At 41.9% G+C, this 144179-nt stretch overlaps 5 protein-coding genes and 1 long non-coding RNA gene across 11 annotated transcripts; 4 read left to right on the top strand and 2 right to left on the bottom strand.

Moving 5' to 3' along the window:
• The first annotated feature begins 13258 nt into the window (after nucleotides 1-13258).
• On the top strand, nucleotides 13259-40831 carry LOC116374608 (uncharacterized). The gene is made up of 7 exons (XM_031828117.1): nucleotides 13259-13760; nucleotides 19314-19444; nucleotides 19636-19824; nucleotides 24567-24731; nucleotides 30102-30213; nucleotides 32015-32142; nucleotides 39508-40831. The coding sequence occupies exons 1-7, from the start codon at nucleotides 13469-13471 to the stop codon at nucleotides 40459-40461; spliced, it is 1971 nt and encodes a 656-aa protein (XP_031683977.1). The 5' UTR covers nucleotides 13259-13468; the 3' UTR covers nucleotides 40462-40831.
• A 10160-nt stretch (nucleotides 40832-50991) lies between these two features.
• LOC116374619 (zinc finger protein 8-like) lies at nucleotides 50992-53738 on the top strand. The gene is made up of 3 exons (XM_031828205.1): nucleotides 50992-51503; nucleotides 51898-52028; nucleotides 52223-53738. Exons 1-3 carry the CDS (start codon nucleotides 51221-51223, stop codon nucleotides 53315-53317), a joined length of 1509 nt encoding a protein of 502 aa, XP_031684065.1. The 5' UTR covers nucleotides 50992-51220; the 3' UTR covers nucleotides 53318-53738.
• A 6753-nt stretch (nucleotides 53739-60491) lies between these two features.
• On the bottom strand, nucleotides 60492-67758 carry LOC109894042 (zinc finger and BTB domain-containing protein 18-like). Its single transcript, XM_020487258.2, has 3 exons — nucleotides 66887-67758; nucleotides 62775-62905; nucleotides 60492-62568 (listed from the first exon to the last, which is right to left on the bottom strand). Exons 1-3 carry the CDS (start codon nucleotides 67143-67145, stop codon nucleotides 61456-61458), a joined length of 1503 nt encoding a protein of 500 aa, XP_020342847.2. The 5' UTR covers nucleotides 67146-67758; the 3' UTR covers nucleotides 60492-61455.
• A 6065-nt stretch (nucleotides 67759-73823) lies between these two features.
• On the top strand, nucleotides 73824-120915 carry LOC109894049 (zinc finger protein 768-like). 6 transcript variants are annotated; one of them, XM_031828151.1, is made up of 7 exons: nucleotides 107319-107779; nucleotides 108847-108849; nucleotides 109321-109451; nucleotides 113101-113277; nucleotides 117744-117855; nucleotides 118078-118199; nucleotides 119653-120915. In XM_031828151.1, exons 1-7 carry the CDS (start codon nucleotides 107518-107520, stop codon nucleotides 120682-120684), a joined length of 1839 nt encoding a protein of 612 aa, XP_031684011.1. In that variant the 5' UTR covers nucleotides 107319-107517; the 3' UTR covers nucleotides 120685-120915. The 6 variants fall into 6 exon arrangements, with proteins under 6 accessions (XP_031684016.1, XP_031684013.1, XP_031684015.1 ...); XM_031828156.1 differs by lacking the exons at nucleotides 107319-107779; nucleotides 108847-108849; nucleotides 109321-109451; ... (2 more) ...; nucleotides 118078-118199; nucleotides 119653-120915 and adding exons at nucleotides 73824-74116; nucleotides 77100-77230; nucleotides 77432-77617; ... (1 more) ...; nucleotides 104388-104499; nucleotides 104724-106088; XM_031828153.1 differs by lacking the exons at nucleotides 107319-107779; nucleotides 108847-108849; nucleotides 109321-109451; ... (2 more) ...; nucleotides 118078-118199; nucleotides 119653-120915 and adding exons at nucleotides 84802-85315; nucleotides 85865-85986; nucleotides 87489-87656; ... (1 more) ...; nucleotides 104388-104499; nucleotides 104724-106088.
• On the bottom strand, nucleotides 74335-85355 carry LOC109894052 (uncharacterized). The gene is made up of 3 exons (XR_002255836.2): nucleotides 84953-85355; nucleotides 76753-76959; nucleotides 74335-75664 (listed from the first exon to the last, which is right to left on the bottom strand). It is a non-coding gene; the product is annotated as an uncharacterized LOC109894052 (long non-coding RNA).
• A 10944-nt stretch (nucleotides 120916-131859) lies between the features above and the next one.
• Nucleotides 131860-143261, top strand: LOC109894749 (zinc finger protein 624-like). Its single transcript, XM_031828175.1, has 6 exons — nucleotides 131860-132333; nucleotides 132735-132862; nucleotides 134577-134741; nucleotides 139437-139583; nucleotides 139713-139824; nucleotides 141268-143261. The coding sequence occupies exons 1-6, from the start codon at nucleotides 132075-132077 to the stop codon at nucleotides 142230-142232; spliced, it is 1776 nt and encodes a 591-aa protein (XP_031684035.1). The 5' UTR covers nucleotides 131860-132074; the 3' UTR covers nucleotides 142233-143261.
• The last annotated feature ends 918 nt before the right edge of the window (nucleotides 143262-144179 follow it).

Raw genomic sequence — 144179 nt, 5'->3', positions numbered from 1 at the left:
GAGGTGATGACGGCGGGTGAATGGCACGACGGGTCTCAGGATCTTGTCACGGCATCTCTCCTCGTGTTTATCCTCGTTTGTCCTCGTGTTTGCAGTAAACATAAAATGTCCTCTCTGAACGACTCGTTTTGAGGGAAGCGAACACAAACACATAATTGTCACTTACATCAGTGTTTTCGTCAAACTAAAACACGGCACCATGGAAATGTCAGTAATCAGTTGCTTACCGATGTCTTCTATGTTATGGTCGAGTCTGAGAGTTGCAGTCCCTTAATTTGCTTTAAAATAGCTTCCTTGTTTGTGAAATCAGCATAAAATATTTTGGGTGAGGCCAAAAAAACATTGTCAAATAATCTCTGCGTCTGTGAAGACCTTCTTTCTCGCGAGTATCCAAGCAATCTCATATGTTGCCTCTGTCGTTTTCTCTGCAACAGTGCTAGACCTGTTCATCATTTGTTGCTGTCCTTTGAGTTGCGCTATTTTGTTGTTTGAGGTTGCTTTGTGGTGGATATGTTTTGTCAAAGTGGGCATGGTGTGACTGGAAATGTCACTCTAAATTTCTTGTTTAAAACAATTGACTGCCTTTGGTAAAAGAATACAAGGTGAGCTAGTTCCATCATGCAGTACAGAAAAAGAGTTGTCTGTCCATTTCTCTTTGAACTGTCTGTGTTCTTGAATCGACCGTATCATTATCTTAGACCCTGGAGCCACGTTAGCTAGCTGCATTTCCCCGCCGCCATCTTCCCAATTTTTTTTTCTGGTTCTCCAGTGGTTGTTCGTTCATAGCTGTCACATTGTTCTCCAGCTCTTCCCCCTAATTTTCATTGTCAATAGATTTACATTTCTTTTTTACAATAAATCGATCCATGTCAACCAGAATGCAAAATCAGCGAGTAGCAAAGTAATGTTTTGGTCGCTGTAGCTGAGCAATTGCGTTCTATTTGGCAAACGTTCTATTTCGGCCTTTCTTTTCAACAGCTGAGCTGTAGTGCCATCTCTCTCCCGTCCAGGGAACAATAGATATATTCAATGAAGTGATTCAGGCCTGCATTAAAGACATTGAATTGAAATTGTATCATTGTTATGTATTATGAATGGAAAATCACCACAAGCTGCAAATTAAGGGCTTGCTGGCCAAATGCGGCCTGCAGGCTGCGCAATGAGGACCACTGGCCTACACTATATGGAGGAGGTCAGAGACCTGGCATTGTGGTGCCAGACAACAACTTCTCCCTCAACGTGAGCAAAACAAAGGAGCTGTTCATGGACTTCAGAAAAAGGAGAGCCAAGCACACCCCCATTCGTATTGACAGGGCTGTAGTGGAGAAGGTCGAAATCTTGAAGTTACTTGGTGTCCACATCACTAAGGACCTTTCAGGGTCCAAACTAGGGTTGCACATTTTGGGGAATATTCAGAGGTGGAAACGTTTAATGGGAATATATGGGAATTAACAGAAATTTATGCAAATTTATATAAATACCATTTGAATGTAGATGTTTTCTGCATTGGATATACACTACCGCTCAAATGTTTGGGGTCACTTAGAAATGTCCTTGTTTTTTTGCAGTTCCTATGGCTTGCACTAGGATGTCAAGTCTTTATACAAGGTTTTAGGCTCGTTTCTTTTTAATTAAGAAGTATTTGTAGTCTTTCCAAGGTGAGCGCCAGGGCAAAAGTAGTATTTTTGCGCGCTTGAACGTGGGCACGCTCTTCGTTCTTTTCCTTTCCTATTGAACATAGTAATCTCTGTCTGAAATATTATCGTTTATTTACATATTAGACAACCTGAAGATTAATAAAAAACATTGTTTGACTCGTTTGGACGAACTTTGCTGGTAACTTTTTGGAATCCTTTTGTATGCATGTTGAAGGAGTTGATTATTGAATTCAATGGCGCCAACTAAACAGCGTTTTTGGGATATAAAGAAGGACTTTATCGACCAAAATAACCATTCATTGTATAGCTGCGACCCTTTGGATTTCAAACAGAGGAAGATCTTCAAAAGTAAGTGATTTATTTTATTTCTATTTGTTATTTTGTGACACCTGTGCTGGTTTGGAAAATATGCTAATGTTAGGCGCTGTCCTCAGACAATCGAATGCTATGCTTTCACCATAAAGCCTTTTTGAAATCTGACAACGCAGTTCGATTACCAAGATTCTAAGCTTTTGAAACATGTAAGACAATTGTATTTTCATGAATGTTTAATATTACGATTTTTTTTATTTTGAATTTGGCGCTCTGCAATTTCACCGGATGTTGTCGATTTTGATCCCGTAATCGGGATCCGTGCGTGAGTATCCGGAGTATTAGCATTTGTGGGTTCGATTACTGGCTCAAAATGGGCAGAAACAAATAACCTTCTTCTGGAACTCGTCTTGTTCTGAGAAATAAAGGCTATTCCATGCGAGAAATTGCCAAGAAACTAAAGATCTCGTACAACGCTGTGTACTACTCCCTTCACAGAACAGCGCAAACGGGCTCTAACCAGAATAGAAAGGAGTGGGAGGCCCCGGTGCACAACTGAGCAAGAAGACAAGTACATTAGAGTGTCTAATTTGACAAACAGACGCCTCACAAGTCCTCAACTGGCAGCTTTATTAAATAGTACCCACAAAACATCAGTCTCAACGTCAACAGTGAAGAGGCGGCTTCGGGATGCTGGCCTTCTAGGCAGAGTTGCAAAGAAAAAGCTATATCTCAGACTGGCCAATAAAAAGAAAAAATTAAGATGGGCAAAAGAACTGACATTGGACAGAGGAACTCTGCCTAGAAGGCCACCATCCCAGATAGAAAAAAAATTGAACTTTAATTAAATGAGTTGACTCTTCACATGGGATGATTTCACTGAACAACAAAAGAAAGGGAATATTGAATGATCCCCAATGTACCATCGTATTGACCCAAAAATATTTTCAACATACATCTGTAAAATGATAGTCAAGAAACTAAAGCTTTGGTTATCTTCCTCTCAGGCTTCCATGTCTTCTCCCTGGACCTCCTCAATGTCCACCTCTTGAACTTCAGACTCTGAGGCTTCATCTTCACTGTCACTTTCCAACCTTGCTGAGGATGGCTCGTTGTCAGGCTCAAAAAGCCTCAAATTTGCCCACATGGCCACCAATTTTTCAACCCTTGTATTGGTCAGCCTGTTGTATGCTTTGGTGTGTGTGTTCCCAAACAAGGACCAGTTGCGCTCTGAGGCGGCTGCTGTTGGGATTTGGAGGATGATGGAGGCAACAGGGAAAAGAGCCTCAGATCCACAGAGTCCCTTCCACCAGGTGGCTGATGAGATATGTTGTCACAACTGCCATATTGCATCTCAATCCCAAAGCCCTTGCTTGGAAGTGTACTTCGCCAGACTGCCAAGAACCTTCTCCTCATCCAAGCTAAGGTGGTGAGACACGGTAGTGATGACGCCATAGGCCTTGTTCATCTCTGCACCAGACAGGATGTTCTTGCCAGCATACTTGGGGTCCAACATGTACTCTGCGGTGTGTATGGGCTTCAGGCAGAAGTCTTCACGCTTTTTGATGTATTTCAGAACTGCAGTTTCCTCTGCTTGGAGCAACAGGGAATTGGGCAGGGCAATACGGATTTCTTCTCTTACATCTGCAAGCAGTGTCTGAACATCAGACAGGATAGCATTGTCTCCCTCAATCCGTGTAATGCCTACTGCTATAGGTTTCAGGAGCCTCAGGCTGCTTACCAGTCTCTCCCAAAATACATCATCCAGGAGGATCCTCTTGTTGGGGCTGTCCATATCGGCAGACTCCTCCCCCTCCAGGAGACTGTCAAACATGATGACCACACCACCCCAACGGATGTTGCTGGGCAGCTTCAATCTGTTGCTCTTATTCTTCTCACTTTGCTTGGTGAGGTAGATTGCTGCTATAACTTGATAACCCTTCACCTACCTAACCATCTCTTTGGCTCTCGTGTAGAGTGTATCCATTGTTTTCAGTGCCATGATGTCCTTGAGGAGCAGATTCAATGCATGAGCAGCACAGCCAATGGGTGTGATGTGAGGGTAGGACTCCTCCACTTTCGACAAGCAGCCTTCATGTTCTCAGCATTGTCTGTCACCAGTATAAATACCTTCTGTAGTCCAAGGTCATTGATGACTGCCTTCAGCTCATCTGTAATGTAGAGACCAGTGTGTGTTGTCCCTTGTGTCTGTGCTCTTATTGAATATTGGTTGAGGGGTGGAGATGATGTAGTTAATTATTCCTTGCCTACGAACATTCGACCACCCATCAGAGATGATTCCAATACAGTCAGCCTTCTCTATGATTTGCTTGACCTTCACTTGAATTCTGTTGAACTCTGCATCCAGCAAATTAGTAGATCAAATATGTCTGGTTGGAGGGGTGTATGCTGGACAAAGAACATTCTGAAAAAACTTCCAATACACATTGCCTGTGAGCATCAGAGGTCAACCAGTTGCATACACAGCTCGAGCAAGATAGTCATCAGCATTTCTCTGACTATGTTCCTCCATTGAATCCAAAAGAACTTCTGATTCCAGGAGACCCATGAGCTGTTGCTATCGATAAAGTGTCTGATTCATAATTTTCTCCGAGAATAGAAGTAGAGGGACTTTTGTCCGAGGTTGCTTGTGAGCGCTGAGGGAACTTTATGCACTTGGCTAGATGATTCTGCATCTTTGTTGCATTCTTCACATATGATTTGGCACAGTATTTGCAAATGTACACATCTTCTACATTAGCTGCAATGAAATGTCTCCACACACCAGATAGTGCCCATGGATTTTCCTGTAAAGATTTGAAGAAAAAAAACAAAGAAATAGTTAAGCAGTTAGATTAAACAACTCCATTGTAAGATAAATGTTTTAAAATGAAACATGTATGGACACAGGTGAATTAACAGTCCTCAGTTAGCAGGCTCAAGCAAGCTAAAACCCACATGGTAGCAAAAACTAACTAGCAGAAATTGTTAAGTTAGAAATGATTTAAACACACTTTTCTGTAGTCTACTAGTTAACAAAATAAGGACTATATGCATATAGTCCTAATGTATGTCCTATAAAATATATTCACCCCACCCAGTATTGTAATCAAAAAACTTACCAGAAAGCATATAGTCCTTGGCTCAGACAGTGTAGTAGTGTGGGCTCAATAGCATCTCATTAGTGTACAAGATCTTGAGAATCAACTGTACATGTGATGGAAGAATGCACTGTGCATGCAGAGGGTTGCAATTCCATTGAATTGGGGATAGTTTAACCAAAATATGCCACAATACCTAGAATTTCCTTATGTGTATCCCACAAAAATGTTTTCACTGTTTTAAGCTAACTTTTTTGATTAATTTAAGCAAAATTCCCCAAATTCCAGCTCTTAACTTCCCATTGAAAATGTCAGAAATTGTCCGGAAAGTTTCTGACCCTTTGCAACCCTAGTCCAAACACGCCAACACAGTCGTGAGGAAGGCACCACAATGCCTATTCCGCCTCAGCAGACTGAAAAGATTTTTCATGGGTCCTCAGATCCTTCAAATGTTCTCTGCACCAGAGAGAGCATCCTGACTGGTTGCATCACCGCTTGGTATGGCAACTGCTCGGCATCTGACTGCAATGCTCTACAGAAGGTAGTGCGTACAGCCCAGTACATCACTGGCGCCGAGCTCCCTGCCATCCAGGACCTCTATACCAGGGGGTGTCAGAGAAAGGCCACCCAAGTTATAGACTGTTCTCTCTGCTACCGCACGACAAGCGATACAGGAGAGCCAAGTCTAGGAAAAATTATCCTTAACGGCTTCTACCCCCCAGCCATAAGACTGCTGAACAGTTAATCAAATGGCTACACAGACTATTTGCTTTGACCCCCTTGTTTTACTCGTATCTATTCTTATTTTTTTGCACTGACTTGTTCAAGTGTATGTCTGTGTAATCTGTATCACCTCTCTTCCAGGAGGAGGAGGGTCCTGAGGTGCTTCTGGTGAAGGAAGAGAGGTGTGAGGAGGGTCTGGGGAACCTTGAGGGGACCATGGTCATGGAGGACAACAAGACTACACCTCCTCCTGAACCCACAGAGGAACCAGCTGAGCAGCACAGGACCACATACAGTCTCGCTGAGGTGAGCCCACTCTAATCTACTGTTTGAATGGTACTAGGTCAGTGTCTCAGAGTAGGAGTGTTGATCAGTTTTGCCTTGTAGATCATAACTAATAAGATTATATGGACAGATCCTTTATTTAACTAGGCAAGTCAGTTAAGAACAAATTCTTATTTACAATGACGGCCTACCCCGGCCAACCCCTCCCCTAAACTGGACGACCCTGTGCGCCGCCCTCCCGATCACGGTCGGTTGTGATACAGCCCGTGATCGAACCAGGGTCTGTAGTGGCGCCTCTAGCACTGCCAAGCAGTGCCTTAGACTGCTGCGCCACCCTATATTGGTACTCCTACTATGAGGCACTTTCTGGATACCGGCCCTTGTCTTGACATGCCTTTGAAAGATCCAATTCCAACCCAAACGGTGTCAACTAAACCCAACCTTACCTCTTGCAGTCAGTAGACATGGAGGATAGGAAGCCTGATCTGCTGCTAGTCAGAGGAGACTATAGAAGACGGACCAGAGAGCATTGATCTGCTAAGTGAACTAAAGATGGGGGAACAAGGTAGGGGCAACATACACTATATATACACAAAAGTATGGACACACCTTCAAATTAGTGGATTTGGCTATTTCAACCATACCCATTGCCGACTGGTGTATAAAATCGAGCACACAGGCATGCAATCTCCATATACAAACATTGGCAGTAGAATGGCCTTATTGAAGAGCTCAGTGACTTTCAAAGTGGCAGAGTCATAGGATGCCACCTTTCCAACAAGTCAATTCGTATGTCCTCGGTTGCCACACTCAGTAACAAGTTCCAAACTGCCTTTGGAAGCAACGTCAGCACAATAACTGTTCGTCGGGAGCTTCATGAAATGGGTTTCCTTTTCCGAGAAGCCGCACACAAGCCTAAAATCACCATGCGCAATGCCAAGCGTCGGCTGGAGTGGTGTAAAGCATGCCGACAATGGAGCAGTGGAAACACATTCTCTGGAGTAATAAATCATGCTTCACCATCTGGCAGTTCGACGGACGAAGCTAGGTTTGGAGGATGCCAGGAGAATGCGACCTGCCCCAATGCATAGTGCCAACTGTAAAGTTTGGTGGAGGAGGAATAATGGTCTGAGGCGGTTTTTCATGGTTCGGGCTAGGCCTATTAGTTCCAGAGAAGGGAAATCTTAACCCTACAGCATACAATGACATTCTAAACATGTCTGTGTTTCCAACGTTGTGACAACAGTTTGGGGAACGTCCTTTCCTGTTTCAGCATGACAATGCCCCCGCGCACAAAGCAAGGTCCATACAGAAATGGTTTGTAGAAGAACTTGGTGTAGAAGAACTTGACTGGCCTGCACAGAGCCCTGACCTCAACCCCATCAAACATCTTTGGGATGAATTGGAACGCCGACTGCAAGCAAGGCCTAAGCGCCCAACATTGGTGCCCGGCCTCACTAATGCTCTTGTGGCTGAATGAAAACAAGTCCCTGCAGCAATGTTCCAACATTTAGTGGAAAGCATTCCCAGAAGAATAGAGGCTGTTATAGCAGCAAAATGGGGGGGACCAACTCCATATTAATGCCCACGATTTTGGAATGAGTTGTTCGACGAGCAGGTGTCCACATATTTTTGGTCATGTAGTGTACATACATATACAGAACTTAGATATACTTCAATGGGAATTGTTGGGGATGAATCAGAATTAGTTAGGGTTGGCAGTTTGCAGTTATCCCTTCTCAGCTAGGGCTCAGTTACTTGGGCCCCAGAGAGGGGAGAGATCAGGCTTGTCTTCATATGTGAACGTATCTTTTAAACCATGTGAAGGGATGATTGAGGGGGAACCAATTATCTCTTGGCTCCACAATGTCTGTGTGCTAGTCACTCCCTCCTTTTCCCATTTGGGGGAAGAGTATGGCAGTGTCTGGAACCATTGTATCTCCCCTCTGATGTTGCCCTTCTCTTGACCTAGTATAAGAACTAGAGGCTCACTCTCCTCCATGAGCTTGTCCAGGAGGGAGTGTATTTGAGATGGGAGTATCTAAAATTGACAAGTGATATATGCCATTGGATGAGGTAATGTTTTGGTACTATGTTGTACCAAGAACTAGATTAGAACCTCGTTTAGGAGACCAAACTGAACGATAATTTATAGCTAATGCTGTCTGGCTATGGGATACTCCTCTCTCAAGTAAAAGTCTTTCTTTGTGAACAGTTCCTATTTTCTGTGGTTTGTCATGTCGACTAGGGGGTGGATCTTTGCTATAAAAGATCTCAGTTGCCATTATGTTGAACACTCCCAACTTTTCATTAGAGATGCTGAAATGTTGAAAGTCAAATGCTAAATGCAAATAGTGATGCTCCATCCTGCTCCTACAGGTGTGATCCATATGGTCAAGTGCTGCAGAGCACGGACTTGAACCTGATCAAACATCTCTGGAGAGACCTGAAAATAGATGTACAGCAACGCTCCCCATCCAACATGACAGCGCTTGAGAGGTTCTGCAGAGAGGAATGGGAGAAACTCCCCAAATACAGGTGTGCCAAGCTTGTAGCGTCATCCCCAAGAAGACTCGAGGCTGTAATCACTGCCAAAGGTGCTTTAACAAAGTATTGAGTAAATGGTCTGAATACTTATGTAAATGTGATATAAATTAGCAAAAATGTCTAAAAACCTGTTTTTGTTTTGTCATTATGGGGTATTGTGTGTATATTTAATCAATTTTAGAATAAGGCTGTAATGTAACAAAATATGGAAAATGTCAAGGAGTCTGAATACTTTCTGAATGCACTGTACACACAAAACGTAGGTCACGTGGGGAAGAGGTGCTGAGGAGTGATTTCCATCTGGCCACTACCATAAAGGCCTGATTGGTGGATGTCAATACATACACCCAAAAAGTAGGTCACATGGGGAGAGGTGTTGTGCTGTGAGGTGTTGCTTTGTTTAAAAAAAAAACAGGTTTGTTGTTCACTGGCACTATATGAGATGGAAGCGAGTTCCATGCAATCATGGCTCTGTACAATACTGTGCTTTTCCTTGAATATGTTCTGAACCTGGGGACTGTGAAAAGACCCCTGATGGAATGTCTGGTGGGGTAAGTGTGTGTGTCAGTGCTGTGTGTAAGTTGACTATGCAAGCAATTAGGAATTTCCAACACATTCATGTTTTTTATTTTAAAAAACAAAAAGCAATGCAGTCAGTCTTTCCTCAACTCTTAGACAATAGAGACTGGCTTGCATATGATAGATATTAGCCCTCTGATTACAAAGAGCAAAACATGCTGCTCTGTTCTGGGCCAGCTGCAGCTTAACTAGGTCCTTCTTTGCAGCACTTGACCACATGACTGGACAATAATCAAGAGGTAATAATCTAGAGCCTGCAGGACTTACTTTGTGTAGTGTGGTGTCAAATAGCAAAGCCTATCTATCCTGGACAGACCTCTCTCATTTTTACAACCATTATGCTGGTGTTTTATGAGGAAATGATAGTGCCTTAATTGATGTCGTGAAGCTGTGTGTAATCTAATGTTGAACCTTTTCCAAAGTATTCTAAAATGTATTTTATCAAAGTGAGGGTACCAGATTTACAGAAAAGGTAAAGTGTTACCATAGTGAGAAAAGTTATTCTAATTGTCACATGCATCTTTTGTACTGTACTTCACCTTATGCGAGTATGACCATTTTGTTGAGGTTAAATACAAAATTGACTGTGTTGAATGACATGGTTATTTTTGTATCATTGCAGGGACTGAGTTAGGAATGGGTACTGTTATTCAAATATCCATGGACATTAGTATTTAATTACTTGGGAGAGTATTCATTTGAGAGAAACATATATATATATATAGGCCTATCTGAACAACAAAGGCTTTTGTTTCGAATTAAATACAATTATCTATGTGACATTTCTACATAGCCTACAAGGATAGACCATTACATTCAAGATGTTAATACAATTTTATTACAGTTATGAGTGTGCCCCATAAAAAAGAGGCACCGGTAACCTACACACATTTCACAGGTGTAGCTTTTTCTTATTGTCGTCAATCAACGCGGCGCTACATTGAGGCTCCATGTGTAGCAAGTGAAGTGGGAGATGTCTAATAAACGCAAAAGGCAATTGAGGAATTTACTTGTCTAAATGAGAAGGAGTAGGCTACATGGGGTGGCCAGTCCTCTTCTGGCTGTGCCGGGTGGAGATTATAATAGAACATGGCCAAGATGTTCAAATGTTCATAAATGACCAGCATGGTCGTATAATAATAAGGCAGAACAGTTGAAACTGGAGCAGCAGCACGGTCAGATGGACTGGGGACAGCAAGGAGTCATCATGTCAGGTAGTCCTGGGGCATGGTCCTAGGGCTCAGGTCCTCCGAGAGAGAGAAAAAAAGAGAGAATTAGAGAGAGCATATGTGGGGTGGCCAGTCCTCTTCTGGCTGTGCCGGGTGGAGATTATAACAGAACATGGCCAAGATGTTCAAATGTTCATAAATGATCAGCATGTTCGACTAATAAGAAGGCAGAACAGTTGAAACTGGAGCAGCAGCACGGCCAGGTGGACTGGGGACAGCAAGGAGTCATCATGTCAGGTAATCCTGGGGCATGGTCCTAGGGCTCAGGTCCTCCGAGAGAGAGAAAGAAAGAGAGAAGGAGAGAATTAGAGAACGCACACTTAGATTCACACAGGACACCGAATAGGACAGGAGAAGTACTCCAGATATAACAAACTGACCCTAGCCCCCCGACACATAAACTACTGCAGCATAAATACTGGAGGCTGAGACAGGAGGGGTCAGGAGACACTGTGGACCCATCCGAGGACACCCCCGGACAGGGCCAAACAGGAAGGATATAACCCCACACACTTTGCCAAAGCACAGCCCCCACACTACTAGAGGGATATCTTCAACCACCAACTTACCATCCTGAGACAGGGCCGAGTATAGCCCACAAAGATCTCCGCCATGGCACAACCCAAGGGGGGGCGCCAACCCAGACAGGATGACCACATCAGTGAATCAACCCACTCAGGTGACGCACCCCTTCCAGGGACGGCATGAGAGAGCCCCAGTAAGCCAGTGACTCAGCCCCTGTAATAGGGTTAGAGGCAGAGAATCCCAGTGGAAAGAGGGGAACCGGCCAGGCAGAGACAGCAAGGGCGGTTCGTTGCTCCAGAGCCTTTCCGTTCACCTTCCCACTCCTGGGCCAGACTACACTCAATCATATGACCCACTGAAGAGATGAGTCTTCAGTAAAGACTTAAAGGTTGAGACCGAGTTTGCGTCTCTGACATGGGTAGGCAGACCGTTCCATAAAAATGGAGCACTATAGGAGAAAGCCCTGCCTCGAGCTGTTTGCTTAGAAATTCTAGGGACAATTAGGAGGCCTGCGTCTTGTGACCGTAGCGTACGTGTAGGTATGTACGGCAGGACCAAATCAGAGAGATAGGTAGGAGCAAGCCCATGTAATGCTTTGTAGGTTAGCAGTAAAACCTTGAAATCAGCCCTTGCTTTGACAGGAAGCCAGTGTAGTGAGGCTAGCACTGGAGTAATATGATCAAATTTTTGGGTTCTAGTCAGGATTCTAGCAGCCGTATTTAGCACCAACTGAAGTTTATTTAGTGCTTTATCCGGGTAGCCGGAAAGTAGAGCATTGCAGTAGTCTAACCTTGAAGTGACAAAAGCATGGATTAATTTTTCTGCATCATTTTTGGACAGAAAGTTTCTGATTTTTGCAATGTTACGTAGATGGAAAAAAGCTGTCCTCGAAATGGTCTTGATATGTTCTTCAAAAGAGAGATCAGGATCCAGAGTAATGCCGAGGTCCTTCACAATTTTATTTGAGACGACTGTACAACCATTAAGATTAATTGTCAGATTCAACAGAAGATCTCTTTGTTTCTTGGGACCTAGAACAAGCATCTCTGTTTTGTCCGAGTTTAAAAGTAGTTTGACTGTACAGATATCATTTGTATAGTTAAATCATTTCAAATTCAACAAGTGCTCAGCATATGTGGGAACTCCTTGGAAACGCATTCCAGGTGAAGCTGGTTAAGAGAATGCCAAGTGTGCAAAGCTGTCATCAAGGCAAAGGGTGGCTACTTTGAAGAATCTCAAATAAAATATATATTTTATTTGTTTAACATTTTTTTGGTTACTACATTATTCCATCTCTGTTATTTCAGTTTTGAAGTCTTCACTATTATTGTAGAAAAGAAAAGAAAAAATAATGAGTAGGTGTGTCCAAACTTGACTGGTACTGTACTTGTGTAAATACCTGTTTTTAGAGAGACAGTAAATCTTGGCTAAAACAAGGACAGTTTAATATTTATCTTACAGGCTCTGGTTTTGTCGCACCTGGACTACTGTTCAGCCGTGTGGTCAGGTGTCACAAAGAGGGACTTAGGAAAAATGCAATAGGCTCAGAATAGGGCCGCACGGCTGGCAATTGGATGTACACAGAGAGCAAACAATAACATGCACGTCAATCTTTCCTGGCTCAAGGTGGAGGAGAGATTGACTTCATCACTACTTGTATTTCTGAGAGGTATTGACATGTTGAATGTACTGAGCTGTCTGTTAAAACGACAAGCACACAGCTCAGACACCCATGCATACACCACAAGATAAGCCACCAGAGGTCTCTTCACAGTCCCCAAGTCCAGAACAGACTATGGGAGGCGCACAGTACTATATAGAGCCATGATTACATGGAACTCTATTCCACATCAGGTAACTGATGCAAGCAGTATAATCTTTTTTTTAACACCTTATGCAACAGTGGGAACTCAGAAGCAACACAAACATAGGCACAGACATATGCATACACACACACACAGTGTGGGCCTGAGGGCACACACTTAGTGCGTTGTGAAATCTGTTATGAATGTATTGTAATGTTTTTTAAATTGTATAATTGACCTAAATTTGCCGGACCCCAGTGAGAGTAGCTGCTGCCAATGGGGATCCGTAATAAATTCAAATACTGAGGTGATGTAAATGGAATTAAGTCAGTATTTTCTACTCTATTCTTTCTAAACAAGTCTGCTCTCAGCTTGAAAGATAACGATCATCGGAGATTTGATGTAATAAGCAGTACCGTATTTAAAATAGAGCGCATACTTTTTCCATTTAACCACACCCTTTGGGCTATGACGCGAACCAATAAGATAATTTCTCTTCAGTGTAAACGGAAGTGACCAGTGCCTAAGAACAGTTTCCACGTTAGCGTTTTTATTATTGTTATTTAGACATTTATTATTACCCTGGAACTCAAAATATGTCTCATTTAACTGCTCAGCATCATATTCTCACTCCAGGTAGTGTTTAATTCGCGTTGGAGACAGAATTTAGTTGATATATGTTATCTGTTTAACGTTTGCTAACAATGGCTAACTGTAACAGTAACGTTATGGTTTTTCACACTCAAATAGCCTCCATCATGGAGGTGTTAGCGAATTCAGCCGTGGCAGACATATGTAAACTCGTAGACGACGACTATGCAGTGTTTCGTTTGGAAATAACTCAAAGCCAGAAAGAAAACAGGGGATTGCGGAGGAAACTACAGCAACTGGAACTGAAGGTGGCACGGGAGCGCGCAGAGAGGACAACGCGAGAGCGCGTTCTCGCCAGTCCGAATAGTGTCAAGGTCCTCGACAGATACAGAGGAATGACAAGAGGTACATTTAGCAGATGGCCAAGGCTGCGGAACCTGTCGCCCTGTTACAATATGCGCATGTGTTGAGATGTGTTACCCAGATATGGGTCTTGGTCAGTTTTTGGTTAGTAGTATGCAATTTTTATTTTACCAGGACGGTAATTTAAGAGCAAATTATTTTTGCACTAAGACACAATATAAAATTCCAACCAGATTCTTGATTTACTGTTTTTCCTATTGTCAAACACAATTAAAAGAATGTGATGCATGGAACATAATAAATAAATAGTATATCAATAAGTAAGGAGTAGTATTACCTTACATCCAAGACCGATTACCGAACTGGCAACTGCCCTGGGCGCCCCCAATCCCCCCCATTTTTTTTTTAAAGATTGATGGCCTGTCATGACAAATACTGTCACTTACCAAAATGTGTCCATCTCTGCGCCACAATAGGATTCAATTAGTTGTTAGCGTCCGTTGCTGTATCAATGGTGTGATTAACTAATGCGTCCAATTTTGGAGATCATTACAGCCAAAACCGGTATGTAAACAAAGCTGATTTCCCGTGACAATTATGCTGCTAAAACTAGTTTCTACGATTCAAAATAGCAACAACAACAAAAAACGTGGAAACTGCACATTAACTTAGCTTTCAGATCACCAAGTGAGCGCCTATGCAGCTAGTGTCAATTCATTCATGTGCAATTCAGTTCATACACTGGCTCATCTGGCTGGCATGTTTTTATTTTGAGCTTCCCTCGTCTTGTCTTGTATTAAAAGTATGCTTTCATTAGTCATATTATTATTGTTATTCTTTTCCTGTCTCCCTTCCTCCACCACATGTCATAGCTCAGTACTACAGTAGTGCACTTGTGGTTGAATATAATACAGGACATAACAAACAGCTGAATAATGTTGAACTCACAAATACCAAAAAGGGATTTACAACAATGAATGAACCTAATTGATTAATTAAATGAACAACTTGTGAAAACCAACCTGTCAGTAATTAAGATTGAAAAATGTAAAAGGTTTCTATTTTTGTGGACCAGATGTGTCGTGAACTTCTTTATTTGATCTAATAGACCCACGTGGCAGTTATAGACTGAAATATATGGGTATAGGCTAACATCGAAACATAAACAATAAAACACCATTTAGTTGAGAAAACAAAGGTATGAATGAGAAGTAAAGTACATCATATGAGAAGAGGGAGATCCTCAGAGTTTGCAGAAATAGAGTATGGGTGATTTTTTGTTGTTGCTCTCTCTCTATTCTGGCATGTGGGATAGAAAGGAGGTGGGTGCTATGGGTGGTTCTGCCCGTCACTTACCCTCGACAGGCAGCCAGTGACCAAAGGGGGACTTGAAGAAGGAGATTGCAAAATCCAGAAACACAGCTGCTCTCTTCACTCTTTATTGAGTTTGCAGTGGTAGTGTATGTAGCGCATCTGTGTATCTCACTGTGCCCAGGATGAAATGGCAAGCACAAGTTCTTTGCAGATTAGATTAACCAACATGACAATAACAGTAGCTGTAGATAATGTAATGAAAAGTGGGATCTTGGAGGGTGGTTCCCACTACTGCGTGTGGTCACGTCATATCACTGAGTCTGCGTTCGCAAGTATATGCATTATGTACATAAACACATGCATTCACTCACTCATTTATCCGGAGATGACTGCATTACTCTTGATGTTGCATGTTACAAAATGTAACCTGGACTTAAATTGAATCAACATAAGAGCATGAGTAAATGTGTAGAAAAAAGAGGGAAGGGAAGCGCTGCTGGGATACTGTAGTATATAGATATGGAAACAAACAGGCAGTCTTGTTTTACTTCTCTTAAAAGCTCAATACTTTTTGAGAAGTAGCCATTATTTACTATTTTACATCTGGGGTTGCTGTACATAACTTTAACCCATTGTATAAGAGATTCACCGAAATAAAGTAATCCAGGCATTTATATATAAATTCTAGTCGTGCTTTATCAAACGCCTTTTCAAAATTTGCTATGAAGACCAGGCCTGATATCTTTGATGTTTCATAATGTTCAATTGTTTCAAGTAATTGTCGTATATTATCTCCAATATATCGTCCATGTAAAAAAAACATGTCTGATCAGGATGAACAATATCTGGTAAAATATTTTTTATTCTATGTGCAATGCATTTCGGCAGGATTTTCATGTAAGAGGCCTCCGGTTTTTTAAATGGACTGGATCTTTATACTTATCACCTGGGTCCTGTTTTAGTAGTAATAAAATCAGACCTTGTTGAGTACCTGAAAGTCTACACTTTTTATAGGATGAATTAAAACACGCTAATAATGGATCTTTGAGTACATCAAAAAGGTCTGATGTACCTCTACTTGTATACCATCAAGCCCTGGTGTTTTTCCAGATTGAAAATATTTAATTTCCTTAAACAGTTCCTCCTTTGTACATTGGCCTTTACACAGGTCTTTCTGTAAATGTGTTCATTTTACATTATTATTAGGAAAGAAATCCTTATAGTTAACATCATTCAGTGGAAATGGAGGAGACTGAAAATAAAACATATGTTTCAAATATTTTGCTTCCTCTTTCAAAATATCATTTGGTGAATCATGGATGACTCCATCATTTGTAATGAGTTTCTGTAAATTCTTTTTTGTAGCATTTCTATGTTGAAGATTCAAGAAAACGTTTGTGCATTTTTCACAATTTTCCATCCAATTCACTTTATTTTTTATAATACATTACTCTTGATTGTTCTTGAATAAGTACCTCCAATTCTTTTTGTTTTTCCTCTAACCTATTTTGTACCTCTATAATACAGTTTCCATTACCATCTACCTGCGCTGTTATTTCCACTATTTCCTTATTATTCTAATCTCTTTTGAGCTAAACTGCTTTTGATTTGTATTGTATTGAATGGCCTCCAAAGGTACATTTAAAAGTGACCCATACAATAAGGGGATCTTCTGTTGTGCAGAAAAAAAGTCAATTATGAATTATTTTCTCGTAGTTAATTAAGAATAAATTGTCTTCCAATAGGCTTTGATTACATTTCCAATATCCCCGTCCACGTGGAAATTCTGTAAGAGTTATATGGAGGCCAATTAGATGGTGGTTCGATCGCATTCTGTCTCCTTTTAATACTTTTTAAAACTTTTGATGCCAGGATGAATGAGATCAGGAAATAATCCAGACGGCTAGCTTGATTAAACCTCCTCTGTGTATATCTCACAAGGTCAGGGTTTTTCATCCTCCATATATCCACTAGTTCTAATTTAGCCATGATATTTGTGATCTCATTAAGTGCTTGAGGGTGATAGTTTGTAGTGCGATTTCCTTTACATTGACGTACTTAAAACCGTATTATAATCTCCCACCATAATAATAGATTCATTCGTAGTTTGTGAGCTCAATAGATTATTATATATATTTTCGATGAACTGTGGATCACCATTATTTGGCCCATATACATTAATTAGCCATATCTGTTTTTGGTCCAGTAGCATATTTAAAATAATCCATCTTCCCCGAGGATCTGTTTGCCCAGTGTGAACAATCGGATTACATTTTTTATTAATTAGTATAATCACCCCTTTTGCGTTTCTTTGCCCATGACGAAAATATTTCTCCCTCCCAGTCTCATCTATATTTGTAGTGAGTTTCCTGTAAACAATATATATTATATTCTTTCTCTTTTAGACAGGTAGAAATGTATCTTCTTTTTTTATGATCTGCTCAGCCATTGCAATTGTAATTGGCTATACTTGTTTGTAAACATACCATTCAAAAGCACCAGGTTGATTAAGTGTCCATATAGCTGTACCATAATATTTGCACTGTTAAGCATACTGTAGCTGCAACTTTGTAAACCTCCAATTGTCCTCATATTTCACCCACTAAAACCTCCCCCATATCTAGGCCCAAGACCATCAGACCATCTCCCTGACTTAGGATGCACCTTTGCATCCTAAGGCAAATCCTTGGCCACCAATTGGCGTAGGCCAGAGGGAAATATGGGCAGTCCCATGAAAACAATTCAGTACTGCCACCCTTCACTAACACATTCAAAGCACCGTAGGTCTATTGCATATCTATGAGGGTGCTTTTTAAGAGAACTAACCAAATAATATGGAAAGCCATAAAAAAAATATAAATAACAATAATAGATCATATTAATAGAAATATTAACAGTGCAATAGTATACATTTATGCACATATTTAGAAAGTCCTAGCAACGCTATAAGCATGTCAGCCCCACCTGCTCAGATTTTAGGATCCAATTGTTTGATATACAGTATCAGTCAAAAGTTTTGACACTACTCATTCCAGGGTTTTTCTTTATTTTTGGCTATTTTCTACATTGTAGAATAATAGTGAAGACATCAAAACTATGAAATAACACATATGGAATCATGTAGTATCGAAAAAAGTGTTAAACAAATCCAAATATATTTTAGATTCTTCAAAGTAGCCACCCTTTGCCTTGATGACAGCTCTGCACACTCTTGGCATTCTCTCAACCAGCTTCACCTGAAATGCTTTTCCAACATTCTTGAAGGAATTCCCACATATTCTGAGCACTTGTTGGTTGCTTTTCCTTCACTCTGCGGTCCAACTCATCCCAAACCATCTCAATTGGGTAGAAGTCGGGTGATTGTGGAAGCCAGGTCAATCTGATGCAGCACTCCATCACTCTCCTTCTTGGTCAAATAGCCCTTACACAGCCTGGAGGTGTGTTGGGTCATTGTCCTGTTGAAAAACAAATGATAATCCCACTAAGCGCAGACCAGATGGGATGGCGTATCGCTGCAGAATGCTATGGTAGCCATGCTGGTTAAGTGGTGGATTTGGTGTTGAAATTAGCAGAAAACAACCCCATACCTACTGTAAAATATGGTGTTGGATCTTTGATGTTATGGGGCTATTTTGCTTCCACTGGTCCTGGTCCTTAGTCCAAAACCCTGTTGCCTCTGCCAGGAGGCTGAAACTTGGTGGCAAGTGGATCATCCAGCACTCATCAAAATCCACAAATAAATGGTTAGTTGACCACAAAATAAAAAATTTGCAATGACCATCTCAGTCTCTGGATTTGAAACACATTGAAAACCTGTGGTTTGAATTGAAGTTGGCAGTCCATAAGCGCAGACAAAGGATATCAAGGATCTGGAAGGATTCTGTATGTAGGAATGGTGTAAGATTCCTCCCAATGTGTTCTCCAACTCAAGCATTTTAGAAAAAGAATCGGTGCCATTAAGGTATTGAAAGTACTTCAAAATGGGTGTAAAACAAAATATTGTTCTCTGAGCAATTGTATTAGTATAATATAATATAATTTCCCCAATTTTTTTTGCATACAATGTTGCTCAGTATTTGAATGATTTATTTTGCTCATCTTTATCAAGGGTGTCAATAATTTCAGAGCCCACTGTAGGTGCCCCAGATCCCCAGATGTGGTTGTCCAGCCCTGATAACATTGTTGCCAATTGTAGACGGTGTCAATAGTGTACAATATATCATTGAGCATTGACAGTGGTACTTAACTTAAGCACCCTCTTTCCCCCAATCACTCTCTTAGGTGAAGGACATCTCACTGGAGGCCACAGGAGCTTTGTGAAGCCAGCTGGACAAAATACATGGAGAGATGACCAACCAATCACTGTTGATGAGGAGACTGGAACCTCAACCCAGCATGTTATTGTGATAGAGGTTAGTGTCATAGTGTAACGTAAACAAATTACAGTACATTAAATGTGGTCTGTTTATTTCAGAAAGGCTCCCCTCAGCTATTTACTTGCTTCCATGTACATCCTTATTTATCTGCCTTAGGGGAGCTTGTGAGACTTTGTTATCCAATTCATCTCATGTACCGATAATAACCTCCTCTCGTCTTGTGTCAGTCTACAGATGCAGAGACTGCAGGTCCTGGAGGATCGTCTCTGGTCAAGGAGAAGAGGATTGAAGGAGAGGAGGACCCACGACACAGCAGAGACATCCAGACTGGAGCAGCGGCTGGAGTGGCGCCCCCTGTAGCCACGGAGGACATCGCCACAGCGCCGCAGCCCAGGACCCAACGCTGCATCACGGAGGTCAGTGGAACGCCGAACGCCGTCCTCAAGTCAGAGACAGACACAAAGACTTTAACTGTAACACGCAGGCTCTTACACACAGGATCTGACCACAGATCAGCCCCAGAGAGACTAGAGCTGGAGTATCTGCGCTGTCCTCCTGCTTCCAGCTCAGAGTATTTACTTTACGGTAACCCGAGCCCTAGGATGGTTCATTCCCATCGGGACTCGGGTGACGTGTTAGATACTGGCAATGATCCGTTTTGTTCTTACGCTACAGAGATGGACCCTGGCAACATGCCCTTGGGTTTAGAGACACAGACTGATCTGTCTAGAGGGGACTGGAAACGGTATAGTAGTAGTGTATACTCTGAAGGGTTCCTAGATAAGAAAGGGGAGGGTCTGGTCATAGATGAGGTGACTGTGAAAGTGGAGGACGACACTCCTCTGACATGGAATATAGACGAGACTCACTTAGGAGAAGGACACTCACAGGGCAGAGATTTCTTAGTTTACATGGACAGTTTAGAGAAAAATGTAAATGTCGCCACCCAGTCCCATTTACACAGGCTCAGGGATCGGGAACCATTGTCCACGTCGATGGAGCCTTCCAATTCACACAGCCGTGTCCTTTTCAATCAGTTATTGAACTCAAAGGACCAAAGGGCCAAGGCTCGAGGAGGGGGAGCAACATCAGGTGATAGTAAAGAAAAATGGTTCCTCTGCATGTTCTGTAACAAAGGCTTCAGCAGCTCCCAGAAGGTGGAGATCCACCAGAGGGTCCACACAGGAGAGAAATCCTTCAGCTGTACCCAGTGTCACATGCATTTCGCCCATGCTAGCAGCCTAAAGAGGCACCAAAGGGTCCATACAGGGGTGAAACCATTCAGCTGTACTCAGTGTCACATGCGTTTCGCCCAGACTGGTGACCTGAAGAGGCACCAGAGGGTCCACACAGGAGAGAAGCCCTACAGCTGCCCCCAGTGTGAGAAGAGATTCTCCCACCAGCACCATCTGAAGATGCACCTGAAGGTCCACACGGGAGAGAGGCCATTGAGAGAGTAACTAACTAAGGATACACCAGCAGAAAAAACACTCCACTATAACATAGAAAGTAACCATTCCACTCGATAGCTTCTGACTTTTACATCAAACCCTGCATTAGACAACGATACATTTTCAATGTTGTCAACAGAAAGATCTACAGATGCATTTTGAATAACAAGAGTAACAGATTTCAGTGTAGAATTTTTCTGGGTAGAAATTGCACCAGACATTGTGATATATAAAGGCATATATGAGCCTAAAAAGTCTGTTACATATTGTGTTTGTACTGTGTAGGCCAGGGATTCTCAACTGGGGGGGTCGCACAAATATCTAGTAGTAAAGCGAATCCTGAAGAGAGTACCGAACCACTGCTTCCTACACAGGGAGGCATTGGCAGCGAAGGATATGGTGTCTGAGCTCCACGCCACTCTCCAGGATGTGATCAAGTGTGTCAACAATATCAAAAATAAAAGGTGTTTCCAGTCCTTCTGCAGGGATATGGGGAGCAAGCACCAGCAGGTGCTTTATCATGCAGAGGTCCGCTGGCTTCCAGTGGTAAAGTGTTGGGTCGCTTTTATGAGCTTCGAGCTGAGATTGCTGTGTCTCTTTAGGAAAACAAGTAATCTCTGCACAAACATTTCGATTGGAAGGAATGGCTCACACAGTTTGCCTACCTGGCAGATAGTTTTGATCATCTGAATTCGCTCAAATTGTCAATGCAAGGGAGGGGGCACAATTGATTTGAACAGAGGGACAAAGTGGATGCCTTCAATATGAAGCTTACCGTTTGGTCAAATCATGTTTCTAACAGGAGTATTGACATGTTTCCCAATGCTGATTTAGAGATTCAGAATCTGATCAACAAAGCGCTCGGCGACACACTGAAAAAAAACGTTAAACAGCATCTTGTCAAGCTGCCGGGAAAGTTTTGCGACTACTTCCCGGAGGAGAATAAGAGACAAGACAACAAACTGAATACAAATAAAAATAAATATTAAAAAAAACATTTAACCTTTATTTTTAACTAGGCAAGTCAGTTAAGAACAAATTCTTATTTACAATGATGGCCTACCCTGGCCAAACCAGGATGACGCTGGGCCAATTGTGCACCGCCCTATGGGACTCCCAATCACAGCCTGGACAGCCAGCATGACCTCCGAGTTGCCCTGTCAACCATTACCCCAAACTTCAATAAACTTATCAAACTGAAGAAACACCCCCAGCTTTCCCACTGATACGCCACACACCCGCACACACACACAATAAATAAACAGGTTAATGAGTTATTGTTCACTAGGGTAATTATTATTGTTAATTAATTCTGACATTCATATTACATGTTATTGAACTGGTAAAAAAAGTATACCTTTAATTAGAGGTCGACCTATTATGATTTTTCAACGCCGATACCGATTATTGGAGGACCAAAAAAGCCGATGCCGATTTTTTAAATTTTATTTGTAATAATGACAGCTACAACAATACTGAATTAACACTTATTTTAACTTAATATAATACATCAATAAAATCAATTTAGCCTCAAGTAAATAATGAAACATGTTCAATTTGGTTTAAATAATGGAAAAACAAAGTGTTGGAGAAGAAAGTAAAAGTGCAATATGTGCTATGTAAGAAAGCTAACATTTCAGTTCCTTGCTCAGAACATGAGAACATATGAAAGCTGGTGGTTCCTTTCAACATGAGTCTTCAATATTCCCAGGTAAGAAGTTTTAGGTTGTAGTTAATATAGGAATTATAGGACTATTTCCCTCTATACCATTTGTATTTCATTAACCTTTGACTATTGGATGTTCTTATATGCACTTTAGTATTGCCAGTGTAACAGTATAGCTTCCGTCCCTCTCCTCACTCCTTCCTGGGCTCGAACCAGCAACACAACGACAACAGCCACCATCGAAGCACCGTTACCCATGCAGAGCAAGGGGAACAACTACTAGAAGGCTCAGAGCAAGTGACGTTTGAAATGCTATTAGCGCGCGCTAACTAGCTAGCCATTTCACTTCGGTTACACCAGCCTCATCTCGGGAGTTGATAGGCTTGAAGTCATAAACAGCGCAATGCTTGACGCACAACGAAGAGCTGCTGGCAAAAGGCACGAAAGTGCTGATTGAATGAATGTTTACTTGCCTGCTTCTGCCTACCACCGCTCAGTCAGATACTTGTATTGCTTGTATGCTCAGTCAGATTATATGCAACGCAGGACACGCTAGATAATATCTAGTAATATCATCAACCACGTGTAGTTAACTAGTGATTTTGATTGATTGTTTTTTTATAAGATAAGTTTAATGCTAGCTAGCAACTTACCTTGGCTTACTGCATTCGCGTACAGGCAGTCTCCTTGTGGAGTGCAATGAGAGAGAGGCAGGTCGTTATTGCGTTGGACTAGTTAACTGTAAGGTTGCAAGATTGAATCCCCCGAGCTGACAAGGGGAAAATCTGTCGTTCTGCCCCTGAACAAGGCAGTTAACCCACCGTTCCTAGGCCGTCATTGAAAATAAGAATGTGTTCTTAACTGACTTGCCTAGTTAAATAAAGGTATAAAAAAAAAATCTGCGCCCAAAAATACAGATTTCAGATTGTTATGAAAACTTGAAATCGGCCCTAATTAATCGACCATTACGATGAATCGGTCGACCTCTACCTTTCATCAAACTTTAAGGTTGTGAAACTATTCACATGGTAATTGATGATTAAGAATTCCTAATGATTGCTGTTTTTTCTATTTTAAAAACCGGCATGTGTTGCTGTTCATTAACATTATTGGACTGGTGTTAATGTCATGTTCTGAGTCGGATAATGTATTACACCCCACTCCTGAACTGGTCTCCTAATTAAAATGGCTTATTCTCTTGAATTTACAATAAATGTTTTCTCAGTTAATATGGCTGTCTAATTACTTTCTTTAATACCACAATAGTAGCCTGTTGAGACAGTCTATTTTGCAAGTGAAGCCAGCCCAAGAAAGCAAGTGGCAATACAACATTACAGAATGTAATCATCAACAGTCCATAATATTGGGTTGCGACTCAATTGTCATTGTAAAATTTTGGTCCCCAGGTAAAACCAGTTGAGAACCACTGGTGTAGGCTATAATGAAATAGGCATTTGTGAACATCATACTTTCATTCCACTACAGAATTTTTTCTCTAGAGACACTTTTAATGAGAAAATGTATGCAGTTTATCAAGTTTATTTAGATTTTTTGTTGAGACCTGTATGTGTGGTTATCATATGGTGTATTTAAAACTTGTTCACTTTTAATAAACACAAAATGTGACTTTTCATTTTAAGACTTATATTGTCACTCTCTTTAATATACCTCACATCTGATCTCACCCTATTCTGCATATACCCAGCAGCGCTTTATAACCAATATACACTTAACTATAAATAAATATACCCCCACACTAACAAACACCTACTGTACACAAAATATTTGTTAACAAAAGTAGTGCACTGGGCCTTTAATAGTTCTGTATTAGTGGAAGGATTTTATATTTGTCCAGGACCCCCACCCCCCTTTGGTGAAAACAATTGCAGCACCCTCCCCCAGGTTTTACTGATGATGACTTTTGTACGTATTTTTACCCACAACATCATATTTATGTCCACCATAATGGGTTTAACAACAATTCAGTAATCCTGTAACTACAGTGTAGGACTCAATAATCTGTATCATCTGTCTCTTCCAGGAGGAGGAGGCTCCAAAGGTGCTGCTGGTCAAGGAGGAGGGGTATGAGGAGGGTCTGGGGAACTCTGAGGGGAACATGGTCATGGAGGATAACCAGACTTCACCTCCTCTTGAACCCACAGAGGAACTAGCTGAGCAGCACAGGACCGCACACAATTTTACTGAGGTGAGCCCACTGAACTACTGTCTGAATGGTATTATGGGGGTGCCACAGGGTTCAATTCTCGGGCTGACTCTTTTCTCTGTATATATAAATTATGTCTCTCTTACTGCTGGTGATTCTCTGATCCACCTCTACGCAGACGACACCATTGTGTATACTTCTGCCCCTTCTTTGGACACTGTGTTAACAAACCTCCAGACGAGCTTCAATGCCATACAACATTCCTTCCGTGGCCTCCAACTGCTCTTAAATGGTAGTAAAATTAAATTCATACTCTTCAACCGATTGCTGCCCTCACCCGCCCGCCTGACTAGTATCACTACTCTGGACGGTACTGACGTAGAATATGTGGACAACTACAAATACCTAGGTGCCTGGTTAGACTGTAAACTCTCCTTCCAGACTCACATTAAGCATCTCCAATCCAAAATTATTTCTAGAATCGGCTTCCTATTTCGCAACAAAGCCTCCTTCACTCATGCTGCTAAACATACCCTTGTAAAACGGACTATCCTACCGATCCTTGACTTCGGCGATGTCATTTGCAAAATAGTCTCCAACACTCTACTCAGCAAATTGGATGTAGTCTATCACAGTGCCATCTGTTTTGTCACCAAAGCCCCATATACTACCCACCACTGCGACCTGTGTGCTCTCGTTGGCTGGGCCTCGCTTAATATTCGTCGCCAAACCCACTGGCTCCAGGTCATCTATAAGTCTTTGCTAGGTAAAGCCCCGCCTTATCTCAGCTCAATGGTCACCATAGCAATACCCATCCGTAGCACACGCTCCAGCAGGTATATTTCACTGGTCATCCCCAAAGCCAATTCCTCCTTTGGCCGCCTTTCCTTCCACTTCTCTGCTGCCAATGACTGGAACGAATGGCAAAAATCACTGAAGCTGGAGACTTATTTCTCCCTCACTAACTTTAAGCATCAGCTGTCAGAGCAGCTTACCGATCACTGCACCTGTACACAGCCCATCTGTAAATAGCCCACCCAACTACCTCATTCCCCAAATTGTTATTTATTTTTGCTATTTTTGCACCCCAGTATCTCTACTTGCACATCATCATCTGCACATCTATCACTCCAGTGTTATTGCTAAATTGTAATTATTTTGCCACTATGGCCTATTTATTGCCTTACCTCCATAATCTTACTACATTTGCACACACTATAAACATTTTTCTATTAGTTTTTTTTCTATTGTGTTATTGACTGTACTTTTGTTTATTCCATGTGTAACTCTGTGTTGTTGTTTTTGTTGCACTGCTTTGCTTTATCTTGACCAGGTCTCAGTTGTAAATGAGAACTTGTTCTCAACTAAATAAAAGTGAAATAAAAATGTAAAAATTAGGTCAGGTCCCATACCAAAAAGCCTCTCAGATTAGGAGTGTTGATCTAGGATCAGTTTTGCCTTTTAGATCATAATGAATAAGATTATATGGAAAGATCCTAGATCATTACTCCTATTCTGAGGCTCTTTGTGGATCTGAGCCCAGGTCTTGATTGATTTAGTCAAAAAGGGCGACTGCACTTCCTGATTTGGCCTTGTTTTTCATCAATGCGCAATGCTAGCGGCCATGACTGAAGGCAACAAGAGTGGTTTTTAGTGAGTGTAGGGTTAGATGGTATGGTATTTATTGATTTATATATTATATAAACAGCCCTTTTTCAGGACCCTGTCTTTCAAAGATCAATCGTAAAAATCCAAATAACTTCACAGATCTTCATTGTAAAGGGTTTAAACACTGTTTCCCATGCTTGTTCAATGAACCATAAACAATTAATGAACATGCACCTGTGGAGTGGTCGTTAAGACACTAACAGCTTACAGACGGTAGGCAATTAAGGTAACAGTTATGAAAACTTAGGACACTAAAGATGCCTTTCTACTGACTCTGAAAAACACCAAAAGAAAGATGCCCAAGGTCCCTGCTCATCTGCGTGAACGTGCCTTAGACATGCTGCAAGGAGGCATGAGGACTGCAGATGTGGCCAGGGCAATAGATTGCAATGTCCGTACTGTGAGACGCCTAAGACAGCGCAACAGGGAGACAGGATGGACAGCTGATCGTCTTCGCAGTGGCAGACCACGTGTAACAAAACCTGCACAGGATCGGTACATCTGAAAATCACACCTGCGGGACAGGTACAGGATGGCAACAACAACTGCACCAAGTTACACCAGGAACGCACAATCCCTCCATCATTGCTCAGACTGTCCGCAATAGGCTGAGAGAGGCTAGACTGAGGGCTTGTAGGCCTGTTGTAAGCCAGGTCCTCACCAGACATCACCGGCAACAACGTTGTCTATGGGCACAATCCCACCGTTGCTGGACCAGACAGGACTGGCAAAAAGTGCTCTTCACTGACGAGTCGCGTTTTTCTCTCACCAGGGGTGATGGTCGGATTGGCATTTATCGTCAAAGGAATGAGCGTTACACCGAGGCCTGTACTCTGGAGTGGAATCGATTTGGAGGTGGAGGGTGGCCACTGCCTCAGCCTTCTGTAACAGCTCCTATTTTTTAAATATTTTTTTTATTTGACCTTTATTTGACTAGGCAAGTCAGTTAAGAACAAATTCTTATTTTCAATGACGGCCTAGGAACAGTGGGTTAACTGCCTGGGGGGGCTGGAGATCCTGGGTTCAAGTCCAGGCTCTATTGGGAGACCCATGGGGCGGCACACAATTGGGCCAGCGTCGTCTGGGTTAGGGGAGGTTTTTGGCCAACAGGGATGTCCTTGTCCCATCGCGCACTAGCGACTCTTGTGGAGGGCCGGGCGCAGTGCATGCTGACACAGTCGCCAGGTGTACGGTGTTTCCTCCTACACATTGGTGTGGCTGTCTTCCGGGTTAAGTGGGCATTGTGTCAAGAAGCAGTGCGGCTTGGTTGGATTGTGTTTTGGAGGATGTACGGCTCTTGACCTTCGCCTCTCCCGTGTAGACTGTAAATACCAATTGGATACCATGAAATTGGGGGTAAAAAAAAATAATATATATTTATATAATAAAAAAATGGCTCTAACTTCATTTGAAAATATCTACAAAAAAAATTACATTTCAAAAGATTAGATCAATTTACCACAAAATAATTTTGTTGAAATATCTCCAAAAGTTGTTCAGCAGGAACATTTGAAAGCCAGGGAAAATGTTGGGAAAATAATTTGGTGATATCTTGCGGTCTTTATGTGAATTACAAGGGGGTGGTCAGTTACCCCCAACTACATTTTATTGTATTTTTTAAAGAGCATCTTATGAACTGCACACACACCAAGAACCCTGTTGTTTTGACAAGTGGCAATAAATCACTGATATCAATTGGGGGGGAAATCAGGTTGTACACACTGTTGAAACTAACACAGCTAAAACAAACACTGGAGATATTTGTTAGATCCAGTGGTGACCCATCATTCAGGGCAGGTGGGGCTCTGTTTTGAGCCTCACATTTTTAGGAAATAATTTGGTCTATTTTCCCCTCTTAATTTCGCCTACTGTTCTGACTTGGTGCGGCACATGTAGCCTATAACTTGTTTTAGAGAAATGTAATCATCGAAAATTGTAAGAGCTTTCATTGTCTGCTTATATGCCCCATTTATTTATCCTACAGTTCTGACTTGGTGTACACAGAGAATACTGTAAGAAAGGCCCATGTTCTGAATTCTGTCGCTGTACATTTCAAAAGTGCTGAACAAATAGTTATATTGACTGCGTCCGTCCTAGCTCACTCGCTCATTAATGTCTTAATTGAAATTACGGAACGCCTTTTATCTGCTCGTCCCCTTATGCCATAGTTTGTACATCTCAATTGTCAGTAGAAACCACATTTGTTTAAGCAAGTCAGCCAAATCAGCTATGCCCCACCAAGATTTAAGATTTAATTTTCCATTTAAGATTTAATGGAAACTGTGTTTTTTTAAATAAATTATTGCTAAATAATTTTGAAGGTACGTGGGGGCATGTGATGTCAACATGTAGGCCTTACTATGAAGCACCACTCCACATTTAATTCTAAATGCCTACTGCCGGCTAAATCTATTTTTCAACTATAAAAATAATGTTTCTTTGCAGGATCTTTGTCCTGACTTTCAAGAATTGCTGAATTGCTTTTCTGGTCGGCTGAATGCAATTTTAACCGTCCAATTATTTGCAATGCAAGTTTCACCATGGCACTTACTGCAGCGATACTTTGCCAAATGATAATTATTAGAATATGGCAAATATGAGTAAATTCTTGCATTCTATTCATGCTGGCTTTCGTGAGCTACCTGAGACATGAAAGAGATAGGTGGGAGGGAATACAGGCTATCGCCAATTTATTAATGCACAATTTGCCTAAATGGGCAATGGAAACACTTCACCCACTACATTTATTGTCAACACTATTTAATTTTATAGGTATGACGTCATTTACTTCCATCCGTTTTAATTGACACAATGGAAACGCACCCTAGCAGGCAACTGTCGCATCTATTTTCAATGTACACTTTCTAAATGTCAACAAAATATCACAGGACAAGTTAATGGAAAGAAACATTGCTAGGTTGGCTGCTAGTTAAGTGATAATTTGACTGTCTAATCCATGTTAGATACCTACGGTATCATTCCCCTTTTATCTTTGGTATCATAGCCAGCCTGGCTCGCTAGCATTATCAAATCATTTTGTATAACCAAAAGTAGCTACTACCTCGTACCAGTTATCTACATAGCTAATTATTCACCAACACCAGTGGTTTGATGGTTGACATGCAGCAGATTTGACCGTGTCGGATGTAATCCATTCCTGGCCATATTGTTGAAATGCATTGGAAGTTTGCATCATCTTTATGAAAGGCCATTTTCACTCCTATTTGCCGTGCTTTGGACCCATATGTAGATTTGACAACAAATGTCCACATGGTAGCTGGAGCACAGCTGGGGGGCGTGTTGTCTCTGGGCATCATTGGCAAAAGTGGGCAAGTAAGTAATCCAAACCAACCCTCCAGTAAGTCGTGACGAACTCACTAACAAAACTCAATTTTGGACGATACTGACTTTATGACCAAAATTATCATATTTACACTTTGTAGTCAATTTTGACACTAGAATGACTGTCATATCGATGCCACATAGGCCTTTTAAAAACAGAGAAGTTAGTTCTAAGCTAAGGGGTTGACCTTCAAGTGTGGGACCATGCCTTTTAAATGATCAAACCATTAAAGAGTGTCAAGTAATCAAATCAACTAAGATGTTTGCATATTATCAAATCAATTAATATCTTTGTATAGTACTCATTGAAATCCCTCATTGCTCAATCAGAAGATGCTCCATAGCAGGGTGCTCATATCAGATGTATTGATCCAACATCCTCTCACTCTGTATCTCTTACAGTCAGTAGACATGGAGGATGGGAAGACTGATCTGCTGCTAGTCAAAGAGGAGACAATAGAAGACGGACCAGAGAGCATTGACCTGCTGAGTGGACTAAAGATGGGGGAGCAAGGTAAGGTTGACATACAGTGCATTCAGAAAGTACTCAGACTCCTTCACGTTTTCCACATTTTGTTACGTTACAGCCTTATATTAAAATTGATTTTTTTTAAATCATCAATCAATACACAATACCCCATAATGACAAAGCAAAAACACATTTAGACATTTTTGCAAATGTATAAAAAATAATAAAATAGCTCACATTTATGTAAGTATTCAGACCCTTTACTCTGTACTTTGTTGAAGCACCTTTGGCAGCGATTACAGTCTTCTTGGGTATGACACTAAAAGCTTGGCACACCTGTATTTGGGTAGTTTCTTCCGTTCTTCTCTGCAGATCCTCTCAAGCTCTTCCAGGTTGGATGGGGAGCCTCACTGCACAGCTATTTTCAGGTCTCTCTAGAGACGTTAGATTGGGTTCAAGTCCGGGCTCTGGCTGGGCCATTCAAGGACATTCAGAGACTTTTCCCGAAGCCACTCTTGCTTTGTCTTAGCTGTGTGCTTAGGGTCGATGTCCTGTTTGAAGGTAAACCTTCGCCCAAGTCTGAGGTCCTGGGCGCTCTGGAGCAGGTTTTCATCAAGGATCTCTGTACTTTTCTCCGTTCATTTTTCCCTCGATCCTGACTAGTCTCCCAGTCCATGCCACTGAAAAACATCCCACAGCATGATGCTGCCACCATGCTTCACCGTAGGGATGGTATTAGCCAGGTGATGAGCGGTGCCTAGTTTCCTTCAGACGTGACACTTGCATTCAGGCCAAATCGTTCAATCTTGGTTTCATCAAACCAGAGAATCTTGTTTCTCATGGTTAGAGTCCTTTAGGTGCCTTTTGGCAAACTGCAAACGGGCTGTCATGTGCCTTTTACTGAGGAATGGCTTCCGTCTGGCCACTCTACCATAAAGGCCTGATTGGAGGAGTGCTGCAGAGATGGTTGTCCTTCTGGAAGATTCTCCCATCTCCACAGAGGAACTCTAGAGCTCTGTCAGAGTAACCATCGGGTTCTTGGTCACCTCCCTGACCAAGGCCCTTCTTCCCCGATTGCTCAGTTTGACCAGGTGGCCAGCTCTAGGAAGAGTCTTGGTGGTTCCAAACTTTTTCCATTTAAGAATGATGGAGGCCACTGTGTCCTTGAAGACCTTCAATTCTGCAGACATTTTTTTGTACCCTTCTCCAGATCTGTGCCTCGACACAATCCTGTCTCGGAGCTCTATGGACAATTCCTTCGACCTTTTGGCTTGGTTTTTGCTCTGACATGCACTGTCAACTGTGGGACCTTATATAGACAGGTGTGTGCCTTTCCAAATCATGTTCAATCAACTGAATTTACCACAGGTGGACTCCAATCAAGTTGTAGAAACATCTCAGGATGATCAATGGGAACAGGATGCACCTGAGCTCAATTTCAAGTCTCATAGCAAAGGGTCTGAATACTTAAAAAAAAAAAAAATTAATACATTTGCAAGAATTTATAAAAAACTGTTTTTGCTTTGTCATTATGGGGTATTGTATGTAGATTGATGAGGGAACATTTTTATTTAATATATTTTAGAATACGGCTGTAACGTAACAAAATGTGGGAAAAGTGAAGGGGTCTGAATACTTTCCAAATGCACTGTACATTTAGCCTACATACAGTAATAGATCTTCAATGGGAATAGTGATACACCTGGCTTTTATTTTTTCTTAATTTATCAAATGAAATCAATACAACTTATCTTTACATTCAAAAACACACATTATAATGTATGATTTAAAAAATCTTCATATGTAGAGATGTTAGTAAAGTCTATTTTGTAACCTCTTCCTGCAGGTAGTTGGCTGGAGGCTAACAGAGAAGACTGGGCAGCCATCTTGGATTCCCAGAATCAGGCCGGTGCAGCCAGGGACCCGGGGGACAACATCACAGAGCAGGCCAGGACCAGAGGCAACATAGTGGAGGTCAGTGGATGGGACAGCATCCTCAACTCTGAGCTGGGGAACAACACTGTTAACCAGAAACAGACAGTCAAACACAAAACAACATCCAATCTTAGTTAGGGGTGGGCATTTGTCTGGCTCGGAGGGGGAGAGAGAGAAAGTAGCCAAACCTGACTCGCTCTGGTTAGACAAACTTGTTGCTGCCATAGGTTATCTATCATACTATCTGGTAGTGCCAATCTTGACTCCATCAAATTGTTTGTAAAAAACTAGCTAAATACAGCAGTCAGCTAAGTAGCAAGGCCAATTAAAGCTATTTTGCTATGCTCCTCGTACAACTCTAGTCATATGAAACAGCCTACCTGTTGGATGATCAGTGTAGCCTACTTCTCATTTAGCCAACGTAATTCTGTAATTTTTCTTACATTTTGCATCGATTAAACATCTCCCTCTCAATGTAGCGCCACTTTGGTTGATTACAATAGCAACAAGCTACACCTGTGAAACGTGTGTAGGCTACCGGTGCGTCTTTTTTATGGGGCGCACTTATAAAAAATATATAATAATGTATATAATGGTCTATCCTTGTAGGCTATGTAGAAACGTCACAAAGATAATTGTATTTCATTTTCATTGTTAAAATATACGTTTAAAAAAATTCTCTCAGAAATGAATACTTTCCCATGTAATCGAATATTAATGTCTGTTGATATTGAAATATTCTAATAACGTGCCCATCCCTAATATTAGTCTTCATGGCAAACAGACTGGCTGAGACCTGGGCGAGGCGTAGATTTGGTCTGAGGGGACAGGAAGGTGTCTGTATGTGGCTAGAGAGAATGGACACAGACTCCGTCCTAGTTGTGATTCAGAGAGACTGATCGCGCCTCAGGTTAACCCCCTAACACAGTGGTATTCAAAGTTGGGGTCACAACTGAAGTGGGGTTGCCAATATTAGTTTTTTAATTCATTTTCTGTATTTGTTTTTTGAAAAAATGAACAGTACAGTTTATTGTATGGGACAATATATACACATTTTTGAGAAAGGTAATTAGAAAAATACAATTTTAATGAGTAAATGTGTTTTTAATTTGAATTTTGATAAGATATGAAAATGTAATGATTTTGACATTATTTGTTGATGTAAAAATATACCGATTTTAAGGTTGTGTCATTATATTTGGGGTGGGGTCACAAGTAATGATTGCGAAAAAGAAATCCTTCAGCCTGCCGTCTATAAGATGTATCAACTGGAATATGGACCCTGCGATAACACCGACACTCCCTGGCCTTCATCCTCCTCACACTCTCCTTATGTTAAACCAGACCTCAGACAATGCCCGTTTCTCAACACTAAACGGCTACACAAGCTCATTGACAAATGACAGGAGAAACTGAATCAGTAAAGGGGGAGGCATAAAAAAGAAGCGCTTCCCGTGTTCGTTCTGTGAGAAAGATTTCAGTTTCCCCAAACAGTTGGAGACCCATCCGAGGATGCACACGGAAGACAAATGATTCTGCTGCCATCTGTTTCTGGACAGTTTCTCTGACTCGTCCAACCTGAAGATGCACTAGCGGGTTGTTAGTGGAATTTTAAATTCCTGTATGTTTTGTAGCCAAAACCAAATTCGCACTCTTTCTATTTCATTAATGATTTGTAAGTTCATTAATTATGCATGAAGTAGATCGAGACCAGTCTTAAAAGCCAGGTAACAGCGTTTAATTCAAGAGAGTACTCCCACATACACATATTTCCACAGGTTATAAACTGAAAATGACGTCAGCGTTTTCTAAACGTTCACCAGTAGAGGCCTTCTAGCTCTCGAGCCTTCGCTCTACGCCTGAAGTCAAGGTCAGTCAGTATAAATCAGCATTCTAGACAGTCTGGAGATAGGCCGTTCCTGCCACCTGGAGATTGTACAAATGAATGAACTAAGGAACAGACCTTCATTGTTACTAAACTCCTGACTACATTATATACAATTGGGAATGGGAGCAAGAGAGAAAATTCATATGTACAGTACATTATAGCATTTGGACTAGTCAGTTCTGATTGGAATGTATACATAATTAGTCATTTCAACCATAATTTCCTCTAACACGGGTCCACATGGGAGAAATCTTACAGCTGCCCCCAGTGTGAGAAGAGGTTCTCGTGAGAAGAGGTTCTCCCACCAGCACCAACTGAAGATGCACCTGAAGGTCCACACGGGAGAGAGGCCGTTCTCCTGTATGCACTGCGGGAAGAGGTTCTCAGAGAGGAGTTACCTCGGGATACACCAACATAAAATGCACACGGCCCATGTATAGAGTATAGTGACATGTAATGTAGTACTAGTTAGTTAGTAGTTCATTCTGTTGGTTTTGGATATAGAGCCCCACAGTGGAGTTGTCATAATACCCATAGAACCTCGTGGTCAAATAGGAAAATGGTTTCAATCAATTCCACCATTCATTTTTCCCATAGGGGAGTTTAAAAACACTTACGATAAGGTCTGTATTTCGTGTAGCCTTACTCTGGCGTGACATTTTGATAACCATGTATCATGACTTGCCCTGTTGGCTGAGGATCATAGAGCCAGATCTCCCCCTCTCCCACACCAGTTTTATGACCGGTCGTAAATACTGTGTAGAAACTCTGCCATTGGGTTTGGCAGGATTGAGGGGAAAGAAACCTCTTTGTTACACAGAGATTTCTCCCGCCAAAACGGTGACATCAAAAGGTTGAATAATGAAACAATATTTCTATAATCCAAAACTGTTGGAATGGTCTGTGGGTACTTAAAGAACAATCTTGTCGAATTCATTACTAATTGGTGATGTAACTAAGGACAGTAGAACACAATTTGTGAGAAAATGTAATGTGATGTTCTCCTTCTAAATGAGAGAATTGTTTTTCATATGAAGTCTTAACCAAGTCAGTGGCCACGCCCAGGTGAGCACAGACATTACAACAAAAAGAGGGAATGCCCCCTTTTCCCCAAGTGCTTAAATAGGACTCGTGACAAAATGTACATTAGTCAAGAAAACAGGGACGGGGGTCCCCACGTTGAAATGGCTACCACTCTATAGACCAGTTATGTGCAGTTCCAGCCTAATACGTTACAAATGGTTAAGAAATCTACAAAACTAAAGACTACACATTCACAGTCTGCAGCTGTATATGTAAAATAGTCTAAGAAACTTGACCGAAGACGAGAGGAGAACATTTCCCTATCGAACGACCATTGGTACGTCTGACGTAACCATTATAACAGACACTTCAAGAACAAAGCGAACAAGCTACGACTACAAAGGACATGGTGACCTCTGGTGGACAATCAGAGACTTACACAACCAGAGACTTGGTCGACTGACTCTCCAGAAAATGGACCGGCGATTTCAACAGGGAGACAACAAAGCCATACAATCGTAAATATGTATATTGCAATTATTTTCCAATCAATCAATCAAATGTATTTATAAAGCCCTTTTTACATCAGCCAATGTCGCAAAGTGCTATACAGAAACCCAGCCTAAAACTCCAAACAGCAAGCAATGCAGATGTAGAAGCACGGTGGCTAGAAAAAACTCCAGAGAAAGGCAGGAACCTAGAGAAGAACAATGATCTGAGGGGTGGCCAGTCCTCTTCTGGCTGTGCCGGGTGGAGATTATAACAGTACATGCCCAAGATGTTAAAACGTTCATAGATGACCAGCAGGGTCAAATAATAATAATCACAGTGGTTGTAGAGGGTGCAACAGGTCAGCACCTCAGGAGTAGAGTTAGAGTTAGTTCGGAGTTAGAGACAGCAGGTGCGGTAGAGAGAGAGTCGAAAACAGCAGGTCTGGGACAAGGTAGCACGTCCGGTGAACAGGTCAGGGTTCCATGGCCGCAGGCAGAACAGTTGAAACTGGAGCAGCAGCAGGTGGAATGGGGACAGCAAGGAGTCATCAGTCCAGGTAGTCCTGAGGCATGGTTCTAGGGCTTAGGTCCTCCGAGAGAAGAGAGAGAGAAAGAGAGAGAGTTAGAGGGAGCATTCTTAAATTCACACAGGACACCGAATAAGACAGGTGTCCTCCAGATATAACAGACTGATCCTAGCCCCCCGACACATAAACTACTGCAGCATAAATACTGGAGGCTGAGACAGGAAGGGTCGGGAGACACTGTGGCCCCGTCCGACGACACCCCCGGACAGGGCCAAACAGGCAGGATATAACCCCACACTACTAGAGGTATATCTTCAAACCACCAACTTACTACCCTGAGATAAGGCTGAGTATAACCCACGAAGACCTCCCCCACGGCACAAACCCGAGGGGGGCACCAAACCTGGACAGGAAGATAACGTCAGTGACTCAACCCACTGAAGTGACGCACCTCTCCTAGGGACTGTATGGAAGAGCACCAGTAAACCAGTGACTCAGGCCCTGTAATAGGGTTAGAGGCAGAAAATCCCAGTGGAAAGAGGGGAACCGGCCAGGCAGAGACAGCAAGGGTGGTTCGTCGCTCTAGTGCCTTTCCATTCACCTTCACACCCCTGGGCCAGACTACACTCAATCATAGGACCCACTGAAGAGATGAGTCTTCAATAAAGACGTAAAGGTTGAGACGGAATCTGCGTCTCTCACATGGATAGGCAGACCATTCCATAAAAATGAAGCTCTATAAGAGAAAGCCCTGCCTCCAGCTGTTTGCTTAGAAATTCTAGGGACAATAAGGAGGCCTGCATCTTGTGAGCATAGCGTACGTGTAGGTATGTTCGGCAGGACCAAATCGGAAAGATAGGTAGGAGCAAGCCCATGTAATGCTTTGTAGGTTAGCAGTAAAACCTTGAAATCCGCCAACAGGAAGCCAGTGTAGAGAGGCTAGCACTGGAGTAATATGATCAAATTTTTTGGTTCTAGTCAAGATTCTAGCAGCTGTGTTTAGCACTAACTGAGGTTTATGTTGTGCTTTATCCGGGTAGACGGAAAATAGAGCATTGCAGTAGTCTAACCTAGAAGTGACAAAAACATGGATACATTTATCTGCAACATTTTTGGACAGAAAGTTTCTGATTTTTGCAATGTTACATAGATGGAGAAAAAAAACTGTCTTTAAACAGTCTTGATATGTTCGTCAAAAGAGAGATCAGGGTCCAGAGTAACACCGAGGTCCTTCACAGTTTTATTTGAGACAACTGTACAACCATCAAGGTTAATTGTCAGATCCAACAGAAGATCTCTTTGTTTCTTGGGACCTAGAACTAGCATCTCAGTTTTGTCCGAGTTTAAAAGTAAAAAATGTGCCGCCATCCACTTCCTTATGTATTAAACACAGGCTTCCAGGGTGGGCAATTTTGGGCCTTCACCATGTTTCATTGAAATGTACAGCTGTGTATCGTCCGCATAGCAGTGAAAGTTAACAGTATGTTTCCGAATGACATCACCAAGAGGTAAAATATATAAGGAAAACAATAGTGGTCCTAATATGTAACCTTGAGGAGCACTGAAATTTACAGTTGATTTGTCAGAGGACAAACCATCCACAGAGACCAACTGATATCTTTCCAACAGATAAGCTTTAAACCCAGCCAGAACTTGGTCTGACGCCATTAAAAGGTAATTTACCACAGTCTCAGTGCTATGATGGGTCTAAAACCAGACATTTTGTATACATTGTTTATCTTCAGGAAGGCAGTGAGTTGCTGTGCCGCAGCTTTTTTTTTAAAATTTATTTATTGAGAGGAATGGAAGATTCGATATAGGCCGATTTATTAAAAAAAATATTTTCTGGGTCAAGGTTTTGCTTTTTGAAGAGAGGCTTTATTACTGCCACTTTTAGTGAGTTTGGTTCACATTCGGTGGATAGGGAGGCGTTTATTATGTTCAACATAGGAGGGCAAGGCACAGGAAGCAGCTCTTTCAGTAGTTTAGTTGGAATAGAGTCAGTGGCCTTTCATCTGCAAAGTATTAGCATTTCCATGAGCATAGTTATCAGCTGTACGTACGATAGTGAAGTCCTTTGTCTTTTCTCCTGCTCTTTCTTACATGCCCCTCCCTTTTCACTAATGTACTTGTCCTCTTGTTCAGTTGTGCACCGGGGCCTCCCACTCTTTCTATTCTGGTTAGAGCCCGTTTGTGCTGTTCTGTGAAGGGACTAGTACACAGCGTTGTACGAGATCTTAAGTTTCTTGGCAATTTATCGCATGGAATAACCTTCATTTCTCAGAACAAGAATAGACTGAAGAGTTTCAGAAGAAAGTTCTTTGTTTCTGGCAATTTTGAGCCTGTAATCAAACCCACAAATGCTGATGCTCCAGATACTCAACTAGCCTAAAGTAGGCCAGTTTTATTGCTTCTTTAATCAGGACAACAGTTTTCAGTTGTGCTAACATAATTGAAAAAGTGTTTTCTAATGATCAATTAGCCTTTTAAAATGATAAACTTATGTAGATATTCCATAAAAAATCTGCCGTTTCCAGCTACAATAGTCATTAACAACATTAACAATGTCTACACTATAATTTCTGATCAATTTGATTTATTTTAATGGACAAAAATGTAGCTTTTCTTTCAAAAACAAGGACAAGTGACCCCAAACTTTTGAACGGTAGTGTATATCTTTAAGAGTTCATTCGGAAAACGGTAACTCGTTAAATAAACTTTTTCCGTGGTGCCCCATGATAGCTTGTGAGTTAATTGTTACAGGATTAATTTAATCATCATAATAATTAAACATAGTTAATCGATTTGATAAAACAATCGTCATAACATTAATGACACATGTAAATATTTGTATGTAGTAGAGAACTGGACGAGGTGAACTGAGGAAACCTTGGTGTGGTGTGATGGTGTCTGTAAAATTGCTTTACTGATGAAAAGTGACAACCTTTGATGCTGGTGTTTTATAATGAGGAAATGATAGTAACTTAATGTTTACTTGACAAAGTAGTCAAGCTGTGTGTAATGTAATGTTCAACCTTTTCCAAAGTATTCTAAAATTCATTTTATCAAAGCGAGGGTATCAGATTTACAGAAGATATAGTGTTACCATAGTTGGAAGTTATTCTGCCTGACACACGTATCGTTTTGTGCAATAAAAGTACTGTTCTTCACGTTATGTGAATGTATGACCATTTTGTTGAAATGAAATACATTTACTCTGTACTGACTTTGTATCATTGCAAGGGCTGAATTTCCCTTATCCCAGTCGAACCAAAACATACTTCATTCTTGAATCAACACATTTGGATTTAAAAAAATAATAAACACCAATGGCTCCAGATTGTTAGGTACATGAATCACAGTGTTAGAGATGGGCTTGACTGTGGTTAACATTTTATAATGTAATGTTTTGTGTGTACAGCAAAGAGTTTCTTATATAAACCTTTATTCTCTTCTGTACAATTTGTGTTTACAGTCTGCAGTCCACGAGGACCTGCTGATATCCGGTGTTGCTGGCGGGAGAGACTGGACCTCTGAGGCGGTCGGTCACAAAACTTGGCTCCGGATCAGGACCCTGGATCAGGAGCCGTCACTTTTCCATTCCGAGTCAGAAACAGAACCGAACAATGAGGGACAGAGACTCCACCACAACCACCACACAGAACACAACCAGTGGACAGGTGGACTAAACAACCTCAGTCCTGGTGGTCATCAGATAGACAGAGGCTCCAGTCATGGATCCAGTCTGCAGCCCAGACCCTTCTCTTCACAGTCTCAGTGCAGGGATGAAGCAGGGCCTGGAGCTGATAGAGACAGAGATAGACCCTCCTGTTCCTATGATACAAACACCACAGTATCCATGATGAACAGAGCAGGTCACCCTGGGCTTCAGCCTTCACAGAGATTGGTGGGAGACCCCCCCCGTGAGAGTCTAACAGGAGGTCTGTCTTCTCCTTCAGGATCTTGTCTAATGCCTGGCGAATGGGTTCACAGAGGGCCTGGACCTGGGTCTAGCCTTCCTCAATTACCTCATGGTTACCCCACCAATACAGACAGGGTCAGGATGGGCATCCATCACAAGAGGTACCTAGCCTATAACACAGCACACAACAACAACGCCCAAACAACAATGGCTAGAGGTCAAGGAGGGAGCTTAAAGACTAACCACCTGAGGGTGGTGGCTCCTGCTTCTGCCTCGTCTGGTGTCATTGGGTCACATCGTGGGAGGCCATGTATTAGGACGGACGCCGACAAGCCATACGCCTGCCCCACATGTGGGAAGCGCTTCGCTAGGGCAGACTATTTGAGGGAGCACCAGGCCGTTCACACCAAGGACAAGCCCTTCAAGTGCAAACTATGTTACAAGAGCTTCTCCTTCCTGACTAACCTTATCAGACATAGGAGTGTCCACAACCGGGAGAAATTGTAGCAGTGTGGCCCGAGATGTACACGGGATATCCGGGAACAATTCTTAAGTTGACATATAGTTGTGAAGTGTTTTGGGGTAAGAGGCTAATTAACCGCATACCCTTCATTAACCCTTTGTTAACTTGTCATTTGAAACAGGCTTGTAAATACCTGTTTTTAGAGAGACAGTGAACCTGGGCTAGAACAAAGACAGTTTAATATTTACCTTACTGAGGTGATATAGATGGAATAAAGTCATTCTAATATTTTCTACTGTATTCTTGCTGTATTCACACTGTTCTTTCTAAACACGTCTGCCCTCCACATGATAGATACTGACTTTGGGAGATTTGATGTGTAATGTAATAAACAGTACCATAATTCAAAGAGCAGCATGCATACCTTTTTCATTTAAGCTCACCCGTTCAGCTATGATGCCAACCAATAAGATAAGGTCTCTATTGTAGAACAATTTCCACGTTTGTGTTTATTGTTGTTATTTAGACATTAAAGTCCTGGAACTCAAAATATGCCAAATTTAACTGCACACCATCACATACTTACTGCAGTAGTCTTTAATTTGCATTGGAGACAGGACTTGGTTGATAGATGTTATCTGGATAACCCTAGCTAGCTGCTAATTTTAGCTAATGTGGCTATCTGTATGGTTTTTCACACTCAAATAGCCTCCATCATGGAGGTGCTAGCGAATGCAGCCGTGGCAGACATCTTTAAACTCGTAGACGACGACTATGCAGTGTTTCGTTTGGAAATAACTCAAAGCCAGAAAGAAAACAGGGCATTGTGAAGGAATCTACAGCTACTGGAAACTAAAAATGGCACGGGATCGAGCAGAGAGGACAACGTGAGAGCGTAGTGTTTAAGATCCTCAACAGATACAGAGGCATGTCAAGAGGTACAAATAGCAGAAGGCAGAGGCTGCGTGGCCTGTCGCCTTGCATATATAGCTCAGTGCCTGTTGCCCTGTTCATCTTTGCTCGTGTTCAGATTCGTTATCGAGAATTGGGTCGTGGTCAGTTTTTGGATAGTATGCAATAATTCCCCTGATTACTTAGCTAGCACAAAGGCATAATATCATATTCTGCCCAGATGCTTGATTAATGCACTTCTTATTATTTAGTCAATAAAAACAATGTGATGTGTGGAACATAATACATTGATCAATAAATAGTATAGAAGTTATGAGAAATGTTACCTTACATCCTTGCCAATTCTAGACAGCATCAATGGTATGGAATAGCTGTTGACACAATAGTATACCGTTGAGCATTGACAGTAGCTAAACTAACCACCTCTTTTCCTTTTATCACTTTCTCAGGTGAAGGAGATCTCACTGGAGGCCACAGGAGCTTTGTGAAGCCAGTGCGACACAATCACTGTTAATCACTGTTGTCAAGCTGGAGAGGTCAAGGACCCGACTCAGCATCACGGAGGTCAGTGGAACGCTGAGCGCCGTCCTCAAGTCAGAGACAGACACTGAGACTTTAACAGGGCTGGGGCGACTGAGCTGTCCTCCTTTCCCCATTTTAAAGTATTTACTTTATGGTAACCTGAGCCCGAGGACTGTCCTGTCCAATCGGGTCACAGGTGATGCGTTACAGAGTGGCAATGATCAGGTCCTGTTCATACGCTAGAGAGATGATACCTGGTGACGGGCCTGTGGGATTAGATACACAGACTAATCCAATGAGATACCGTAGTAGTGTACGGTATAAAAAAAGTATATATATTTATTTATTTATTTTATTTATTTTACCTTTATTTAACCAGGTAGGCAAGTTGAGAACAAGTTCTCATTTACAATTGCGACCTGGCCAAGATAAAGCAAAGCAGTTCGACAGATACAGCGACAGAGTTACACATGGAGTAAAACAAACATACAGTCAATAATACAGTATAAACAAGTCTATATACAATGTGAGCAAATGAGGTGAGAAGGGAGGTAAAGGCAAAAAAGGCCATGGTGGCAAAGTAAATACAATATAGCAAGTAAAACACTGGAATGGTAGTTTTGCAATGGAAGAATGTGCAAAGTAGAAATAAAAATAATGGGGTGCAAAGGAGCAAAATAAATAAATAAATTCAAATTAAATACAGTTGGGAAAGAGGTAGTTGTTTGGGCTAAATTATCGGTGGGCTATGTACAGGTGCAGTAATCTGTGAGCTGCTCTGACAGTTGGTGCTTAAAGCTAGTGAGGGAGAAGTGTTTCCAGTTTCAGAGATTTTTGTAGTTCGTTCCAGTCATTGGCAGCAGAGAACTGGAAGGAGAGGCGGCCAAAGAAAGAATTGGTTTTGGGGGTGACTAGAGAGATATACCTGCTGGAGCGTGTGCTACAGGTGGGAGATGCTATGGTGACCAGCGAGCTGAGATAAGGGGGGACTTTACCTAGCAGGGTCTTGTAGATGACATGGAGCCAGTGGGTTTGGCGACGAGTATGAAGCGAGGGCCAGCCAACGAGAGCGTACAGGTCGCAATGGTGGGTAGTATATGGGGCTTTGCTGATAAAACGGATTGCACTGTGATAGACTGCATCCAATTTGTTGAGTAGGGTATTGGAGGCTATTTTGTAAATGACATCGCCGAAGTCGAGGATTGGTAGGATGGTCAGTTTTACAAGGGTATGTTTGGCAGCATGAGTGAAGGATGCTTTGTTGCGAAATAGGAAGCCAATTCTAGATTTAACTTTGGATTGGAGATGTTTGATATGGGTCTGGAAGGAGAGTTTACAGTCTAACCAGACACCTAAGTATTTGTAGTTGTCCACGTATTCTAAGTCAGAGCCGTCCACCAGAGTAGTGATGTTGGATAGGCAGGTAGGTGCAGGTAGCGATCGGTTGAAGAGCATGCATTTAGTTTTACTATTGGAGGCCACGGAAGGAGAGTTGTATGGCATTGAAGCTTGCCTGGAAGGTTGTTAACACAGTGTCCAAAGAAGGGCCGGAAGTATACAGAATGGTGTCGTCTGCGTAGAGGTGGATCAGGGACTCACCAGCAGCAAGAGCGACCTCATTGATGTATACAGAGAAGAGAGTCGGTCCAAGAATTGAACCCTGTGGCACCCCCATAGAGACTGCCAGAGGTCCGAACAGCAGACCCTCCAATTTGACACACTGAACTCTATCAGAGAAGTAGTTGGTGAACCAGGCGAAGCAATCATTTGAGAAACCAAGGCTGTCGAGTCTGCCGATGAGGATGTGGTGATTGACAGAGTCGAAAGCCTTGGCCAGATCAATGAATACGGCTGCACAGTAATGTTTCTTATCGATGGCGGTTAAGATATCGTTTAGGACCTTGAGCGTGGCTGAGGTGCACCCATGACCAGCTCTGAAACCAGATTGCATAGCAGAGAAGGTATGGCGAGATTCGAAATGGTCGGTAATCTGTTTGTTGACTTGGCTTTCGAAGACCTTAGAAAGGCACGGTAGGATAGATATAGGTCTGTAGCAGTTTGGGTCAAGAGTGTCCCCCCCTTTGAAGAGGGGGATGACCGCAGCTGCTTTCCAATCTTTGGGAATCTCAGACGACACGAAAGAGAGGTTGAACAGGCTAGTAATAGGGGTGGCAACAATTTCGGCAGATAATTTTAGAAAGAAAGGGTCCAGATTGTCTAGCCCGGCTGATTTGTAGGGGTCCAGATTTTGCAGCTCTTTCAGAACATCAGCTGAATGGATTTGGGAGAAGGAGAAATGGGGAAGGCTTGGGCGAGTTGCTGTTGGGGGTGCAGTGCTGTTGTCCGGGGTAGGAGTAGCCAGGTGGAAAGCATGAAAAATGCTTATTGAAATTCTCAATTATGGTGGATTTATCAGTGGTGACAGTGTTTCCTATCTTCAGTGCAGTTGGGAGGAGGTGTTCTTATTCTCCATGGACTTTACAGTGTCCCAGAACTTTTTTGAGTTAGTGTTGCAGGAAGCAAATTTCTGCTTGAAAAAGCTAGCCTTGGCTTTTCTAACTGCCTGTGTATAATGGTTTCTAGCTTCCCTGAACAGCTGCATATCACGGGGGCTGTTCGATGCTAATGCAGAACGCCATAGGATGTTTTTGTGTTGGTTAAGGGCAGTCAGGTCTGGGGAGAACCAAGGGCTATATCTGTTCCTGGTTCTAAATTTCTTGAATGGGGCATGTTTATTTAAGATGGTTAGGAAGGCATTTAAAAAAAATATCCACGCATCCTCTACTGACGGGATGAGATCAATATCCTTCCAGGATACCCCGGCCAGGTCGATTAGAAAGGCCTGCTCGCAGAAGTGTTTCAGGGAGCGTTTTACAGTGATGAGTGGAGGTCGTTTGACCGCTGACCCATTACGGATGCAGGCAATGAGGCAGTGATCGCTGAGATCTTGGTTGAAGACAGCAGAGGTGTATTTAGAGGGGAAGTTGGTTAGGATGATATCTATGAGGGTGCCCGTGTTTAAGGCTTTGGGGAGGTACCTGGTAGGTTCATTGATAATTTGTGTGAGATTGAGGGCATCAAGTTTAGATTGTAGGATGGCTGGGGTGTTAAGCATGTTCCAGTTTAGGTCGCCTAGCAGCACGAACTCTGAAGATAGATGGGGGGCAATCAGTTCACATATGATGTCCAGAGCACAGCTGGGGGCAGAGGGTGGTCTATAGCAGGCGGCAACGGTGAGAGACTTGTTTTTAGAGAGGTGGATTTTTTAAAGTAGAAGTTCAAATTGTTTGGGTACAGACCTGGATAGTAGGACAGAACTCTGCAGGCTATCTTTGCAGTAGATTATATATATATATGTGTATATATATATATATATATATCACCTTTATTTAACCAGGTAGGCCAGTTGAGAACAAGTCCTCATTTACAACTGCAACCTGGCCAAGATAAAGCAAAGCATTGTGACAAAAACAACACAGAATTACACATAAACAAACGTACAGTCAATAGAAAAGAAAAATTGAAAAATCTATGTACAGTGTGTGCAAATGTAGAAGAGTAGGGAGGTAAGGCAATAAATAAGCCACAGAGGTGAAATAATTACAATTTAGCATTAATACTAGAGTGATAGATGTGCAGATGATGTATACTCTGGTATTCTCTGAAGGGCGCCTAGAGAAGAAAGGGGATGCCCTTTTTGTGTGTCTATTCTTGTCTTTGAGGCTGCATAGCTGGCTACCTACTATCTTGAAACTCACTGACAACTTTTTTCACTTACTTTACCAGCCTGTTATGGTTTGTGACCCTGTGTTACCCAGCACAGTGAGGGGCAAGAAGCAGGAGTGGACTGGGTCAGGCAGGAGTGGTTCTGAGCCAGGAGGCTAGTTGGCAGCAAGAAAGAAAGAAAGAAGAACATGAAGATACATCCAATGATATGTATCTTGTATGGTACAGTGGGACATACTTAAGAGGACTTCAGTTTGTGCTTAACAATCCAATCTAATGTTATTTTGTGCATATCCCCACAATATGTGATAAGGTTTACAGAAAAAAAGTATATTGTTTTTGTTTTAAAGTAAGGTGATCTCTTTATGTCATAATTACTTTAAGACTAACTATCCTTGTTAGCTCATTGAATAGCATCTGAACCTATGTTGAAGTGTATTTAATTTACTGCCAATCTGGATATGCCTTGTTTGACACTCTTTCTGCATATGAATGAGGGAGTTTGATTAAGATGAACCAGCGTGCACCAGTACATGGTTCATGATTTGAATGGGCGAAAGCGGTGCGAGACGAAAGCCCTGCTCAAATAAAACCGTAATCTGTGCCACCAGGTCATATTGCCAACAAGGCAGCATGGTGCATTGTTCAGGAACATACAACATACATTTTCCATAAAGAAATACTTTTCTGACTGGTTTAAGGCAGATAAAGTAAGTATGCGTTTCGAACACTTTGCATGTGTTGTAATCATTATTCCACGTGCTTAGCATACGTCACTTTGTTTTGAGATGAGTTCGCCATGTCACCCTGTTCACGCCCAGGAGGCAGCCAGGTTTCACAACGAATGCAATCACTTTTCACCTGGTAAATCTCCGCCTTCCTGGGTACCTGTGCCAGCTTAATCAAATGCCCTCATTGGGACTTAAAATCGGATCCTGGGGTCCGGCAAAATTAAGGCAATTATACAATCATTACAGAATTCACAACACACTAAGTGTGTGCCCTCAGGCCCATACTCCACTACCACATATCTACAATGCAAAATCCATGTGTATGTGTGTGTATAGTGGTTATGTTATCATGTGTGTGTGTGTATGCATGCGTCTGTGCCTATGTTTGTTTTACTTCAGTCCCCGCTATTCCATAAGGTGTATTTTTACCTGCTTTTTAAATCTGATTCTACCGCTTGCATCAGTTACCTGATGTGGAATAGAGTTCCTTGTAGTGATGGCTCTATGTAGAACTGTGCGCCTCCCATAGTCTGTTCTGGACATGGGGATTGTGAAGAGACCTCTGGTGGCATGTCTTGTGGGGTATGCATGGGTGTCTGAGCTGTGTGCGAGTATTTTAAACAGACAGCTCGGTCCCTTCAGCTTGTCAACACCTCTTACAAAAACAAGTAATGAGGAAGTCAATCTCTCTTCCTCTTTGAGCCAGGAGAGATTGACATGCATGTCATTAATGTTAGCTCTCCGTGTACTTTTAAGGGCCAGCCGTGCTGCCCTGTTTTGAGCCAACTGCAATTTTCCCAAGTCCCTCTTTGTGGCACCTGACCACACGACTGAACAGTAGTCCAGGTGCGACAAAACCAGGACCTGCAGGACCTGCCTTGTAGATAGTGTTGTTAAGAAGGCAGAGCTGTGTGTTATTATGGAAAGACTTCTCCCCATCTTAGCTACTGTTGTATCAATATGTTTTGACCATGACAGTTTACAATCCAGGGTAACTCCAAGCAGTTTAGTCACCACAACTTGCTCAATGTCCACATTATTCATTACGAGATGTAGTTGAGGTTTAGGGTTTAGTGAATGATTTGTCCCAAATACAACACTTTTAGTTTTGGAAATATTTAGGACTAACTTATTCCTTGCCACCCATTCCGAAACTAACTGCAGCTCTTTGTTAAGTGTTGCAGTCATTTCAGTCGCTGTAGTAGTTGACGTGTATAGTGTTGAGTCATCCGCATACATAGACACACTAACCTTACTCAAAGCCAGTGGCATGACGTTAGTAAAGATAAAGTTTAGATGGGCCATATAACTTTTTTTCTCTCCAGAAAATCTGCAATCCAAATTAACCTATCCCAGCCACCATCTTTTTTTGGGGAAGCCCAATTGATTCTGAATTCAGGCATTTCAAATATATTGTTATGCTCAGACTTCATTGATGTAAGGACTAAGGCAGGGGTGTCAAACTCAATTCCTGGAGGGGCGAGTGTCGGTTTATTAGCATCCTTCACTCATGCTGCCAAACATACTCTTGTAAAACTGACCATCCTACCAATCCTCGACTTTGGCGATGTCATAGACAAAAATAGCCTCCAATACCCTACTCAACAAATTGGATGCAGTCTATCACAGTGCCATCCGTTTTGTCACCAAAGCCCCATATACTACCCACCATTGCGACCTGTACGCTCTCGTTGGCTGGCCCTCGCTTCATACTCATCGCCAAACCCACTGGCTCCATGTCATCTACAAGACCCTGCTAGGTAAAGTCCCCCCTTATCTCAGCTCACTGGTCACCATAGTATCACCCACCTGTAGCACGCGCTCCAGCAGGTATATCTCTCTGGTCACCCCCAAAACCAATTCTTTCTTTGGCCGCCTCTCCTTCCAGTTCTCTGCTGCCAATGACTGGAACGAACTACAAAAATCTCTGAAACTGGAAACACTTATCTCCCTCACTATCTTTAAGCACCAGCTGTCAGAGCAGCTCACAGATTACTGGACCTGTACATAGCCCACCTATAATTTAGCCTAAACAACTACCTCTTTCCCTACTGTATTTATTTAGCTCCTTTGCACCCCATTATTTTTAGTTCTACTTCTCACATTCTTCCACTGCAAATCTATCATTCCAGTGTTTTACTTGCTATATTGTATTTACTTTGCCACCATGGCCTTTTTTTGCCTTTACCTCCCTTATCTCACCTCATTTGCTCACATCGTATATAGACTTGTTTCTACTGTATTATTGACTGTATGTTTGTTTTACTCCATGTGTAACTCTGTGTCGTTGTGTACGTGTCGAACTGCTTTGCTTTATCTTGGCCAGGTCCCAATTCTAAATGAGAACTTGTTCTCAACTTGCCTACCTGGTTAAATAAAGGTGAAATAATAAATAAATAAAATTAGTTTGGAACGCTCACCTGGTTTTTTAGGTCTTAATTGAACATACATTCAAAGGTAATAACCCAGTAGACATGCAGCTCTCCTGGAATTGAGTTTGACACTCCTGGACAAAGGTGTTGGACTGACTGCCCCAAGGAGTCCCAGCCTGGCTACCCATCAAATTCTCTTTTGTAGGATATTATGCAGTTATACTGTAGATAGAATTATGGTAGACTGATGATATGCAAACATTATAAAGTACCAGTAGGGTGGATTTCACCAGAATGTCATCTTGGGGGAACATCACATCAAGGACAAAGAACACCTTATCCAGGTTTGCCAGCCTGGGGTGAGCACCACCCAAGATGGCTCTAGGTCTGGTGTGTCCTATCCATGACCTATGAATGCAGACACAGAGAATGTGGCTGCAGAGCATAAATACAGTCATTGCAGGCACCTTCCTGATGCCAATTAGTAATTGTATGAAAATAGATACTTGATAAGAATAGGCTATCCAATATCATAACTTAGGCTACGTTTTATTACATAATATGACTTTTTTAGGGAAGAAGGTGAGAGACAAATATAAAACTACTTTCTTTGTTTCTTTGTTCTCTGGCATGGTCTGCCAGCAGTTTGCCACCTGGATCTTGACTGGGGATTTTGCCTCCCTCTCCCTTGTCACTGCCTTGGGTGTGGGCAAGGCACTGCATTTTCTGAGGTGGAAGAGACCGGTAGTTGACACCTGAGGTGGTTGATCTCTTCTTCCAATGGGCTAGTCTCCAATTGGCATTGATAGATAGTTTGTCCAATGTGCAGACTTTTTAAAGGGGCAATCAGCAGATCCTACATACATTTTTTTGACTTATAAATTAATTATATGTATCCACTGATTCTTGAATAATATAAATTATAAATGCCTCATGAGCTTAGTTCAATTGTCACACCCCATCAGAACCCAAAATACAAGCTTGTTTAACGCCAATGTTTGTAAACAAAGAAAATATCACCTCATAACATGGTTAAAACTGTGGATGGTCGGTCCTTGCATCCATAGCTCTGTCTATGAATTTGAGTGTTTACATTTCTCCAGGCCCATCTCTCAGCTTTTCACTGTACCAGGGAAACCGCATTGTTATTGTTTCTACTGCTGATTGCCATATCTTAGAATGATGGAAACATACATTTGAAAGTGGCATTAATATAATAACTTCAATCATTTTAAATGCATGCCATGCTAGACATTACAATAATTCAGAGTTTGCATTTACCACAAGGTCAATTATCTATTACCTTACAAGTGTACAGACATCTTGTAATTTTGTTGACATTCTAGAAGGGATCAGATGAACAGATAATAGCCAGATAGATACATTATAGTAACCAGTGGTGTAAAGTACTTAAGTAAAAATACTTTAATTTAAAGTACTACTAAAGTCGTTTTTACTCCATACATTTTCCCTGACACCCAAAAGTACTAGTTACATGGTGAATGCTTAGCAGGATAGCAAAATTGTCGCGCATATCAAGAGAACACGTGGTCATCCCTACTGCCTCTGATCTGGCAGACTCACTAAATACAAATGCATCATTTGTAAATTATGTCTAAGTGTTGGAGTGTACCCCTGGCTATTCGTAAAATGTAAAAACAAGAAAATGGTGCAGTCTGCTTTGCTGAATATAAGGAATTTGAAATTATTTATACTTTCACTTTTTATAGTTAAGTATATTTAGAACCATATAGTTTTAGACTTATACTCAAGTAATATTTTACTGGGTGACTTTTACTTGATTAAGGTATCTATACTTTTACTCAAGTATGACAATTGGATACTTTTTCCCACCACTGATCGTAATTAGCTAACGTTACCATACTGAGTAACGTTGTCTTCATTTTCTTCCAGCGGTAGTCTGTCAAACTCGCCAGCTTTTTATTGATTCCATGAAGTGCAACGCAGCATACCAACTTCAATGATGCTACTTTAGCTCTACTTTCTGTAGCTGAAAATAAGCAATTCTACTCGTAACCATATCTAATTCGTTAGCTAGCTTGCTTAGTTCACATATAGCGTGGCATTTAGCTTGTTATCTGTCAGTCAATCGTAATAGCTGGATGGACACGGGAATGCGAAAAGCATTCTCCTCGAAAGCGGCGGTGAAAGGGATCCTGAGAGCCCATTGGCTATCGAATGGCCAATGTCGTGAGGCGTTGGTCTTAAATATTTCGGTTCACTACCGTAATTAAAAGAACAGCGCGCATTACCTTTCATTTAACACCCTTTGAGCTATGACGCCAACCAATAAGATCCCTTTCTCTTCAGTGTAACCGGAAGTGAACAGCGACAAAGTACAATTTACACGTTAGCATTTTTATTTGTTATTTGGACGTTTATTAACACACTGGAACTCAAAATATGACTAATTAGCTGCAGAAGCACATACATACACCCTATAGTATTTAATTCGCAGGGATTGGTTGATAAATGTTATATAGTTAACGCCAGTTAGCTAGCTGTGAACATTAGCCAACATGGCTAACTGTGTGGTTTTTCACACTCAAATAGCCTCCATCATGGAGGTGCTAGCGAATGCAGCCGTGGCAGATATCTGTAAACTCGTAGACGACGACTATGCAGTGTTTCGTTTGGAAATGACTCGAAGCCAGAAAGAAAACAGGGCATTGCGGAGGAAACTACACCTATTGGAACCAAAGGTTGCACGGGAGCGCGCAGATAGAACAACGCGAGAGCGCGTCCTCGCCAGTCGTCCCAGTAGTGTCAAGATCCTCGACCGAAACAGAGGAATGGCAAGAGGTACATTTTTCAGAACGAAGAGCAGGGCCTGTCGCTTTTTCCACACTGTGATTGTAGATGTCTTAACCACATATGGTTAACCAGAATTGGGTCTTGGTCAGTTTGTTGGCTAGTATGCAATAATCGCTTGGCTATTTTGCACAAAGACAAAATATAATGTTCTAACCAGATCATTTATTTTGGGAATTTCCTATTATTTACTTATTGAAAACAATATACTGCATGGAACATAGTGAATCAATCTATAAATTGTATATCAAGAAGTTATGCAAAGTGTTACCTTACATCCTTGTCATTTCTAGACAGTGTCAAAACGGTCAATAGTGTACATTATAGTGTTGATCATTGACAGTGGCTAACCTAACCATCTCTTTTCCCCCAATCACTCTCTCAGGTGAAGGACATCTCACTGGAGGCTACAGGAGCTTTGTGAAGCAAGCGGGACACAAAACATGTAGAGATGACCAACCAATCACTGTTGACGAGGGGAGAGGAACCTCAACCCAGAACGTTATTGTGATAGAAGTTAGTGTAATAGTATTACATAAAAATTACAGTACATCAAATGTGGCCAGTTTATTTCAGAAAGGCTCCCCTCGGCTATTCACTTGCTTACATGTACATCCTCATTTATCTGCCATAGGGGAGCTTGTGAGACTTCCCTATGACATTATTATCTAATCCTACTCATGTACCGGTAATAACCTCCTCCTTGTCAGCCTGCAGATGCAGAGGCTGCAGGTCCTGGGGTCAAGCTGGAGAGGTCTGAAGGAGACGAGGACCCACGACACAGCAGAAACATCCAGACTGGAGCGGCTGGAGTGCCTCCTGTAGCCACAGAGGATCCCTCCACCACCCTAGTGCCGCCCAGGATCCGACGCAGCATCACAGAGGACAGTGGAACGCAGGACACCAGCCTCAAGTCAGAGACAGACACTTTAACTGTAACACAAAGGATTTTACACACCAGATCTGACCCACAGATACTGGGGCTGGGGGGACTGGGCTGTCGTTCTTCTCCCAGCTCAGAGTATTTACTTTACGGTAACCCGAGGACGGTTCTGTCCCATCAGGACTCAGGTAACTCATTACAGACTGGCAATGATCCATCTTGTTCTTACACTGCCGAGACAGGGATGATACCTGGTGACATGTCTGTGGGCTTAGATACACAGACTAATCCAATGAGAGGAGACTGGAACCGGTACAGTAGTAGTGTATATTCTACAGAGTGCCTAGATGAGAAAGGGGATGGTCTGGCCTTAGATGATGTGACTGTGAAAGTGGAGGGCGACGCTCCTCTGACATGGAATGAAGTCGAGACTCATTTAGGAGAAGGACACTCGCAGGGCAACAGCAGAGACTTCTTAGACTACAGGGAAAACTTAGAGACAAATCTAAATGTCACGACCAATTCCTCTTTACACTCAGTGTCCATGTCGATGGCACCTTCCGATTCACAAGGCCTATTCGATCAGGTATTGAACTCAAACGACCAAAGATCCAAGGCTCGGGGAGGGGGAGCAAAAACAGGCGGTAAAGAGAAGCGGTTCCTCTGCATGTTCTGTAACAAAGGCTTCAGCTGCCCTCAGAAGGTGGAGATCCACCAGAGGGTACACACAGGGGAAAAACCCTACAGCTGTACCCAGTGTCACATGCGGTTTGCCCATGCTGGCAACCTAAAGAGGCACCAGAGGGTCCACACAGGGGAGAAACCCTACAGCTGCCAACAGTGTGAGAAGCGGTTCTCCCACCAGCACCATCTGAAGATGCACCTGAAGGTCCACACGGGAGAGAGGCCATTCAGAGAGTAACTACCTGAGGATACAGCAGCAGAAAAAACATTCCACTCTATAACATAGAAAGTAACCATTCCACTTGATAGCTTCTGACTTTGACATCAAATCCTGCATTAAAGACAAAGATTAATGTTGTCAACAGAAAAGATCCACAGATGCATTTGGAATAATTAGAATTAGGCAACAGATTTCAGTGCTAAATTTTACTGGGAAGAATATTGCATCCAGACATAATGATATATAATGCATATATACCGTAAGCCTAATGAATCTGTTACATATTGTATTTGTACTGTGTAGGTTATATGATGTTCACAAATTCCTATTTCATTACATCCATTCAATACTTTATATTAATGCAGTTTATCAAGTTCATGCAGATGTATGTGTGGTTTAAAACGTGTATGTTTAATAAATAAACATTTTGTTCTCCTTATTTGAGACTCCCTTTAATATACATCACATCTGATCTCACCCTATTCTACATACACACAACAGAGCTTTATAACCAATATACACTTACTAAATATACCCACACTAACTAAATATACCCACACTAACAAACACCTACTGTACACGTCAAAATAGTTTAGTCAGGTTTGTCTGATGACTTTTGACTTATCATAGCTGACTCATATTTATCCACAACATCATGTGTCCACCATGATGGGTTTAACAACAATGAAGTCATTCTGTAACTACAGTATACGACTCAGATGTGGTGGGCATGGGTAAACACTCCATGTTGAAAGTGTGTTTATTATCTGTGTGTACGTACTTGAGGGAGTGTACGTCAGTGTAATCTGTATCACCTCTCTCTTCCAGGAATAGGAGGTGCTGCTGATAAAGGAGTAGGGGTGTGAGGAGGGTCTGGGGGACCATGGTCATGGAGGTCAACCAGACTTCACGTACTCCTGAACCCACAGAAGAACCAGCTGAGCAGCATAGGACCACAAAATATCACTGAGGTGAGCCCAATGTTAACTATTGTCTGCATGTTACACTATATATACAAAAGTACGTCGACACCCCTTCGGCTATATCAGCCACACCCGTTGCTGACAGGTGTATAAAATCGAGCACACAGCCATGCAATCTCCATAGAGAAACATTGGCAGTAGAATGGCCTTACTGAAGAGCTCAATGACTTTTAACGTGGCACAGTTCTCCAACAAGCTCTCCAACAAGTCAGTTCGAAAATTGTCTGCCCTGCTAGAGCTGCCCTGGTCAACTGTAAGTGCTGTTATTGTTAAGTGGAAACGTCTAGGAGCAACAACTGCTCAGCCGCTAAGTGGTAGGCCCCACAAACTCACAGAACGGGACTGTCAATTGCTGAAGCGAATAACGCATAAAAATTGTTTGTCCTCGGTTGCAACACTCACTACCGAGTAACAAACTGCCTCTGGCAGCACAAGAACTGTTCGTCAGGAGCTCGATGAAATGGGTTTCTGTGGCCAAGCAGCCACACTCAAGCTTATGATCACCATGCGCTATGCCAAGCGTCAGCTGGAGTGGTGTAATTTTCGAAGCCATTGGACTCTGGAGCAGTGGAAACGCGTTCTCTGGAGTGATGAATCACACTTCTCCATCTGGCAGTCCGACGGACAAATCTGGGTTTGGTGGATGCCAAGAGAACATTACCTGCCCAATGCATAATGCCAACTGTAAAGTTTGGTGGAGAAGGAATAATGGTCTGGTGCCGTTTTTCATGGTTCGGGCTAGGCCCCTTAGTTCCAGTGAAGGGAAATATTAACGCCACAGCATACAATTACATTCTAGATGATTCTGTACATCCAACTTTGTGGCAACAGTTTAGGGAAGGCCCTTTCCTGTTTCAGCATGACAATGCTCCTGTGCACAAAGCGAGGTCCATACAGAAATGGTTTGTTGAGTTCGGTGTGGAAGAACATGACTGGCCTGCACAGAGCCCTGACCTTAACCCTATTGAACACCTTTGGGATCAATTGGAATGCCGACTGCGAGCCAGGCCTAATCGTCCAACATCAGTCAAAATGTTATTTGTCACATACACACGTTTAGCAGATGTTATTGTGGGTGTAGCGAAATGCTTCCATTCAGTCATGCTCTTGTGACTGAATGGACGCAAGTTGTTATTTCAGCAAACTCCGTATTAATGCCCATGATTTTGGAAAGAGATGTTCAACAACCATGTAGTGGTCATGTAGTGTATTAGGTAAGGGCCCATATCCACAAAGCATCTCAGAGTAGGAGTGATGATCTATGATCAGTTTAGCCTTTTAGATCATAATGAATAATTCTATGATGGGGGCCTGATCCTCTCGATGAGCACTTCTACTCTGAGACTCTTTGTGGCTACAGGCCCAGGTTTTGATAAACGTTGTCTTAAAGATGCACTATGCAGAAACCGCTTCACCATTTCCTGGTAGCTAAAATTCTATAAGTTTGCTTAATTAGAGTTTGCGACTAAACAAGCAAATATTCGACTTAATATTAACACCATTTGAAATGTAGATTTTGATAGACCAATGTATCAGCTATTACACCATGTAACGGTTTGTTGAATTTGTTGAAATTAGGACAGGGATTGAGGTGTTTTACTCTGAGCCAAAACTAACTGGAAAATGCTCAAGTTATCCTTTGAAACGTTTAACTCCAATCAAGAGCCAACCCGCAACTTTCAATAAAAAAACACACTTGCAAATTAAACATCTAATCAATCCGATTTAATCAAAGAGCACTTGAACAAGAGTTAGAAAAGTTTAAGATAAGGTGAAGTAGTTGATGTTGTTTGGCAGCGTGGGATTGGTGCCAACAGCAAAGCAACTTCCCTTAATGTATCCTGGAGAGAAATAGAGAGAGCACGTGACATTCAAATTCTGTGAAAGGGACACAGTCTAACAAATAGGTAGCAAGTCAATAGCCTGATGTGGCCACCAATCCAGAGGCAAACTATGGATGAAGTTCATGATGATCTGCTGAGATGCCATACTGTGCCCTTCTCCTGCAGGCACATTCTGAATCCACACACCGCCCATACAAACAAAGTATTAGCATTGACTGTAGTTTAACTGGATATTGTTGTATTGAATGTGTAAGCAATAGCTATGCAAAGTGCCAGATATGTAACGATTTACAGTAACTTCAGTTCATTATTCCTCAGCCAATAAGCACCAGCATTAGTCAGCCAGAAGATCTAACTAAGTTAGCTACAGAATGTAATGGAGAAATGCCACCTTTCTGCATCAAGTACCTCTGACTGGGCAGCTTCATTTAAGCAGGTTGAGGGACTAACTTACTTCCACTAGCTACTTCTAGCTAACATGACTATAGCCAGACGTTAGCCAGCTTACTAGCTTGCAAGCATTAACATTAGCTAACTAGCCACCTAGTGCAAGCCAATTTCAGTTGTTGATTTCGTTCTATTGGCATGCTAATTTCATGGTAAATTCAGCATCTTAGCTAACATTACTATTTTTAACTTCCTGTTACACAAAGGTCTAATCCTTTCTGTGTGCTGCCGACAGTGCAGATCAACCCAGACTGTAAACAAACCCCACATGCACTCTGAATAACTAACGTGTACTTCTGGGTATGAATGAAATAGAAAATGGGATACATTTTGTTTTCTGTTACTCGACGCACAATTTTGAAACCATAAACGAGAAATTAGTTTATATTCCATTTTCGTTCTTAAAATGATGAAACCAAACACAATAAATGAGCCATTTCCCCACAAAGCTGTCATCAAGGCAAAGGGTGGCCACTATGAAGAATCTCAAATATAAAATGTATTTTGATTTGTTTAACAACTTTTTTGGTTATTACATTATTCCATGTGTTATTTCATCGTTTTGATGTCTTCACTGTTATTATACAATGTAGAAAATAGTAAAAAATAAAGAAAACCCTGGAATGAGTAGGTGTGTCCAAACTTTTGACTGGTGCCAGTTTCATCAGAATAACCCAGGTAAACTTGTGTTGTGAGCTCTGTTGAGAGACAGTTAAGAGGGACGTGACTTAAGCATGTTTTGGTTGTTGTTGCATTGGCCATGCTGCTGTTCCAGTTTCAACTGACCTGAGCCCTAGGACCATGCCCCAGGACTACCTGACATGATGACTCCTTGCTGTCCCCAGTCTACCTGGCCGTGCTGCTGCTCCAGTTTCAACTTCCACCTGACTGTGCTGCTGCTCTAGTTTCAACTGTTCTGCCTTATTATTATTCGACCATGCTGGTCATTTATGAACATTGAACATCTTGACCATGTTCTGTTATAATCTCCACCCGGCACAGCCAGAAGAGGACTGGCCACCCCACATAGCCTGGTTCCTCTCTAGGTTTCTTCCTAGGTATTGGCCTTTCTAGGGAGTTTTTCCTAGCCACCGTGCTTCTCCACCTGCATTGCTTGCTGTTTGGGGTTTTAGGCTGGGTTTCTGTACAGCACTTTGAGATATCAGCTGATGTACGAAGGGCTATATAAATAAATTTGATTTGATTTGATTTGATATACACAGTGACGCACAGTGACGTACACCAACTTTGAGTGTGTGACTTGTGTGGCTGAGTAAGTGAGTGGCAATGTTTGCTTCAGCCATGGGAGATTTTTGTCGCCATGGTGCCGTAATAGCAGCCAGAGGTTGATCCCTTATGTACAATTGTTTTATATTTATAATCATAAGTTGTTGTGGTTTTTTTGTAATGGAATTGTTTCAATTGACTTCCTGTTTTCTTTTTATTCATATTTTTTTAAAATCATAATCTGATCATTTTGATTATTCAAATCAGTTAGTTGGCTTGAGGGGAAAAGAGGAGAAAGGACTGCGTTGGCTAGTAGAAGTGGCAACTGAAGTGTGATAAACTATTCTGACCTTTGTGGCTGCTCTTGAGTAGCATCACCCAAGTGTACACACCGGTTGCGTCTAACTGTATGCTTTCAGGCAGAAGTCTATTAATTTCATTGGGAGGCAATCCGCACTGCTGCAACTCAATTCAATTTAAATGCCAATACAAGGGCTTTATTGGCATGGGAAACATATGTTAACATTGCCAAAGAAAGTGAAGTAGATAATAAACAAAAGTGAAATAAACAATACAAATTAACAGTAAACATTATTCACAGAGGTTCCAAAAGACATGTCAAATGTCATATTATGTACATACAGTGTTGTAATGATATGAAAATAGTACAAAAGGGAAAATAGTAAACCACCGAAGAAGTTGCTAATGTGTGATTCTTTTTGATGTGATGCGCCTCGTGGATTGTGAAGACTATGTAAAATGTACAGTACAATAATAACATGAGTGAGCGAGGCATTATGCCTCATTCACAAGCACCCCATTACCTTGCGTTGGATGTCATTCACAGAATCGCAACGTTCCCCTGCAAGTGAAGGCTCCGTTTGAATTTTTCAAAACTGTGCAATCTTCTTTCGTCTGGCCAGAATATGGGGTTTTCGAAGATGGGTTTATGGGATAGCTAGCAAATTGTAAACATTTACCCATTCCTATAAGTGAGTACTATTTTAGTAGTATATATATATTTGTTTTAAATATGCGTTGGCTGTTAAGCCAATCATACTTTGACTGTTGCCTCCCGTCTTTGCTGTGATAATTATTAGGGTTGAAGGTCACTAGATACAATAAAGAATAGCTTCTAGCTAGCTAGCTAAGTAGCTTGACTTGCTGGAAAGTTATAGAAACAAGTTTTGGAAAAAGTAAGTAACCAAAACATGTTTTATTATAAACTGAAACAATGATTCTCCTGTCCTGAATGAAATTGTCATATTTTGCAACTTCACAAAATAAATGCGATCTCTGACGAGAATGATGGCCCGGGGTAGGCCATCATTGTAAATAAGAATTTGTTCTTAACTGACTTTTTTTTTGTTAAATATTGGTTAAATGAAAAAAAAGCAACTCTAGTGTAGATTTAAGTTTTAAGTTATTGCACAGCTGAAAAGTAAATTAATCTCCCAGTGTCTGGTGGGGAGTAGACTGAACCAGGTTTTCCTCTACGATTTTACCTGTGCTTAGCTCTATTCTGTTTCTTTTTATATGCTGAAAAATTCCCCCAGTCCTTAACGATTATAAGCAAACCCATAACATGATGCAGCCACCACTATGCTTGAAAATATGGAGAGTGATGTTTTCTATTGGATTTGCCCCAAACATAACACTTTGTATTCAGGACAAAAAGTGAATTGCTTTGCCACCACTTTTGCAGTATTACTGTAGTGCCTTATTCTGTACAGGATTCCTCCTTTTCACTTGGTCAATTAGGTAAGTATTGTGGAGTAACTGCAATGTTGTTGACCATGCTTAGTTTGCTCCTATCACAGGCATTACACTCTGTAACTGGTTTAAAGTCACCATTGGCCTCATGGTGAAATCCCTGAGCAGTTTCCTTCCACTCCGGCAACTGAGTTAGGAAGGATGCCTGTATCTTTGTAGTGACTGAGTGTATTGATGCACCATCCAAAGTGTAATTATATAATAACTTCACCATTTTGAAAGGGATATTCAATGTCTGCTTTTTTCATTTAATCTACCAATAGGTGGCCTTTGTGATGAATTGGAAAATTTCTCTGGTCTTTGTTGTCGAATCTGTGTTTGAAACGCACTGCTCAACTGAGGGACCTTGTGGGACCTGTGTGGGGTACAGAGTTGAGGTAGTCATGCAAAAAAATCATGATAAACACAATTATTGCACACAGTGAGTCCATGCAACTTATTATGTGAGGTGTTAAGCAAATTTGTACTCCTGAACTGTTACTTGCGATAACAAAGGGGTTGAATACTTACTGATTCAAGATATTTCAGCTTTTCTTTTTAAAATTAATTTGTAAAAACATAATTCCACTGTAGATCAGTGACAAAAAAAATAAATCTGAACCTTTTTCAAATTTGTGCAAGTACGGCCCCAGAGTGTTTACCCATCCCCACTACATTTGAGTCTTATACTGTAGTTACAGAATGACTTAATCATTGTTAAACCCATCATGGTGGACATAAATATAATGTTGTGGGTAAAAATAAGTCAGCTACGATAAGTTAAAAGTCAGACAAACATGACTAAACTATTTTGACGTGTTACAGTAAGTATTTGTTAGTGTGTGGGTATATTTAGCAAGTGTATATTGTGGTTATAAAGTTCTGTTTATGCAGAATAGGGTGAAATCAGATGTGATGTATACTAAAGAGTCTCAATGATCGCCTTAGAAAAATATCATTTTATGTTCATTAAACATAAGTGTTAAATACACCATATGAAAACCACATATACACATCTCAACAAACAATCTGCATGAACTTGATAAATTGTATTCATTAAAAGTGTCTTGGGAAAGCAGTTCAAGGGATGTAATGTAATAGGCATATGTGAACATCATTTAGCCTACACAGTACACATACAATAAGTAGACTTTTTAGGCTTATGTTCTTTATACACTGAGTGTACAAAACATTAAGAACACCTGCTCATTCCATGACAAAGTGACCAAGTGAAAGCTATGTCTTATTGATGTTAAATCCACTTCAATCAGTGTATATGAAGGGGAGGAGACAGGTTAAAGAAGGATTTCTAAGCCTGGGGACAATTGAGAAATGGATTGTGTATGTGTGCCATTCAGAGGGTGAATGGGAAAGACAAAATATGTAAGTGCCATTGAAGGAGGTATGGTAGTAGGTGCCAGGCGCACTGGTTTGTGTCAAGAACTGCAACGCTGCTGCGTTTTTCACGCTCAACAGTTATCCGTGTGTGTATCAATTATGGTCCACCACCTAAAGGACATACAGCCAACTTGATAACTGTCGGAAGCATTAGAGTCAGCATGGGCCAGCATCCCTGTGGAACACTTTCGAGTCCATGTCCGACTAATTGAGGTTGTTTTGAGGGCAAAAGGGGGGGTGCAACTCGATATTAGCAATGTGTTCTTGATGTTTTGTACACTCAGTGTATATCACACAATGTCTGGATACAATATTCTTCCCAGGAATATTCAACAATGAAATCTTTTACTCTCGTTATTCAAAATGCATCTGTGGATCTTTTCTGCTCACAACAATGAAAATGAATCTTTGTCTTTAATGCAGGGTTTGATCTAAACGTAATAAGCTATGGAAGTGGAATAGTTTTTCTGCTAGGGTATCCTGAGGTACCTCCTCTCTGAGAACCTCAGGCAAACAGCCTTTCTCCCATGTGGACCTTCAGGTGCCTCTTCAGGCTGCCAGCCTGGGTGAAGCGCATGTGACACTGGGTACAGCTGTAGGGTTTCTCCCCTGTGTGGACCCTCTGGTGCCTCTTCAGGCTGCCAGCCTCAGCAAAGCGCATATCACATTGGGTACAGCTGAAGGGTTTCACACCTGTGTGGACCCTCTGGTGGATCTCCACCTTCTGGAGGCAGCTGAAGCCTTTGTTACAGAACATGCAGAGGAACCGTTTCTCTTTACTACTGCCTGATGTTGCTCCCCTTCCGTGAGCCTGGGCTGTAGCCCTGTTGTTTGAGTTCAATACCTGATCGAAAAGGATGCCGTGTGAATCGGAAGGCCCCTTCGACGTGGACACTGGGGCACAATCACTGAGCGTGTGTAAAGGGGAGATGCTCGAGACATTTGGATTTGTCTCTAAGCTTTCCCTGTAATCTAAGAAATCTCTGCCTTGTGAGTGTCCTTCTCCTAAGGTAGTCTCATCTGCATTCCATGTAAGAGGAGCGTCGCCCTCCACTTTCACTTCATCTACCGCTATAACCTCTCCTTTCTTATCTAGGCACCCTTCAGAGTATACACTACTACTGTATCGGTTCCAGTCCCCTCTAGAAAGATCAGTCTGTCTCTCTAAACCCAAGGATATGTTGCCTGGGTCCATCTCTGTCGTGTAAAAACAAGACAGATCATCACTGCCAGTGTCTAACGCATCACCATCAGTATTTCCACAGGAATTAACAGTCTTCTGGCTGTGGTGAAATACTGGTAAGTACTCTGAGCCAGGAGCAGGAGGACAGTCCAGTGGCCCCATCCCCAGTCTCTCTGGATCTGATCTGTGGTCAGATCCTGTTTGTAAAAGCCTTTGTGCTACAGTTATGGTCTCAGTGTCTGTCTCGGACTTGAGGACAGCGGCCGGCGTTCCATTGACTGCCGTGATGCTGCGTCGGGTTCTGGGCGGCGTGGTGGTGGGGTCCTCTGTGGCTACAGGGAGCACACCAGTCTGGATGTCTCTGCTTTGCCCTGGGTCCTCTCCCTCAGACCTCTCCAGCTTGACCCCAGGCCCTGCAGCCTCTGCATCTACAGACTGACACAAGAAGAGGAGGTTATTACCGGTACATGATTTGTAAAGGATAACAATGTCGTAGTGAAGTCTCACAAGCTCCCCTATGGCAGATAAATAAGGATGTACATGTAAGGAAGTGAATAGCTGAGGGGAGCCTTTCTGAAATAAACTGCCCACATTTGATATGCTGTTCAAAGTAACATTTTATATGCAACAATTACACTAACCTCGATCACAATAACGTGCTGGGTTGAGGTTCCACTACCCTCATCAACAGTGATTGGTTGGTCATCTCTCCATGTATTGCGTCCTGCTGGCTTCATAAAGCTCCTGTGGCCTCCAGTTTGATGTCCTTCACCTGACAGTGTGATTGGGGGAAAAGAGGTGGTTAGGTTAGCTACTGTCAATGCTCAACAGTATATTGTACACTATTGACTAGGGATGCACGATATATTGGTGAACGTCAACCGGTATTAGCTAAAAATGCGAACATCGGTATTATCCCGATGTCTAGTTTAACGGCGATGTTAAAAGCCGATGTCAAAGCTACCGTGCATACCAATATAACGTAGGTACATGACATAATGACACCACGTTGAGCAGTCATTTGAAAGAGTAATAAAATTTCAGTGAGACAACTCAAAGGCGAAATCCATTAAAGCCAAGATAATGGAATTCATTGCCCTTGACAATCAACCATTCCCTGTCGTGGGCGATGTTGGCTTTCGCCGACTGGTCGAGCACCGGAACACACTACCAAGTACTCTATTTTTCAGATGTTACCGGAGTTACACAGTAATAGTGTCACTGCTATTAGCTTCATAACATGCATACTGTGTAAAGCTGTTTGGGTATTTGCGTGTCAAAAAAGAAAGTAGCACTGTCAAAGCTGTACAAAAAAAAGTCTGCAAACAAGAAAACAACGACCACGAATGATGTGTTTACAATACCGCGTTGGTAATAAAGCATAATTTGTTCGACCGCAACTTCTGGGTTAGCTAGCTGTAGCTTTGTGCTAATACAACTACCCTGAAAACAATGACCAGAAGAAACTGCAGTCATTTTCATTATTCTTAGCAATGATTTAGGAATCCTTGTGAGTAAGTATTAGCTAGGTTGCCACTTGTTGTTCACCTATTGAAATTGAACTTCAGTTTATGAAAATAAATAGCTAGCCAGCTACTTAACCCTGTTACCCAAAGCTAACGTTATAAGCAGCCAGCTAGCTTCATCTGGCAAGTGATGCTCAACCCGGACCGGGTTATGTGTTGTGAAGCTAGCCACAATAAGAATTAAACACAATAGTGAAATTTGCGGTTTGCCTTAAAAAATAAAAGTATGTAATTGACAGTGATGCAAATTAATACAAACAGTAGAATTATGCCATACTTTTATTTTGAAGGATAACCGCAAAGTCCACTATTGTGGCTAATCCTTATTGTGGCTAGCTTCACCTAGATGGGTCCGACCACCATTAATCAAATAAGAACTGTCTTATAAATTAGGGTTATTTTAGATGATGACACCTAGCTATATAAACTCAGCAAAAAAGAAACGTCCCCTTTTCAGGATGTCTTTCAAAGATAATTTGTAAAAATCTAAATAACTTCACAGATCTTCATTGTAAAGGGTTTAAACACTGTTTCCCATGCTTGTTCAATGAACCATAAATAATTAATGAACATGCACCTGTGGAACGGTCATTAAGACACTAACAGCTTACAGAGGGTACGCAATTAAGGTCACAGTTATGAAAACGTAGGACACTAAAGAGGCCTTTCTACTGACTCTGAAAAACACCAAAAGAAAGATGCCCAGGGTCCCTGTTCATCTGCATGAACGTGCCTTAGGCATGCTGCAAGGAGGCATGAGGACTGCAAATGTGGCCAGGGCAATACATTGCAATGTCCGTACTCTGAGACGCCTAAGACAGCGCTACAGGGAGAAAGGACGGACAGCTGATTGTCCTCGCAGTGGCAGGCCACGTGTAACAACACCAGTACAGGATCAGTACATCCGAACATCACACCTGCAGGACAGGTACAGGATGGCAACAACAACTGCCTGAGTTACACCAGGAACGCACAATCTCTACATCAGTGCTCAGACTGTCCGCAATAGGCTGAGAGAGGCTGGACTGAGGGCTTGTAGGCCTGTTGTAAGCCAGATCCTCACCAGACATCACCGGCAACAATGTCGCCTATGTAGACAAACCCAGCGTCGCTGGACCAAACAGGACTGGCAAAAAGTACTCTTCACAGATGAGTCGCGGTTTTGTCTCACCAGAGGTGATGGTCGGATTCGTGTTTATCGTCAAAGGAATGAGCATTACACCTATGCCTGTTGTACACTGGAGCGGGATCGATTTGGAGGTGGAGGGTCCATCATGGTCTGGGGCAGTGTCACAGCATCATTGGACTGAGCTTGTTGTCATTGCAGGCAATCTCAACGCTGTGCATTACAGTGAAGACATCCTCCTCCCTCATGTGGTACCCTTCCTGCAGGCTCATCATGACATGACCCTCCAGCATGACAATGCCACCAGCCATACTGCTCGTTCTATGCGTGATTTCCTGCAAGACAGGAATGTCAGTGTTTTGCCATGGCCATCGAAGAGCCCGGATCTCAATCCCATTGAGCATGTCTCAGACCTGTTGGATCGGAGGGTGAGGGCTTGGGCCATTCCCCCAAGAAATGTCCGGGAACTTTCAGGTGCCTTGGTGGAAGAGTGGGGTAACATCTCACAGCAAGAACTGGGAAATGTGCTGCAGTCCATGAGGAGATGCTCTGCAGTACTTAATGCAGCTGTTGGCCACACCAGATACTGACTGTTACTTTTTATTTTGTTCCCTTTGTTCAGGGACACATTATTCCATTTCTGTTAGTCACATGTCTGTGGAACTTGTTCAGTTTATGTCTCAGTTGTTGAATCTTGTTATGTTCATACAAATATTTACACATGTTAAGTTTGCTGGAAATAAACGCAGTTGACAGTGAGGACGTTTCTTTTTTTGCTGAGTTTAGTTAGCTAGCTAACTATAGCTACTGAAACAGATTGTCATTTTGCTATGTTTGAGCTTGCTAGCTTGTTTATTAATGACCAGCACTGTAGGTGTGTTAGACAACTTTACCAGCATCATAGCATACGTATCGATGAATCGTTGTGACATATGAAATACAAGTGATAGTGTAATAACTACGTAAAAAACGACTGAACATGTTAAATGTGACGTGCAGTCATATTCAGGTCCTGATTGGTCAAATAGTGTTATTTGAAATATCTTTTTTGACTCGCAAAGACCCAAACGGCGTTCCATAGAAATCCTGGTTGAGAATAAAACGACTCAACAAATGAACAACGAAACAGCACAGCAAATAAGTGAAATAAATAGGTTTTGATTATGTTTTACTAGTAATGGGGACATACATAAATGTCAACAAAATAACATTTGAACAGTGTGGTGTGTGTGTAACCTTGATTTAACTAGGCAAGTCAGTTAAGAACAAATTGTTATTTACAATGACGGCCCGGACGACGCTGGGCAAATTGTGCGCCGCCCTATGGGACTCCCAACCACGGCAGGATGTGATATAGCCTGGATTCGAACCAGGGACTGTTGTTACGCCTCTTGCAATGAGATGAAGTATCTTAGACCGCTGTGTCCGTGTGTGTAACTGTTTACCTGTATTAGAATGCTTAAAAGGATGCAAATATTTTAAATATCGGGTTATCTGCATTTATTTTTTTTGTCAAGGAAAATATCATATCTGTATCAGCCAAAAATGTCATATCGGTCATTACTACTATTGACACTGGTCATATCCAAATACCAATACTAGCATACTACATACTTAAATTGTATACTTATTTTGGCGATTTATCTAGTTCAATTCACTCCTCTTTTCTGACTCGAGTGTTTGACAACAGCTGATAATCAGAAAAATTGTTGCGTTGTACCAATATAAACGAATGGCGGGAGTCAATCGCACATTAGATGACGCATTCGGAGTACTCTCTTTTTTTGCATACTATGTAGTACAAAAATATAGGTATACGGAAAGTGTCTAGAATTGGCAGGGATGTAAGATAACACGCATACCTCCTTGATATACTCATTAGAGATTGATTATGTCCCATGCATTATTTTGTTTTCGATGAGTAAATAAATGTACATGCAATAAATAAATAATCTGATTAGATCTGGCTAATTAATCATGGGAATTATTGCAACTTTACAAAAACTGAACAAGACCGAATGCTGGTTAATAACGCCTCTAAGGTCACACATGCGCAGAGAGAAACCGGGCGACAGGCCCTGCAGCCTCCTGCAAAACGTACCTCTTGCCATTCCTCTGTGTCTGTCGAGGATCTTGACACTACTGGGACGACTGGCGAGGACGCGCTCCCGTGCCACCTTCAGTTCCAGTAGCTGTAGTTTCCTCCGCAATGCCCTGTTTTCCTTCTGGCTTTGAGTTATTTCCAAACGAAACACTGCATAGTCGTCGTCTACAAGTTTACAGATATCTGCCACGGCTGCATTCGCTAGCACCTCCATGATGGAGGCTATTTGAGTGTGAAAAATCATACAGGTCGCCATTGTTAGCTAACATTAGCATCTAGATAACGTTACCTAGACAACGTAGATCAACCAAGTCCTGTCTCCAACGTGAATTAAAGACTACCCGAGGTAAAGGTGTGATGCTGTACAGTTAAATTAATCATATTTTGAGTTCCAGAGTGTTAATAAACGTCTAAATAACAACAAAAATGGTAACGTGGAAATTATTCTTGGTCACCGCTCACTTCCGTTTACGCACAGAAGATAAATTATTTGGCGGATCGCAACCGTGAGGTGCATACAACGCCACCTACTGTACTGGAGTGTGGGGCCATTCACGGCCTCCCCTTAGACAAGGTTTAACGGCGGTTGGCATTCAATATGTTGTGTTACTGAAACCTACTAGACTGGAGTACAACTCCATTATACTTTGCTTTAAATTGTTTTTACAAATACCCTACCAACTAACACTAAAATCACAAATTAAAAAATAAACACCACCCTACTCCACTTAAATCTAATTAGTCCTACCTCATGCCAACAATCTGAAAGGATGGAACATCACCACTCAACACACCCAAAAACTCTTCTGATGTCAAGTCTCGCACACCCAAATACCTCTCTGCAGCTGCAACGATCCCTGCTGTACGATAACCATTGCTAAAAAATCCAATCTTACTGAAACATATCCCTTATTGGCCTACCCCTCTGTACTGGTACAGATCTACTACTCACGCCACTCCTCTCAGGATCTCTCCCCTTTGACCTACCTTCCTCTATTTTCTTCACTGCCTCAGCATATGACAACTTCTGCACTACTCTAACCCTGGAAACCTCAACCTGAGTCTCTCGCATGGGACATTTCTGATCTCCAGCCCCATGGGCAACCCTACAATTAACACATACCACTACTTTCCCCAATGCTACACATTCCTTTGTCACATGCCCTTCAGCACACTTCTCACACCTAGGAACCTCCCTCCTACACATTGCTGCCACATGCCCATAAGCTTGACACACATAACAACGTAATGTATTTGGCACAAAAGCTCATACAGGATAACTTATATATCCTAAAATCAAGACTCAACTTCAAACACACAATGACTCTTTGTTTCCGCACTCTCACCACCCTGTCTGCGTCGCTTCACCACACCTACCACCTCAGATACTTCACCCTCATTCTCTTCATCTCACTCTCATTACACTTTCTTCCATTCTTCTTTAACAAACCATCTCCCTTTTTTCCGCCATTATTAACCGACTCAAGCTCACCATCTTCCTTCCTCTCTCAGACCTCCTCTGCCTCTCTTTTTCCCCTCCATTCCTCCTCCATATTGCAAGTAAATGTCTCCTTGTGATAATACTGTACTGCTCCTGACATACATCTTGTTCTAGCTTTCTAAAGGGACGTCATAAAACCAGCTGTTACAATCTCTGTACAATCAGCGCTCAACAGTGCATCCCACTTATAAAGCAGCTGCTTCGTCTTGATGTTAATCTTCATCAAAATCTACCGAAACACTTTTCAATTTCAAACAAGTGCTCTCTTCCAACCACCATCCCCATCTCTGCAAAAGCTCTCCCCAAAATGTTACATCCGTTGGTCACGGCCTCCGCTATTCATGTATTCCTCTTATCTAGCTCCGTGTTTCCAACTACTGTTTTGGAGTGCGAGTTCATTACATATCGTTGAAAAATTGCCATACTAATCCAACACCCATTAAAAAAATTCATCACCATTCCACTAGCTACTTGACCCCCATCTGATCCTACACCAGGCTGGGAGGATGGGACACTATTCAATTCAATGGGCTTTATTGGCATGGGAAACATGTTTACATTGCCAAAGCAAGTGAAATGGATAAACAAAAGTGAAATAAACAATAAAAAGTGAACAGTAAATGTTACAATAACACAAGTTCCAAAAGAATAAAGACATTTCAAATGTCATATGTCTATATACAGTGTTGTAACGATGTTTAACTAGTTACAATAAAAAAGGGAAAATAAACTAATCTGGGTTGTATTTACAATGATGTTTGTTTTTCACTGGTTGCCCTTTTCTTTTGGCAACAGGTCACAAATATTGTTGCTGTGATTGCACACTGGTATGTCACCCAATAGATATGGGAGTTTCTAAAAATTTGATTTGGTTTTCAAATTCTTTGTGGGTCTGTGTAATCTGAGGGAAATATGTGTCTCTAATATGGTCATACATTTGGCAGAAGGTTAGGAAATGCAACTTAGTTTTCACCTCATTTTGTAGGCAGTGTGCACATAGCCTGTCTTCTCCTGAGAGCCAGGTCTGCCTATGGCGACCTCTCAATAGCAAAGCTATACTCACTGAGTCTGTACATAGTCAAAGCTTTCCTTATTTTTGGGTCAGTACAGCGGTCAGATATTCTGCCAATGTGTTCTCTCTGTTTCGTGCCAAATAGCATTCTAGTTTGCTCTGTTTTTTTTGTTAATTCTTTCCCATGTGTCAAGTAATTATCTTTTTCTTGTCTCATGATTTGGTTGGGTATAATTGTGTTGCTGTCCTGGGGCTCTGTGGGGTCTGTTTGTGAACAGAGCCCCAGGACCAGCTTGGTTTGGGGACTCTTCTCCAGGTTCATCTCTCTGTAGGTGATGACTTTGTTATGGAAGATTTGGGAATCACTTCCTTTTAAGTGGTTGTAGAAATTAACAGTTATTTTCTTGATTTTGATCATTAGCGGGTATCGGCCTAATTCTGCTCTGCATGCATTATTTGGTGTTTTACATTGTATGCAGAGGATATTTTTTCAGAATTCTGCATGCAGAGTCTCAATTTGGTGTTTGTCCCATTTCGTGAATTATTGGTTGGTGAGCGGAAACCAGACCTCACAACCATAAAGGCCAATGGGTTCGATAACTGATTCAAGTATTTGAATGGCCGCTTCATTAAATAGTTCCCTGCAAAACACCAGTCTCAACTTCAACAGTGAAGAGGTGACCCCGGGATGCTGGCCTTCTAGGCAGAGTTCCCTGTCCAGTGTCTGTGTTATTTTGCCCATCTTAATCTTTTTTTTATTGGCCAGTTTGAGATAGGGCTTTTTCTTTGTAACTCTGCCTAGAAGGCCAGCATCCCGGAGCCTCTTCACTGTTGACGTTGAGACTGGCATTCTGTGGGTACTATGTAATGAAGCTGCCAGTTGAGGACTTGTGAGGCATCTGTTTCTCAAACTAGACACTCTAATGTACTTGTCCTCTTGCTCAGTTGTGCACCGGGGCCTCCCACTCTTTCTATTCTGGTTAGGGCCAGTTTGCACTGTTCTGTGCAGGGAGCAGTACACAGCGTTGTACGAGATCTTCAGTTTCTTGGCAATTTCTCGCATGGAATAGCCTTCATTTTTCAGAACTAAAATAGACTGACGAGTTTCAGAAGAAAGATCTTTGTTTCTGGCCATTTTGAGCCTGTAATCAAACCCACAAATGCAGATGCTCCAGATAGTAAACTAGTCTAAAGAAGGCCAGTTTTATTGCTTCTTTAATCAGCAAAATAGTTTTCAGCTGTGCTACCATAATTGCAAAAGGGTTTTCTAATGATCAATTAGCCTTTTAAAATAATCAACTTGGATTAGCTAACACAGCGTGCTATTGGAACACAGGAGTGATGGTTGCTGATAAGGGCCTCTGTATGCCTATGTAGATATTCCATTAACAATCTGCCGTTTCCAGCTACAATAGTATTTTATAACATTATCAATGTCTACACTGTATTTCTGATCAATTTGGATTTATTTTAATGGACAAAAATTGCTTTTCTTTCAAAAACAAGGACATTTCTAAGTGACCCCACACTTTGAACAGTAGTGTATGTTTCTATATACATCACCACCTAATGTACTGGAGTACGGGACCTACATATAGGTAGGTTGTTGTTGTTGGCCAATCATAAGTAATCAAAGCTGCAATAGGCTACAGTCATAGAGCCTCTGTCTGGCAAAAGTTAAAATATCTAAATCAATGGAAGATGGAATTAAAATGATGGAATTAAACGTTAAAGAAGAAGGATAGGCTACAACGACCAAGAGCCAACAGGTAGGTTGCTTCTTAATATTCTGAATTGAGTTATTTGTAATTGTAGGATGAGAAAGCACGCACTGGAGCCTCAATTAGCCTAGCTAGCTAGCTTAACTAGCTTCTCCCAGTTTGATGCAGTCAAGACAGGTATTACGTAATCATATTTGATGATAAATAACCTAGCTATAATGCCACGTTCAAAACAACTAGGAACTTGGAAATCAGAGACTTCCGACTTCAGTGTGTTCAAGACAACTGGGAACTCTGAAAGAAAACTATCTCCGACTGGGAAAAATAGTTTTCGAACTCGGGCCTCTTTCAATAGCTCCAACTTTCTGACCTGAAGATCACTGACGTCATGACTTGACCACGTATTTTTCAGAGTTCTCAGTTGTCCTGAACGCACCTTTAGCGCAAGTCGGCTTGGTTGCCATCTCTCCATCCCTGCTCCCAATGTCACTTGCCCACAGTAATTTCCCCTCTCGAGCGGCACCTCTCTCTCCCTTCTCGCACGCTTTATCAGTCGGTTAATAAAGTAGCATAAAAATAAATACATATCGGCTGCTTCCCTCACTCAGATTGGACCGGGTCAGGATCCGAGCAGTTCCGAATGGGGTTAGTTGTCCTTGGGTCAGTTTGGAACGGGTTTTAAAACATGTATTATTAAAAAAAATGAATGTATAAATATGGATCCAGGTGGGAAAGCCCCAGGTCCATTTTGGGACGGGTCCAACACAAGTGTTCCCTACCAAGTGTTCCCTCCCTACCAGACTGGGCACACATTGGATGAATCAACGTAATTTCAATGGAATTACGTTGAACCGACATCTGTGCCCAGTGGGATGCTACTATATTATCTTAAAGAGCGACTGCCTTTAAAAAGCAACGGATCCCTTTGAAAAACGGCCTATGTGGCATCTATATTAATCAGAAACAGTTATTCTAGTGTCAAAATTGACTACAAAGTGTAAATATGATAATTTTGGTGACAAAGTCAGTCTTGACTAAAACGGAGTTTGGAACATCCATTTGTCACAAGGGGTGAACTGACCTACAGCTCCGACTTTGTTTACATACTACAACACTTGCGCTTTTTTTAACTTGTGAAATACTGCACCAAACACTTTAGTGAGACGTAAAATTGCGCAACCAAAAACGTCCAAAAATATTACAGATTTATTGAGTTATCTTCGATTATTTTGGGAGATTTTGAGGAAGTGAAATCGGCTTCGTTGTCTACAGTGTCTCATGGGGGACAAACGTTAAGAAAATGCGGAATCGGTCAATAAACACATTTCTAAGACTGAAATCAAATTTTTCTAATGAGCAGCAGAAAAACACTTGCCAATCGGCGTTTTGAGTCGCTTTTAAACTAAACATGGATGTATAATAAAATAAAGTACAAACCTCACTGCTCCCATCCACTCACCCAAAATACCACCCAATCCCCATCCAACCTCTATGACCCTATACATTTTTTTTCAATATTCCTTTCTATGTCAGAAATTCACTAAATAATACATGTTCAACCGTTTCCTCTACCATTCACACATTCCAGTACCATGTTCTCCTATCAATTTCAAAGAAGAATTCAAGCCTGTATGCCCTAATCTCATCCTACACAACATAACTTCCTCCCTTCTGTTCCCATTACATTATACTATATCCTGTACAGAAGAAGCAGGGGTAGCATTGCTTTGCTTATACCATGCTTGCTTTTCTTCACTTTGAGTTGCTCTGCCTTGCATGCAACCTCAATGACGCCCCATTTACTTTGTGATTTATTTCATTACGGCGTACGTCATCTTCATGGAGTCTTGCACTGCTACTGGACGGACCTGTGTAGTGTTAGTTACTAAAGATGGAGAAGAGCCTGCCTCTCGTCAGTGATCGCATTTATTTTGGGAGATTGTAAATGTCACATTTTGTTTCAGGTGATAATAAAACATTTTTTGTTTAGTTATTTTTCCTCAACTTCTTAGGGCTCTCAAATCCTGACGGCCAGCCTTAACTATTCATGTAAAGCTTGGTAATGCGAGACACGCTGTAAGAGCTTTCATCTCCAAACCACTGCAATGTAAGAATTGTCATGGATTTGGCCAAGTTTCAAGTGTGTACAGACGAACAGAGTATACCGAAGAACGTTGTGTACAAGGATGACGTTGATGCAATTGTGGTGGCAGGATGCACATTAAATTGTGTGATCGCCAATATACCATAGAAGACGATACAGTAAACCTAGGCTATAATAAGGACCGTTTAATATTTAACTTACTGAGGTGATGTAGATTATAAAGTCGTTCTATACATACCTACTCTATTCTTGCTAACACACTGTTCTTAATAAATAAATATGCTCTCAGCTTGAAAAATACTAATCATAATACTGATGTGTAATGTAATAAACAGTACCGTAATTCAAAGAACAGCGCGCAATCCTTTTCATTTAACCACACCCTTTGAGCAATGACGCCAACCAAAAATAATTTATCTTCAGTGCGTAACCGGAAGTGAACGTTGACCAAGAACAATTTACACGTTAGCATTGTTGTTATTTAGACGTTTATTAACACATTGGAACTCAAAATATGACTCATTTAACGGCACAACATCACATACTTCAGGTAGTCTTTAATTCACGTTAGAGATAGGACTTGGTTGATAGACGTTATCTAAGTAACGTTAGCTAACAATGGTTTTTCACACTCAAATAGCCTCCATCATGGAGGTTCTAGCGAATGCAGCTGTGGCAGAGATCTGTAAAGTCGTAGACGACGACTATGCAGTGTTTCGTTTGGAAATAACTCAAAACCAGAAAGAAAACAGGACATTGCGGAGGAAACTACAGCTATTGGAACTGAAGGTGGTACGGGAGCGCGCAGAGAGGACAATTAGAGAGCGCGTCCGCGCCAGTCGTCCCAGTAGTGTCAAGAACCTCGACCAATACAGAGGAATGGCAAGAGGTACATTTTGCAGAAGGCCGAGACTGTGGGGTCAGTCGGCCAGTTTCCCCTCTGTGCATGTGTTCAGATGTGTTACCTAGAATTGGGTCTTGGTCAGTTTTTGGATAGTATGCAATACAGGGCCGGTCGTAGATTTTTGGTGGCCCTAAACAAACAAAACAAGTTTTAGAATGAGGGTTTGTTACACATTTTGCCATTACTTGTGCCATGTTAATATCAGTGTTTAATTTGAGCTGAATCCTGCACGAGCAGGATCTGGCACCTTGCTGTTTTGGACTGTTTCGTGTCGGAACCTATTTGGTTGGATCTGGTGCCTCGTGGCCTAAAAAAATATTTCGACTTTTTGCAATGTAAAAATGTTGAATAAAAGCGATCAAAGTTCATACAAGTAGCCTCTTTGTTGATTCTCCTGTCCACCCCACCACACACACACAAACAAACAAACATACTGTGAAAAAGTAGATTTTCAGCCCGGGCCTGATATTCTAAGTATGTATTCAGGTTAGGCCGGCCCAGGTTTATGGTTTGCGCAACAATGTAACCTATGTTTGAGACCAATGTGTGACAAGCGTGCCTGTATCTCTCTCAGAACTAGAATGTGATTAACTTTCTATGATCTCTCTGCCTCTTCTTCTAGACATGAGTCTGCAACTCTTATCTCTCCAGAGTTGCGCCTCTTTATTTCCTTGTAGAAGCATAGTCACGCGAAGGTTTCTGGAGGAGCTGTAGCACCCCTGATATATTGAAATACATTTTCCAAAGTTACTGCTGTCTGTTCAGAAAAAAAAATAGCTTACTACACATGTAGTCAGAGGACCAATTGCCTCTTTTAAATAATAGCTGTGGAGTGTAGCCTAATAACAAGGCGGGAACGCACGGCAAATCTGTCAGTGAACAAACAGCATGCAGACAAAACAGGCCTTTAGCAATATTTCAAATACAATCACGGGAAAACACAGGTTGTAAAGCAAATAGCTCCTGCTGAACTGAACATAGAATGATCTGTATGCTGTAGGCTACCAACATTTTTGATCAACTTTCAAATATTGTTTTACAAAGTAAAACGAGAGAGAAAGGCTTTTGGCACGATTGCATCGGCCATCACCAGCGAGTGAGCTGCGCATCATTGGACAAATCAGTTTAACTGGAAAGCATTTTAGGACTAATTTCCTCATATTGTAGCCAACAATATGCGGCTCCACACACCTAGGCTATTGATGGATTCAAGATATGGTCGTTTTTATTGATTTCAGATTCTCAGTTAGTCCGTATCAAAGTAGCCTGTCATTTAAGATAATTTGTGCGGTATTAAAACATATTCTGCCAAAGTCTCCAGTCATGTAAAATGATGTAGAATTGCCTGAAATCCGTTTTTATAAAAGGCCACTTTTCTGACAGTTTGTGCAGAAATTCTTCGGTTGCTGGTCTCAGTCCGGGTGGCTGGTCTCAGACAATCTCACAGGTTTAGAAGACTGATGTGGAGATCCTGGGCTGGCGTGGTTACGCATGGTCTGTGGTTGTGAGGCCGGTTAGACGTGGATGGATTATCTTGACAAAGGAGAAATACTCATTAACAGGGATGTAAACAAATGTGTCCACAATTTGAGAGAAGCTTTTTGTGTGTATGGAACATTTCTGTTATGTTTTTTACTTCAGCTCATGAAACATGGGACCAACACTTTTCATGTTGCGTTTTATATTTTTTGTTCAGTGTAGATAGTCAGTCGGGTGGCTAGCTGCCGACAGAGACTGCTATTTCAGTAACGTTGAGGGGCTCTGTCTAGTGGTTAGAGCATTGGACTAGTAACCGGAAGGTTGCAAGTTCAAAACCCCGAGCTGACGAGGTACAAATCTGTCGTTCTGCCCCAGAACAGGCAGTTAACCCACTGTTCCTAGGCCGTCATTGAAAATAAGAATTTGTTCTTAACTGACTTGCCTAGTTAAATAAAGGTAAAATAAAAATTACTGGATGAAGCTAAAGTTAAATGGAGCCTACTTTAGGCTACAAAGTTCTCATAACTTTACTTTACAGAGAGTAGGCTACTGAGACATAGTGATGTGGCGAGGCTGAGGCAGGTTTCGATGCATGCAGAGGAGCTCTGACGAAGGCCAAGAGACCCATAAGCAGTGTGCAGGTTTCTTACTCTTAAAAAAAATATTTTCTAAAACAATGTTGGAGGCAGCTTATGGTAGAGAAATTACCATTTAATTCTCTAACAGCTCTGTCTCATCGTGCTCTAGCAACTCTTTGTGGCGGGCCGGGCGCCTGCAAGCTAACTTTGGTCGTCAGTTGGACGGTGTTTCCTCCGACAGATTGGTGAAGGCATTGTGTCAAGGAGCAGTGCGGCTTGGCAGGGTCGTGTTTAGGAGGACGCATTTTTCAAGCCGCCTCCAACATCGTTTTAGAGAAATCTCAGCCTGCCAAACCCTCCCCTAACCCGGATGATGCTGTGACACAGCCTTGGATCGAACCCGACGCTGTAGGGGCGCGTCAGCACTGTGATGCAGTGCCTTAAACCACTACACCACTCGGGAGGCCTTATTTTTAACTTATCTAATTGTTACCATGCACCTGCAACAAGATAGCTCTGATGTGCAACTGTATTTTTGAATGTTGAAAGTAAAACACAAGTCACCTCCTTCTCCCGCCCCCACATCTGGACCCTTCTGGGAGGGAGAGGAGCCCACAGATGCACCTTAGGAGGATGAGGAGATGATGACTGGTAGGTTGATGGAGTGGCAACCCCTGCAGCGTCTCATCCATCACCGCATACCACTTCCAGAATGCGGCTATGGCCTCCCTCTCCCTTGGTGCGGAGTCCGGTGGGGGCAGCTTTCAACTCCTTAAAAATATGGAAAAGGATAGCTTTCAGGATCAAAGTAGGGATATTCGAACATGGCCAGTGTCAATAGTGTACAATATAGCGTTGAGCATTTACAGTACCTAACTTTAACCACCTCTTTTCCCCCCAATCACTCTCAGGTGAAGGTCATCTCACTGGAGGCCACATGAGCTTTGTGAAGCCAGCGGGACACAATACATGGAGAGATGACCAACCAATCACTGTTGATGAGGGAAGTGGATCTTCAACCCAGCATGTTATTGTGATAGAGGTTAGTGGCATAATGTAACATAAAAATGCACAGTACATCAATTGTGGCCCGTTTATTTCAGAAATGCTTCCCTCAACTATTAATTTGATTACATGTACATCCTTATTTATCTGCCATAGGGGAGCTTGTGAAACTTCCCAATGACATTGTTATCCAATGCTACTCTTGAATCGGTAATAACCTCCTCTCTTCATGTGTCAGTCTGCAGAGGCTTCTGGTTCTGGAGGATCATCTCTGGTCAAACAGGACAGGACTGAAGGAGACGACCCACGGCACAGCAGAGATATGAAGCTGGAGACTGGAGCAGCGGCTGGCGTGGCGCCCCTTGTAGCCACGGAGGACCTCGCCACCATGCCCCATCCAAGGACCCGACGCAGCATCACGGAGGTCAATGGAACGCTGGACGCTGTCCTCAAGTCAGAGACAGACACCAAGACTTTAACTGTAACACACAGGCTCTTACACACTAGATCTGACCCAGAGAGACTGGGGCTGAGGCGACTGAGCTGTCCTCTTGCTCCCGGCTCAGAGTATTTACTTTACGGTAACCCGAGCCCAAGGACGGTTCATTCCCATCGGGACTCAGGTTACGCGTTAGAGACGGGAAATGATCCGTCTTGTTCCTACACAACAGAGATGGACCCTGACATGCCTTTGGATTTAGAAACACAGATTGATCAGTCTAGAGGGGACTGGAATCGGTACAGTAGTAGTGTATACTCTGAAGGGTGCCTAGATAAGAAAGGGGAGGTTATAGTGGTAGATGAGGTGAAAGTGGAGGGCGACGCTCCTCTGACATGGAATGTAGACGATACTCACTTAGGGGAAGGACACTCACAGGGCAGAGATTTGTTCGATTACAGGGAAAGCTTAGAGACAAATCCAAGCATCGAGACCCACTCCCCTTTACATGCGCTCAGGGATCGTGACCCAGTGTCCAAGTCGATGGACCATTCCGATTCACACATTCTTTTTGATCAGGTTTTGAACTCAAATGACCAAGGGGCCAAGGTTTTGGGAGGTGAAGCAAGCAGTAGTAAAGAGAAGCGGTTCCTCTGCATGTTCTGTAACAAAGGCTTCAGCTGCCTCCAGAAGGTGGAGATCCACCAGAGGGTCCACACAGGGGTGAAACCCTTCAGCTGTACCCAGTGTCACATGCGTTTCACCGAGGCTGGTAAACTGAAGAGGCACCAGAGGGTCCACACAGGGGAGAAACCCTTCAGCTGTACCCAGTGTCAGATGCGCTTCGCCCAGGCTGGGCACCTGAAGAGGCACCAGAGGGTCCACACAGGGGAGAAACCCTACAGCTGCCCCCAGTGTCACATGCGCTTCGCCCAGGCTAGCAACCTGAAGATGCACCTGAAGGTCCACACGGGAGAACGGCCGTTTGCCTGTACACACTGCGGGAAGAAGTTCTCAGAGAGGAGCTACCTCAGGATACACCAGCAGAAAAACCATTCCACTCTGTAACATAGAAAGTAACCATTCCACTTGAACGCTTCTGACGTGTAGATCAAATGCTGCATTAAAGTCAAAGATGAATTTTCAATGTTGTCAGCAGAAAATATCCGCAGATGCATTTGGAATAACGAGTAATACAGAGGGGTTGGGTTAAATGCGGAAGACATTTCAGTTGAAGGCATTCAGTTTTATAACTGACTAGGTATTCCCTTTCCATAATAGATTTCAGTGTTGAATATTCCTGGGTTGAATAATGCATCCAGGCATTTTGTGATCTACAAGCCTTAAAAGTCTGTTGTATATTGTGTTTGTACTGTGTAAGCAATGTGTTTATAAATGCCTATTTCATTACTTCCAACTACTTAATGAGAAAATGAATGCAGTTTTATCAAGTTCATACAGATTTTTTGTTAACACTTAAATACACGTAACCATATACAGTTTGAAAATGGCAGAGTTGGGCACTAATAAGCAAACATTGGAACGTGGTAGCTGTATAACACTGAATGGGTAAGCGCTGTATGGGTTTTGACTGAGGGAAATGCAGTAAATTAAGATGACTCTATGTTTATGATCACTATGTTTGATGTACAGTTACAAGATGTCATGTCGTCATACCCTGGCTTCTTCTGAACAGACTGAGCCTATGTTTGTTTATTGTGAAGAAAACTCACAGCTGAACATGCACCTGAATGCACTCATGACTCCCTTCGATACGCACCAAAATTACGATCCGTTTCTCTGAATTACCTTGTGAAAGCCTAACATTGTAAGATCGTATTTTATAACTTAGCTAATCATGTTTGCAATAGAACAAGCTTTCAGATTATGCCCACTTTACCCAGATTGCGATTTATAATGGACTGTTTTTGGATTGCGTAAACAACAGTAATTTGGTGGCGGGGATGCAGGGTTGTGTTCTGAACAGAACAACTACACATGTGTTTGCTTCCTCAACGGCACAGCTATTTTCTACATTGTAGAATAATAGTGAAGATGTCAAAACTATGAAATAACACATATGGAATCATGTAGTAACCAAAAAAGTGTTAAAGTTTCTTCAAAGTAGCCAGCCTTTGCCTTGATGACAGCTTTGCAATCGTTTTTTCACCTTAAGTAACCTATCTTATGTTACCATACCAACATAACATATCATACTAATTTGAGTGACCTTGATTTACTTTAACTCTGTTATGTCTGGTCTATGAGGCCAGTCTGGAGATTGACAACCATGTTTGTAAGCTTTGAAATGGTATCAAACTATTTTATAATTTCTTGAAAAAAAGTTATGAAAATTGTAATTTTCTTAATCTTTAATGTCAATTATCTAAAATGCATATAAACCATTTTTTAAAAATTATATTCACATTTGCTGCTTGGACTCTTTTACATCATCAGTGTGGTGTTTTGTCCACCATCGGTTGAATATAGGGTGAGTGTCATGTCAATCATATAAATAAAAGATAGATGTGGTAGTTGCTGCAGCAGAGAAATATTGAGGTGAGAGATTTTAGTGCAGAACATCTGCAGGGAGTTTTGAGAGAACGGGCCAAAGTAGTGGGAGTCAATATATATAAAAAATATTAAAATAAATAAAAAGAGTTAACAGGGTGGATCTTTGGGGATAGTGTATAGGTGCAGGGTTAGATCATGGTGTAATATTCCCTTTTTTTGTGACCAAATGTGAAAACTGCACTCCGTTCTGTGAAAAACAGCAATACGCAACACAGCATCTAGGCTGCCAGAAATTCACAAAGAAGAAGAATAAACAGAAAAGACAGTACACTATTTACCAAAGATTATGGATATACTGACAAGATACATGTCTCTCTGCCCTAACAACGGGAGTAGTTGTTCACAAAGCGGCACTGCAGGCTGTCTAGCTCCCGCCTATACTTTCTTTGAATTGGTGGATACATCTTATTATTGTAATTAGGGATGCACGATATTTTGGTAAGCATATCGGAACCGGCCTCTATTAGCTAAAAATGCCAACATCGTCATTGGCCCGATGTCTAGTTTAAAGCCGATGTGCAAAACCAATGTCAAAACTGACGTGCATACTTATATAACGTAGGTAGATTATGTAAAATGACATTACACGCGCAACACAGCATTCCTAACCTAGCCCACAATGTCTGCAGTGTGGATCGAGCAGTCAACAAGATGAGCAGTCATTTGAAAGAGTAAGAACATTTCAGCGAGACAACTCAAAGGTGAAATCTAATAACGCCAAGATAATGGAATTCCTTGCCCTTGACAATCAACCGTTCTCTGTCGTGGATGATGTTGACTTTCGCAGACTGGTCGAGCACCGGGACACACCACCAAGTACTCTATTTTTCAGATGTTGCCCTAGCGGAGTAACACAGTATCGTTGAAACTCACCTCCATGAGCTACTTGCACTGCTATTAGCTTCACGACTGACATTTGGACCAGCGATGTCAGCCGCATTATGAGTCTAACAGCACAGAGGAAAGCCGTATTGCATGCTCAAGAATGTGCTGGTTCTCATACTGCTACTGCCATTTCAATGGCATTTGAGAACATGTTTGAAACTTGGAAACATGAACACTCTGAGCTCCATTCGAACAACTGACTCGAGAAATAAGCTCAACTGCATCTGCAGCAGGCGTGATACCCTGTCATGGCATTGAAACACCTGCTCAACAAAAATGCCAACATAGATCGTCGGGTTAACCTGGATAGGTACTCTACTAGAGGCTGTGAACAAGAGATTCGGTGGCATTCTCTCTGAGCCTCTACTGTGTCACCACCATGCTCGATGCTAGGTACAAGGATCGCTACTTTGATGCAGACAAGAAACAGGGTTTACGTGAAATGTTAGACACAGCTGGATAAGATAGAAACAGACACAGTGACAGTGCGCGCCGAGGAAGAGAGGCCACGGACAGACAAAGCTGAAACAGCTTGACGTGTATGATGAAATCCTGGTTGAGACAAAACAAATGAACAATGAAACAGCACAGCAAGTAAGTGAAAGAAATAGGTTTTGATTATGTTTTACTGGTAATGGGGACACATGTAAATGCCAACAAAATAACTATTTGGTCAGTGTGTGTGTTTCAACTGTTTAAGAGTACTAGAATGCATAAAAGGCAGCTAAAATGTTTATCAGTTATCGGTATCATTTTTTTGGAGCAAGGAAAATATTGGATATCGGTATCGGCCAAAAATGTCATAACTGCATCCTTAATTGTAATCTTTAAAAAAAATATTAAATTAGCATTGCATTCAATGGAGAGAGATGCTATGCTACTAGCCTCATTCCATGAATATGCATAGCCATCTCGGGACAACTCTAATATAGACGTATACTATGATTCGGTGAGTGAGTTTATAAGGAAGTGTATAGGAGATGTTGTACCCACTGTGACTATTAAAATATACCCTAACCAGAAACTGGATAGATGGCAGCATTCGCACGAAGCTGAAAGAGAGTACCACCGCATTTAACCAGGACAAGGCAACTGGGAATATGGCAGAAAATAAACAGAGTAGTCATAGCCTCCGCAAAGGAAATCAAACAAGAAAAATGTCAGTATAGAGACAAAGTAGTGTCAATTCAACGGCTCAAACACGAGATGTATGTGTCTACAGATTTATTTAACCTTTATTTACCTAGGCAAGTCAGTTAAGAACAAATTCTTATTTACAATGACGGCCTAGGAACAGTGGGTTAAGTGCCTTGTTCAGGGGCAGAACGACAGATTCTTACCTTGTCAGCTCAGGGATTCGATCTAGCAACCTTTAGGTAACTGGCCCAAAACTTTAACCACTAGGTTACCTGCTGCCCCAATCACAGACTACAAAAGGAAAACCAGCCACGTCTTGCTTCCAGACAAACTTAACACCTTCTTTGCCCACTTTGAGGATAACACAGTGCCACCGACGTGACCTGCTACCAAGGACTGTGAGCTCTCCTTCTCCGTGGCCGACGTGAGTAAGACATTTAAACGTGTTAACCCTCGCAAGGCTGCCGGCCCAGACGGCATCCCTAGCTGCGTCCTCAGAGCACCAACTGGCTGGTGTGTTTACTGACATGTGTTTACCGACATTTTCATTCTCTCCCTATCCCTGTCTGCTGTCCCCACATGCTTAAAGATGGCCACCATTGCTCCTGTACCCAAGAATGCAAAGGTAACTGAACTAAATGACTATCGCCCCATAGCACTCACTTCTGTCATCATGAAGTGCTTTGAGAGACTAGTCAAGGATTATATCACCTCTACCTTACCTGACACCCGGGGTCTCAACCCCGCCCTGTGCAATTGGGTCCTGGACTTCCTGACAGGCCGCCCAAAGGTGGTGAAGATAGGAAAAAATATCTCCACTTTGCTGATCCTCAACACTGGGGCCCCACAAGGGTGCGTGCTCAGCCCCCTCCTGTACTCCCTGTTCACCCATGACTGCGTGGTCATGCACGCCTCCAACTCAATCATCAAGTTTGCAGATGACACAACAGTAGTAGGCTTGATTACCAACAACGACGAGAGTCTACAGGGAGGAGGTGAGGGCTCTTGGAATGTGGTGTCAAGAAAACAACCTCTCACTTAACGTCAAGATAACAAAGGAGATGATCGTGGACTTCAGGAAACAGCAGAGGAAGCACCCCCCTATCCACATTGACGGGACAGTAGTGGAGAAGGTGGAAAGTTCCTCTGCGTACATATCACTGACAAACTGAAATGGTCCACCCACACAGACAGTGTGGCGAAGAAGGTGCAACACCGCCTCTTCAACCTCAGGAGGCTGAAGAAATTTGGCTTGTCACCTAAAACCCTCACAATATTTTACAGATGCACAATTGAGAGCATCCTGTCTGGCTGTATCACTGCCTGGTACAGCAACTGCACCGCCCACAACCGCAGGGCTCTCCAGAGGGTGGGGGGGGGTCTGCACAACGCATCACCGGGGCAAACTACCTGCCCTCCAAGACACCTACAGCACCCGATGTCACAGGAAGGCCAAAAAGATCAAGGATAACAACCACCCAAGCCACTGCCTGTTCACCCCACTAACATTCAGAAGACGAGGTCAGTAAAGGTGCATCAAAGCTGAGACCAAGAGACTGAAAAACAGCTTCTATCTCAAGACCATCAGACTGTTAAACAGCCATCACTAACACAGAGAGGCTGCTGGATACATAAGACTTGAAATCATTGGCCACTTTAATAAATGGAACACTAGTCACTTTAATAATACATTGTAATAATATGTACATATCGTGTATTACTCATCTCATATGTATATACTGTATTCTATCTATTCCCATGCCGCTCTGACATTGCTCATCCATATATTTATAAACTGGACAGTTTTATCTCCATCTCTTCATGGACACTCTTACAGACAGTTGTGGCTGCTTTGTGTGATGTATCGTTGTCTCTACCTTCTTGCCCTTTGTGCTGTTGTCTGTGGCCAATAATGTTTGTACCATGTTGTTGTCATGTTGTGTTGCTGCCTTGCTATGTTGTTGTCTTAGGTCTCTCTTTATGTAGTGTTGTCTCTTTTGTCATGTGTGTTTTGTCCTATTTGCATTTTATAATAAGCATGTTATCCCAGCCCCGTCCCCGCATGAGGCTTTTTGGTAGGCCGTCATTGTAAATAAGAATTTGTTCTTAACTGTCTTACCTAGTTAAATAAATGTTACATTTAAACATAAAAAATCCTTTCCTTTACTTAGATTTGTGTGTATTAGGTATTTGTTGTGGAATTGTTAGATATTACTTGTTAGACATTGCTGCACTGTCGGAACTAGAAGCACAAGCATTTAGCTACACTCACAATAACATCTGCTAACCATGTGTATGTGACCAATACAATTTGATTTGATATAAAGTGGTTTTTCTCCGAATTGCCGGGACGTCACGTGTCCTACTTATATCAGTACATTCGTAACAACTTAAGCATTACTAAACTTATATTCGATCAAATAAACCCACATAGTCATAACATTTTTTGTTGACCAAATTCGACTCTCATTGACCATATCTAACCACTCCTTGCTTGATTGGCGAAACAACGAAAAAACGCCACCTGCTGGAAGGAGACAGACTTTCTGCCGAGTTGGGCCTGTCTCTTCCTCTATGGTATTAGAAACTGTGAAACTGAAGAAAACGGAAGTGAAGTGACGAAGAACAATTTCCACATTAGCGTTTTTATTGTCATTTAGACGTTTATGAACACCCTGGAACTCAAAATATGACTCATTTAACGGCACAGCATCATATACTTACCAAAGGTAGTGTTTAATTCGCATTGCAGACAGGATTTGTTTGATAGATTGTATCTAGGTAACGCTAGCTAGCTGCTAACAATGGCTAACTGTATGGCTTTTCACTCTCAAATAGCCTCCATTATGGAGGTTCTAGCGAATACAGCCGTGGCAGACATATGTAAACTCGTAGACGACGACTATGCAGTGTTTCGTTTGGAAATAACTCAAAGCCAGAAAGAAAACAGGACATTGCGGAGGAAATTACAGCTATTGGAACAGAAGGTGACACGGGAGCGCGCAGAGAGGACAATGCGAGAGCGCGTCCTCGCCAGTCGGCCCATTAGTGTCAAGATCGTCGACCGATACAGAGGAATGCCCAGAGGTACATTTTGCACAAGACCGTGGCTGTCGCCCCGTTCCCGTCTGCGCATGTGTTCAGATGTATTACCCAGAATTTAGTCTTTGTCAGTTTTTGGATAGTATGCAATACTTCCCCTGATTACTTACTTAGCTGTCTTGCACAAAGACACAATATTTCCCGGGAAGGCCGAGGCTGCGCAGTTTGTCGCCGTTCATGTATAGCTTTGTGCCTGTCTTGCAAGTGTTTTTTACATGTGTTACCCAGAATTGGGTGATGGTCCGTTTTTGAATAGTATGCAATAATTCCTATGATTACTTATCTAGTGCAAAGACACTATCATATTCATACCAGATTCTTGATTTACTGCATTTCCTATGATTTACTCAATGAAAACAATATGATGATTATGTTTCATGCAATCAACCTATAAATAGTATATCAATAAGTTATGAGGTGTTACCTTATATCCTTGCCAATTCTAGACATTGTCAATAGTGTACAATATACCATTGAGCATTGACAGTAGCTAATCAAACCACCTTTTTTCCCCCCAATTAATCGACGGTGAAGGACATCTCACTGGAGGCCACAGGAGCTTTGTGAAGCCAACAGGACACAATACATGGAGAGATGACCAACCAATCACTGTTGAGGGGAGTGAAACCTCAACCCAGCATGTTATCGTGATAGAGGTTTGTGTAATAGTATTACGTACAGTACAGGGTAGCCTAGTGGTTAGAGCGTTGGACTAGTAACTGGAAGGTTGCAAGTTCAAACCCCCGAGCTGACAAGATACAAATCTGTTGTTTTGCCCCTGAACAGGCAGTTAACCCACTGTTCCTAGGCCGTCATTGAAAATAAGAATTTGTTCTTAACTGACTTGCCTAGTTAAATAAAGGTCAAATTAAATTAAAACATCAAATGTGGCAGGTTTATTTCAGAAAGGCTCCCATCAAACTATTTACTTTACATGTACAGTACCAGTCGTAAGTTGGGACACACCTACTCATTCAAGGGTTTTTCTTTATTTTTACTATTTTATACATTGTAGAATAATAGTGAAGACATCAAACTATAAAATAACACATATGGAATCGTGTAGTAACCAAAAAAGTGTTAAACAAATCAAAATATATTTTATATTTGAGGTTCTTCAAAGTAGCCAACCTTTGCCTTGATGACAGCTTTGCACAAGCTTGGCATTCTCTCAACCAGCTTCAGCTGGAATGCTTTTCCAACCGTTTTGAAGGAGTTCCCACATATGCTGAACACTTGTTGGATGCTTTTCCTTTACTCTGCTAAGGTTACAAGGTACAAAATCTGTCGTTCAGCCCCTGAACAAGGCAGTTAACCCACTGTTCCTAGGCTGTCATTGAAAATAAGAATTTGTTCTTAACTGACATGCCTAGTTAAATAAAGGAAAAATACAAATTCACGCAGTCTCCTCTGAACAGTTGATGTGAAGCATTTATTTGGGCTGCAATTTCTGAAGCTGGTAACTAATGAACTTATCCACTGTCTTCCTATTCTGTGTCGGTCCTCATGAAAGCCAATTTCACCATAGCGCTGGATGGTTTTTGCAACTGCACTTGAAGAAACTTTAAAAGCTCTTGAAATGTTCCGTATTGACTGACCATCATGTCTTAAAGTAATGATGGACTGTCGTTTCTCTTTGCTTATTTGAGCTGTTCTTGCCATAATATGGACTTGGTCTTCTACCAAAAGGTCTATCTTCTGTATACCCCCTACCTTGTCACAACACAACTGATTGGCTCAAACGCATTAAGGAAAGAAATTCCACAAATTAACTTTTAACAAGGCACACATGTTAATTGAAATGTATTCTAGGTGACTACCTCATGAAGCTGGTTGAGAGAATGCCAAGCTTGTGCAAAGCTGTCATCAAGGCTACTTTGAAGACTCTCAAATATAAAATATATTTTAATTTAACACCTTTTGGTTACTACATGATTCCATATGTGTTATTTCATAGGTTTGGTGTCTTCACTATTATTCTACAATGTATAAAATAGTAAAAATAAAGAAAAACCCTTGAATGAGTAGGTGTGTCCAAACTTTTGACTGGTACTGTACATCCTTATTTATCTGCAATAGGGGAGCTTGTGCGACTTCCCTACGACATTGTTATCCAATTCCACGCATGTACCAGTAACCTCCACTCTTTTTGTGTCAGTCTGCAGATACAGAGGTTTCAGGTCCTGGGGTCAAGCAGGAGAGAACTGAAAGGGAGGACACAAGACACAGAAGAGACATCCAGACTGGATTGACTGGAGCGCCCCCTGTATCCAGGGAGGACCCCGCCGCCTCGCCTCAGCCCAGGACACGACACAGCATCACGGAGGTCAGTGGAACGCCGAACAACGTCCTCAAGTCAGAGACAGACACCAAGACTTTAACTGTAACACACAGGCTCTTACCCACAGAATCTGACCACAGATCAGACTCCGAGACGCTGGGGCCACTGGGCTGTCCTCCTGCTTCCAGCTCAGAGTACTTACCGGTATTTCACCAGAGCCAGAGAACGGTTCATTCCTGTGGAGATGGTGACGCGTTAGACACTAGTGTTGATGACCTGTCTTGTTCTTACGCTACAGAGATGGACCCTGGCAACATATCCTTGAGTTTAGAGACACAGACTCATCTGTTTAGAGGGGACTGTAACCAGTACATTAGTAGTGTATACTCTGAAGGGTGCCTAGATAAGAAACGGGAGGTTGTAGTGGTAGACGAGGTGAAAGTGGAGGGCGACGCTCCTCCCACATGGAATGCAGATAGTCACCTAGGAGACGGACACTCACAGGGCAGAGATTTCTTAGATTACAGAGAAAGCTTAGACACAAATATAAATGTTGTCACCCACTCCCCTTTACACGCATTCAGGGATCGTGACCCAGTGTCCACGTCGATGGCACCTTCCGATTCACACGGCTGCGTCGTTTTCGATCAGGTGTTGAACTCAAATGACCAAAGGGCCATGGTTCGTGGAGGGGGAGCAATATCAGGCAATAGTAAAGAGAAACGGTTCCTCTGCATGTTCTGTAACAAAGGCTTCCGATGCCCCCAGAAGGTGGCGATCCACCAGAGGGTCCACACAGGGGAGAAACCCTTCAGCTGTACCCAGTGTCATATGTGCTTTTCCCAGGCTTGTCACCTGAAGAGGCACCAGAGGGTCCACACAGGGGAGAAACCCTACAGCTGCCCCCATTGTGAGAAGAGGTTCTCCCGCCAGGACCAGCTGAAGATGCACCTGAAGGTCCACACTGGAGAGAGGCCATTTGCCTGTACGCACTGCAAGAAAAGGTTCTCAGAGAAGAGCAACCTCAGCATACACCAGCAGAAACACCATTCCACTATGTAACATAGAAAATAACCATTCCACTCTATAGCATCTGGCGTTTAGATCAAACCCAGCATTAAAAACATAGATTAATTTTCAGTGTTATCAGCAGAAAAGATCCACAGATGCATTTAGAATAATGATAGAAACAGATTTCAGTGTTGAATATTTGTGGGTAGAATATTGCATCCAGATATTGTGTGATATATATAAGCCTAAAAATATGTGCTTGAGGTGTTCCGGAAGACTTTTCGGAAATCTCTGTAGGAGATTAAAAAGTGGCCTAGTTTGTGCCAGTTCTTGTGGAGTAGTGGTGGACCTGAGTATTAAATGTGAATAGTGATTGAAAAGAAACAGGGAGTACATTTTTTTTTTTTGTTGAAAAGAAACGGGGAGTCATTTTTAATTTTTTATTGAAATGCATACAGATTTTAAGTTGGTTGATGTCATGAATATTAAGAACTTGAAAGCAATGGAAAAGTGGAGAGGAACTGGCACGACTGTCTGAAATGAGTTGCAGGCATCACAAAACGTTTTCGGAGACTTAATATGTTAAGGTTACTTTTGTAAGTATTGGCCTAGACCAGGGCTATTCAACTCTTACCCTACGAGGTCCACAGCCTGCTGATTTTCTGTTCTACCTGATAATTAATTGCACCCACCTGTTGTTCCAGGTCTAAATCTGTCCGTGAGTAGAGGGGAACAATGGAGAAAGAAATACAGCACAACTGGCTCCAGAGTTGAGTTTGAGGGGCCTAGACTATATTGCAATTTAAGGATGCATTAAGGTGTATTACAGATTTAATATTATTTTACTTGAGATGAGGTGTTGAATTCGTCTGATGACACCAATATCTCTCGCAATTTTATTGCAGACAAATTAAGTGGGATTTGCCCAGTTAATTTTTTCGTCAATGAAAACACCTAGGAATTTATTAGTTTTAACACTGGGTAGTAAAGGAAATGTATACTTTTTTTATTCAACTGTTGGACCGAGGACAGACACTGGTTACAATATGCCATTTGATTATATTCCTGCATGGTCAATCCGACATCTGCATTGGCCGTGTAGCATTTACGGTGATACGGCCTCTGCAGAAGTCAGGAAATTCATAATTTTTGTGCTTCGTGGAGCAGAGCTGTTATGAAGGAACTTGTCAAGGAAGTGAGTTTGTGTTTATACAGGACCTTCCGCCGCCCACCTACCGTCAGCCAATCATGTCAATGCGGAGATATACGGAGCCCTCTGCATTGTTACAAAATTTGGGAGACGCAAGGCGATGTGGTACAGAGCTCAATTTGGCCTCTGCATGCTTCCGTAGGCGCCGCAATTGCTTCACACCTTCCATACGGAGCCTCCGACCACATTTTCAGATCGAGCATAAATAGGCTTTTAGCCTATCCATTGTTACATTATGAAAGGTGTGAAAACAGATAATAGGCTGTATTTTGTGTCCCTGGCTGAGTTGATGAGCTGATTTGGGCAATCAGTTGATTGACATGTAGAACCTACTGTAGAACGATACATTTTCCTCCAGTGTGGATGCTCGCCTACGTTTTATAGTTAGGCTGTGTATAATTTGTCAATTTAGTTATTGTCTTTGGTGTGGATTGAAAGTGTGTATTGTGTGGACTTAATAGTTCATTTTGTAAAGCTGTCAAGATGTTTGAGCCTATCCCAATATGATTTTGATGAGCTGAGACATTTTTCTCTGGATAGTCAATTATCAGACTATTTGTTTTACTTCTTGAAAACATTGAAATAAATGCAATTCACTTGTGGGCCTAATGTAGGCTCAGGCTTGCCACTAGATCACCACGCCCTGGGCGAGAACTCATGAGGCTCGGAGACAAAGCACGCTGCTTAGACCTCTGCGCTACTGCAGGTCACAATGCTGTAGCAAGCCGTAAGAATGCTATGAATACCAGTGGCGGTCAATGTCGTTTAAGATGAGGGAGGTCAATTATATTTTTTTACGAGCATGGCCTTATTTCTATTACAGCATATTGGATGACAGTCATTCATATTCCATTCACCCAACTGTCAACCATTTCCAACACATTTTTTCCTTTTACAAGCAGGCATGTGAAGAAAATCTATTTGCATATTTACCAAAGGGCCACAGGGGACTGGTAATTCCCCCTTTGGACACGACTCACATCGTGATTCATGCGTCCAAAAAAAACCCACTGCCTTTTCCCTTGATGACTCCATCTTAACTTAATTAAAAATAGACTAGAGACAGATGTCCCTCATTCAGGGGCAGCACACTCTCTCTCTCCTTCTCGTGTTCTGAATCACACACAGGACTGTTGATGATAAATTATAAAACTTCCTCTTAATTATTATTGTTTCCATAGTACATTTAAATGTCACCCAATGTCTCCAGTCTTTCTAGTGAGGGTGATCAGGCTTCACCAGAAAGTCAGGTCATTCAACCCCATTAAGTGAGTGTTTGTTTCCCCTGTACCTCAGACATTATTTAAAGATAAAGATATTTCAAACATTCTGTGTACCAGGTTTAGTTTTTCAGTACATTTCATATCAAGATAATTTAAGTGTGCAACCAGAACTCTGAAAAGTTTAACTTCCAAAATGTTTATTTGTGTACCCTTTAAGTTGCATAATTTCTAACCTGTGAAAAACCACTAAAACAAAAATAAAAAAGACCCCACACAATAAATCAGAGTACAAACCACTAACAAATATTCATTAACAAGTGGGTTGTGTGGGTGCTGGCTTGTGTGTGGTAAAACTTGTAGGGTAAAAACAAACAAAATGGCCAGGCCTTAGCTCGCAGTCAAGCTGAATAGGCCTCTTCTAAAGTTAAAAATCCCAGAGCCTGTCTCTTGTAACCATTGTCATTTTGACCTGTTGCGTTGACATACAGTTCTGTACAAACTGTCCCTGGGACATAAAATAGTCAAAATAAGGAACCTGTTGTTTAACAAATCTACTAGAACCTTCAAAAAGTTGGTGCTGGCTTATCAGCTCAATATTCGTGACAAAAACATTTACTTGGATCTACTTCCATTCTGGACACAGTTCCACGTAATGGAAACAGGCTGTTTTAAATGATATTACCTTCTTGCTACCCAAACTATAGAATAATAATTGGAAATTGTCATAAACGTGTCATTTCAATTATTCCCAGATTTTCCCACTGTGTCCCTTACAGACAGGTTTTTTTTCAGTGAGTACTGGCGGCTAGCTGTTCCACAGGAAGCTTATCTCTAACCCAAACACTAGATATCGGCCTCCCTCTGTTCATAATGTGACCTTGTATTGAAACATTTACTTCTTCAAATTACTAAGATATTGCATTAGTGCTATCTGAAAGCCACTTACCATTCACTTTGTTCCTTCACACTTATTAAATGTCTATTTAAAGATTCATATGTAATGCTTTGGCGGGATCAATATGTATTAACTGGGCTGGCACTGTCTCATGCTCTGTCCATATTAAACTATTTGGGCTAGGGGGCAGCATTTTCAGGTTTAGATGAAAAGCGTGCCCAGAGTAAACTGCCTACTACAGTCCCAGTTGCTAATATATGCACATTATTAGTAGATTTTGATAGAAAACACTCTGAAGTTTCTAAAATTGTTTGAATGATGTGAGTATAACAGAACTCATATGAAAGGCAAAAACCTGAGAAAAATCCAACCAGGAAGTGGGAAATCTGAGGTTTGTAGTTTTTCAACTCTTGGCCTATCGAATATACAGTGTCTATGGGGTCATTTTGCACTTCATAAGGCTTCCACTAGATGTCAACAGTCTTTAGAACCTTGTTTGAGGCTTCTACTGTGAAAGAGCGGGGAATGAGAGGTGATTGAGCCAGGTGTCTGGCAGAGTGCCATGGGCTCGTGATTCGCGTTCATGTGAGAGTTCCATTGCTTTTCTACAGAAAAAGGAATTTTCCGGTTGGAACATTATTGAAGATTTGTGTTAAAAACATCCTAAAAATTGATTTTATACTTCGTTTGACATGTTTCCACAAACTGTAATATGACTTTTCGTCTGAACTTTTGCCTGGACCTGCCCGCATGTCGTGAGTTTAGATTGTGTACTGAACGCGCGAACCAAAAGGAGTTCTTTGAACATAAATTATGGACTTTATGGAACAAATCAAACATTTATTGTGGAACTGGGATTCCTGGGAGTGCATTCTGATGAAGATCATCAAAGGTAAGTGAATATTTATAATGCTATTTCTGACTTCTGTTGACTCCAACATGGCGGATATCTTTTGGGTTTTGTTGGTCTCTGATCGCCGTGCTCAGATTATTGCATGGTTTGCTTTTTCCGTAATTTTTTTTGTAATCTGACACAGCGGTTGCATTAAAGAGAAGTACACTGCTCAAAAAAATAAAGGGAACACTAAAATAACACATCCTAGATCTGAATGAATGAAATATTATTAAATACTTTTTTCTTTACATAGTTGAATGTGCTGACAACAAAATCACACAAAAATTATCAATGGAAATCAAATTTATCAACCCATGGAGGTCGGGCCCTCATACCACCCTCATGGAGTCTGTTTCTGACCGTTTGAGCAGACACATACACATTTTTGGCCTGCTGGAGGTCATTTGCAGGGCTCTGGCAGTGCTCCTCCTTGCACAAAGGCGGAGGTAGCGGTCCTGCTGCTGGGTTGTTGCCCTCCTACGGCCTCCTCCACATCTCCTGATGTACTGGCCTGTCTCCTGATAGCGCCTCCATGCTCTGGACACTACGCTGACAGACACAGCAAACCTTCTTGCCACAGCTCGCATTGATGTGCCATCCTGGATGAGCTGCACTACCTGAGCCACTTGTGTGGGTTGTAGACTCCGTCTCATGCTACCACTAGAGTGAAAGCCCCGCCAGAATTCAAAAGTGACCAAAACATCAGCCAGGTAGCATAGGAACTGAGAAGTGGTCTGTGGTCACCACCTGCAGAACCACTCCTTTATTGGGGGTGTCTTGCTAATTGCCTATAATTTCCACCTGTTGTCTATTCCATTTGCACAACAGCATGTGAAATTTATTGTCAATCAGTGTTGCTTCCTAAGTGGACAGTTTGATTTCACAGAAGTGTGATTGACTTGGAGTTACATTGTGTTGTTTAAGTGTTCCCTTTATTTTTTTGAGCAGTGTATATCTTGAGCACTTGTATCTTTTATCAATGTTTATTATGAGTATTTCTGTAAATTATCCATTGTTACATTATGAAAGGTGTGAAAACAGATAATAGGCTGTATTTTGTGTCCCTGGCTGAGTTGATGAGCTGATTTGGGCAATCAGTTGATTGACATGTAGAACCTACTGTAGAACGATACATTTTCCTCCAGTGTGGATGCTCGCCTACGTTTTATAGTTAGGCTGTGTATAATTTGTCAATTTAGTTATTGTCTTTGGTGTGGATTGAAAGTGTGTATTGTGTGGACTTAATAGTTCATTTTGTAAAGCTGTCAAGATGTTTGAGCCTATCCCAATATGATTTTGATGAGCTGAGACATTTTTCTCTGGATAGTCAATTATCAGACTATTTGTTTTACTTCTTGAAAACATTGAAATAAATGCAATTCACTTGTGGGCCTAATGTAGGCTCAGGCTTGCCACTAGATCACCACGCCCTGGGCGAGAACTCATGAGGCTCGGAGACAAAGCACGCTGCTTAGACCTCTGCGCTACTGCAGGTCACAATGCTGTAGCAAGCCGTAAGAATGCTATGAATACCAGTGGCGGTCAATGTCGTTTAAGATGAGGGAGGTCAATTATATTTTTTTACGAGCATGGCCTTATTTCTATTACAGCATATTGGATGACAGTCATTCATATTCCATTCACCCAACTGTCAACCATTTCCAACACATTTTTTCCTTTTACAAGCAGGCATGTGAAGAAAATCTATTTGCATATTTACCAAAGGGCCACAGGGGACTGGTAATTCCCCCTTTGGACACGACTCACATCGTGATTCATGCGTCCAAAAAAAACCCACTGCCTTTTCCCTTGATGACTCCATCTTAACTTAATTAAAAATAGACTAGAGACAGATGTCCCTCATTCAGGGGCAGCACACTCTCTCTCTCCTTCTCGTGTTCTGAATCACACACAGGACTGTTGATGATAAATTATAAAACTTCCTCTTAATTATTATTGTTTCCATAGTACATTTAAATGTCACCCAATGTCTCCAGTCTTTCTAGTGAGGGTGATCAGGCTTCACCAGAAAGTCAGGTCATTCAACCCCATTAAGTGAGTGTTTGTTTCCCCTGTACCTCAGACATTATTTAAAGATAAAGATATTTCAAACATTCTGTGTACCAGGTTTAGTTTTTCAGTACATTTCATATCAAGATAATTTAAGTGTGCAACCAGAACTCTGAAAAGTTTAACTTCCAAAATGTTTATTTGTGTACCCTTTAAGTTGCATAATTTCTAACCTGTGAAAAACCACTAAAACAAAAATAAAAAAGACCCCACACAATAAATCAGAGTACAAACCACTAACAAATATTCATTAACAAGTGGGTTGTGTGGGTGCTGGCTTGTGTGTGGTAAAACTTGTAGGGTAAAAACAAACAAAATGGCCAGGCCTTAGCTCGCAGTCAAGCTGAATAGGCCTCTTCTAAAGTTAAAAATCCCAGAGCCTGTCTCTTGTAACCATTGTCATTTTGACCTGTTGCGTTGACATACAGTTCTGTACAAACTGTCCCTGGGACATAAAATAGTCAAAATAAGGAACCTGTTGTTTAACAAATCTACTAGAACCTTCAAAAAGTTGGTGCTGGCTTATCAGCTCAATATTCGTGACAAAAACATTTACTTGGATCTACTTCCATTCTGGACACAGTTCCACGTAATGGAAACAGGCTGTTTTAAATGATATTACCTTCTTGCTACCCAAACTATAGAATAATAATTGGAAATTGTCATAAACGTGTCATTTCAATTATTCCCAGATTTTCCCACTGTGTCCCTTACAGACAGGTTTTTTTTCAGTGAGTACTGGCGGCTAGCTGTTCCACAGGAAGCTTATCTCTAACCCAAACACTAGATATCGGCCTCCCTCTGTTCATAATGTGACCTTGTATTGAAACATTTACTTCTTCAAATTACTAAGATATTGCATTAGTGCTATCTGAAAGCCACTTACCATTCACTTTGTTCCTTCACACTTATTAAATGTCTATTTAAAGATTCATATGTAATGCTTTGGCGGGATCAATATGTATTAACTGGGCTGGCACTGTCTCATGCTCTGTCCATATTAAACTATTTGGGCTAGGGGGCAGCATTTTCAGGTTTAGATGAAAAGCGTGCCCAGAGTAAACTGCCTACTACAGTCCCAGTTGCTAATATATGCACATTATTAGTAGATTTTGATAGAAAACACTCTGAAGTTTCTAAAATTGTTTGAATGATGTGAGTATAACAGAACTCATATGAAAGGCAAAAACCTGAGAAAAATCCAACCAGGAAGTGGGAAATCTGAGGTTTGTAGTTTTTCAACTCTTGGCCTATCGAATATACAGTGTCTATGGGGTCATTTTGCACTTCATAAGGCTTCCACTAGATGTCAACAGTCTTTAGAACCTTGTTTGAGGCTTCTACTGTGAAAGAGCGGGGAATGAGAGGTGATTGAGCCAGGTGTCTGGCAGAGTGCCATGGGCTCGTGATTCGCGTTCATGTGAGAGTTCCATTGCTTTTCTACAGAAAAAGGAATTTTCCGGTTGGAACATTATTGAAGATTTGTGTTAAAAACATCCTAAAAATTGATTTTATACTTCGTTTGACATGTTTCCACAAACTGTAATATGACTTTTCGTCTGAACTTTTGCCTGGACCTGCCCGCATGTCGTGAGTTTAGATTGTGTACTGAACGCGCGAACCAAAAGGAGTTCTTTGAACATAAATTATGGACTTTATGGAACAAATCAAACATTTATTGTGGAACTGGGATTCCTGGGAGTGCATTCTGATGAAGATCATCAAAGGTAAGTGAATATTTATAATGCTATTTCTGACTTCTGTTGACTCCAACATGGCGGATATCTTTTGGGTTTTGTTGGTCTCTGATCGCCGTGCTCAGATTATTGCATGGTTTGCTTTTTCCGTAATTTTTTTTGTAATCTGACACAGCGGTTGCATTAAAGAGAAGTACACTGCTCAAAAAAATAAAGGGAACACTAAAATAACACATCCTAGATCTGAATGAATGAAATATTAAATACTTTTTTCTTTACATAGTTGAATGTGCTGACAACAAAATCACACAAAAATTATCAATGGAAATCAAATTTATCAACCCATGGAGGTCGGGCCCTCATACCACCCTCATGGAGTCTGTTTCTGACCGTTTGAGCAGACACATACACATTTTTGGCCTGCTGGAGGTCATTTGCAGGGCTCTGGCAGTGCTCCTCCTTGCACAAAGGCGGAGGTAGCGGTCCTGCTGCTGGGTTGTTGCCCTCCTACGGCCTCCTCCACATCTCCTGATGTACTGGCCTGTCTCCTGATAGCGCCTCCATGCTCTGGACACTACGCTGACAGACACAGCAAACCTTCTTGCCACAGCTCGCATTGATGTGCCATCCTGGATGAGCTGCACTACCTGAGCCACTTGTGTGGGTTGTAGACTCCGTCTCATGCTACCACTAGAGTGAAAGCCCCGCCAGAATTCAAAAGTGACCAAAACATCAGCCAGGTAGCATAGGAACTGAGAAGTGGTCTGTGGTCACCACCTGCAGAACCACTCCTTTATTGGGGGTGTCTTGCTAATTGCCTATAATTTCCACCTGTTGTCTATTCCATTTGCACAACAGCATGTGAAATTTATTGTCAATCAGTGTTGCTTCCTAAGTGGACAGTTTGATTTCACAGAAGTGTGATTGACTTGGAGTTACATTGTGTTGTTTAAGTGTTCCCTTTATTTTTTTGAGCAGTGTATATCTTGAGCACTTGTATCTTTTATCAATGTTTATTATGAGTATTTCTGTAAATTGATGTGGCTCTGTGCAAATTCACGGGATGTTTTGGAGGCAAAGCCAAATGTAAACTGAGGTTTTTGGATATAAATATGAACTTGATCGAACAAAACATACATGTATTGTGTAACATGTTGTCCCGGGAGTGTCATCTGATGAAGAATATCAAAGGTTAGTGATTCATTTTCTCTATTTCTGTTTTTTGTGACTCCTCTCTTTGGTTGGAAAATCGCTGTATGCTTGCTGACCTAATATAATGATATGGTATGCTTTCACCGAAAAGCTTTTTTAAAATCGGACACTGCGGTTGGATTAACGAGAATTGTATCTTTAAAATGGTGTCTAATTCTTGTATGATTGAGAAATTTGAATTATGAGATTTCTGTTGATTGAATTTGGCGCCCTGCAATTGCATTGGCTGTTGGCGAAGTGGAACCCCGTTCCTAGACAGGTTAAGTCTTTACCTAGCATGTTCTGTATTCATCTACTCAACCGTTTAACACCATTGGCTCTATTTAACAGGGCATGGGGTTTATTTCAAAATGTATTACCAGGGTGGAAGAAAACTCTTTATATTTTTATTGGTTAGGGGTAAGTCAAATCCCGTACAATGCTTTAACCTTATCTTTCTCAAATGATCCATAAAGAGACCACTGAACATTTCTCAGAATACGTCTATGTGTGGGTGTGCAAGTTGTATATTTTTTTCTTTCTATTGTTACTTCGTCAGATCTCTGGTAACCCATTATACATTTGTGTTACATCACAAATTCCTCCTCTACACCAGTGTTCTATTCATACAAGGGTTTACATATTCCCTCTAATGTTCTATTTAAAAGCATATTCGGGAATAATACTCTATCTCCATACAGAACCCCTATATAAAGTTGTAAATCTTTAGTTTTTCATGTCCACACCACAGCAGCCCGAGAGGTATGCATATCTTTCATATCGAGGAAATCAGTGTCCGGGGGCTGTTACCCTCTCAAATATTTCATTGGCATCTCCTGTCAGTGTTCACTAACTGTAGATCGATGGGCAGTGGTGGACCGAACCCCTAGATAACGTTATAGATCTGAAAATTCAGCTCACACAAAACTGGTTGGGGTATTCATTATTGTCCTTATATAACTATACTTAGGTATTCACATTCACAACACGTGCATCTTCATCGATTATAAATTCCTACAATAAGACCTTGTGCTATTATCAGTGGTTCTCAGACCACTTAGACTTTTCTATTGTTACATCAATGGTTCTCTTGCCACTACTTCCTATACACTTGTAGTCCCAGACTACGATGGGCGGTGGTGGATGGAAGCCCTAGAACAACTAACACAGATCTGGAAAACTCGGCTCACATTCACTCAAGTCACAATGGAGCTAGTCCCCAGACTCAGTACGTTATAGCTACATTTCAATCTCTTATTATCCAAATTTCAATCCATTTATTATCCACATTTCAATCAGCTTAAAGTCATATTTTACAATCACACAACTTTCACATCCACATTCACTTAGTACTAGTCCCAAACACACTTAAAATCTCCATTATTACCCCATGTGCATCTTCAATGATTCTCTTGTCGTTACTTCCTATGCACCATATTTATCCTATATACAGTGCCTTCGGAAAGTATTCAAACCCCTTGACTTTTTCCACATTGTTAGGTTACAGCCTTATTCTAAAATGGATTAAATAGGTTTTTCCCACATCAAGCTACACACAATACCCCAGAATGACAAAGCAAAAACAGGTTTTTAGAAATGTTTGCTAATTTATAAAAAAAATACTAAACTGAAATATAACATTTACATAACTATTCAGACCCTTGTCCCAAAGCCACTCCTGCATTGTATTGGCTTTGTGCGTAGGGTCGTTGTCCTGTTGGAAGGTTAACCTTTGCCACAGTCGGAGATCCTGAGCGCTCTGGAGCAGGGTTTCGATCTCTCTGTACTGCTCTGGTCATCTTTGCCTTGATCCTGGCTAGGGTGGCACATTTTGGGGAATATTCAGAGGTGGAAACATTCCTGTTGGGAATTAACGGAAATATATGCAAATTTACATGAACACCATTTAAGTGTAGCTGTTTTTTTGCATTGGATATATTTACCATATCATATGGAGACAAACATAATCCTTTTACCTTATGATAAGTAGACATAATTGCAAATTTATTAAATCTTTCCAATAAAAACAATTTAGTTACGAATTGAACTTTAAGTGAGTTGACTCTTCACATGGGATGATTTCACAGAACAACAAAAGAAAGGGACTATTGAATGATCCCCAATGATCCATCGAATCTCCCAAAAACTTTTAACATACATCTGTAAAATGATAGTCTAGAAACTAAAGCTTTGGTTGTCTTCCTCTCAGGCTTTCATGTCTTCTGCCTAAACCTCCTCAATGTCCACCTCCTGAACTTCAGACTCTGAGGCCTCATCTTCACTGTCACTTTCCAACCTTGTTGAGGATGGCTCGTTGTCAGGCTCAAAAAGTCTCAAATTTGCCCGGATGGCCACCAATTTTTCAATTGGTCAGCCTGTTATGTGCTTTGGTGTGTGTGTTCCCAAACAAGGACCAGTTGCGCTCTGAGGCGGCTGATGTTGGTGGGATATGGAGGATGATGGAGGCAACAGGGAAAAGAGCCTCAGATCCACAGAGTCCCTTCCACCAGGTGGCTGACTACCGTTCAAAAGTTTGGGTTTACCTAGAAATGTCCTTGTTTTTGAAAGAAAAATTGTCCGTTGAAATAACATCAAATTGATCAGAAATATAGTGTAGACATTGTTAATGTTGTAAATTACTATTGTAGCTGGAAATATCTACAGCAGCCATCACTCCTGTGTTCCAATGGCACGTTGTGTTAGCCAATCCAAGTTTATCATTTTAAAAAGCGAATTGATCATTAGAAAACCCTTTAGCATGTTAGCACAGCTGAAAACTGTTGTTCTGATTTAAAGAAGCAATAAAACTGGCCTTCTTTAGACTAGTTGATTATCTGGAGCATCAGCATTTATGGGTTTGATTACAGGCTCAAAATGGCCAGAAACAAATTACTTTCTGATGAAACTCATCAGTCTATTCTTGTTCTGAGAAATTAAGGCTATTCCATGCGATAAATTGCCAAGAAACTGAAGATCTCGTACAACGCTGTGTACTACTCCCTTCACAGAACAGTGCAAAGTGTCTCTACTCCCTTCACAGAACAGTGCAAATTGGCCCTAACCAGAATAGAAAGAGTGGGAGGCCCCGGTGCTGGCCTTCTAGGCAGAATTCCTCTGTCCAGTGTCTGTTCTTTTGCCCATCTTTTCTTTTTATTGGCCAGTCTTTGCAACTCTGCCTAGAAGGCCAGCAACCCGGTGTCACCTCTTCATTGTTGACGTTGAGACTGGTGTTTTGCGGATACTATTTAATGAAGCTGCCAGTTGAGGACTTGTGAGGCGTCTGTTGGTATTTATTTTTAGGTGGGGGGTAGGATTCATTTAAGAGGTAGGGTTTAACTCTGAGACCATGAGAAACCAGATTCTCTGGTCTGATGAAACCAAGAGTCACATCTGGAGGAAACCTGGCACCATCCCTACGGTGAAGCATGTTGGTGGCAGCATCATGCCTTGGGGATGTTTTTCAGCAGCCGGGACTGGGAGACTATTCAGGATCGAGGGAAAGATGAACGGAGCACAGAGATCCTTGATGAAAACCTGTTCCAGAGCGCTCAGGACCTCCGACTGAGGCGAAGGTTCACCTTCCAACAGGACAATGACCCTAAGCACACAGCCAAGACAACGCAGGAGTGGCTTCCGGACAAGTCTCTGAATATCCTTGAGTGGCCCATCCAGAACCCGGACTTGAAGCCGATCGAACATCTCTCATCTTCTTCTCTGCAGATCCTCTCAAGCTCTGTCAGGTTAGATGGGGAGCATCCCTGCACAGTTATTTTCAGACCTGAAAGTAACTGTGCAGGGATGCTCCCCATCTAACCTGACAGAGTTTGAGAGGATCTGCAGAGAAGAAACTCCCCAAGTATAGGTGCGCCAAGCTTGAAGCGTCATACCCAAGAAGACACAAGGCTGTAATTGCTGCCGAAGGTGCTTCAACAAAGTACTGAGTAAAGGGTCTGAATACTTATGTAAAACATTTGTTTATACATTTGCAAAAATGTCTAAACCTCTTTTTGCTTTGTCATTATGGGGTATTGTGTGGAGATTGAGGAAAAAAACAATTGAATACATTTGAGAATAAAACTAACGTAACAAAATGTGGAAAAAGTCAAGGAATCTGGATACTTTCCAAATGCACTGTGTAGTGTACACACATACTAACGAACACGTCAATATAGTTTAGTCAGGTTTGTATGATGTTGACTTGACCTAATAGCTGACTCATATTTACCCACAACCTCATATTTACAGTGGGGCAAAAAAGTATTTAGTCAGCCACCATTTGTGCAAGTTCTCCCAGTTAAAAATATGAGAGAGGCCTGTAATTTTCATCATAGGTACACTTCAACTATGACAGACAAAATTAGGGGGAAAAAAATCCAGAAAATCACATTGTATAGGATTTTTTATGAATTTATTTGCAAATTATGGTGGAAAATAAGTATTTAGTGCCCTACAAACAAGCAAGATTTCTGGCTCTCACAGACCTGTAACTTCTTCTTTAAGAGTCTCCTCTGTCCTCCACTCGTTATCTGTATTAATGGCACCTGTTTGAACTTGTTATCAGTATAAAAGACACCTGTCCACAACCTCAAACAGTCAAACTCCAAACTCCACTATGGCCAAGAACAAAGAGCTGTCAAAGGACACCTGAAACAAAATTGTAGACCTGCACCAGGCTGGGAAGACTGAATCTGCAATAGGTAAGCAGCTTGGTTTGAAGAAATCAACTGTGGGAGCAATTATTAGGAAATGGAAGACATACAAGACCACTGATAATCTCCCTCGATCTGGGGCTCCACTCAAGATCTCACCCCGTGGGGTCAAAATGATCACAAGAATGGTGAGCAAAAATCCCAGAACCACACGGGTGGACCTAGTGAATGACCTGCAGAGAGCTGGGACCAAAGTAACAAAGCCTACCATCAGTAACACACTACGCCGCCAGGGACTCAAATCCTGCAGTGCCAGACGTGTCCCCCAGCTTAAGCCAGTACATGTCCAGGCCCGTCTGAAGTTTGCTAGAGAGCATTTGGATGATCCAGAAGAAGATTGGTAGAATGTCGAATGATCAGATGAAACCAAAATATAACTTTTTGGTAAAAACTCAACACGTCGTGTTTGGAGGACAAAGAATGCTGAGTTGCATCCAAAGAACACCATACCTACTGTGAAGCATGGGGGTGGGAACATCATGCTTTGGGGCTGTTTTTCTGCAAAGGGACCAGGACGACTGATCCGTGTAAAGGGAAGAATGAATGGGGCCATGTATCGTGAGATTTTGAGCGAAAACCTCCTTCCATCAGCAAGGGCATTGAAGATGAAACGTGGCTGGGTCTTTCAGCATGACAATGATCCCAAACACACCGCCCGGGCAACGAAGGAGTGGCTTCCTAAGAAGCATTTCAAGGTCCTGGAGTGGCCTAGCCAGTCTCCAGATCTCAACCCCATAGAAAATCTTTGGAGGGAGTTGAAAGTCCGTGTTGCCCAGCAACAGCCCCAAAACATCACTGCTCTAGAGGAGATCTACATGGAGGAATGGGCCAAAATACCAGCAACAGTGTGTGAAAACCTTGTGAAGACTTACAGAAAACGTTTGACCTCTGTCATTGCCATCAAAGGGTATATAACAAAAGTATTGAGAAACTTTTGTTATTGACCAAATACTTTACTTATTTTCCATCATAATTTGCAAATAAATTCATTAAAAATCCTACCATGTGATTTTCTGGATTTTTTTTCTCTAATTTTGTCTGTAGTTAGTTGAAGTGTACCTATGATGAATATTACAGGCCTCTCATCTTTTTAAGTGGGAGAACTTGCACAATTGGTGGCTGACTAAATACTTTTTTGCCCCACTGTATGTCCATCATGATGGGTTTAACAACAATTAAGTCATTCTGTAACTACAGTATAGGACTCAAATGTCGTCGGAATGGGTAAACACTCCATGTTGAAAGTATGTTTATTATCTGTGTGGGTACGTACCTGAGCGAGTGTACGTCTGTAATCTGTATCACCCGTCTCTTCCAGGAGGAGGAGGGTCCAGAGGTGCTGCTGGTGAAGGAGGAGGGGTATGATGAGGGTCTATGGAACCCAGAGGGGACCATGGTCATGGAGGACAACAAGACTACACCTCCTCCTGAACCCACAGAGGAACCAGCTGAGCAGCACAGGACCACACACAGTCTCACTGAGGTGAGCCCACTGTGAACTACTGTCTGAATGGTATTAGTTTGGGCCATATTCCACTAAGCCTCTCAGAGTAGGAGTGCTGAAGTAGGATCAGTTTTGTAATTTTAGATCACAAGACTATGTAGACAAGTGCGGGACCTGATCCTCGATCACCACTTCTACTCTGAGACTCTTTGTGTATAAGTGCACAGGTCTTGATATATTGTCTGGTAGTGTGAGACCATGCCTTTGAATTATCAAACCATTCATTAAAGAAGGTCAAGTAATCAAATCAACTAACACGTTTGCATAGTACTCACAGCAATCCCTCAATGCCCAATCAGAAGATGCTCCATAGAACGGTGCTCATTTCAGATTTCTTGATCCAACATCCTCTCACTCTGTATATCTTACAGTCAGTAGACATGGAGGATGGGAAGCCTGATCTGCTGATTGTCAAAGAAGAGACAATCGAAGACGAACCAGAGAGTATTGATCTGCTGAGTGGACTAAAGCTGGGGGAGGAAGGTAAGGGAGAAATAATAGTCTATATACAGTAATAGATCTTCAATGGAAATAGTGATGCACCTGGCTATTATTTTTCCTTAATTTTCTTCATTCATAAAATGAAATTTGTTTACATACAAAAAAACACAATGTATGAAAATGCTCAGGTAATTGACAATAAAAATCCAAATGTAGAATGTTCTCTGCCATGTTTGTGAAGTCTATTTTGTAACCTCTTCCTGCAGGTGGTTGGCTGGAGGCTAACAGAGGAGACTGGGCAACCATCTTGGATTCCCATACCCAGACCGGTGCAGCCAAAGGCCAAAGAGACAACATCACTGATCAGGCCAGGACCAGAGGCGATATAATGGAGGTCAGTGGATGGGACAGCATCCTCAACTCTCAGCGGGGGAACGTTAACCACAACCAGAAACTGACAGTCGAACACAAAACAACAACCAAACTTAGTCTCCATGACAACAGACTGGCTGAGACCAGGGTGAGGCGTAGATTTGGTCTGCAGGGTCGGGGAGGTGTCCGTATGCGGTTGGAGAGAACAGAAACAGACTCTGCTGGCGATGCTCCGTCCTGCTCCTATAGTGGTGATTCAGAGAGACTGATGGCACCTCAGGTTAACCCCCTAACAGGTGCTGCCTTCAGCCTGCCTTCTATAGGATCTATCAACTGGAACATGGACCCTGCGACAACACAGACACTCCCTGGCCTTCATCCTCCTCACACTCTCCTAATGTTAAACCAGACCTCAGACAATGCCAGTGACTCAACACTAAATGGCTACACAATCCCATTGACAAATGACAGTAGTAGAGACGTAATCTGTAAATCTAGCAGCGCCAAAGAGAAGCGCTTCCCATGTTCATTCTGTGGGAAAGCCTTCAGTTTTCCCAAACAGGTGGAGATCCACCAGAGGACTCACACAGGGGAGAAGCCATTCAACTGTACACAGTGTTATATGCGCTTCGCCCGGGCTGGCCACCTGAAGAGCCATCAGAGGGTTCACACAGGGGAGAAACCCTTCAGCTGCTCCCAATGTGAGAAGAGGTTCTCCCACCAGCACCAGCTGAAGAGGCACCTGAAGGTCCACACAGGAGAGAGGCCGTTTGCCTGTACGCACTGCGAGAAGAGGTTCTCAGAGAGGAGCTACCTCAGGATACACCAGCAGAAAATGCACATGGTCCATGTATAGACATGTAATGTAGTACTCGTTCGTTTGTTTGTAGTTAATTTTGTTAGTTTTGGATGTAGTAGGGAACTGGATGAGGTGACCTGAGGAAAGAATGAGTATGATGAGGCAGAGTAGATGATATGGTGATCATGGGGGGTGATGGTGTCCGTAAAAATGCTTCACTGATGTAAAGTGAACCTTGTCCTGTTTGATGCTGGTGTTTTATAATGAGGAAATGATAGTATCTTAATTCATGTTTACTTGACATGAAGTAGTGAAGATGTGTCTAATGTTGAACGATTTCCAAAGTATTCTATCAAAGCGATGGTACCAGATTTATATAAAAGGTAGTGTTACCATAGTGAAGTTATTCTACTTGTGATTGCTATTTTGTTTAAATTAAATTCTAAATTGACTCTGCTGACTGACTTGGTTATTTTGTATCATTTTTTATATATATATTTTAGAATACTCTAATGGCTCCATATTGTTAGGTACTTCAGTTTTCAAGATGGGCTTGATTGTGGTTGAGATTTTATAATGTCATGTTTCTGTGTATACAGGAAAGAGTTTTTTAAATGAAGTTTTCTGCTTTTCAGTACAATCTTTGTTTGCAGTCTGTAGTCAATGAAGACCTGCCGATCCGGTGTTACTGGCGACTGGGCCTTCCCGAGTCAGAACAAAGGCCCCAACCACGAGGGACAGAGACTCCACCACAACCACTACATAGAACACAACCAGTGGACAGGTGGATTGAACAACCTCAGTCCTGGTGGTCGTCAGGGATCCAGTCTGCAGCCCAGACCCTTCTCTTCACAGTCTCATTGCAGGGATGGAGCAGGACCTGGGGCTGATAGACAAACCCTCCTGTTCCTATGATTCGAAACACCACAGTATCCATGATGAGAAGAGCAGGTCACCCTGGGCTTCAGCCTTCACAGAGTGTAGTGGGAGACCCCCTGGTGGAAGTCAATCAGGAAGTTTGTCTAATGCCTGGTGAATGGGTTTTTCCACCTGAGGGTGCTAGCTCCTGCTTCTACCTTCTCTGATGTCACTCGGTCACAACGTGGGAGGCCGAGTATTAGGATGGATGCGGACAAGCCGAACACCTGCCCCACCTGTACAGCGCGTCACTAATGCGAACTATGTGAAGGCACACCAGACCGTTCTCACCAAGGAGAGGCCCTTAAAGTTGCAAGCTGTGTTACAAGAGCTTCTCCTTCCGGAGTAACCTTACCAGACATAGGAGTGACGACAATGGGGAGAAATTGTAGATGTATGCACTTCTGGGAACAATTCTTTACCGGAAATATTATAGTTATCATGTGAAGTGTCTTGTCGTAAGAGGGTAATTAACCGCATACCCCTCATAAACCCTTTGTTAACTTATCATTTGAAACAGCGACAGTAAGCCTAGACTAGAACAAGCACTTAAATATTTACCTTACTGAGTAGATGGAATAAAGTCATATTATTATATTTTATCACACTTAACAAGTCTGCTCTGAACTTGAAAGATAGTGATCATGAATAGGAGATTTGATATGTAACGTAATAAGCAGTACCGTATTTCAAAAAACAAAGCGCACACCTTTTTCAGTTCCCAGCCTTTGAGCTATGACGCCAACCAATAAGATCCTTTCTCTTCAGTGTAAACGGAAGTGAGCAGTTACCAAAAACAATTATCACCATAGCGTTGTTCGTGTTGTTATTTGGACGTTTATTAACACCGTTGAACTCAAAATATGCTTAACTGCACAGCATTACATACTTACCTCAGGTAGTGTTTATTTCGCGTTGGAGACAGGACTTTGTTGCTAGATGTTCTAGGTAAGGCTAGCTAGCTGCTAACAATGGCTAACTGTATTGTTTTTCATACTCAAATAGCCTCCGTCTTGGAGGTGCTAGCGAATGCAGCCGTGGCAGAGATCTGTAAACTCGTAGATGACGACTATGCAGTATTTCGTTTGGAAATAACCCAAAGCCAGAAAGAAAACAGGACATTGCGGAGAAAACTACAGCTGCTGGAACTGAAGGTGGCACGGGAGCGCGCAGAGAGGACCATTCGTCCGAGTAGTATCAAGATCCTCGACCGATACAGAGGAATGGCAAGAGGTACATTTTGCAGAAGGCCGAGGTTGCGCTGCCTATCGCCCCATTCCCCTCTGCGCATGTGTGACCTTAGATGTGTTAAACACATACTGATGGTTAAAACGTCTTAGGGATAGCCCCCTTTCAATTTACGCCTAAATAACATACCCAAATCTAACTGCCTGTAGCTCAGGCCCTGAAGCAATGATATGCATATTCTTGGTACGATTTGAAAGGAAACACTTTGAAGTTTGAGGAAAATTTGAATTGAATGTAGGAGAATATAACACAATAGATCTGTTCTTTGAAATGCAACAGAAAGGGCCCTGTTCCAGCCATTACTCTGGTTGTAATTCCGATGGTGCCCACAAGAAGGCAGCAGTGTATGTGTGGATAATTTGAAGCATGAGCGAATTACATGACATTTAGTGTGGTACATTTGGGCAAATCGTGAAGGAGACATTTGCATTCATATTAAATTTTTCTGCAAGAATATCGTCAAATCTGTATACTTGGCCTTTGATTTAGCTTTTCCAGTATTAGTAGCCATATTATAAGTTCAACATTTGCAAAACAACCAGTTTTCATAACTTCATAACTCGGAATATTTGTATAATTTTTGTCCAAAAGGAAAAGGCATGCTGTCGTACAAGGTTAGTAGATACAATTTTCGACAGATACAAGGTTTACTCTCGTAAAGCCCAGCTCATTAGCTATCTAGCTAGCTTTGTTTGACCCCGATTGGTGCTTATTTGACAACGTTAGAGTTGTTCAAGTGAAGTCCGCCCGCGTCAGTAGCGTGCCATGAAGGAGTTGCTCTCTGACCAAATATGGTGTCCTATAGGATATACAACACCCCAAATGATATAATATAATATATACATAGGAACATGATTTGACTGGTTGAAACAACATTTCGGGTTAGATTTTCACAGATTCATTTCTTTGCTAATTGAACGAGTGGAAATACAAAATCGATCGTGCATGCTATATGGACCTTTTTAGGATATGAACAAGGATTTTCTCTAACAAAATGACACTTCATGTTATCTCTGGGACCCTTTGGATAATAAATCGGAGCACAATTTCAGAATGTAAGTCCACATTTCACCTTCAGGGATGAATTTATCAAACCTATCGTGGCGAAAAAACTGTTTTGTTAGGAGCTTTCCTCAAACAATAGCATGGCATTTTTTTGCAGTAATAGCTACTGTAAATTGGACAGTGCAGTTATATTAACAAGAATTTAAGCTTTCAGTCGATATAAGACACTTACATGGTGACACAAGGCGCTGCATGATTTACAACTGTCCAGTTGACGGCACTTGGGTGTTGGTCAGTTTTTTTAATATTATGCAATAACTCCCCTGATTACTTCATATTATTATTTACCCAATGAAAACAATGTGATGCATGGAACATAATACATCAATCAATAAATAGTATATCAAGAAGTATTACCTTACATCCTTGCCAATTCTAGACATTATCAATTGTGTACAATATACCGTTGAACATTGACCGTAGCTAACCTAACCACCTCTTTCCCCCAATCACTCTCTCAGGTGAAGGACATCTCACTGGAGGCCATAGGAGGGTTGTGAAGCCAGCTGGACACAATACATGGAGAGATGACCAACCAACCACTGTTGATGAGGAGAGTGCAACCTCAACCCAGCACGTTATCGTGATAGAGGTTAGTGTAATAGTATAACATCTAAATTACAGTTCCTTTGTTAATCAAATGTGGCCCATTTATTTCAGAAAGGCTGCCTTCAGCTATTCACTTGCTTACATGTATCTGCCATAGGGGAGCTTGTGAGACTTCTCTGACACAGTGTTTTTGCTGCAGTCATTTATCTGTGGCGCTGCGCCACGGCAAAGAAATATGGAACTTGAAAAGAATATGTCTGCCGAGGCACACTTTTAAGATTCTAGAACAGTGCACATTTACTCTGCAAGCAACACGAGTAATGCATGACAACCCCATAATAGAATAGTTTATCTTTACCAAGTTGGCTTGTTGTTGTGTGTTCTATGCGAGAGAGATATTCCTCTGAAGGTGCATTCAAGTTATGAGTGCCTTAGGGAGGGAAACATGAATTCTGATAAGCAGTCAATGCATAACAATTCTTGTAATCACCGGGAAAACAGACGTTTTAATGGCCTTTGTTAAATATAGGGGATCCCAGTTTTCCATTCCTACTTTATTTATTTCTCAACTCCTTAGCGAACTGCACCATTTTAAACCCATCGTTTTTAGCAGTGGCATGGTTAAGCACATTCCCACTCCAATTCCCTGTGAGTGTATCGGGGAGAGTGGGGAAAAATGTAACACGGGTCAATTGTATAGTAACTTGGGGTAAAACACAACCCTTCCTCTAAATATTTTTGGGGAGTGACTTAAAAACCATTGTGATGAGACGGATAACATTTTTAGTTGAGGAAGAGTAGTGGCAACCAGGGACAGTGTTGGGGGGGGGGGGGCTACATCATATTCACTGTGTTTATTCAAGTTTTTGGGGATACAAAATTCAGCAATAGGATGCTAACTAGTTAAAAGATAATATTTAGGATCTAGCTAATGATTAGCCCAATAGGGTAAATGCAGATAGGCAACCATGTGCTTCAGCCTATTTGTTTATAGCCACTATGCTCCATCAGTTGGGCTACAGGTGATAATGCTTATTACTAATAGCACATTTGATATGTTCAAATAAAGAAATGTGTCAACCCAAGTGTTGTCCTGTTATTTCGACTAATCAATTGGTTGAAATGTTGAAACTTGTTTTTCCATATATAGACAGGCATGTGTTTGAATAAAATGAACTACTGAGCTTGTCTAATGCTTTAAGCACACTGTTTGATTAAGTAATTAAGACACACAAATTACTTAAGAAAGAACCCGATGATCACACTATGCTAAAAAAAAAGACAGCGAGTGCCTGTGTGACTGGCTTACGTTGTCTCGCTTTCCTCCCTATTGCAGTGAAAAGGTACCACAGCACAGCATGTGTTTATTGCAGTGTCCGTGCTGATTTCAGGCATTTCATTAATTACTGAAAAGTTATTTTACCGAAATCCCTAATTTGTTTAGGAATAACATTCCCTCAACCCTTGCTCTCTTTACGTGAAACACTTAAGCATCGCATGCGACCAATATGGCCTGACCTATAGCCTATCATAATGACGTCAATAAATTGGTTATAACAAACTACGAACACAGTAACACGTGACAGCAAAATGGATGCGGAGGATGTGAAAAATAAACTTGAAATGGGTGAATGTTTACTGGTTTCTTAGGAGGTAAAGGGGAAGTCAGATCTGTGGAAGACATTTGACCTAGTTGTGGAAATGACTGGGGATCAAGAAAAATGAGGGTCTAGGAGCAAGCGTTGCGTAAATATTGTGTGCCAAACAGGTGTTGTTCGATTACATAAACGTTCATTAATAAACATCACTAAATAACAACACTAATGATTTATAAAGCCTTTATTACAGCAGACTAAAAACAGTTGCATGCATTTGTGAATTGCGGTTTATTTATTGTTTAGGCTAATTATTCAAAGCTCCCTTTGTTATTTAATTTTAAACTAAAATGCTTGATTGCTTTTCAAAGCATTAATGTCTAATATGCTGTGTGATGGCACGAACAAAGGAATCATTGATTGATTCATATAGTAGCCTATATATTGAAATAAATATATATATATATATATATATATATATATATATATATATATATATATATATATATATATATAGTAAGTAAGTTATGGTATTATGACTAAACAGGACGCGCTCTTAAGCCTATAGCTCGATGGTGGTTATACAAGGCTACTATACAAAGCCTACAAATGATAATATCATTACGTATAATAATGATGATCATAATATTAAATGTAATAATAACCATTAGAAGATCAAGAAAATGTAGGGTATAGGAGCGAGAGCTGCATGCATATTATGGGACAAACAGGTGTTGTTAGATTACAATATTTTTTTTCTGCCTGTTTGGAACAGTATAAGCAACACTAAATACATTATAAGTAATACCAGTCTGTTATAACGAAAAACATTTTGGAAGCTTTTATTACAGCATAGCAAAGATTAAAAACAGCCGGATCTGTGAAATTGCTTTATGCAACATTTTGCCGTTGCACGAGGCGTGATGCCAAAGGAATCAGTAGGCTATTAAAAAAACACTCAAACAGGCAACAGAAGCCAAATCTGTCTTATTTCTGTAGATATATGGATGATTTATAAAGCCAGGCACCTTTAACAGCTATTGATTTTAGACCTAATTAAATTGGTGTTTCCTCTCTCCTCAACTTTCTTAGACAATTAGGCTCAAGGCAAGGGATGTTTCCTCGTCTCTGCTGCTCCTGCCTCCACCGCATGGGTTCTCAATCCCAATATGCTGGTCAACTTTTCTATTATGCACATAACAACATGGGGAAAGGCGCCAATTCTACAGCGCACTGAAGATTATGTCGACAGCGACCTTATCCAACACGGAGAGAGTGCATTTGTTATAAAATATTAGATTTTTTAGTGTTGCACCATTATTTTTTACATACAGTTGAAGTCGAAAGTTTACATACACTTAGGTTGGAGTCATTAAAACTCGTTTTTCAACCACTCAACAAATGTCTTGTTAACGAACTATAGTTTTGGCAAGTTGGTTAGGACATTTACTTTGTGCATGACACAAGTAATGTTTTCCAACAATTGTTCATAGACAGATTATTTCACTTTTAATTCACTGTATCATAATTCCAGTGGGTCAGAAGTTTACATACACTAAATTGACTGTGCCTTTAAACAGCTTGGAAAATTCCAGAAAAGGATGTCATGGCTTTAGAAGCTTCTGATAGGCTAATTGACATTATTAGAGTCAATTGGAGGTGTACCTGTGGATGTATTTCAAGGCCTACCTTCAAGCTCAGTGCCTCTGCTTGACATGATGGGAAAATCAAAAGAAATCAGCCAAGACCTCAGAAAAAAGTGAAACAGGTGCGAATCAGACAGGTGTCTTGTGCACCATGAAAAAACCCTCTACATTTAGACTGCTCGACTAAAGAAATCTCGGTCGACCAACAGCCTATCCACCAAACAATCTAACAGTTGACTAAATGGGGTCAGCCCTAAAATTATTTTAACAAATCATTTTACAAATATGTTATTGGGGCAAATTTCTGGATGTATAAATTATATTTTAGATGGTGTCAGCATAATTTTATTTTCCTTCATTTTGGATAAGAATTCAACCTTTTCCCCCCACTGCTACGACATTGTTATCAATTCTACTCATGTACCTTTAATAAACTCCTTCTTCTTGTCAGTCTGAAGATGCAGAAGTTGCAGGTCCTGGAGGATCGTCTCTGGTCAAGCAGGAGAGGACTGAAGGAGAGGATCCACTACACAGCAGAGACATCCAGGCTGGAGCAGCGGCACCTCCTGAATACACGGAGGACCTCACCGCCAAACCCCAGCCCAGGGCCCAACACAGCATTGCGGAGGTCAGTGGAAAGCCGAACGGCGTCCTCAAGACAGAGACGAACACAGAGAATTTAACTGTAACACAAAGGCTCTTACACACAGGATCTGACCTCAAGTCAGACCCAGAGAGACTGGGGATGGGGAGACTGGGCTGTCCTCCTGCTCCTGCCTCAGAGTATTTACTTTACGGTGACTCGGGGACAGTTAATTCCCATCTGGACTCAGGTGACGAGTTTGAGACTGGCAATGATCCGTCTTGTTCTTACACTACAGAGATGGACCCTGCCAACATATCCTTGGGTTTAGAGACACAGACTGATCTGTCTAGAGGGGACATGAACCGGTATAGTAGTAGTGTATACTCTGAAGGGTGCCTAGATGAGAAAGGGGAGGTTATAGTCGTAGATGAGGTGGCTGTGAAAGTAGAGGGTGACGCTCCTCCCACATGGAATGCAGATAGTCACCTAGGAGATGGATACTCACAGGGCAGAGATATCTTAGATTACAGGGAAAGCTTAGAGACAAATCTAAATGTCGCGACCCACTCCCCTTTACACACGCTCAGGGGAGCAACATCTGGCGGTAGTAAAAATAAACGTTTCCTCTGCATGTTCTGTAACAAAGGCTTCAGCAGCCCCCAGAAGGTGGAGATCCACCAGAGGGTCCACACAGGGGAGAAACCCTTCAGCTGTACCCAGTGTCACATGCGCTTCGCAGAGGCTGGCACACTGAAGAGGCACCAGAGGGTCCACACTGGGGAGAAACCGTTCGTCTGCCACGTGTGCCATGCTAGTTTCTCACACTCGTTCAACCTGAAGAGGCACCAGAGGGTCCACACAGGGGAGAATCTTACAGCTGCCCCCAGTGTGAGAAGTCCTCCCACCAGCTGAAGATGCACCTAAAGGTCCACATGGGAGAGAGGCCGTTCGCCTGTACGCACTGCGGGAAGAGGTTCTCAGAGAGGAGCTACCTCAGGATACACCAGCAGAAAAAATAATCACTCTATAACATAGAAAGTAACCCTTTGATTCCATTGCCTCTGATGTTTAGATCAAACCTTGCGTTAAAGACAAAGATTCATTTTCCTTGTTCTGAACAGAAAAGATCCACAGATGCATTTGGATTAACGACAGTAACAGATTTGAATTTATCTGAGTAGAATATTTTATCCAGACATTGTGTGATATATAAGCCTAAAAAGTCTGTTACATATTGTGTTTGTACTGTGTAGGATATATGTTCACAAATGCCTGTTTCATTACTTTCATTTAACTACTTAAATGTTTTCCAAGACACTTTTAATTAGTATATTAATGCAGTTTATTTATCAAGTCCATGCAGATTTGTAGTTGAGACATGATGTGTGTGTGGATTTCATATGGTGTCATTTAAAACGTGTTCATGTTTTAATAAACACAAAATGGGACTTATCGTTCTAAGACTTTCATTGAGACTCTCTTTTAGTATACATCACATCTGATCTCACCCTATTCTGCATACATACAACAGTGCTTTATAACCAATATACACTTACTAAATATACCTACACATACCCACACACTACCAAACACCTACTGTACATGTCAAAATAGTTTAGTCAGGTTTGTCTAATGACTTGACATATCATAGCTGACTTATTTTTACCAACAACATATTTATGTCCACTATGATGGGTTTAACAACAATGAAGTCATTCTGTAACTACAGTATAGGACTCAAACCTAGTGGGGATGGGTAAACACTCCATGTTGAAAGTGTGTTTATCTGTGTGTGCGTGTGTACGTACCTGAGGGAGTGTATGTATGTCTGTTAGTGATGCGCGGCTTGACTCACTGAGCAGTTCCCCTATGGTTATATCTGCAGGGTATGTTTAAGGGTCATGGAATATTGTGTGGTTGGTGGCGAGCGGATTGAATAAAGAGAAATGATAGCTTAAAAAAAAATCCATAAATGTTTAATTATTGTAGGGTAAATTTAGCCTAAAATAATGAAAGAAAAACCTTTAGTGGCTTTAGTGCATAAGCCCATCATCTTTGCCTCAATACTGACTAATCTCCCAGTCCCTGCTGCTGAAAAACATCTCCACCGCATGATGTTGTAACCACCATGCTTCACCGTAGGGATGGTGCCAGGTTTCCTCTAGACTTGGCATTCAGGCCGAAGAGTTCAATCTTGGTTTCATCAGACCAGAGAATCTTGTTTCTCATGGTCAGAGTCCTTTAGGTGCCTTTTGGCAAACTCCAAGTGGGCTGTCATGTGCCTTTTACTGAGGAGTGGCTTCCGTCTGGCCACTCTACCATAAAGGCCTGATTGTTGGAGTGCTACAGAGATGTCCTTCTGGAAGTTTCTCCACATAGGAACTCTAGAGCTCAGTCAGAGTGACTATTGGGTTCTTGGTCACCTCCCTGACCAAGGCTTTTCTCCCCCGATTGCTTAGTTTGGAACTAAACTAAGCAATCTAGCCAAACGTCTTCCATTTAAGAATGATGGCCACTGTGTTCTTGGGGACCTTCAATGCTACAGAAATGTTTTGGTACCCTTCCCCAGATCTGTGCCTCGTCACAATCCTGTCTCTGAGCATCTTAGATTCTTCGAAGTACAAAATTCAAAAGGCACTCGCACATCTGAGCCATCTTTTTTTGCAGGTGCGTGGCAACAGTTGAACAAGATGAAGGAAAAAGGAAACCGCACACTGCTCTTGATAGTATCACTGATCTTTAATAATCTTACGTATCGGCCTCACGGCCTTCGTCAGAGCTTTTGTGAGTAAATTTTTTTTCCCGCCACCCTTATGTAGACCTAGCCCCGCCCACATCCGTTCCACTCATCGAAAGGGGTTGGAGGGGAAGGAAAAACAAATAAGTGCTACGAAATATAACAATATGCATTTCATAAATATTTGAGTAAAGTGTGCAAATTATATGTATTAAACACGTCTATAAAACCACTATAGCAAGTTTGCATTAATCATTGAGGACGTCGTACGAAAAATGATGTCCCTATCTTAAATTAATTAATTCATGTTCAAATTCTCAACATACCATACATAGGCATTTAATCATTAAGTCCTTTAGGAAATAATGTCTGGAGGGTGAAAATCCCCAAACATTCTCTTTTACTCAGAGTATTATTAATATCACCACCCCTGTCTGAAATCTTAACGTTCTCTATACCACAAAATCTAAAGGTAGAAATGTCATTAAAATGTACTGCAACTGGATAATCTGTCGTTTCTCCTGATTTGAACTTTTATGTTCACTAATCCTCTGTTTGAGAAAACGAGAAGTTTTACCGACATTGCACAGCCCACATGGACATTTAATAATGTAAATAACATGGGTGGTGGAACACGTAATAATGTAATTTATTTGGAACCGTTTTCCTGTGTATGGGTGGCAGAAATATTCACACCTCATCATATTGTTGCACTGTGCACATCCTCTGGATTTATAGCTACCATTTGGAAGAGGGCGTAACAATTATTCTTTATTATTATAAAGAAAAACCCTAGAATGTGGTGTGTCCAAACTTTTGACTGGTACTTTATGTAAATAAGGTATCTGCTTTTAAACTATTTGTTAACTGTTTTTGCTTTGTCATTATGGGGTATTGTGTGTAGATTGCTAAGGATTTGTATGTATTTAATACCTTTTAGAATAGGGCTGTAATGTAACAAAATGTGGAACAAGTCAAGGGGTCTAATTATTTGACTTCGAAACAGGATTGAATACAAATTTCTTTCAGCATCTTGAGAGAATGCAAATGCGCAGTTCGATACTGTCTGTAGAGATGCTATCTTTTTCAGCATCATAAAAGCTGATAGTATTTCAATCACATAAAATAGGCAACCAAGCCAAACTGAAATCTTATCAGAAACTTCTTGGGTCGTTGTCACAGTTTTCAATTTCCTTACAACCGGTCAAACTAATGTAATTTGGAAATTTTGCTGAGAAATTCATTCCCGTTTTTTATTTTTTTATTGCATTTTCTCCCCGGTCCCTAAACGGCTTGTGAAAGAAACAGAGATGACAGAGAACTTCACCAATGTCAATTAGATTGAAGCATTGGTTCTATCGATTTGTGACATTCTGGTGAGCAAGGGTTTATTTAGTCTTCTAAGGCAACATGTAATGACTGAAGAGAAGCCTCATGTACTGTATCTACACTGAAGAAAATATAAACGCAACAAATATAGTGTTTGTCCCATGTTTCATGAGCTGGAATTAAAACTCCCAGAAATGTTTCATAAGTACAAAAATATGATTTATCTCATTTTGTTTACAAATTTGTTTACATCCCTCTTAGTGATCATTTCTCATTTGCCTTTGAATTATCAAACCATTAAAGAGTGTCAAGTAATCAAATCAACTAACACATTTGCATCGTACTCATAGCAATCCCTCATTACCCAATCAGAAGATGCTCCATAGCAAGGTGCTCATCAGATTTCTTGATCCAACATCCTCTCACTCTGTATCTCTTACAGTCAGTAGACATGGAGGATGGGAAGCCTGATCTGTTGCTGGTCAAAGAGGAGACAATAGAAGACGAACCAGAGAGCATTGACCTGCTGAGTGGACTAAAGATAGGGGAGCAAGGTAAGGTAGAAATACATATAGCCTACATACAGTAATATACAATATCATCAATGAGAATAGATGAACCGCTTGGCTATTTTTGAAATCAATACAACTTATGTTTACATACACAAACACACATTATCACGTATGAACTGGACCAGGTAATTGACAACAAAAAAACTCCATATGTAGAGTTCTCTTCCATGTTTGTAAAGTCTATTTTATAACCTCTTCCTGCAGGTGGTTGGCTGGAGTGTAACAGAGGAGACTGGGCGGCCATCTTGGATTCCCAGACGGGTGCAGCTATGGGCCCAGGGGACAACATCACCGAGCAGGGCTTGACCAGAGGCGACATAGTGGAGGTCAGTGGATGGGACAGCATCCTCAACTCTGGGCTGGGGAACAACACTGTTAACCAGATTCAGAAGCACAAAATAACATATTCACTACAACAGACTGGCTGAGCCCAGGGCGAGGCGTAGATTTGGTCTGCAGGGACTGGGAGGTGTCCGTATACGGCTGGAGAGAACAGACACAGACTCTGCTAGCGATGCTCCGTCCTGCTCCTATAGTTGTGATTCAGAGAGACTGATGGCGCCTCAGGTTACCCCCCTAACAGGTGCTGCTTTTAGCATACCTTCTATAGGATCTATCAACTGGAACATGGACCCTGTGACAACACAGAGAGGAGCTACCTCAGGATACACCAGCAGAAAATGATTAGTGTATACTGATATGTAGAAATAATAATAAATGTATTTCTTTATTTTATATAGCGCTTTTCATACAGAATGTCAGTCTCTTTTAAAAAACAAACTAAAACAAATTCAGGGAGCTGGCAGTTCATGGGAGAGGCTTCCACAGCTAGATGATGATGCAGTTCAGTAAAGGAGTAGCTTGATTGGAGGTGGCGTCGATGGTACAGCCAGAGAGGGAGACACATCAGTCAGACAAGCCTGGAGCTTTTCATCAAGCACCTCTGTCTCACAGGTCCTCCTCCTCTGTAGGTAGGCTGGAACCTCCACCACCGAATGTGTAGCCTCCATCTGGGTGATGCATCGGCAGCAATAAGTGCCTGGAGGCCATCACACCTGGGCAGTAATCAGCAACAGTCTCCTACGAGGCCAGCCTGTGTCATCCCCTCACACCACAGTCCACATCTTTCCATGTAGTACTAGTTAGTTAGTTTGTAGTTAATTCTGCTGGTTTTGGATGTAGTAGGGAACTGGATGAGGTGAACTGAGGAAAGAATGAGTATGATGAGACAGAGTAGATGATATGGTGGTGGTTGGTGTGATGGTGTCTTACAATGCTTCACTGAGGAAGAGTGACAAAAGTTGACCTTTTAGGTTGATGCTTGTGTTTTATAGTGAGGTAAGGATAGTGCCTTAATTTGTTTACTTGACATGAAATAGTGAAGCTGTGTATGTAATGTAATGTTGAACCTTTTCCGAAGTCCTCAAAATGTCATTTTATCAATGCGAGGGTGCCAGATTTACAGAAAAATGTATATTACCATAGTGAGAAAAGTTATTCTTCTTGTCTACTTGACTGTGCTGACAATCTTTTTAAATAATTGCAGGGACTGAGTACGCTTTATCTCAGTCGAAACAAAACATTATATTTCATTCTTGAATCAACACAAATGGAAATGTTTGATAATAAACTCCAATCGCTACATATTGTTAGGTACTTGAATTACTGTTAGAGATGGGCTTGACTGTGGTTTTATAATATCATGTCATGTTTCTGTGTGTACAGCAAAGAGTTTCTTATATAAACCTTAATGCTTTTCTGTTCAATTTGTTATTACAGTCTGCAGTCCATGAGGACCTGCTGATATCCGGTGTTGCTGGCGGTGTTGCTGGTGGGAGAGACTGGACCTGTGAAAGGGCTGGTGTTAAACCCTGGGCCCGGATCTGGACCCTGGATCAGGAGCCTTCACTCTTCCATCCCAAGTCAGAACCAGGACCCAACCACGAGGGACAGAGACTCCTCCACACCACAGAACACAACCAGTGGACAGGTGGACTGAACAACCTCAGTCCTGGTGGTCATCAGAGAGACAGAGGCTCCAGTCAGGGATCCAGTCTGCAGCCCAGGCCCTTCTCTTTACAGTCTCATTGCAGGGATGAAGCAGGGCCTGGGGCTGATAGAGACAGACCCTCCTGTTCCTATGATACAAACACCACAGTATCCATAAAGAACAGAGCAGGTCACCCTGGGCTTCAGCCTTTACAGAGAGCGGTGGGAGACCCCCCTGGTGGGAGTCTAACAGGAAGTCTGTCTTCTCCTTCAGGGTCTCATCTAATGCCTGGTGAATGGGTCCATAGAAGGCCTGGGTCAAGCCTTCCTCAGGTACCGCATGGTTACCCCACCAATACAGACAGGGTCAGGATGGGCGTTCACCACAAGATGTACTTAACTTATAACACAGGGCACCATCCAAACAACACCCAAACAATGGCTAGAGGTCAAGGAGGGAGCTCAAATATTAACCACCTGAGGGTGGTGGCTCCCGCTTCTACCTCCTCTGGTGTCATTGGGTCACAACGTGGGAGGCAGAGCATTAAGACAGACGCCGACAAGCCATACGCCTGCCCCACGTGTGGGAAGTGCTTCTCTGAGGCAAACTATGTGAAGGAGCACCAGACCGTTCACACCAAGGAGAGACCCTTCAAGTGTAAACTATGTTACAAGAGCTTCTCCTTCCGGAGTAACCTTATCAGACATAGGAGTGTCCACAATGGGAAGAAACCTTTCAGCTGTACCCAGTGTCATATGCGCTTCTCCCACTCGTCCAACCTGAAGAGGCACCAGAGGGTCCACACAGGGGAGAAACCCTAAAGCTGCCCCCAGTGTGAGAACAGGTTCTCCCACCAAAACCAGCTGAAGATGCACCTGAAGGACCACACTGGAGAAAGGCTGTTTGCCAGGAAGAGTTTCTCAGAAAGGAGCTACTTCGGGATACACCAGCAGAAAAACAATTCCACTCTATAACATAGAAAGTAACCATTCCCCTCGATAGCTTCTGAAGTTTAGATCAAACCCTGCATTAAAGACAAATATTAATTTTCATTGTCAGCAGAAAAGATTATTCCTGGGTAAACTACTGCATCCAGACATTGTGTGATATATAAGCCGAAAAATACTATTACGTATTGATTTTTGTACTGTGTAGGCTATATGATGTTCACAAATGCCTATTTTATCAAGTTCATGCAGATTTTCTTTTGAGACATTACACTAACATTTTTGTCAATTAGAAGACTTAAAATTAGTGCATTCATCTTAAGAAAGCTTGGTAAGACAACCACAACACAGTTATAGGAAGTACATTTTTCCTCAAAGTACTTCGTGACTTTTTTCCACATTTTGTTCTGTTACAGCCTAAATTTTAAATGTATTAAAATTGATTCATTGTCAAAGTGGAAATGTGTTTTTCGCAATTGTCTTTTAAGTCAATGAGTATTCATGCCATCTATCAGGAGTTAAACTGTATTTAACAAATCACAAGTTTTATGGACTCATTCTGTGTTCAATAATAGTGATTAGCATGATTTTTCAATGACTACCTCATCTCTGTACCCCACACATATAATTACATGTAAGGTCCTTCAGTTGAGCTGTGAATTTCAAACACAGATTCACACACAAACACCAGGGAGATGTTCCAATGCCTCACAATGAAGGGCACCTGTTGGTAGATGGATTTTTTAAAAGCAGCCATTGAATATCTGTTTGAGCATGGTGAATTTATTAGTTACATTTTGGATGGTTTATCAGTACACCCAGTCACTACAAAGATACATGCGTCTTTCCTAACTCAGTTGCCGGAGAAGAAGGAAACCGCTCAGGGATTTCACCATGAGGCCAATGGTAACTTGAAAACGGTTACAAAGTGTAATGGTTGTGATAGGAGAACTGAAGATGGATCAACACCACTGTAGTTACTCCACAATACCAACCTAATTAACAAAATGAAAGAAGGAAGCCTGTACAGAATAAAACTATTCCGAAACATGCATCCTGTTTGCAAATGTGGCAAAGCAATTCACATGTTGTGTTGGGGGCAAATCCAATAAAACACCTTACTGAGTACCACTCTCCATATTTCCAAGCATAATGGTTGCTGCATCAGGTTATGAGTATGCTTGGAATCGTTAAGGACTGGGAAGTTTTTCAGGATAAAAAAAAAGAATGGAGCTAAGCACAGTTCAGTCCCTAGTTCAGTCTGCTTTCCACCAGACACAGAGATTAATTCACATTTCAGCAAGACAATAACCCAAAACACGAGGCCAAATCTACACTGAAGTTGATTACCAAGAAGACAGTGAATGTTCCTGAGTGGTCGAGTTACAATTTTGACTTAAATCTACTTGAAAATCAGGCAAGACCTGAAAATAGTTGTCTAGAAATTATCAACATCCAATCTGACAGAGCTTGAAGAATTTAGAAAAGAATAATGGTCAAATGTTGCACAATCCGGGTGTGCAAAGCTCTTAGAGATGTACTCAGAAAGACTCACAGCTGTAATCACTACCAAAGGTGATTCTAACACATTGACTCAAGGGTGTGAATACTTATGTAAATTAAATATTTCTGTATTTTATTAATACATTTGCAAACACTTCTAAAAAATGTTTTCACTTTGCCATTATGAGATATTGTCACGTTCGTCGTAATGATGAGACCAAGGTGCAACGTGAGTATTGTTCCACGTAATTTTAATAAACCGAAGCTCACTGAACAAAAACAACAAACGAAATGTGACGCTACTGTTGTGCACTCAGGCAACTAAATGGAGACAAGATCCCACAACACAAATGAGGAAAATGGCTACAACGATAAACAGCTGTCTCTGATTGGGAACCATATCAGGTAAACATAGACATACAAAAACCCCTAGACATACAAAAACTAGAGTACCCACTCTAGTCACACCCTGACCAAACCAAAATATATAGAAAAACAGGGATATCTAAGGTCAGGGCGTGGCAGATATTGTGTTTAGATGGGTGAAAAACAAATCTATTTAATCCATTTTGAATTCAGTTTGTAACACAACAAAATGTGGAATACTTCAAGGTGTATTAATGCTTTCTGAAGGCGCTGTATCAGCAAAATCTGTGCTAGTAGGAAGAGACATGTAAACATTATGGTGGTGGTGGGAAGGGGCACCATGGGATTCATTTAAGGTACTCTGTGAAGAGGTAGGGTTTTAGGTGTTTTTGGAAGATGGGCAAGAACTGCTGTCCTAGCTTCAAGGGTATGCTTGTTCCACCATTGAGCTGCCAGGATAGAGAAGAGCTTTGACTTGGCTGAGTGGGGAGCTGATCTCCATTAGGGGTGGGACGGCCAAGAAACCAGTGGCAGAGCGGAGTGCTCAGGTTGGGGTGTAGGGTTTTAGCATAGCCTGAAGGTAGGGAGGGGCAGTTCACCTTGCTGCTCTGCAGGCAACCATCATGGTATTATAGTGGATACGAACTTCAACTGGAAGCCAGTGGAATGTGCGGAGGAGCAGGGTGACCAGGCAGACTGCGGTGTTCTGGATAAATTGCAGGGGTTTGATGGCACAAGCAGGGATTCCAGCCAACAGAGAGTTGCAGTAGTCTAGATGGGAGATGACAAGAGCCTGGATTAGGAACTGCACTGCTTCCTGTGTGAGGAAGGGTCGTACTCTACGGATGTCGAGCATGAACCTGCAGGTGAGAATCACTGCTTTGATGTTTGCAGAGAATGTCAGAGTGTTGTCCACAAGTTTCTTTGCAATCTGGGAGGTGGACACCGTGGAGTTGTCAACCATGATAGTTTTTCCCTCTCAACAGTTTCCCCGTGTGTATCAAGAATGGTCCACCACCCAAAGGACATCCAGCCAACTTGACACAACTGTGGGAAGTATTGGTGTCAACATGGGCCAGCATCCCTTGTGGAACGTTTCGATCCCTTGTAAAGTCCATGCCCCGACGAATTGAGGCTGTTCCGAGGCCAATGTTTTGTACACTCAGTGTATACTTAAATACAGTGCCTTGCGAAAGTATTCGGCCCCCTTCAACTTTGCGACCTTTTGCCACATTTCAGGCTTCAAACATAAACATATAAAACTGTATTTTTTTGTGAAGAATCAACAACAAGTGGGACACAATCATGAAGTGGAACGACATTTATTGGATATTTCAAACTTTTTTAACAAATCAAAAACTGAAAAATTGGGCGTGCAAAATTATTCAGCCCCCTTAAGTTAATACTTTGTAGCGCCACCTTTTGCTGCGATTACAGCTGTAAGTCGCTTGGGGTATGTCTCTATCAGTTTTGCACATCGAGAGACTGAAATGTTTTCCCATTCCTCCTTGCAAAACAGCTCGAGCTCAGTGAGGTTGGATGGAGAGCATTTGTGAACAGCAGTTTTCAGTTCTTTCCACAGATTCTCGATTGGATTCAGGTCTGGACTTTGACTTGGCCATTCTAACACCTGGATATGTTTATTTTTTAACCATTCCATTGTAGATTTTGCTTTATGTTTTGGATCATTGTCTTGTTGGAAGACAAATCTCCGTCCCAGTCTCAGGTCTTTTGCAGACTCCATCAGGTTTTCTTCCAGAATGGTCCTGTATTTGGCTCCATCCATCTTCCCATCAATTTTAACCATCTTCCCTGTCCCTGCTGAAGAAAAGCAGGCCCAAACCATGATGCTGCCACCACCATGTTTGCAGTGGGGATGGTGTGTTCAGGGTGATGAGCTGTGTTGCTTTTACACCAAAAATAACGTTTTGCATTGTTGCCAAAAAGTTCAATTTTGGTTTCATCTGACCAGAGCACCTTCTTCCACATGTTTGGTGTGTCTCTCAGGTGGCTTGTGGCAAACTTTAAACAACACTTTTTATGGATATCTTTAAGAAATTGCTTTCTTCTTGCCACTCTTCCATAAAGGCCAGATTTGTGCAATATACGACTGATTGTTGTCCTATGGACAGAGTCTCCCACCTCAGCTGTAGATCTCTGCAGTTCATCCAGAGTGATCATGGGCCTCTTGGCTGCATCTCTGATCAGTCTTCTCCTTGTATGAGCTGAAAGTTTAGAGGGACGGCCAGGTCTTGGTAGATTTGCAGTGGTCTGATACTCCTTCCATTTCAATATTATCGCTTGCACAGTGCTCCTTGGGATGTTTAAAGCTTGGGAAATCTTTTTGTATCCAAATCCAGCTTTAAACTTCTTCACAACAGTATCTCGGACCTGCCTGGTGTGTTCCTTGTTCTTCATGATGCTCTCTGCGCTTTTAACGGACCTCTGAGACTATCACAGTGCAGGTGCATTTATACGGAGACTTGATTACACACAGGTGGATTGTATTTATCATCATTAGTCATTTAGGTCAACATTGGATCATTCAGAGATCCTCACTGAACTTCTGGAGAGAGTTTGCTGCACTGAAAGTAAGGGGCTGAATAATTTTGCACGCCCAATTTTTCAGTTTTTGATTTGTTAAAAAGTTTGAAATATCCAATAAATGTCGTTCCACTTCATGATTGTGTCCCACTTGTTGTTGATTCTTCACAAAAAAATACAGTTTTATATCTTTATGTTTGAAGCCTGAAATGTGGCAAAAGGTTGCAAAGTTCAAGGGGGCCGAATACTTTCGCAAGGCACTGTACACCTACACATACCCACACACTAACAAAAACCTGCTGTACACGTCAAAATAGTTTAGTCGGGTTTGTCTGACTTTTGACTTTGTATAGCTCACTCATTTACCCACATCATTATAAGTATTTACCATGATGGATTTGATACAGATACAGCAAAACCCCTCAGTCACTTTGGGAGGTGACAAAACCTTTTTTGGGAGGAAACTCTCGTTTGCCTCACATCTTAATTAAACTCGCAATAAAAACAAAATAGTAGACTTGGAGAAGCATTACTCTAGTCGAAAATGAGCAGAAACATACATTTACCGAGCAACAAGGGAAGATTTCAACAGCGTTAAAATATGAGTATAACAGCTTACTACGATATCATTTATAAATGCATTGCACAAGAGTAACATACTACTCTCAGGGGGAGATCGCTAGTAGACTTTTGGCTGCAAGGCTTAAGCTAAATTAAGCCTTTTCTTGTATCAATACAATCCAAACACCATCCGGTAAGATATCACATGACCCAACAGAAATGAATGATATGTTTATGCAATTTTATTCTCAATTATATATGAGGTTGACCCTGATCATAGAGAGATGACACATTTCTTATCAACATTCGAAGGCCCCAAACTCAATAGAGGGCAATATGAATTCCATGATTCCCCACTTAGTCATGAAGAACTCAGGAGGGCATTAACATCTATAAGAAGAGGCGAATCACCAGGGCTTGATGGTTTTCCTCCTGAGACGTTTCATGGAATATTGTGGGGCAATAGTTTTTCTATTTATTTGAAAAATATTTCCAGCTCTCTCCCTTTCGATAACTCCCTCTTTTTGGGGTTCCGAGTGGTGCAGCGGTCTAAGGCACTGCATCTCAGTGCTAGCGGCGTCACTACAGATCCTGGTTCGATTTCATATCATAACCGGCCGTCATTGGGAGTCCCATAGAGCAGAGCACAATTGGCCCAGCATCGTCCGGTTAGGGTTTGGCCGGGGTCGGCCCTCATTGTAAATCATAATTTGTTCTTAACTGACTTGCCTAGTTAAATAAAGGTTACATAAATTTTTTATGAATAATTAGCCAATCAGCGTGAAAGGTTATGTCATTCTCTGATCAAGTGGGAACGTCATAAAATAGGCCTACCTGATTACTTCTTATCCCTTGCTCAAATAGCCTACAGCAGTGTCTGTCTCGAGCTCACTGGTGCAAGAGACTCTGAGGGCCCCAAACATTTTATACAATGTTGCAAGTTTGATATCAGGGCTTCGGGCTGGACCCAAGTTAATATACTGAACAATTTCTAAGATTTTACTGAGTTACAGTTCATATCAGGAAATCAGTCAAATCGAAATATATTCATTAGGCCAACAGAGAGAGAACTACTCCTTAAAATAGTCTGAGTGCACTTATTTCTCATTTGCCTGAACGATAGCCAGTCAGCCGGAGTATATGTGTGCCGAGCCTTTTGCCAAATACAATTCTTGAGGTGGAGTAACTCTGCAAGATCAACGGGCTGACCCGGTTTTTAATTCTCATTTTCTTTATGGGAGCTTGTTTGTTAAACAATACCACTGAAAATAAAATTAAAATAAGGACCAAGCGTCTTTGACGGAGGGGATCAAGCTGATTCTATACCATTTTACAGAGGCCAGTTCATGAAGGAAGGCTTGCTCATTAAAGTTTTTTAGCAGGTGTCTATGACAAATCAGGACAGGTCATTTCATTGAGCCGCCATTACGAACACAGGCTATAAAACAGTGACCATTACAGAAAACACCAGACTGATACCAATTAGGAATATTTGTGAGGATAACATCGAGGAGAGTAGCTTTTTCTGGCTGTTTGGAGTTATACCTTGTGGGATTGGTAATAATCTGAGAAAGAGTTAGGGAGTCCCATTGCTTTAGGACTTGGTCAGGTGGTTTAAAACATGTCCCAGTTTAGGTCACCAAGCAGGATCAGCGAAGCAGATATCAGAGCACAAGTCAGAACTGGGGCTAGCAACAGTAGATGGGCCAGGCTGTACATGCACATTTCCAGATATCATCAGCAATAATACAATCAAGGCACGGCATAGGACAGGGAGAGCTCTGCAGTGATCATTTCAATGCATCAGATGGCAACAAGATCATATTGTACAGCAATTTCAATAGGTAACATGAATATAAAGCCGGCGAGAGGTGGTTAGAATAGGATGAGAGACCAAAAGTCTGTGTAACCAATAGAGAGTCAGAGTCCCGAGTGTGGGAACAAACATAGTCTGTCCCACGGATGGGTAAAGAGAGTTTTTAATCAACAAAGTATGCAGGAGTCATGAGGCAAATAGCTAAATACACAAGAAAAAAATATATATATATACAACGACTTGGGGCTAGCCATTGTAAGTTCAGAGTCACTCGCCCCAACAGTGAGTGAGTGCTGGAGGCGAGCGAAAGCTCGGGAGAGGGGGGGTGAGTGTGGTAGGGATACCTGTACCAGACAGGGGGAGACAGGCCAGGGCAGACAGGGAACAGATTTCCAGTTGGAATCCAAGCAGCAGTGCAGCAGGCAACTGGAGTAGGTGTCACGCCCACTTGGGAGAAGCTTTTCTGGAGGCAGATTTCTTGTAGAAAATGCCAGTGAATGATCTTCAGCATGTTAAATGTGCAACCAGAGGGAACAAATGCTAGACCACCTGTACTCCACACACAGAGACACGTACAAACTCTCCCTCGCCCTCCATTTGCCAAATCTGACCATAATTCTATCTTCCTGATTCCTGCTTACAAGCTAAAATTAAAGCAGTAAGCACCAGTGACTAGATCAATAAAAAAGTGGTCAGATGAAGCAGATGCTAAGCTACAGGACTGTTTTGCTAGCACAGACTGGAATATGTTCCGGGATTCCTCCAATGGCATTGAGGAGTACACCACATCAGTCATTGGCTTCATCAATAAGTGCATCAATGATGCCTTCCCAACAGTGACCGTACATACATACTCCAACCAGAAGCCATTGTTACATAGCTAGGAGTGGTGGGTGCGGATTCAGGCACAGAGAGCAGAGGGTTTTGGGTTTGCCGTATTTATTCCGGTAAGAAATAAGGTCACGCCAACAACAACAGGCGAACATAAAGACCTACCCAAAACATGACACCAAACAGTCCAAAAAATAACCAAAACACAACCATTCACAAACAGAACAGAAAACAAGCCCGCACAAAAGCAGGCGGGTACAGAAGGCTTAAATAGCCCTGAAAAAAAAACGAGAAACAGGTGAAACCAATACAGACATAACCAACAGAAAAGGAAAAGGGAATCCGTGGCAGCTAGTAGACCAGTGACGACGACCGCCGAGCGCCGCCCGAACAGGAAGAGGAGCCACCTTCGGTGGAAGTACTGACAGCCATGGATTACAGGCATCGTCCACACTGAGCTAAAGGCTAGAGCTGCTGTTTTCAAGGTGCGGGACTCTAACCCAGAAGCTTATAAAAAATCCCACTATGCCCTCCGACGAACCATCACACAGGCAAAGCGTCAATACAGGACTAAGATCGAATCGTTCTACACCGGCTCCGGCGCTCATCAGATGTGGCAGGGCTTGCAAACCATTACAGACTACAAAGGGAAGCACAGCCAAGAGCTGCCCAGCGACACGGGCCTACTAGACGAGCCAAACTAATTCTATGCTCGCTTCGAGGCAAATAACACGGAAACATGCATGAGAGCACCAGCTGTACCGGAAGACTGTGTGATCACACTCTCCGCAGCCGATGTGAGTAAGACCTTTAAACAGGTCAACATTCACAAGGCCGCAGGGCCATACGGATTACCAGGACGTGTAATCCGAGCATGCTCTGACCAACTGGCAAGTGTCTACACTGACATTTTCAACCTCTCCCTGTCCGAGTCTGTAATACCAACATATTTCAAGCAGGCCACCAAGTGCCTGTGCTCAAGAACACAAAGGTAGCCTGCCTAAATGACTACCGACCCGTGGCACTTACGTCTGTAGCCATGAAGTGCTTTGAAGGGCTAGTCATTGCTCACATCAATACCATCATCCCAGAAACCCTAGACCCACTCCAATTGGCATACCGCCCCAAAAGATCCACAAATGATGCACTCTCTATTGCACTCCACACTGCCCTTTCCCACCTGGACAAAAGGAACACCTATGTGAGAATGCTATTCATTGACTACAGCTCAGCGGTCAACACCATAGTACCCTCAAAGCTCATCACTAAGCTAAGGACCCTGGGACTAAACACCTCCCTCTGCAACTGGATCCTGGACTTCCTGATGGGCCGCCCAAAGGTGGTAAGGGTAGGTAACAACACATCCGCCACGCTGATGCTCAACACAGGGACCCCTCAGGGGTGCGTTCTCAGCCCCCTCCTGTACTCCCTGTTCACTCATGACTGCACGGCCAGACAGGACTCCAACACCATCATTACATTTTGCAGATGACACAACAGTGGTAGGCCTGATCACCGACAACAACGAGACAGCCTATAGGGAGAAGGTCAGAGATCTGTCCGTGATCAACGTGATCAAGACAAAGGAGATGATTGTGGACTACAGGAAAAAGAGGGCCGAGCAGAGGGTAGTGCGAACGGCCCAGTACATCACTTGGACCAAGCTTCCTGCCATCCAGGACCTCTATACCAGGCGGTGTCGGAGGAAGGCCCTAAAAATGGTCAAAGACTCCAGCCACCCTAATCATAGGCTGTTCTCTCTGCTACCACACGGCAAGCGATACCGGAGCACCAAGTCTTGGTCCAAGAGGCTTCTAAACAACTTCTACCCCCAAGCCATAAGACTCCTGAACATCTAATTGAATGGCTATCCAGACCATTTGCATTGCCCTCCCCCCTCCCCCTCTTTACACCGCTGCTACTCTCTGTTGCTATTATCTGTGCATAGTCACTTTAATAACTCTACCTACATGTACATACTACCTCAACTAACTGGTGCCCCTGCACATTGACTCTGTATCAGTACCACCCTGTATATAGTTTCGTTATTGCTATTTTACTGCTGCTCTTTAATTACTTGTTACATTTATCTCTTATTCTTATCCATATTTTTTGTAAACTGCATTGTTGGTTGGGGCTCGTAAGTAAGCATTTCACCGTAAGGTCGTTGTATTCGGCGCATGTGACTAATAACATTTGATTTGAAGAGCAGGAGGGGGCATCAGAGGATGCTTCAAAGACTCCTGCCACTTGTTGGGCCCAAAGGCCTCAACACCTTTTATTTCACACCTTAGTGCTAATTGAATTTGTATCTGGTCTGTCCTTGCAAACCTGGGAGCCTTAACTCAGCATTCAGTCCCCATAAAATAAAATATAATTTTAATGTACTTTATTTTTATTTTTTTCTTCTTAGCTTTGAAAATAGCATCAGACCAAACACTAATCACCCAATTCCAGGTTGGATGGTGTCCTCAGGTCTTTGCTCTTGCAAACAAACAGCACCCTCCTTATAGCTTGGAAAAAGAAAACCTTTTGTAAAAAACACTGTTAAAAAAATGTGTGAGCTCACATGCAGCTGTGTCTCTCTCAATGAGGGGGGGGCGTGTAACTGACAGATGCACACACACACACACACACACACACTACATGTTCATGTTTTTAAACTTATGTAAACTGTCTTTTTCCTTATGTGTCGGACACCAGTGGAACTAGCCGTTGCCATTTTCATCGGCTAATGGGGATCCTAATAAATCAAATCAAATACGATTCCAAGCCCAACTGAAATCTTACAGAAACATGTTAGGTCGATTTCACAGGTTTCTATTTCCTTACAACCGATCAAACGGACATTTTGCACAGAACATATTTTGGATTTTGCATTTTCTCCCTGGTCCCTAAACGAAAGAAGCAGAAATGCCGGTGAAAAATTCACCAATTGAAACATTCATTCAATCATTTAAGACATTCTGTTGAGCAAGGGTTTATTTAATCTTCTAGGGCAACATATCAAAATCAAATGTTATAGGTCACATACACATTTTTAGCAGATGTTATTGTGGGTGTAGTCGAAATGATTGTAATATAATAACAGGAGACAAGCTACATGTATACAAGTATATGTTGACTAACAAATAGCCTACCAAAATGTCGGAAATGATAAGCAGAAACATATCTAAATTAGGCAGCAACAAAAAAATCATGCGGCCTCTGTCAAAATATCGTTCCGATATATTTGACAGTAGCCTACATCGGATGTTCTATATTTGCGGATATGGGTCGGGTGCAGGACTTAGATGTTCACTTTATCACGTTTAGTCGGGCGGTTGCGGATAAGTTATTAGCAATTGCGGGTGAACAAAAAACTGACCCGCACATGACTAGCGAGCGTAACGTTTTCATTTAACCACACCTTTTGAGCTATGACGCCTACCAATAACGTCGTTTCTCTTCTGCGTAAACGGAAGTGAACAGTGACCAAGAACAATTTCCACATTTGCGTTTTTCTTTTGACGTTTATTGACACCATGGAAATCAAAATATGACCAATTTAACCGCACATCATCACATACTTAGCCCATATAGTCTTTAATTCTCGTTGGATATAGGACTTAGTTGATAGATGTTATCTACCTAGCTGCTAACAATGGCTAACTGTTTGGTTTTTCACACTCAAATAGCCTCCATTATGGAGGTGCTTGCGAATGCAGCCGTGGCAGACATTTGTAAACTCGTAGACGACGACTATGCAGTGTTTCGTTTGGAAATTTCTCAAAGCCAGAAAGAAAACAAGACATTGCGGAGGAAACTACAGCTGCTGGAACTGAAGGTGGCACGGGAGCGCGTCCCCGCCAGTCATCCCAGTAGTGTCAAGATCCTCGACCGACACCGAAGCATTGCAAGAGGTACATTTCCTGGAAGGCAGAGGCTGCGCAGCCTGTCGATGTTTATATGGTTTAGTGCCTGTCCCCCCGTTCCACTCTGCACGTGTTCATATGTGTTACCCAGAATTGGGTCTTGGTCAGTTTTTGAATAGTGTGCAGTAATTCCTCTAATTACTTATTTTGCGCAAAGACGCATCATATTCTAACCAGATTATTGATTAACTACATTTCCTGTTATTTACTCAATGAAAACAATGTGATAGATGGAACACAATACATATGAATAATAGTATATTAAGAAGTTATAAGTGTTACCTTACATCCTTTCCAAATCTTGTCAAAACTGCCAATAGTTTACAATATACCACTGAGCATTGACAATAGCTAACCATCCACCTCTTCTCCCCCAATCACTCTCTCAGGTGAAGGACATCTCACTGGAGGCCACAGGAGGGTTGTGAAGCCAGCACGACACAATACATGGAGAGATGACCAACCAATCACTGTTGATGAGAGTGGAACCTCAACCCAGCACGTTATCATGATAGAGGTCAGCTATTAATTTGTACATCCTTATTTATCTGCCATAGGGGAGCTTGTGAGACTTCCCTATGACATTATTATCAAATTCTTAAGGGTCAGTAGCAAACTGCTCGCCCACAGGACGCCATACACATGGTCTGCGGTTGTGAGGCTGGTTGGACGTACTGCCAAATTCTCTAAAACAACATTGGAGGTGGCTTATGGTAGAGAAATGAACACTAAATTATCTGGCAACAGCTCTGGTGGACATTCCTGTAGTCAGTATACTAGTTGCATGCTCCCTCAAACATCTGTGGCATTCTGTTGTGTGACAAAACTGCACATTTTAGAGTGTCCTTTTTATTGTCCCCGGCACAAAGGTGAACCTGTGCAATGACACCTGTCATGTGGATGGATCATTTTGGCAAAGCAGAAATGCTCACTAACAGAGATGTAAACACATTTGTGCACCACATTTGAGAGAAATATGTTTTTTGTGCGTATGGAAAATGTCTGGGATCTTTTATTTCAGCTCATGAAACACTGGTCCAACTCTTTACATGTTGCTTTTATATTTTTGTACAGTGTAGCTAAAATTGTCCATGATGAGATTCTAAATCGCAACCTTTGGTTTGTTTTTGTATTAAGTAACCATCTGTCTTAAGTACACTCAAAACAACCTAATTATTATAAATTCTATTCAGTCAATTAAGTCACATGTAGCATATAAGTCATAACATTTGTTAACCAAATTTGACACTCATTGAACTCCATATAAAAAAACTACACACTTAGTGAGCAAAAAAACAAACAAATGCCACCTTCTGGAGAAGACAGATTTTGGGCCCAGTTCTCCCTTTGAGACATCTCTCTAATTGTATACGTGTTATGTTTGCAGTTTGTAAGTGTGGGATATAGGAGTATAGAATAGTTTATTTTGATATTCATACGGACAAACTTTTATAAACAATACAAGGTATTTGGACCATGTTAATGTTAATCTGTGTTAATCTGAGCCTTGCTGTTGGAAAACCACTGCAGAGCCTGACGTTTGGCTTTGGAAGATGCACCTCCAGACTTCACTCCTCGACTTCCGTCTAGTGGGTTGCTTACCACTCAAACAAGCCCATTGTTGTTCACTGCACCATGAAAGTTGTACTTTCTTGTTCCTTGTTTTGTAGGTTAATAATTTGCATCGTAAAATTCATAAAACACGGTCATATAAGACATATCAAAATGTATGTGTTTCCGAGTGAATTTACCCAACTTATACCGGTTTTCATCTTACTTGACAGCCAAGAAGAAGCACAAAGCCGAAACGTTAGAACTGTTTCATTAGAACTACAACTCCAACCAGCTGAACAAGTCTTTGTCTTTCGACAGTTTGTCGGTCTACAAAAAACATATATTTTTAGCCTTTATAAAAAAGTACTGTCTGGCAACGTTCAGACAAAAGCTCCAGTGTAATCTAATATAAAACGCAGAACGGACGGTCACTATCAGGTTTTTATTGTCCTGTGAGGCTGCTGAGTTGTAGTTCAAATTAGACTTTAACTTTCACCAATGTGTCTTACTTCTTAAGAGTCAAATGTTTTCAGGTATCTTATATGACTGCATTGTGAATTTGATGATATAAGGTTGAAGCTCATGCAAGAACCATATGGGACTGGAAACGGGAAGTATATGGGACTGGAAACAGGAAGTAGGCAGGACTTTCATAATAACCTCCTCTCTTGTGTCAGTCTGCAGATGCAGAAGCTGCAGGTCCTGGGGTTAAGCAGGAGAGGTCTGAAGGAGAGGATGACCCACGGCACAGTAGAGACATCCAGACTGGAGCGCCCCCTGTAGCCACAGAGGACCCCACCACTGCCCCAGCACAGCCCAGGAGCCGACACAGCATCACGGAGGTCAGTGGAAAGCCGAACACCGTCCTCAAGTCAGAGACCGATACAAAGACTTTAACGGTGCTGGAGCGACTGGGCTGTACTCCTGCTCCCCGCTCAGAGTATTTACTTCGCGGTAACCTGAGCCCGAGGACGGTTCTGTCCCATCGGGACTCAGGTGACACGCTACAGACTGGCAATGATCTGTCCTGTTCATATGCTACAGAGACAGAGATGATACCTGGTGACATGCCTGTGGGCTTTGATACACAGACTAATCCAATGAGAGGGGACTGGAACCGGTACAGTACAAGTGTATACTCTGAAGGGTGCCTAGATAAGAAAGGGGCGGGTCTGGTCGAAGATGAGGTGACTGTGAAAGTGGAGGGTGAAACTCCTCTGATATGGAATCCAGACGAAACTCACTTAGGAGAACAACACTCGCAGGGCAACAACAGTGACTTCTTAGATTACAGGAAAAGCTTAGAGACAAATCTAAATGTCGTGACCCACTCCCCTTTACACGTGTTCAGGGAATGCGACCCAGTGTCCATGTCGATGGGGCCTTCTGATTCACACGGCCACGTCCTTTTTGATCAGGTATTGAACTCAAACGACAGGGTTAGAGCCCAGGTACAGGGAGGGGGCGCAACATCAGGCAATAGTAAAGACAAACCGTTCCTCTGCATGTTCTGTAACAAAGGCTTCAGCTGCCTCCAGAAGGTGGAGATTCACCAGAGGGTCCACACAGGGGAGAAACCCTTCAACTGTACCCAGTGTCATATGCGCTTCGCTGAGGCTGGCAACCTGAAGAGACACCAGAGGGTCCACACAGGGGAGAAACCGTTCGTCTGCCACCTTTGCCGGGCCAGTTTCTCCCACTCGTTCAACCTGAAAAGGCATCAGAGGGTCCACACAGGGGAGAACTCTACAGCGGCCCCCAGTGTGAGAAGAGATTCTCCCACCAGCACCAGCAGAAAATGCACCTGAAGGTCCACACGGGGGAAAGAGTTTCTCGGAGAGGAGCTACCTCAGGATACACCAGCAGAACAACCATTCAACTGGATAGCTGCTGACATTTAGATCAAACCCTGCATGAAAGACAAAGTTGAATTTTCATTGTTGTCAGCAGAAAATATCCACAGATGCATCTGGAATAACGAGAGTGACAGATTTCAATGTTCAATATTTCTGGGTAGAATATTGCATCCAGACATTGTGTGATATATATACAGTGGGGAGAACAAGTATGTGATACACTGCCGATGTTGCAAGTTTTCCTACTTACAAAGCATGTAGAGGTCTGTAATTTTTATCATATCATCACTTCAACTGTGAGAGGCGGAATCTAAAATCCAAAATCCAGAAAATCACATTGTATGATTAAGTAATTAATTTGCATTTTATTGCATGACATAAGTATTTGATACATCGGAAAAGCAGAACTTAATATCTGGTACAGAAACATTTGTTTGCAATTACAGAGATCATACATTTCCTGTAGTTCCTATCCAGGTTTGCACACACTGCAGCAGGGATTTTGTCAGACTCATCCATACAGACCTTCTCCAGATCCTTCAGGTTTGGGGCTGTCGCTGGGCAACACGGACTTTCAGCTCCCTCCAAAGATTTTCTATTGGGTTCAGGTCTGTAGACTGGCTAGGCCACTCCAGGACCTTGAGATGCTTCTTACGGAGCCACTCATTAGTTGCCCTGGCTGTATGTTTTGGGTCGTTGTCATGCTGGAAGACCCAGCCACGACCCATCTTCAATGCTTCACGGTTGGGATGGTGTTCTTGGGGTTGTACTCATCCTTCTTCTTCCTCCAAACACGGCGAGTGGAGGTTAGACCAAAAAGCTCTATTTGTGTCTCATCACATGGCCTTCTCCCATTCCTCCTCTGGATCATCCAGAGGGTCATTGGCAAACTTCAGATGGGCCTGGACATGCGCTGGCTTGAGCAGGGGGACCTTGCGTGCGCTGCAGGATTTTAATCCATGACGGCGTAGTGTGTTACTAACGCTTTTCTTTGAGACTGTGGTCCCAGCTCTCTTCAGGTCATTGACCAGGTCCTGCCGTGTAGTTCTGGGCTGATCCCTCACCTTCCTCATGATCATTGATGCCCCACGAGGTGAGACCTTGCATGGAGCCCCAGACCGAGGGTGATTGACCGTCATCTTGAACTTCTTCCATTTTCCAATAATTGCGCCAACAGTTGTTGCCTTCTCACCAAGCTGCTTGCCTATTGTCCTGTAGCCCATTCCAGCCTTGTGCAGGTCTACAATTTTGTCCCTGATGTTCTTACATAGCTCTCTGGTCTTGGCCATTGTGGAGAGGTTGGAGTCTGTTTGATTGAGTGTGTGGACAGGTGTATTTTATACAGGTAACGAGTTCAAACAGGTGCAGTTAATACAGGTAATGAGTGGAGAACAGGAGGGCTTCTTAAAAAAAAACTAACAGGTCTGTGAGAACCGAAATACTTACTGGTTGGTAGGTGATCAAATACTTATGCCATGCAATAAAATGCAAATTAATTACTTAAAAATCATACAATGTGATTTTCTGTTTTTTTTGTTTTAGATTCAGTCTCTCACAGTTGAAATGTACCTATGATAAAAATGACAGACCTCTACATGCTTTGTAAGTAGGAAAACCTGCAAAATCGGCAGTGTATCAAATACTTGTTCTCCCCACTGTATGTGTGTGTGTGTATATATAGATATATATATATATACACAGTTGAAGTCGGAAGTTTACATACACTTAGGTTGGAGTCATTAAAACTTGTTTTTCAACAACTTCACACATTTCTTGTTAACAAACTATAGTTTTGGCAAGTCGGTTAGGACATCTAGTTTTTCCAACAATTGTTTATAGACACATTAATTTTACTTAATTCATTGTATCACAATTCCAGTGGGTCAGATGTTTACATGCACTAAGTTGACTGTGCCTCTAAACAGCTTGGAAAATTACAGAAAATTATCTCATGGCCTGAGAAGCTTTTGTTAGGCTAATTGACATAATTTGAATCAATTGAAGGTGTACCTGTGGATGTATTTCAAGGCCTACCTTCAAACTCAGTGGCTCTTTGCTTGACATCATCGGAAAATCAAAAGAAGTCAGCCAAGACCTCAGGAAAAAAATTGTAGACCTCCATAAGTCTGGTTCATCCTTGGGAGCAATTTCCAAATGCCTGAAGGTACCAGGTTCATCTGTACAAACAATAGTACGCAAGTATAAACACCATGGGACCACACAGCCGTCATACCGCTCAGGAAGGAGACGCGTTCTGTTTCCTAGAGATGAACGTACTTTTTAGTGTGAAAAGTGCAAATCAATCCCAGAACAACAGCAAAGGACCCTATGAAGATGCTGGAGGAAACGGGTACAAAAGTAACTATATCCAGAGTAAAAGGAGTCCTATATCAACATAGCCTGAAAGGCCGCTCGGCAAGGGAGAAGCCACAAACCTGACTCAGTTACACCAGCTCTGTCAGGAGGAATAGGCCTCAATTCACCCAACTTATTTTGGGAAGCATGTGGAAGGCTACCCGAAACATTTGACCCAAGATAAACAATTTGAAGGCAATGCTACCAAATACTAATTGAGTGTGTGTAAACTTCTGACCCACTGGGAATGTGATGAAAGAAATAAAAGCTGAAATAAATCACTCTCTAGTATTATTCTGACATTTCATATTCTTAAAATAAAGTGGTGATCCTAACTGACCTAAGACAATGAATTTTGTACTAGGATTAAATGTCAGGAATTGTGAAAAACTGAGTTTAAATGTATTTGGCTCAGGTGTATGTAAACTTCTGACTTCAACTGTATATACACTAAGTGTACAAAACATTAGAAACACCTGCTCTTTCCATGACATAGACTGACCAGGTGAAAGCTACGATCCCTTGTTAATATCATTTGTTAAACCCACTTCAATTAGTTTCGATGAAGGGGAGGAGACAGGTTAAAGAAGGATTTTTAAGCCTTGAGACAATTGAGGCATGGATTGTGCATGTGTGCCATTCAGAGGGTAAATGGGCAAGACAATAAATTTAAATGCCTTTGAACGGGGTATGGTAGTAGTTGCCAGGCGCACCGGTTTGAGTGTGTCAAGAACTGCAACACTGCTGGGGGTTTTTATGCTCATGTATCAAGAATGGTCCACCACCCAAAGGACATCCAGCCAACTTGACACAACCTTTGGGAAGCCTTGGGGTCAACATGGACCAGCATCCCTGTGGCACTCTTTCAACACCTTGTGGAGTCCATGCCCTGACAAATTGAGGCTGTTCTAGTTTAAGTGATATTTTTTGTTGTTGACACATGTATGTGTGGTTTTCATGTGGTGTATTTTAAAACTTTGTTTAATAAATACAAAATGGGACTTTTCATTCTAAGACTTTCATTGACACTCTCTTTAGTATACATCACATCTGATCTCACCCTATTTTGCAAACACCCAACAGCGCTTTATAAATCATATACACATCAAAATAGTTTAGTCAGGTTTGTCTGACTTTTGACTTATCATAGCTGACTCATATTTATCCACAGCATCATATTTATGTCCACCATGATGGGTTTAACAACAATGAAATCATTCTGTAACTACAGTATAGGACTCAAATGTAGTGTGGATGGGTAAACACTATGTTTAAAGTGTGTACGTACCTGAAGGAGTGTATGTCTGTATCACCTGTCTCTTCCAGGAGGGACTAGAGGTGCTGCTGGTAAAGGAGGAGGCTCTGGGGAACCCTGAGGGGACCATGGTCATGGCGGACAACCAGACTACACCTCCTCCTGAACTCACAGAGGAACCAGCTGAGCAGCACAGGACCACACACAGTCTCACTGAGGTGAGCCCACTGTGAACTACTGTCTGAATGGTATTAGGTCAGGGCCTGTATCCACAAAGCCTCTCCATAAGCAGGGTGCTCATATCAGATTTCTTGATCCAACATCCTCTCACTCTGTATCTCTTACAGTCAGTAGACATGGAGGATGGGAAGCCTGATCTGCTGCTGGTCAAAGAGGAGACAATAGAAGACGAACCAGAGAGCATTGACCTGCTGAGTGGACTAAAGATGGGGGAGCAAGGTAAGAGAGACATACATATAGCACATTGTCTTCCGACAGGTGGTGTCACTCCTACCAATCCCATTTAGAAAACTCCAGAAGGTGCTCTGGTCAATTGACAGGAAAATAGAGCTCTTTGGCCATGCACACCAGTGGTGGGTTTGGTGTCAAAAAACGGAAGCATATGGTGATGGATCTTTGACGTTATGGGGGTATTTAGCTTCCTTTGGTCCTGGGGCCCTTGTTAAGGTCAACGGCATCATGAACTTTACCCAGTACCAGGACATTTTAGCCAAAAACCTAGTTGCCTCTGCCAGGAGGGTGAAACTAGTCCGCAAGTGGATCTTCCAGCAAGACAATAACCCCCAAGCACACATCAACATTCACAAAGAAATGGTTAATTGACCACAAAAATCAACATTTTGCAAAGGCCATTTCAGTCTCCGGATATCAACCCCATTGAAAACCTGTGGTTTGAAGAGGACAGTCCATAAGCACAAACAAAGGATATCAAGGATCTGGAAAGATTCTGTATGGAGGAATGGTGTAAGTTCATTCCCAATGGGTTCTCCAATCTCATAAAACATTTTAGAAAACGTCTCTGTGTTGTTGTCCTCGCAAAGCGTGTGTGCTGGAGTATTGAAAACAGCCAATAACTTTGACACCTATCTTTGAGATGTATTTTTATTGTTTGTTAAACCAAATCTCTGACCAATTGTGTTATTATCAAAGAATATAATTTTATCATACAATATATCTCAGCATTTGAATTATTTATTGTATACGGTCTTTTATGCTCATCTTTATCAAGGGTGTCAATAATTTGTGGTGACTGTACATATTAGAACATAACATTGGATATTCACCAATAACAGTTTTTTCATTCAAGGTTCATAACAATATGTCCATTCAATAGTAAATGATATCAGAAAAAGAATAGTATCTCAACGGACATTTGGTTCATTACGTAGGCCGGTCAAAATGTTGGAAGTTCGACCAACAACCCTAGCAACGGAAGCTAGAACTCATCGAATCCCATTGTCATGTATCCCCCAGCATCACATGTTCACCCATACAATTATTTTTTCTTTCATGGTTTTAATAAAATATGTCAATTCAATGATGGTTTACAGCAGGAAAACAATATTCCACGCTCCATGTCTCTACCATATATGGTTCAAATGTTAGACGATTTACTCAGAGAATTTAGCATAATTAGAATGAATAGAATGCCATCACGACCATAGTCAAAAAGTGGTCACTGCTAATAGATATACCTCAATGTGAATAGTGATGTGGCTGGCTATTATTTTTTCTTCATTCATAAAATGAAATCAATTCAACTTATGTTTACATACAAAAACACATAATGTATGAACTTCACCAGGTAATTGACTTAAAATCTCCACATGTAGATTTCTCTGCCATGTTTTCTAAAGTATATTTTGTAACGTCTTCCTGCAGGTGGTTGGGTGGAGGCTAACAGAGGAGACTGGGTGGCCATCTTGGATTCCCAGACTCAGACGGGTGCAGCCAAGGGCCTGGGGGAAGGCATCACTGAGCAGGCCAGGACCAGAGGCGACATAGTGGACGTCAGAAGCTGGGACAGCGACCTCAACTCTGGACTGGGGAACAACACTGTTGACCACAACCAGGAACAGACAGTGGAACACAAAACAACATACGAATTTAGTCTCCATGACAACAGACTGGCTGAAACCAGGGTGAGGTGTAGATTTGGTCCACGGGGACAGAGAGGTGTCCGTATGCAGCGGGAGAGATCAGAAACAGACTCTGTTAACGATGCTCCGTCCTGCTCCTATAGTTGTGATTCAGAGAGACTGATGGCGCCTCAGGTTAACCCACTAACAGATGCTGCCTTCAGCCTGCCTTCTATAGGATCTATCAACTTGAACGTGGACCCTGCGACATCACAGACACTCCCTGGCCTTCGTCCTCCTCACACTCTCCTAATGTTAAACCAAACCTCAGACAATGCCAGTGCCTCAACACTAAATGGCTACACAAGCCCATTGACAAATTACAGTATTAGGATTAATGCTGTCAGTCGATCTGGTGGCAAAGAGAAGCGCTTCCCGTGTTCGTTCTGTGGGAAAGCCTTCAGTTTCCCAAAACAGGTGCAGATCCACCAGAGGGTCCACACAGGGGTAAAACCATTCAGTTGTACCCAGTGTCACATGTGCTTCGCTCAGACTGGTGACCTGAAGAGGCATCAGAGGGTACACACAGGGGAGAAACCCTACAGCTGCCCCCAGTGTGAGAAGAGGTTCTCCCGCAAGCACCAGCTGAATAGGCACCTGAAGGTTCACACGGGAGAGAGGCCGTTCGCTTGTACACACTGCAGGAAGAGGTTCTCAGAGAGGAGCTGCCTCAGGATACACCAGCAGAATGACCATTCCACTCTATAACATAGAAAGGAACTGTATCTCAATACCTTCTGAGGTTTAGATTAAACCCAGCAGTAAAGAGAAAGAATAATTGTCATTGTTGTCAGCAGGAAAGATCCACAGATGCATTTAGAATATCGAGAGTAACAGATATTCTTTGGTAGAATATTGCATCCAGACATTGTGTGATATACACTGAATGTACAAAACATTAAGAACACCTTCCTAATATTTAGTTGCACCCCCCTTTTTGCCCTCAGAACAGCTTCAATTTGTCGGGGCATTGACTCTACAAGGTGTCGAAAGTGTTCCACAGGGATGCTGGCCCATATTGCCTCCAATGCTTCCCACAGTTGTGTCAAATTGTCTGGATGTCCTTTGGCTGGTGGATCATTCTTGATACATACGGGAAACTGTTGGGTGTGAAAAACCCAGGAGCATTGCAGTTCTTGACACAAACTGTTGCGCCTGGCACCTACTATGATACTCCATTCAAAGGCACTTAAATATTTTGTCTTGCCCATTCACCCTCTGAATGGCACACATACACAATCCGTGTCTAAATTGTCCCAAGGCTTAAAAATCCTCCTTTAACCCATCTCCTCCCCTTCATCTACACGGATTGAAGTGGATTTAACAAGTGACAACAATAAGAGATCATATTTCTTCATGTCATTGGAAGAGCAGGTGTTCATAATGTTTTGTACACCCACTAAATAAGGCATTTATACAATGAACAAAAATAAATGCTACATGCAACAATTTTAAAGATTTTACTGAGTCAATTGAAATAAATGAATTGGGCCCTATTGATATCACATGACTGGGCAGGGGTACAGCCACTTGGAAGCCAAGGTTTTTGTTCCGTGTATTTAGGATGTTCACAAATGCCTGTTACATTACTTCCATTCAACTACTTAATTTATTCCCCAAGACACTTTTAATGAGAAAATGTTTATCAAGTTCATGTATATTTTTAGTTGAGATGTGTATTTGTAGTTTTCATATGGTGTATTTAACACTGTTTATTAAACACAAAATGGGACTTTTCATTCTAATACTTTCATTGAGAATCTCTTTAATATACATCACATCTGATCTCACCCTATTCTGCATACCCACAACAGTGCTTTATAACCAATATACACTTAATATACCTACACACTAACAAACACCTACTGTACACGTCAAAATAGTTTAGTCAGGTTTGTCTGACGTTTGACTCATATTTATCCACAACATAATTTATGTCCACCATGATGGTTTTCACAACAATTAAGTCATTCTATAACTTCACTATAGGACTCAAACGTAGTGGGGATGGGTAAACAGTCCATTTTGAAAGTGTGTTTATTATCTGTGTGTACGTACCTGAGGGAGTGTGTGAAATCTCTATCACCTCTCTCCCAAGCAGAGGAGGGTCCATGCTTGTAAATACATGTGTTTGGAGAGACAGTAAACCGAGGATAGATAAAGCATAGTTGCATATTTACCTTAGAGGGGATGTAGATGGAATAAAGTAATTATATTCTACTCTGTTCTTGCTAAGACACTGCTCTTTCTAAAGAAGTCTGCATTGAGTTTGAAAGATACTGATCACGAATAGGAGATTTGACATGTAACGTAATAAGCTTTACCGTATTTCAAAAAACAGTGCGCATCACCTTTTCATTTAGCCACACCCTTTGAGCTATGACGCCAACCAATAAGATCCTTTCTCTTCAGTGTAAACGGAAGTGAACAGTGACCAACAACAATTATCACGTTTACGCTTTTATTGTTGTTATTTAAACGTTTATTAACATAATGTTGGAACTCAAATATGACAAATTTAACAGCACAGCATCACATACTTACCCCGTGTAGACTTTAGTTCGCGTTGGAGACGACTTGGTTGATCGATGTTATCTAGGTAACGCTAGGTACTAGCTGCTAACAATCATGGCTAACTGTATGGTTTATCACACT

The sequence above is a fragment of the Oncorhynchus kisutch genome, linkage group LG7 (assembly GCF_002021735.2).
Source record: "Oncorhynchus kisutch isolate 150728-3 linkage group LG7, Okis_V2, whole genome shotgun sequence".
NCBI lineage: Eukaryota > Metazoa > Chordata > Actinopteri > Salmoniformes > Salmonidae > Oncorhynchus > Oncorhynchus kisutch.
This window is presented reverse-complemented; position numbering and strand designations above follow the sequence as displayed.

Bases quoted from the DNA above. Each gene is read 5' to 3' on its own strand.
- LOC116374619 (XM_031828205.1), top strand. From the start codon at position 51,221: ATGGCTAACTGTGTGGTTTTTCACACTCAAATAGCCTCCATCATGGAG. The intron at 51,504-51,897 runs GTACATTTTTCA...TCACTCTCTCAG, and splicing joins AAACAGAGGAATGGCAAGAG to GTGAAGGACATCTCACTGGA. The intron at 52,029-52,222 runs GTTAGTGTAATA...CCTCCTTGTCAG, and splicing joins AGAACGTTATTGTGATAGAA to CCTGCAGATGCAGAGGCTGC.
- LOC116374608 (XM_031828117.1), top strand. From the start codon at position 13,469: ATGGCTAACTGTAACAGTAACGTTATGGTTTTTCACACTCAAATAGCC. The intron at 19,825-24,566 runs GTCAGTGGAACG...TGTCTCTTCCAG, and splicing joins CCCAACGCTGCATCACGGAG to GAGGAGGAGGCTCCAAAGGT. The intron at 32,143-39,507 runs GTCAGTGGATGG...TTGTGTTTACAG, and splicing joins CCAGAGGCAACATAGTGGAG to TCTGCAGTCCACGAGGACCT.
- LOC109894049 (XM_031828151.1), top strand. From the start codon at position 107,518: ATGGCTAACTGTATTGTTTTTCATACTCAAATAGCCTCCGTCTTGGAG. The intron at 109,452-113,100 runs GTTAGTGTAATA...TCTTCTTGTCAG, and splicing joins AGCACGTTATCGTGATAGAG to TCTGAAGATGCAGAAGTTGC. The intron at 118,200-119,652 runs GTCAGTGGATGG...TTGTTATTACAG, and splicing joins CCAGAGGCGACATAGTGGAG to TCTGCAGTCCATGAGGACCT.
- LOC109894749 (XM_031828175.1), top strand. From the start codon at position 132,075: ATGGCTAACTGTTTGGTTTTTCACACTCAAATAGCCTCCATTATGGAG. The intron at 139,584-139,712 runs GTGAGCCCACTG...TATCTCTTACAG, and splicing joins CCACACACAGTCTCACTGAG to TCAGTAGACATGGAGGATGG. The intron at 139,825-141,267 runs GTAAGAGAGACA...GTCTTCCTGCAG, and splicing joins ACTAAAGATGGGGGAGCAAG to GTGGTTGGGTGGAGGCTAAC.
- LOC109894042 (XM_020487258.2), bottom strand. From the start codon at position 67,145: ATGGCGACCTGTATGATTTTTCACACTCAAATAGCCTCCATCATGGAG. The intron at 62,906-66,886 runs GTACGTTTTGCA...TCACACTGTCAG, and splicing joins ACACAGAGGAATGGCAAGAG to GTGAAGGACATCAAACTGGA. The intron at 62,569-62,774 runs GTTAGTGTAATT...TTCTTGTGTCAG, and splicing joins AGCACGTTATTGTGATCGAG to TCTGTAGATGCAGAGGCTGC.